This window comes from Telmatherina bonti, assembly GCF_933228915.1.
Source record: "Telmatherina bonti genome assembly, chromosome: 13".
NCBI lineage: Eukaryota > Metazoa > Chordata > Actinopteri > Atheriniformes > Telmatherinidae > Telmatherina > Telmatherina bonti.
The window spans coordinates 25,813,535-25,957,713 of NC_136611.1; the positions used below are offsets into that span (position 1 = coordinate 25,813,535).

At 39.8% G+C, this 144,179-nt stretch overlaps 6 protein-coding genes across 10 annotated transcripts; 3 read left to right on the forward strand and 3 right to left on the reverse strand.

Moving 5' to 3' along the window:
* Positions 1–6,066: 6,066 nt before the first annotated feature.
* Positions 6,067–56,342, reverse strand: dtx1 (deltex 1, E3 ubiquitin ligase; the record flags this gene model as incomplete). The annotated part of the gene is made up of 9 exons (XM_079250806.1): positions 6,067–6,291; positions 6,393–6,482; positions 7,473–7,634; positions 9,687–9,845; positions 10,013–10,074; positions 14,238–14,399; positions 14,695–14,756; positions 30,432–31,179; positions 56,084–56,342. 9 exons carry the CDS (start codon positions 56,340–56,342, stop codon positions 6,067–6,069), a joined length of 1,929 nt encoding a protein of 642 aa, XP_079106932.1.
* A 6,428-nt stretch (positions 56,343–62,770) lies between these two features.
* On the reverse strand, positions 62,771–68,399 carry slc20a1a (solute carrier family 20 member 1a; the record flags this gene model as incomplete). Its single annotated transcript, XM_079252158.1, has 11 exons — positions 68,293–68,399; positions 66,772–67,409; positions 66,535–66,675; positions 66,343–66,428; positions 65,778–65,874; positions 64,606–64,725; positions 64,128–64,328; positions 63,511–63,976; positions 63,242–63,427; positions 63,072–63,156; positions 62,771–62,926 (listed from the first exon to the last, which is right to left on the reverse strand). Exons 2-11 carry the CDS (start codon positions 67,118–67,120, stop codon positions 62,771–62,773), a joined length of 1,887 nt encoding a protein of 628 aa, XP_079108284.1. The 5' UTR covers positions 67,121–67,409; positions 68,293–68,399.
* Positions 68,400–72,416: 4,017 nt separating this feature from the next.
* On the reverse strand, positions 72,417–75,649 carry vgll4l (vestigial like 4 like; the record flags this gene model as incomplete). Its single annotated transcript, XM_079250905.1, has 5 exons — positions 75,571–75,649; positions 73,860–73,983; positions 73,489–73,738; positions 72,860–72,941; positions 72,417–72,718 (listed from the first exon to the last, which is right to left on the reverse strand). Exons 1-5 carry the CDS (start codon positions 75,635–75,637, stop codon positions 72,417–72,419), a joined length of 825 nt encoding a protein of 274 aa, XP_079107031.1. The 5' UTR covers positions 75,638–75,649.
* Positions 75,650–81,514: 5,865 nt separating this feature from the next.
* On the forward strand, positions 81,515–88,172 carry syn1 (synapsin I; the record flags this gene model as incomplete). The annotated part of the gene is made up of 13 exons (XM_079250814.1): positions 81,515–81,837; positions 82,456–82,513; positions 83,478–83,569; positions 83,702–83,858; positions 83,943–84,032; positions 84,541–84,603; positions 84,701–84,843; positions 84,950–85,024; positions 85,111–85,213; positions 85,296–85,445; positions 86,339–86,408; positions 86,516–87,020; positions 88,037–88,172. The coding sequence occupies 13 exons, from the start codon at positions 81,515–81,517 to the stop codon at positions 88,170–88,172; spliced, it is 1,965 nt and encodes a 654-aa protein (XP_079106940.1).
* An 11,306-nt stretch (positions 88,173–99,478) lies between these two features.
* unm_hu7912 (un-named hu7912) lies at positions 99,479–102,679 on the forward strand (the record flags this gene model as incomplete). The annotated part of the gene is made up of 1 exon (XM_079251111.1): positions 99,479–102,679. The coding sequence occupies one exon, from the start codon at positions 99,479–99,481 to the stop codon at positions 102,677–102,679; it is 3,201 nt and encodes a 1,066-aa protein (XP_079107237.1).
* Positions 102,680–105,610: 2,931 nt separating this feature from the next.
* gapvd1 (GTPase activating protein and VPS9 domains 1) lies at positions 105,611–135,885 on the forward strand. 5 transcript variants are annotated; one of them, XM_079250797.1, is made up of 28 exons: positions 105,611–105,717; positions 112,274–112,492; positions 113,568–113,835; positions 113,931–114,503; positions 114,589–114,672; positions 114,789–114,923; positions 115,462–115,654; positions 116,237–116,317; positions 118,507–118,664; positions 118,963–119,092; positions 119,901–120,026; positions 120,173–120,346; positions 123,169–123,306; positions 124,555–124,689; positions 125,383–125,502; positions 125,786–125,863; positions 126,620–126,966; positions 127,097–127,184; positions 129,071–129,142; positions 129,242–129,370; positions 129,477–129,603; positions 129,730–129,842; positions 130,479–130,638; positions 130,775–130,962; positions 131,275–131,488; positions 132,324–132,396; positions 132,492–132,689; positions 132,996–135,885. In XM_079250797.1, exons 2-28 carry the CDS (start codon positions 112,308–112,310, stop codon positions 133,134–133,136), a joined length of 4,428 nt encoding a protein of 1,475 aa, XP_079106923.1. In that variant the 5' UTR covers positions 105,611–105,717; positions 112,274–112,307; the 3' UTR covers positions 133,137–135,885. The 5 variants fall into 5 exon arrangements, with proteins under 5 accessions (XP_079106923.1, XP_079106924.1, XP_079106925.1 ...); XM_079250798.1 differs by having other exon boundaries at positions 118,510–118,664; XM_079250799.1 differs by lacking the exon at positions 116,237–116,317.
* Positions 135,886–144,179: the final 8,294 nt, after the last annotated feature.

The window sequence follows — 144,179 nt, forward strand, 5'->3', positions numbered from 1 at the left end:
AACTCACAAAAAGTTACAAATCTACATTTTTTAAGAGAATATTTCAACCTTGACTTGAAAATTAGTTTAATCTTTCACAGAAACAGAGTAGATTGTATTCCATTTTATTTGCAACTTGCCTTTATCATTTAAGAACAAGAGTGTGTAATTGCTTTGTGAACATCATGTTCCATGAGTCAAAGCTCGTATTGTCAAACACACTGCCTGCGACTGACAGTGCCAGTCAAATTTTTGGACATACTTTCCCATTAAATCCAATGAAAAAATGTGTCCAAACTTTTGACTGGTACTGTATTTTCATACTTACAGAAATGGTTTAATCCAGGTATTTTGTAATTGTCAAGTACAGCTGTATTATTTAATAAAACCCCAACTTAAACAGATCTGGTGTTGAATTTGTGCTGCAGAAAAATGAAGCTTAAACACCACATTCTATATAACTTTGCTTGCGACTTAGTATTTAAGCACACAGTTTAATTCTGCTCAGGCAATAACATCCAATCATTCATATGACAGACCCCTAAGCAGGCTCACAGTGTCATGGTTACCACACTACCCTGCTGTTCATAAGAATAATTTAATCAAACCACTGTAACCACAGCCATCACAATACAACAAATCTAATATCAAATTTAGTCCCACATTTTATTTAAATGGTAATGAGAGCAGATGTTTCTTCATGATGCAGCAGAATCTCCCAGCTTACACTTGCATTAGGCATGAGATGTAACTAATAAGAGGAAGCAGGGCAGAGTGAGGACTGGACTGAATTCTGATCACCTGGGCCAGTGCAGGAGAATGATGGGGCTAAAAGGGGGACCCTCAGGCCTCAACACATCCCAAGCCTAGCTTTATCATGCAGCAACCCCAGCTCCTCACCACAGCAAGGACAGAAAACGGCTATAAAGCAAATTTACTGTCAGTGAGAACAGGTTCTGCTGCACTCCATAGCTCCAGTGAAGCCCATTTATATCCATATAATGAGGAGCAGAGAACAGAGCTGCCCTGGGAAACGGCAATCGTGCAGCTAAAGAAAGAAGGACACACCACCAACTGGGAATTTAGAAATGAGGCAGAATCAAGGTGACAAAATGCCAAACATAATACCCCCCTCAAGGGCACATTTATTTATTTTTTCACAAGAAACACACAAACATGCAACAAGGTCATCACAATTTAATAAAGACCGATTGATTAAGAAGCCCTTTATAGTTTAATCAATGTCTCTCCATATCTTGCTTTTAGATTATGTCACACTGCTTAGGTTAAATTAAAACACAAAAATCATGAAAATATCAGTTAAAATGGGCATTTATAATGCAAAACATTCAGATGTTTTATATGGTGTCTGAAGAGTGAGGAGAGCAGCCAAGCGCCATCTCATCCCCATCTGAGCAAGTCAAAGTCAACAACGGAAAAGAACCGTTTTTCTTACTGAAAAAGTTGCAAAACCACAGTAGAAACTCACCAGAAAAAACAGGGTGGTATTATTTCTAAAGACACCATGCTTTTCTTCACACGCAAGGAGCTATGCATTGTCAGTACACTTGCTCACAGTTTGGTTGACATGCATCTGTAGGAGAAGATTACTGTATCTTTAAAGGACATGAACCTAAGCTTTGTCTACTAGATGCCCACTTAGCACACACTCAAACACATTCCCACAGACAGACACAGACAAACAGTATATCCACACAAAATGTTTAAGGTATCATTTAGAGAGAGGAGTACAGTTTGCAGCGGACACCATGAGAGAATATGACCAGAAATGTAAGATCGTAAGTATTTCATCTCTTATCTCACTTCTAATCAAATGCAACCGTATGGATCTTAATCAGAGTAATACAGGAAATATTATGTAAGAGTTTTTTTTTTTTTTAGAGACAATCATTAAAAAAAGACATCAAAAATATATGTTTTCAAATACATGTTAACATCCTCGGACTGCAACTCTTTAGAAACCTAGAGGTAGGCACCCCATAAAGAAAACATCCCATGCCATTTAAACCAGAGATCGGCGGTCCTGCTACACATAAATCGTGTTTTCGTTTTAAAAAATAGTAAATTGCATAAAAACCATCTCGCTCTTCTTTAATCAAATACCACTTTATATTTTAGTTGCCCTTCCCATGAGTCTTTACACACCTGAAAAGTCTAAAGGGCCTGCATTGGTCATACCATGACACCAACTAATGGAAAGGGAAATATGGGGGGAAGAATATGGGAAAAAAAATCCCTGAAAGATTTTTCTCTTCAGTCCAATTTAATAATGGACGTGAAGGAGAAAATGTGAAAAGACCGAAGAGCAACTTTCTTTTACACCTGGGTCAAAACTGCACTTAGATATTTTTAGTAGTTTGTTTTCGCCTGTGTAAGTTCCGTGGAAGCTGGAATTAAAAACACAGCCAAAAGTAAAAAGAATATTAATTAGATAGCAACCTAAGTAGTGAATGATGTGCTCAAATATGCTCCAGCTAAAGGTTTTGGTCTTGGGAACAGCCACGGTTTTTAGAAATGTTTCATTTGGATCAAACCTACGTAATGATTCATTGTGAACTCCACAATCTTCTCTTACTTTTTGTATTGCAGCTGAACGCTTTCTGTGTAGAAGCAGACAGAGAACTGAAGATGGTGCTTTATAATTTTGACCTCCTGGGATTTCTAAAATCTGCAAACTCTCTGCTTGTTTTGCCTCCTGCCTAAATAGTAAATTTCCAATCTGAACAATGAGCTGAAACTTGCTGTTAAGCCAAGCATAGCTGCAGAGTCAGGGGATGATTTATTGCACTTCATCACATTCTACACACAACCTTCTATTGTTCATAACTTTGGAACATTTCCCTCTCTTTTATTTTATTATTATTATTATCACTTTTGCTTTGCACTTGGAACTTCTAAAGGTTCGTATTCTGCAGTCCAAACATGATTTAAATTAAGTTTCTTTTACGCAACTTTAGCTCTGCAGAATTCAACATGGGTAGGCTCATAAGCTATATGCTGAATTAATGCAAATCTATTATTTCATATACATTTATCTAAAGGAAAATAATTCCTTAGAAACATAATTAGAACATTGTTAGTTGAGCAAATTCTTAAAGTAATGTTACTTTTTCTGTTTTATAAAGATTTTATATATTATTAGGATCACCACATTTCCTGCATCATTGTTACATTTATGTCAGTTGTAACTAATCTAAAAAGCTATTTTGAGTATTTTAACTGGATGAACATCCTTTTCTGTTATATTTACATTAGATTATAATAACACATTATGAAAACTGAGGCATCTTTTTGGTTTTGTACCAAATTTAGCAAGGACAAAGTAAAGCTGATCTCTATTGTATTGTTAGGATATTTAGCTCAACTTAGTAATAATAAGGGTTGCAGTGGCTCAGGTGGTAGAGCCGCTTGTCTGTGACTTGACAGTTCAAGTCCTGCTCCCCTATGCTGCTGCTGCTGCTGCTGCTGCTGCTGCTGCAGCCCCGAGGGGGGCATGATTATCTCTGAGGACCGGTCCCAAGCCCAGATAAATGCAGATGGTTGTGTCATGGGGGTCATCCAGGGTAAAAACATGTGCCAATTCATGTGTGCAATGATTTGAAAGAAAACAACAACAGCTCAGCTTAGCTCTTTACATTTGACATCTATCTAAGCTGAGCTCAATATGTTTACCAAGCTAAAACAAACATTTAAGAATATTTGCTGTTTAACCCAGGCTGTTTTAACCTTTACCCAAATGACCAACTGCATCCCTTTCCTATATTCGGGTCAAGTAGAAAAAGAGAAATGTCCCAACTTGGGGGTGGGTGTGGGGTTGGGCAACCATCTTCATGTTGCTAGAAGTCCCCCACCAATAACAAAGACACGTTAACTTTGTCCCACAGCAGATCAACTACACAGATTCTACTTTAAGGTAACAACAGCAGCATACACTAAGACTACCTGTAATATAAGACATCCATAACAAGTCCGATACATTTCAGTCCCTGAAAAACTGACAAATCCTGCCAGATTTCATGTATTCACATGTGCCTGTGTATAAATATGTGGGACAGTTTTTGAAATATAATTTTTTATATCGAAGCGTACAAAAATAAACTAAAGTAACACCCTTGACTCAAATTGAGCTTGAAGTTAAAGGTATGATATACGTGTGTACATACTGTATGTATATATATCTATCTATATATATCTATATATATCTATATATAGATATATATATCTATATCTATATATATCTATATCTATCTATCTATATATATATATATATATATATATATATATATATATATATATATATATATATATGTGTGTGTGTGTGTGTGTGAGACATTTTTAAAGCATTACTAGCCAGTTTATAAACATTATCTTAAGAAAGGACAGATTTAATTCAAATTCAGGACATTCTCTGAAAAATAACAGACTGATTAAACAAACAAAAAAAGTTGCCTCAAAGTGCTACGGAAGACTATGATTCATCCCACAGCTGGGTGCCCACCAATACACACTGATACCCCTCTTTTTTTAAACTGATCTACTAATAGAGAATTATGCACCATTTGCAATATCTTTAATCTCGGCCCAAATAATAAAGCATCCCAAGGACCTTTGGACAGTTTTCAGCTCGTGGACAAAATCATCAGAAAAAACATGAGTAGGAAAAAATAGTTCTCATCCAATGCCATTGTAGAGCAATATTTGCATGTCTTCTGTAATAAAAGGACTCTGCAGCAAAGGAGGACGGGAGAGAGTGTTCTAAATCACACATCAATATTAGTTCATGTAGGAAATGACATGTTTCACTGCTTGCTATACAGTAAAGGCAGCTGAGCCCTGGATGCTGCCTCAGAGTGAGCAGGCTCACAGGAGACTTGCAGATTGCAGGCGAGCAGGAGTACTGCTCAAGATGAATCTCCACATGAAAATTGTTGGTGTCTGACAGAAGAACATTTGTCTGTGCGTCCCGCCTTCTCCTCAAGGACTTGAAGCCAGCATAGTAATACCTCGCAGCAAGCGATCGCACACTAGCCCCTCACGTAGGCTAAACATGATAGATTGTGCCACTGACTGGGATTCCTCCAACAGGGAGAATAATAATGCAGGCTTTACATTCACAGAGGTCATCAGACAAGAGGCTGACATCAGTGTGTCAGAGAAACAAATGAGTTTAACCTTGGAGCACAAGTTCAGATCCTACTTCATAAACTCCGTGCCTCAGTTGCAACATGCCGCAACGGGCAGTAAGCCGACGTTCGTATCATCTCAAACACAGTCCACAAAGTTAACCGTACAAAACACACCTACAAACAAACATCAATACTTAGTCTTCAGCTCTCTGGAATATAAATAAGAAACTGCAGAACCATTTTGCAGGTTAATCAACCTGTTGTATCAGAGGTTAAAAATGTCACCAAAATCAGAATCTCTCTAAAATCCCACAACTAGGTTGCACCACTTGAGGCAGCTCACTGTTTCCATATAAAAGTAAAAGGGGGAATGCAAATCACCAATTAATTTGGAATAATTCATAAAGCTGAAAGTATCCTTCTTGTATCTTCATAATATCAGGCAACACCTCTTACTTTATTGCAAAAATATTTACTCAACATTCATTTGCAGCGTTAGTCGGGGCCATGCATTCAAAAGTTCAGCATTTGCAAATTTGTATGATTTGGCCCCTTGGCATTTAACTCCAAAAGCAAAGGAGCAGTGTCAGTTTAAACCTAAAAGGGGTTAGACACAATTTGCTTGCAGCTTCTGACATCAATACAAAAATCTTCTCATATCCGTAACCCTATGAGAGACGTTGTCACGGATACAACACACCAAAGGCATGGATCAAGAGACAGCATGGGGGATATTCTAGGTTATACAATACAAAACCCAACTTTTAACTATTTATTTCTGTTTCTATTGCTCTTATTTCACCACTTTTAAGAGGATGTTTTAGCTTGTGGGAAGTCAGGAGTTGCCAGTTGCATGTTGGCCCATCAAGTAGCATCCCTGTTCTCTGAACAATGGTGGGACATGGTTGGTTGGGTTCCTGTGCGCTAGCTCAGCTGGTTATCAGTCCTTCAGATTGTCCTCGCCGACCCCCTGGGCCGACAATTCTGTCAAGACATTGTCCAAGTAGTTGGTGTCAGGGTAGCCGTGACCAGTTAGGTTGGAGCCAAATTCTGTTTTATGATGAATCTCGTTCCACACCACTGTGTCTGACTCTCCTGTGGTGCTGGATGTGCCAATGGTGAAGATGAGGCGGCGGTCCCAGGCCATGATCAAGAGTTTCAGGACCTGGAAGCACAGAAAAAAATACAATGGTTTTAAAAACTCATCATGAGGAGGAAAGGAAAAAAAAGAGTAATTATATTTCTGGGAGTATAGCCAGAGCTCACCTTCCTGCCCTTCTCGTTGTCGGGCAGGTAGCAGTGTCGAGGGAACCCTCTTGCACTGAACTTCTTCCCTGGGTTTGGGTGCTCATCGGTCTGGTGAAAATGTTACAAACAAAACAAATATTTAAACTTGCATAATACCAAATAGTGTTTTAATTGTGTGTAAAATGCCAAAAGCACCCACAGGACAAGTTTTATAGTGAACATTGCTGACAATGGCCCTTTGTTAGAAAGGCCGCTGAGAGACTTGCAAATGCAAATGTGAAATTTTTTACTTTCCTTAAATTATTTCTTCAATAATCATATTTAGAAAAGTTGTTTCAAGGCTACTATATAGAGAAAAAAAAATGTCATATGAGTGTGATTTAGACAGGCGTCTGAGTGGTCTCCACTGGTATCCAGTAACTTTTCTTGCTTCTCTATCATGATGCAACAAAACAGCCTGACTTTTTTGTCCTTTCTGCTAATAAAACTGAAATGATTTTATTGTATTTTCTAAAAGTTTATTAAAATTCAAAGCTAAATGATAAGCAGTGTGGTGTGCAGACTCTGGACTGAGGTGCAGGAGGACTCAAAGAGAGGCGGCAGACCTTCAGGAATGTTACCAGGCAGCGTATTGTGCTGCTGTGCTGACCAGAGCGGTCATGACCTTCAGTACTGTGAAAGTAACCCTGCTCTGCTAACAGATAGAGGTCACTTCATTGACTCCATTAACACTCATGTCAGCACTTATTATAAAGTATGTAGGTCTATCATCTCCAACTACACAGCAGCTCCGACGAACACTGTCAGTACTGAAAGCTAAACCAACTAAATTCACATGAAAATGTCAACAGTAACACAATTATTCCAGATTACAAATTTTCAGGTATTCCCATAGTCTCAGATTAGTCTATGACTCACAGTCTAAGATAGCAATTTCCTCGGTGCCCTCTACAAGTCACCTTCCTGCATGAGTACCTGTCAGTCAACCTTAAGCGGATAAACAGTAACAGTAGAGAGTTCACAGATTTAGAGCGGAGGGGCAGCAGATCAGGGTACAAAGGTTGTGTGGTGGATTTGTGGAAGTGAGATGATACTCACCTGGATCCCTGCAGGAATGTCGTAGACAATACGGATGGTTTTGGAGTCTGGGTAGCCAGGCAGGCAATGGGGGATTACGTGGTACTCCATCTTCCCAGGGGGCTGGGTTCCCGTTTTCTCTCCATAGATGGTTTTGCATGTAGGGCACTGAAGACTGCCATCCTGGTTTGCAGAAAAATGAACAATATTAAGATGTTTTCAGCTGTTAATATTTTATGTGCTTCATGTTGCTTTTAAGCCCTAAAAAATTACAAAGATGTTTCCATACTTTCACTGTTATGATAGTTTTTCTATAATCAATGAGATTCCTGACTGTATTCCACTTGATGTAAATGAAATTTAGCTTCCAGTGCTTGAAAGTCTGACATCATTTAAAGCTGCATTAATCAAAAAGCTCTTCCTCACAGTGAGAATCTCCATGTTTATTGCAAAGGAAGTTGCTCAGACTGATAAAGCCAGCAGGAATGAACAACAGACTGTGCAACTCTCTCTGGTTTTATACAACTTCACAGTGAATTTCAGCTTTTTGTTTACTCTAATTGTTGAGACGAAGCTTTACAGCTTTGGCTCAGTCTCACTAGTAATCTCACGGGGCAGTTTCTGGCTGCAGCAGGCAGCTGTTTTCATCATCAGACAACAATAAGCATTACACTGAACAGCAGACATAATGTTAGCATCTAGCTGGTGAAAGGAGTCAAATACAGTATTAAGCATTGGAAGTGCATGTTGGAGGATTTTCAATTGTTGCCACAAGTGGTGGGAAAAAAAAAAGAAAAGGTGGGGAGAGTGTGAAAATGTTTAATAGCTGTATTTCATAATCCTTTTATGAAATAAATGAACAGGCATATCCAAAGTGAGCCTTTTGGGTTCTTGTCTTTGTTTTATGAGACAGAAGATTCACACTGCGCACCATCCCAACCAAATATAAGAGCATCAAGAGCCAAACAAATTATCACAGCATATCTGACCAAAAAGCTGGAGATAATTTTCATGTTGACCTAATTTTATACCCAAAAAGCACCAACACTTTCTCAGAATTAATCCGTGTAAACCTGTGACTGTCTATTGTTACATGAATGACCCATCAGGCCGCTACCAATGCATGAAGGAAGAGTGTTTCATTACAGGCATGTTTATTTATTAAAAGGTTTGAAGTAGAAATCCACTCTGCACTAGAGCCTATTCATTCATCATAGCTACAGTTTTGATCAAAATGTTTAGTAAATTTTCCCTCAAGTCACTTTTTCAATTTTCCCTCAATTTTCCCTCCACCAGTCACTACTTTTTGGGGATTTCGGACAGACTTACTTTGGAATTTTGATGGATTATTCTATTTCTTTTACACCTCATGTCCAAAAACAAAAAATGCATCTTTTCAGGGTAAAAAAGTGGCTTTTTCTTGCTACTTTCACGACTGTGATTATTAACAGCACTCATTCAGCCAGCAGCACAGATGGTTAAAAAGACGTAAAAAAGAAAAAACAAAAACCAAAAGAGAAAAAAAGAAAGATTTGATGATGTAGAACCAATAGGCACACTTTTAAAATTAATTTAAAATGCATCTGGTAAAGATTTAATTAATCATATCTTTGACAAAACTAGTCATTTTGGCTTTTCTCTAAATCAATCCAAAAGCAATTAAAGGCAGAAATACTGAAAACGATTCTTGTGCAGCTCTCACGTCACCGCTCATTCCCACTAAATGCATTATTAGATTTAATCAGCAACACTGATGGTTGCTGCTTTAAAATACTTTTATACGGCTCATCTGTACCAGTATGTGGTAAATGTGTATTTTATGCAAGCAAAATGAAGTGAGAATAATTTATTGGGATTTTTTTTTTTTACTGTTCTGTACTATGTTAATATTATAAAACAGAGTTATTCAACTTGGTCCCACGAGGGCTGCAATCCTGCAGATTGTCAATGTTTCTCAACACACCTGAGTGAAATGAATGAATAGGTTGTTGGATCCATTTAATTTGAGTCAGTTGTGCTGAAGCAGGGATACATCCAAAACCTGCAGAACTGCGGCTCTCGTGGGACCGAGTTGAACAGCCCTGCTTTATAAGATATTAGTACCCCATCTGTGTGCAACATGCATGCAGAGAGACCTGATTATCTGCCACTGTCTTGCAAACTGTAAGACATCATAAGTCTATAATTTGAGCACAGAGTGACATAACAATGTTTGCCTCACAAGCTTTTCCCCACCTTATTGCCATTGTTGTACATGGCCACCAGGCACAGCAGATGGTACATGTGACCACATTTGCCAAGTTTGCCCACCAGCTCTGGCTTGATGCCTTTGTGCTGCAGGACGCCTTCATAGCCTGACGACATTACCAGCCTCTCCATACAGATGGTACAATCCTGGAATAGTCAAACCAAAATTCTTCAGCTTACTTTCCAAGTTTGTATTGCAGTGTATTTAGAAGATTGTCATATTTCATGAGGACACATTAAAGATTTCAAAAGTTGTTTGTGTATGTGGTGTGTATGCTACTTTTTGTGGGGGTTTTTTCTTTTTTTTTTTTTACCTCATCTGGCACCACTTTAATCTTCTCTGTATATCTTCGCACGACATCCTCTGGATTTTTTCCTTAATACAGAAGAGACAGAAGAGATGAATGTTAAAGGAAAAAATGGAAAATTGATCACTTACAGCTAAAAGGTGGCCTCCTGCATTGCATTTGATTGTCTTTTACTCCACAGGAGAGCAATAAGTACATTGTAGTCTTCATTCATTTAGTATTTTTACCTGTTTTTGCAACGACTCTGGCCTGATTGTCTTTTTTTTTTTTTTGTTTTGCCTTAAAATATCTAGCATGTCCATGTGTATATTGCAAATGTTTACAGTTAAAATGTGATGTTGACGAAAAGGTCACCTTGAAAACAGCACACAGAAAACAGCCACTCCCCACACTCTCTTATAATCCCCGTGTGCAACCAGACTACCATAGCCAAGAGCACACCCACAGCTTACACCCCTAATACGCTTACAGGCAACCTCTGTTCCCCATGAGTCTTTGTTTGCTCATTTGAGGAGCAGCCAGAGTGCAAAGGCAGGAACAGCAGCCGAAAAAACCAGCCGGGCTAAGGTGTAGAAGCTGAGCTGTGGAAGGACAGAGGAAAGCGGAAAGAAAAAAAAAAGACAATCCAGCAAAGAGGAGGAGAAAGGCAAGTTTTGGCAGCTCTATGAGGCAGGATCAGCAGCCTCTCCGCAAAAAGTAAAACAGGATCAGCCCAAATTTCTTGAAAAAAGTAAAAAATAAAAAGAACCATTTTAGTTCTCATACAGTCAAACAGAGTCCATTTTCATAAGTCAGACAACACATACTGACAGCATGTTTGGCTGATCATTTTTTATGATAATCTTTTAGTTTTTATAGTGAAAGGGAGAAGCAGTTTAAGTAGAGGCCTCCGTTTTTGTGGGATGGCAATGTTTGTCCGCTAACCTGACACACCAGATGGTTTCTTATAAAAGAAAAAAAAAAAAAAACACCTGTGAAGTCTTCATTCAAAAATGTTTAGGAAAGGGGCAGGTACAGCAGAAAAATTCTAAGTGTGACTGTGTCTGTCTATCACAGGCTAGAGCCTATATATATATATATATATATATATATGTATATGTATATATATATATATATATATATATATATATATATATGTATATGTATATATATATATATATATATATGTATATATATATATATATATATATATATATATATATATATATATATATATATATATATATATATATACATATACATATATATATATATATATATATATATATATATATATATATATATATATATATGTATATGTATATATATATATATATATATATCATTCCTTTATATTTATATTATTCTTTTCCTCAATTTTTAAGACAATTTTAAGTTGTCCCATAAAAAAACAAAAAACAAACAAACAAAAACTTTTCATTCTTAACACAAGAGGACCTACGTGCAAGTTAAATGCAGCCATCTTTAATGCATATGCACACTATGATACATTGGCTTTTCTACCCTGAAACTAATATTATATACTGTATAATACGCGTACTATGTCTGAGACTACACTACAGCAACATCAACATCCAATACAGACTGTTGTCTGACCTAAAATATATATTTGCCAGTACAGGAAGTGAATTAGGCCAAAACAAATTTGCCTCAGCCACAAACACACAGCATGGAACCTGGCTAGATTAATTTCTGGGAAACAGGTAAGAATACAGTTGTCTTGCAAAGTAATGTGGTGCGCATCTTGGTCTCAGTGAATATGAATATACACTAATTCATTTTTATTGTTTCTTTCTCATGAAACATGTAAACAATTATGAGTTGTTGGGGTTTTTTTTTTTTTCTTTTTTTTTTGTATTAAATCCTACAAGATAAATTTGACCATCTTTGTGAGTGCCTAACCTCTTTTTTAATCAAGTTGCTGGTTTTGGACAAAAAGCTGAACAAGATGGGAGGCCAGCTCTACTTCAGCCAACCTGTCTGTGTGTGTGTGTGTGTGTGTGTGTGTGTGTGTGTGTGCTTTAGTAAATTCTGCATGAAATAAGAATTGTACAGATATTTAAAACAATACATACACAGGATCATGCACATCTTTACTTTAAAAATCTCAATGAATTAGAAATTGAGCTCATATAGCCTAACTGGTGTTTTTGTACATTACTATGCAAATGGTTATCAATCAACAATAATGCTGATGAAAAGAAGAAAAGAAGAGGAGGAATTCCTGTATTGTATAACCTTTACGATCACAGGTAAAGGAAAGTCAGCTCTAACAGAGGATGGTTGAAATCATTTCCTAAAATGGACAGTCCTAAGAGAGAATTTCTTTATAATTAGAACAGGCTCTTCAACCAGTCATCATCTAGAGCCAGTAATTCATTGTGATCTCTGAACACATGCTTTCTCAGCAGCACAAGAACAACCATTGTGTGTGGAGCAGGCACCATCATGTTAAGACATACTTTTATAAGCCACAGTTACTTCCCTACACGTTATCGACTTAATTACACATCATTCACAGGATCATTTACCCATGATGACAGACTTATACATTGTTCATTAACCGGCCATGTAAAGGGTGTTTTCTCTTTAGAGAGATTACATTAAACACAGCAAAGAGTTATTTAGTTCAAAGGAAATCATTGCTGTAGCAAAGTAAAAAGGCATGTCAGCTATGTGAAATCATTCTCACTTGGTTGAAGTTCGAATGTTAAACTTGATCATCCTGAATGATCAGAAAGCACAATGCCACAGTACCCTGAGCGGAAACTTCTTCTTAGACTTGTGCAAAGAGATGCTGTTTTGGAGTTTGCTGTTAGAAACTGACAGAAACCAGACAAGAGTTTGCAGGATGCTTCCCACAATTTTACCACCAGTTTCAGTACATGTCAGAGTCTGTATAAAAACCCTGCTGTCTATTTTATATCCATATTTTAGCAAACTAAACTACACTAAAGCTTTATGGTGATTGGGGTTTAATTTGATTTGAGACAGCTATTTGTGAAGATTATCACAAGTGGCAGATTTTCTGAGGAAATTTGATGTTCAAACTCCTTCATTTACAACCTTCTATATATTCATTATTACACAGAATGTGTTAAATAAAATGGTCAAATTACAGCCATCTATCAACACTGTTTTAGGAAGTTATAGTGAAGTAGGACCAGAAAAATACAGAATTATTTATCATTTCCTGTAAACTGTGTTAACAGTAAAGTAGTATGAAGTTGACCAAAACATTACTAAGATGGACATCTAACAGCCACACTGACCTCTGAGAAGATCAGCCCGATCAACCAACACTTCCTTATTTTCAGAGCCATTAAATGAAACATGAAATCCCCTTTTAAACCAGTTCAGTTTCGCGACCCGTTTAATTACCCTCCTTCCAGCTGCCTCCAACAAATTACATGTAGCATCTATAAAATAATATTTTGCATCTTACTGCATGATAGGGGTGGGAAAATCGAATCGAAAAATTGAAAATTGGGATTTTTTGATTCACAATTTTAAAATAAATAAATAAAAAAAAATTGATTATTTTTTTTAAATAAATAAAAATAATCCATATAATTTAGTGATTTTTATTGTTTTTATTGGTATTTTTCCTTGTCTTCTTGGGTATTATAGCAGCAGAATGATGGTCTAGCTACTGTGTTGTTTTTTTCCTAATTGAAATCAAGAAAAAACATGAGCAAAAACAATGTTTTACACATTTTTTTGTTTTAAATCTACAAAAATGAGCAAAAATGAAGAATTGTGAGAATCGCAATTTAAAAAGAATCAGCACCCAAAAAAATCGGAATCGAATCAAATCGGGACACAACCATATCATCACAGCCCTACTGTATGAACTCCAATCTGATATAGAAATCATCATTATAATCTATAAACCTTGGCTAAAAGGTAAAGACCCGTTTTTCCAAGTGACCATCAGCAAACTTTGTTGAGCTGAAAACATGGAGCTAAAATGAAAGGTGTGTAATAAACAATGATGAATCCTTCAACAGTTTACTTGCAGGTTAATTTGCATACTAAACAACTGATTCACAGACAGCTGATACAGGAACATCTTGCAAAGCTTGGCAGGACATAAAAACAGTCTGCTGACTGTCGGTGGTTGGTCTGTTCATCCCCACTGTATGTTTCAACAAAGCACTACAAATATGTAGAACGCTGGCATTTCTAGTGATTTAGGTTCATGCTCTTCTCTAGCTGTGTTCAAACTCACCTCTCTTCAGGTGCTTCTTCTTGGTTTTGCGGCGCATGCCATTGATCCCTGGCACAGGCTTCATGTCACTTTTGTTGATGGGTGGTGGGTGCAGTATGGGCTTTGGAGCTCGAGTCAAGCAAACTGGCAGACCTGCAGCGCACATCAGGATACCTGTCATACCTGATGCAAGTGTAGAGCACACACACACACACACACACACGCACACACACACACACACACACACACACACACACACACACACACACACACGCGCACACACACACACACACACACACACACACACACACACACGCGCACACACACACACACACACACACACACACACACACACACACAAACACACACGTAAAACAAAAAAAAAAAAGAAAACAGTAAATACAAAATAGTAAATTCCTTTTGAATTAACACATGTAGGTAAATTATTATTTAAAAAAATACACAAATGTGGTCTAACCTGCTAGTGCAGGGTGCACTGGTCCAGAGCCAGTCAGGTTCTTCACTGGGAGAGCGGGAACACTAAGACAGGAGGAGATAAAGAATGAAACTAAATAGAAATTTTGGCATCTGTTGGGTTTACAATTGTAAGAATTATGTACCATTATAATGCCGTAGCTGAAAAACATAAAAGCAGCAGAAAGTTGTGTTCTGTAAGCAGCAGAAAACACTGAAGTTAAAATGTCATCCACTTCAACACAAACACAACTGCAATGGAATGAGACGGCCTGATTCATGTACACAGCACCGTATCAGAGCCTGATTCGGGATGACATTTGGAGAGGTTGGAGTTTGTGGCAAACACAGACGACAGTTGACTTGCACACTCCACAAGATTTATGGAGCAGAGCACAAAAAACCATCAGGGCATCCACATGAATACACAATCCAGCAACTCCAAGGCCAAAGCTTCACTTCGAACAATATCCATCCGTAAAAAGCAGCCTATCCCAGCTATCATTGGGCGAGAGGCAGCCTACACCCTGGACAGGTTGGCAGTCCATGTCAGGTAAATAAATAAATAATAAACAAACAGTGATTAGATTCTGAACTTTTTCTTAAATCACATTAAGCGTCTTCAGCCTGTGGTCAGCAGATGACTTGTTTGTGTTGTTTGTTAGTTGAAATTAGATTAAATAGTTTGGAGGTCTGTTTAATTAAAGTGGAACTATTATGTGCATTTCAGGCTAATCTATTTTTATTTCTGAGACCAGAAGGGCTGGGATTGATCGAGTTATTGTCACAAATGGCTTTATTTACTTCAGACCGACCCTCTCCGTAGGCTGTCAGATCAGCCTGTGGGCAAAACGAGTGGATTGAGACTCTTCCGCATTAAGCCCCGCCTCCCGCCACTGCACTACATTGGGAGCGCGCACCGCACCTGCTTTCGCCGTCATTGTAACATCTCATAAACAGAAGGATTAGGCTAATATGAACTCAATAAAAAAATAAAATACAATGTCAAAACATAGCATACAGCCCTACATGTTGGAACCTGAATCAGAGCCTGAAAACGAAGTGGAAAACAGCAACCCACAGCAACGAATGCAGCAGGATGTCTCTCTTTGGTAAACTCACCAGCCATCGTTGGAAATAACTTTATCCCACGTTTTCCACCCGCCTGATGTATTTGTACATGCCCTTGTTAACCAGTAGAAGGTAACCAATCACCGAACCTTATCCCCCGGGACGTCACAAGGATTTCGAAGTAGAAAAAACTCTCTAAAATGACGCGTTTTTCATCGCCATGGAAACCGAACGGAGAGCGTACTGGAACTCAAACTCAAACTCAAACATGCGTTTAGGTGATAAAAAACAGTGCCGTTCACATGTCTGATGAGGATTCAACACTGTAACACTGTAGAAAGCTCAGAAAACTTGAAATACCATAATAGCACCCCTTTAAAAAAAAAAAACCCTTCAATAAGATGCCACCAGGGTGTTTGGTCATGTGTCTTCTGATGGCAACATATAATTAAAACATAACAACAGCTTCACAACCTGAAAACTGCTTCTGACTTGTTTTGATGACACGCTAACATACACTCTTCACAAAAAGTTAGGGATATTCAGCTTTTGGGTGAAATTTCATAACAAGCCTAAAATGCATTCAAACCTGTACAGGTGAACTTAATGTGATCTTCTCTAAGCTTTTAAATGCACATGTCCTACTGTTAAATGTTTCAACAAATTTTGCACAAGTTGCTGTTTTCTAACAAGGAGCTTAACAGCAAAAATCACGGCAGGTGTGTGATCCTTGAATTGACCAATAAATGTCCTGGTTTAATTAGAGCTGCTGTTTAAACAGTTGTCCTCATCGTGTTGTTCACATTTTGACATCATGAGACCAAGACAACACCTAACAATGGAACAACAGTCCCTTGCCATTGCGATGCTTCAAACAGGACGTTCTCAGACAGAAGTGGCCACTGAGCTTGGAGTGTCACAGAGTGTCATCAGCAGGTTGCAACAGAGATATCGAGAGACTGGAAGAGTCACAGAAAGGCCTAGAAGTGGACGTCCTTTGGCCACATCCCGTGCTGATGACCGCTACATTGTGAACGCTGCCCTGAGAAACCGGATGATGAATGCCACTCAACTCCAGGCACGTTTAAGAGAGGTGAGAGGCACCCAAGTGTCACGTCAGACCATTCGAAACCGTTTACATCAGCGTGGTCTGCGTGCTAGACGACCTGCACGGGTACCTGACCACACCACCAGGCACAGGCATCATCGTCTTGCATGGGCCAGGGAGCATTTACGCTGGACGAGGAACCAGTGGGCCTCAGTGCTGTTCTCTGATGAAAGTCGATTCACACTGAGCAGAAATGATGGCCGGCAACGATGTTGGAGACGTCAGGGAGAGCGCTATGCATCAGCCACTGTTGTCACCAGGCGAGCTTTTGGTGGTGGCGGTGTTACAGTGTGGGCAGGGGTGTCCACTTGGTACAGAACTGCCCTACACTTTGTGAATGGTACAGTGACAAGCCCATACTACCTGAATAACATCATTAATCCAGTGATTGTGCCCCTACATGAACAGCACAGGCCTAATTTCATCTTCATGGACGACAATGCTCCTGCTCATCGAGGCCGCATCATCAGGGAACGGCTGTTGGAGACTAGTGTACCTCAAATGGAATGGCCTGCACTCTCTCCAGACCTGAATCCCATTGAAAACCTGTGGGATCAGCTGAGCCGTCGTGTAGAGGCTCGAAACCCTGCACCCCAGAACCTCAATGACCTGAGGGCTGCCCTTCAAGAAGAGTGGGATGCCATGCCTCAGCAGGCAATAAGTTGCCTTGTGAACAGCATGAGACGTCGTTGTCAAGCTGTAATTGATGCTCAAGGGCACATGACAAGATATTGAGACGTTCAATTTTTTTGTTGAGGTGTAACTACCATTGTTGTTACCTTTTGTGTTGAATGAATTTTTTGAGATGAGGAAATCAGTAGTGCATCCTTCTACTTAAATGTCTTACTTTTATGATATTATATCACTGTAGCATGAACATATTGCATTTTCCATAAATTTCACCTGAAAGCCAAATATCCCTAACTTTTTGTGAGTAGTGTATATGCTGTCACTGTCATGCAGCATCCCGGTGCTGAGACAACACGATTCACAACTTGGCATTCCTGCCCGTTCTGTCATGTCACTAACTGTGTTTTGCTTTATGGCTCCGTATCAGACGCCCGATTCACACTGGCTGTTTTGATCATTCACCAAGATGCCATTATTGGTAAAAGTCAGGAGAAGGAAGAGGAAGTGGCGAAGAGTCACCATCTGCCTGGATGCCAGACAGATGTTGAATAAGCCTTCGTTAGGGGCACCAAAGTGTGAAAAGCTTTGTGTGTGCATCTTTTTTGTTTTGCATCACTAAATATTAACAAAAACAATTATTTCACAATATATGGTGGAGCAAAGACTCCAAATAATTAAATTAAATATTATATTTAAAATATGATTTAATATATGTCGTGGAATTTATCCGATGAGAAATACATCTATAAATCAACTGTTTTCTGTTCAGATTTATTGATCATGCACAGATGTTGCGAGCGAGAGGTCTCGAGAGCTCTGCCTGGCTCAGAGTGTTACAGCGTTCTTTAAACAACCTCTGCCTGGCAGCACTAGTCAAAACAACTCCCAGCTTGAAGATAACAACAGTCAAAGCTGAAACAGGCCTTGAACAGAACACTTGGTTCACAAACACAACAGAGCAAAAAAACCCCAAAACAAACCCATAAAACATTACCAACTACCCAAAGAGATACAGGAAACCAAAACATCAGAATGGTCACACCCGGCAGAGCACACACACATCATAAAAAGTTATCTATACATCTTTATAAAGATAAAAACACAGAAATCAAAACAATCAATCAGCTCCCTGTATGAATCCACATCAACAGACTGCTCTGACATAAGTGAGAGCCTCTGTTCCAGTGCCAGGGGAAGCCCTTCAATAAGCTCAGTGCAAAACAAAAAGGGATGTGAGGCCTGGCTGAGAAGCTGACGCTTTCCATAGCGCCTCCTGTAGATACTCACTTACTGTGTCTCACACTGGTAGATCAAAAACCCAGCGTGTGCAGCACTGGTATGAGTCATAATAAAATGTGACAAATTGAAAAAAATGTTTCGGACTTTAGCGAAAAGAAAAAAGAAGCTATTTCACACCTTAAGCCACGCAAGAAGAATTAATAGGTGAACTCACCTCCCGAAGCCTGTTTTTGTAGCAAACACTAAGCAGTCGATATTTCACAGCATGCGGCTGCCCTTCATTCAATATGAACCTGAATCAGATGTGGGTAGCCAGCTTTGACTGTGGATGGAAATGTTTGTTTTCTGAGGAAAACATCTCAGTAAAGGGAACATCATGTTAACAATTAATTCCAAAAGTATGACTGATGAAGTAAAGCACAAGCTACTCTCACGAACCATCCAGCAGGAGAGGTTCTCCTTCATTTCAACATGCACTTCAGCCAAAAAGTGCACGAATTAAAACACAGAGCACAAGAAGCCTCCTGTTATGAGTTCATGCATAATTCATGTTGTTCACAAAGAGCGCAGTGATCAAAGAACTCATTTTCATTGGGGGACGGAAGGGGACAACACACCATGAGAAGCCCTAACATCGTCTCCCTATGTGTTGTCTGCGCCTCGTATACACACTCTTAGCAGATGATCTATGTAGAACTTGTAGGACTGTCTAATGTTGTTGTTTCCCTTTCGACTTGTCCCTCTAAAGGGGTCGCCACAGTGAGTCATCACGCAGGTGAATTGGCACCAGATGTCCTTCCTTACGCAACCCTCTCCACTCTCCAGGCTTGGGACCGGCCCTCACAGAACAATTGTGTCCCCCTCAGGGCTGCAGCAGCAAAGGGGGGCAAAACCACAAACCACAGACAGCACTGTCTAATATCTAACCAAAAAAAAAAAAAAAAAAAAAAAAAAAGTTTTACTGCTTAATTCAAACTTTCACAAAGAAATGTCAACAAAATGAATCTGCAGCTTAAACAAAGACTGTCAAAATGTACCTGCTAAGTGAAAAAGAAACAGATTTCTCTACACTCCGTTTATGCTTTATTTTAGCAGAACATATTGATGCACATCTTGTAAACAAGTTTTGTAAAGTTTGTGACTGCCTATTTATGCTCTGCAGAAACTGTTGGCATACAAGGCTGAGCCCTTAATCAGCCATTCAGCCTGAAAGCTGCCTGCAGCTGCCACCCCTCATCTCACTCTGTTCTCTTCCCTCCTCACCTGTTTACTTTATATAGAAATACACACATAATGAAAAAGAGACCGTGTCCATCCTGGTTGGGTGTGAAGCACAGGGGGTTGAAGGTGCAAGCCACGTCCCCACACTGTGCTGACAGTGCAAAAAAAAACTAGATGACCTCAAGTTTATTCTTTCAGCCTGAAGCTCTATGAGCACATTAGAGTCCGTTCAGACTAAACTTACATTTTTACAGTTCCCACAAGAAGTGTGGTTGTCTTTTTTTTTTTTTTTTTTTTTTTTAAGATTTAAGACACTTCCCGTCTCTTCTGGCTTCCATGCTAGTTTATATTTTGATGTTGTCAATGTGATAGCATGGAAGTCAGTCGCTGCTAATGCTAGCTTACATAGCCAAAGAGTGGGAATTTTAATTAACACAAAGCTAAAAACATTAGTCAGCCTTTGCTTCAATAAAAATAAGCATTGTTAGGATTCACTAATGTTCAGGAGGAAGCTGGACACGACTCATTTATTATGTAAAGTTTACTAAATAAAAGTCAAGTACTTTTGGCGCTAATATCCTGGCTTGCATCATCTGCTGTGATTCAGACTTCCAGGAAATCCAGAAAATGCAAAACAAACTAAACTGTTCAGGTTGGAAATTCATATTTCCTCCATCTTTCATACATGAATACAAGAGAGGCTTTAGATTTATGAGCACTGTAACTGTGCCATGACTCAAGCTGCTCTGCTGTCCAGGGACTTCTTTGTTTTATTTTGCATTTCATAATGTACCAAATGTTTTTAGTTACATAAAGTCTGGACTGCAGACAGGGAAGTCCATTACCTGGACTCTCCTGTTATGTAGCATGTTGCTGTAATAGATGAACAGGATGTTTAGCATTGGCTTAATTCAATGCTTTCCAGGAAAATTAAAAAAAAAGAAGAAAATCCTAGATGGTGCATTTTTTTTTCTTCTTTCCAGATGTGCATGTTGCTTGTTCCATAGGCACTAATGCACCCCCACCCTGTTACAGAAGTGCAGGCATTTAAACATGATAAAAAAAACAAAAAAAAAACGTTTGGCTGTGTCCCATGTCTACAGACATGTCTCTATTCTCCAACTCTTATGCTGATTGATGATTTCTGTTATGTGTATATAATGTAATTTTCAAAGTCTTCACAGTTTTACATAAGGAAACCCTATTTTAAAAATTGATCCACAATTAGTAGACAGGTTTTCTTTTAAATTTGCACATTGTTAAACCTCTTTTCATCTTTATTTCTGAGGCTCCCTGCCTCTCTAAGACGCTGTCTTTTTTACTAAATAATTGCCTTTTCAGGTTGCCACTTAACCTACTAACTTATAACCTACTCCTTGAGGTAATGCATTAAATTAGTGATGTTTTATATTGGATTTTTAACCAATATCTGAAATACCGATTTTGTCCAACTCTTAATTTCCAATATCAATATCACCCAATACTGATATTTTTGGAGCAAACTGTGCCAAACAAACAAAAAATATCTGGAAAACTTGACATGACACGTCCTATATTTTGTCATTTTTAGTTAAAGGAGGCTCAGCTGAAGAGATTGATATAAAATATGTGCATGTGGTGTAATCAAGTCATTAAAAAAGTCAAAACTTATGCTGATAATTTTTGATATGGCATTTTATTGTTGATATCCCGATAATATTGATGTGCACATCAGATGTGGTTCTAGTTTCTGCTGTGAGTAAAACACTAGTTAATGAGGTTAGTAAATCTCTGCATTATAAATCTTCACTTTAAACAAGGTCCCAACTTCTTTTGAACTGGGGTTGTATTTAAAAACTCTGAACTTCCTGTACACAGTGGACCTCAATAGATTATTAAATTACAACTCCTTTGCACTGAATGACATATAATGAGTGGCTCAGGATCCATCTTTAATCAAATTGTCCGCAGAAGAACCAGAATCTAATCAATCTCCTAATGAACAAAAGGCTCTGTTGGCTCGTGCTCAGATGCAAGCAATTATAGCACATCATCAGTAAACAAGCAGAGGCTCTTTGCATTTCCTCTGCAATATGGCTTCTCTGTGATAACCACACTGAACCCTGTCACCTTTGCATTTCTTTCATGCTGCCGGTTAAACTATTTTATATTCCTGTTTTCATTTTGCCAGGAAAGTGTCTTTAAAAGAATCTGCAAAGCACTTCTCATGCCTACAATGTTATCATTTTTTTTTTTACCTAAATTAAATGTATTTCACTGACAAAAGGCTGTACCTACAATCCTAATCCACATTATTTCTGGTCCATGGCAGGTCAGGGCATGAAGATCACCGTTCCATCTCTGTTCAGTATTATCCTTTTCATCTAGAGGGAATATCCAGCTTTCCTTGAGGACTTAAGCAGAAGTGATTCCCCAAATAGAGACCCACATTAAACCCAGATAAGAAAGTGCTGACTGCGGATTAATATCTACTCATCTGTTTATCATGCACCATAAATTCAGCGTGGGGAGGGTTGGATGAAGAGAATTTTGCAGTGCTTTGTCGTTATATTGATGTAGTTAGCAAGAAACAAAGGCAAGACCTTTCCCTGACACAGTGAGGATGAAAATGGGACGCTACACGTCACAGTGCTACAAGAAATACCCCGAAAATAAGGTATAATGACAGAAACTATTTCAAAATTGCGTCAGCTCGGCCAATATGAGCTCTCATGGTTTATTCATTCGTTACAATATTAATTTTTATCCTAAGGGGAGCACCAAAGCAGAGTGGCAAAGCAGCTCACTGAGGAATAATGATCTGTGCGCTCCACACAATCACAGCCCTCTGGCCAACACTCAAAGCAGCGTTCTGAACACAAGAGGCTCATAAACACAGCTGACAGCAACGTGTTATTCAAACAGTTTTTCTTTCACGGGAATACTGAACTTTTTCTTTTCAGCTTTTCATTTTTTTTTTAGCAACACAGGCTTTAACTGAGTTACACACACAAAGAAGTGGTTTGATTAAAAAAAACCCAGAAAAACAAACAAACAAGAAAAAACCTACACTTCTTGAGAAATTGCTTCTGTGTTGAGTCAATCATAAGTTTGTCTTTTCAAGCATATTATCATGTCTTTTCTTTTCAAGTGATCGCATCATGGTGAGAAAGTCATTGTTGAAAAGTGGTTCAGCGTTTATAGACTCATCCAGATTTTTTCCTCTTTTTGTGGAGGCATCATGTTTGATGCTTGGATCATGTAAAATCTACCAAACCAAATTTCCTGCAAGGATCTCCTGGAAGAATCAGCTTAGTTAAAATACAAATCTGTTTATTTTAAAAGATTTTACTTTAGAGGAACATTAGCCTTTGAATTTTCCTTATGTTTTTATGCATTTCTTTTCTCTTAAAAAAAGTTTATTTTGGGTGCTTGTGGAGATTATAATAATATGCTGTGTGTGAGAGTTAAAAAATATATTCTGTCTTATATGGCAGCTCATAATAAACTGAACCTGGTGTGTAAAAAAAAAAGCATAATGGCAAAAATATGTCTTCTGTGAAGAACTGCTGACAAAAACGTAGTATCAAATATGTATGTGGCAACAGTTACAGCTGACACTGTTATTGAAGGTTCAGCTAGGTATCTGAAGTTGCTTTTCTGGTGAAGTCACCTTTTTAGGAGAAAAAAACCTTTCTCACAATAAAACCGTATGTGTCGCAAGTTAACAGCTAAGCAATGTCTCTCAGAGCAACCGCAAACTGCAAGACTGTTAGCAAAAATACCTACACATTAGTACAACATACTGAAGAGGAATCTAGTTTTCCCAGGTCTGGCATTGAACCCCGACTGTCACCTTTATACGAGCTGAGTAGTTTAGAATTCAGGAGATCTCAGGAACTATTAAGACTGAACAAATATAGGCAGAGTACTCAGAGTCCAACTGTGGTTAGTTTGATCTGTTCATTTTACTGGCCCACCAGGGACCATAGAGGGGAATCAAATTATTGACTGAAGTATGTGGACTGTCAAAAATGTTCAAGATATGCAGCAATCTGTTTTTTGGTGGAGAAGATCATTACATACTGCACAAAAGTATCGTCAGATTCACATCAGAATCTTTACGCTGAGTAAGGATTTTGCTGCTGACACAGTCAGAGATCTGACAGAGGAAACAAATATGTGTGAAAAACAGCTGTATTCATACACACTTAAATTTTACTGCTTTTATATAAAAAAAAAAGCTACTAGAAAAGCACTCAAGAGAATGCAGACCTCTGCCAAGCAGCCCTTTTCCACCCACATCGTAAAGAATGCTTTAAAAATTCCTGTGTCCACAATTCTTCCCAGATCATTCCCAAAATGTAATGATATCCAAGTGAGACCAAGACCCGTCCTCCAAAAATAAAATCACAAAAATCCTCTCAGTAATTTTTGCATGAAGTTGCCAACAAACAGAAAGTCAGACATAAATCATAAGACATAAATCCTTAGCATAGGAAACAAGACTGAACTTTTGGCACACGAGAAGCTCACTTGAGAATTGATTGTAGGAAGGAGTGACCTGATCAGTGTCTGGGTGTGTTAGACTGGTTGTGCCAGCTTTGAGGTCAGATGATTTTGATCAGAGTAATAAGATCATTCAACCACTATGAAGTCGGGACACTGTGTACAACGTAAATAAAAACAGAAAAAAATGATTTGCAAATCTTTTGTTTACAAGTTCAATGAAATAAACTACGCTTTTTTTTTTTTTAGAATATTTTCTTATATTGAATTTGACTGCAACATATTCCAAAAAAAGCTAAGACAGGAGCATGTTTACCATTACGTTACATCACTTTCACTTTTAACAACACTCGATAAGTGTCTGGGAGCTAAGTTCACTAACTGTTGTAGCTTTGTAGGTGAAATTCTTTCCCATTCTTGCTTGATATACAACTTTAGTTCCCCAAAAGTCTGGGGTCTCCATTGTCACGTATTGCCCTTCATAATGCACCCTACAATTTTAGAGGCAGACACGTGTGGACTGCAGGCATGTCTAGTAGCCACATTTTTTTTTTTTTTTTTTTTACAACAAAACCACACTGATTTACCACATTTTCAGAATGTGGCTTGGCATTGTCTAGCTTAAATAAGCAGGGATGTCACTGATAAAGACATTGCTTGAATTGCAATCTATGTTGCTCCAAATCCTGTATTTACCTATCAGCATTCAGCTTCGCTGATGTGCAACTTACCCACACAATGGGCACTGACATACCACCATACAGTCACAGATGCTGGCTTATAAACTTTGCCCCGGTGACAACCTGGATAGTTCTTTTTTCTCTTTGGCCCAGAGGACACCATGTCCATGATTTCCAAAAACAATCCAAAATGTGGACTCGTCAGACTGCAGCACATTTTTCCACTTTGTGTCAGTCCATCTCAGATGGTGGCAGTGTTTCTGGGTGTTGTTGATAAATGGCTTTTGCTATCCATGGCAGAGTTTTAACTTACACTTGTAGATGCTGCATCGAAATGTGTTAACGAACGACGGTTTGCTCATTTGTTGATGATAACTATGGTGTTGGTTTTTAATGCAGTGCCAAGTGGAAGATTGAAGGTCATGGGCACCTACTACAAGTTTATGAATGCTGCTTACATGTAGACATTTCTCTAGGTTCTCTGAATCTCTTGGTGACTGATTAAACACCTAAACACCTTGCAGCTGTAGACTGAGAAATGTGATGAAGCCTGTTGGTTTTATAACATTTCTGCTCAAGCGTTCACAAAGTGGTGCGCCTTACCTCATCCTTGCTTGAGAATAACCGAGCCTTTCAGCAATGCTACTTACTGTATACCCAGTCAGGACACACTGATTTTTTTTCAATTAATCTGTTCACTTCCAAACAGGTGTTTTTTTTAGCATTTCTCAATTCTCTCAGTCTTTTGTTGCCCCTGCCTCATCTTTTCTCGAACATGTTGCAGGCATCAAATTTAAAATGAGGGAATACTTGCAATAACCAAAACAAAAGTTTTTATCTGTTTCAACATAAATATCTGTAGCGTATTCAGTTAAATATAGGTTAAAAAGGATTTTCAAACCATTGTATTCTGTTTTTATTTCCATTTTATATAACGTTCAATCTTTTATACAACTTGGGGTTGTATGAAAATGCTTTCTTAAACAAAGTTTATGTGAACTGGTGGTTTGTGCCCTGGTCCCTGGGGTGCCTGAGATTAGGGTGGATACTGGCCCATACTGGATGGCTGTCCAGGGGGTACCTGGACCTTCAGGTCATTGTGGCGGGATGCATGGTCGTCTCTGTGGCAGGCTGGCTCGGATACAGGCTCTGAAAGGTGAAAGCATGGACCAGATGCTTTTAACTATCCCTAAGTCACAGTGTGAATCCAGAGGAGACCGAGCCTTTTCAGTTCTGCCTCTGCAGGTTAGACAGGCTAACTACCTAGGTGTTTTTAAAATTCGTTTAAAAACACATTTTTATTCTTTGGCATTTGAGCAAGACTGAGTTGTCATGTCCTTATATGTATTTTAACTGTTCTTTTTTATGTATGTCTTTATTTCACCATTTTATTGTTATTAACTTGCTATTACTGTACAGCACTTTGATCAGCTGTTTTTAAAATGTTTTAGAAAAAAAAAGTATAGTATAGTATAGTATAGTATAGTATAGTATGAATTAGCAGCTGGTCCCTGGTCTGCCTCTGATCTTTGTAGTGACCTTGTTGCATTTGCACAATAACCGATCACTATTCATGCCTGATACTTTGCTCCCACATTCACTGACCTGCATGCTGTGACAGTCACTGTGTTGTCCCGCAGGTTTAATCACCAACAGCAGTTACGTGCATGATTTTTATTTCTGCTGGTGATGTATTTGTTGTTGTGATGCATAATTTTTTCCAGCTTTGCTTTTTTTAAGTGCTCCAGATGATTTCCAGCTTTGTTTATCTGAAGATGTTTCCTTTCAGGTGTAGCAGCTGGTTGTCTGGTTTTGCTTGTCTAAACTGAACAGCTCATGTTGTAACGTTTAATCTATTGTATCGCCGTCTCTTTTTCTCTTCTTTTCACCATTTTTTTCTTTTCTGTTTTATTCTCTCCTTTTTTTGCCCCACCCTTCTTACAGCTTTGACTTTAATTTGTAAATTCAGCAAGAGACAAATTTAAAAATAAATAATAATACTTAAAGCTAGTGTAGGTAATCTTGCTCAGACATTTTTTTTCACTGGGTGAAGTGGTTCCTCGTCCTGATAGTAGTCTGTACATTTTGTAATTATGAACAATAAGAAATATAGTTAGATCCCTCAGCTGACTGTAAATCTGTAAAAACTGACGAAAAATGTTCGGACCAAATTGGAGTTATTAATTTCTTTCGTAAGCTTCTTCTCCGGCTGTCCTCTTCCCCAGCCTGCATCGCGCACCCTGCATATAAGTAGCATGAAAATGCAAAGTAGTGAAGAAGAAACTCGGAAGTCACACATGGCTGAGAAAATGCAGGAAGGGTTTCCCGACCCGGCTCGGTTTATTTGTCTCCTCCCCCTGAACAGCTGAGAAAGAGAAAATCGTTGGTGGAAAAAGTTGCAAACCAGAAAAACACGCGGAAAGTGCAAACCTTCGCCAAGGCCTTTAAAATTCCTGGATCCAAACAGTGATCCGGATTACCACCAAAATGAAATCAGTTCGTCCTTTTCACATTTCCAACTCCTGAAAATGTAATAAAAATCCGTCCAAAACTTTTTGAGTTATCTTGAACACAAACAGATAAATGCCGGTAAATACACAACCTCCTTGGCGGAGGTAAGAAAAAAACCTTTGATCACGCAAGGAGCAAAATCTGTAGGGGAGGAGCCAAGACAGGAAGCCACTTTCAAATCTTGCGAGCTCCATTTTCACAAATGCCAGAACACCATTCTGCTGCTGTGTTGCTGGGAAGAACAAGGTAAATAAAAAAGGTTAATTGAAATAATACTTAAATGCACAAAGAGGATAGAACAACGTAGAGGAGAAATACTTTGAAATTCTTTAACTTCACAACACCTGAAAACTTGAATTATTTGATTTACCAACAGGACAATTACTGCAAACACAAGTTTAAATGGGCTGATAATTCGTTAAAGCAGGTAAACATGAAACTTAATACTTCCAAAACTCTGTTGAGCCGAATTATATAACGAATTTGGATTGGATCGAGAAAATAAACACATTTCTTTCAAATATCTGAACACACATTGCTAGAAACATTTTGATAGTTGCAAAAAAGGTTTAACTTCCAAGATACAGTCAACCAAATATTACACTCAGTATTTGGTTCTTTGAGCCTATATACATCATTTCTACACTGCTCTTATTTAAGAAGTCCCACAATAAATTAAAGTTTGAGCACCAAAATGTTTTTTTCGTACAAATTCATTTATCAGTGCTATTAAATAAATGCAATGGAATTATTGTTCATAATAGATTCACATAACCCCCTGTTTGCACTGAATACTGTACATTTAAATCCTTTTGTTTCAGCAAATGACAATTTCAGTTAGTGAACAGTTTAACCAACCAATAAACAAAAACAATCAGATCATGAATGAAAATAAGAAGTTCCTCCTTAAGTGCAAACAGCAGTATGTAAGCAGTCTGCATCTGTCACCATTACACTCTACAGGTGGAGATGTGTGGGCCGCCCAGTTCCCGGATAAACCGATGTGTTGACACAATCCAGCAGATGGTGCCACTACTAATATTTGTGCACGTAACACATGTGCATTAGGCAACACAATACCACCCCCCCCCCCATCCTCTTTGCAAACCATAACCAGTTGTTTTGTGACATAATATAAAAAAATCAATATCTGAAATGCCGTTGTCACAGTGAATATAGACCATAGCAACATTTGTGGCACTGTGCGAGCTTACATGCTGATAAGTCAGCCACATTCAAGAAGTATTTTTTTTGCAATTACATATAACAAGGATGGTTATATATGTAAAGCAGCTAATTTAACTCATGTAAACAAGTCCCGCTGTGACAAATACATTTCTTGCACAACAACAGTTATATTAGGAAGTGGGTGTGTGAAAAACAGATCTGATGATTTTCATTCTGTGTGGGTTCCTCTGTTATCTGTCTGCAGCACGCTTGTGGGAACGTGCGAGGGAGTTCACATTTCAACTTGTGTTTGTGTGATTGCAAGCTCTCATGTCCTGCTGTGTGTGTGTGCTAACCACATTCATCCTGTGTGTCGAGCCACTCGCCTGGGAACCAATGTACTCCGCCTCACCCCCCCCCCTCGTCTCTCTTCCTTTCTCTTGCTCTAGCTCTCACCGTCTTCACAGCACCATATGTGCTGTGAGGTTAAAAAGTCACATTGAATCCACAACTCTTCGCACCTAAGACTTCACTGAATTCTTGAAATACAGAAGAGACGTCTCTGAACAATCTATCTTATTTTATTTCTCTTTATGACAGATACTTTTTGTCACAGAGACACCCATTTTTTTTAGATGTTGAATGGATAAAACAAAGTCATAGCAGCTATGAAAACCCTGTATGATTTAGTGACCCGGATTAGGCGGCAGAAAGTGAAGGTGTGTGAGTGATGGACCGTATTATTCAAACAAGTTAAGTGTGTCTCTCCCCATGAGCAGTGAGAACAGAATGGAATCAAATTAGATCAGGTTTATTTTAGTATAAGAAAGCAGGGTAAGGAAAAGAAGTATCGGTTTCAACACTAACACACTTCTTTTCCTTGGTTTCTTTCTCTGAATCGTTCTGAGGTCAGAGCGCTCTGCTGAAGCTCCCATTTTTCCTTGATCCATTATTCACTCTTCCCCAGTGGAGCTCTGCCGCCATGGCAAATAGGTTTCCACAGTTACACCAATGCCCGCTTCACATGTCTGACAGCGCGTATACATGCCTTACACACACCGCACAGTGAAACAAAGATCCAGTTAAATGCACATTCAGATATTCCACATGCACCGTCAGACTATTTTTGCATCGTATGACAATACGACCGTAACACAGTCTGATAGCCACAATTTTTAAAGCACAAGCAACAGAATGATCCAGAAGAGCTGCAGTATTTCATGCCTACTGGGGGCCAACGTAAGCTCATTATGGAACAGCAACCATGACAGACACACATATGGAAGAAAAGGGATCCTGCTCAGAGCAGTCACACAAACGAGAATAAACCGGACTTTTCTCTGCAGATCCATTGATCAGCACATAAAACAGAAAGGTCATAAATCAGCAGTGGAGGAAGTAAAGAAAGACAGCGAACGAGCACCACACACCAGACACGTTCAGCGTAAAGCTTTGTGAGGCAGACATATTGGCTTTTTATATCCAACCATTGCCTCGGAGGAACTGTAAATTCAACTGAATGCTAGCTCTTTGCGCCCTCTCGCTACAACAAATGTAAGGGTACGATTAGAAAATCTGAATTGTAAAATAGAAGAAATGCATGATTCTGTTTGTAAACATCATTACCCTGGTGGGATGGCTCCTCGGGTGGTCCCCATGGAGATACGCTGGGTGCCGGGCCGGTTCAGGTTGTTCTGTCCATTAATGGTGAGAGTGTGGTGACCATGGGCGGATGAAAGAGATGGCATCACAGGGGAACAGGGGAAGTTGGCAGAGGACAGTGGTGACTGCACCTGTTCAGCTTTAGCTTGCCCACCTCCCACACTTATGTTATTGTTGTTGGTGCTGGCGGAGCCGGATGTTGGAGACCAGAGGGAGGTACCAGCGAAAGTGTTGCTCTGTCGTACTACACCATGGGTTCCAGCAGTGCCTGGGTTGCCCGCTATCCCTCCATAATGCTTACGCCGCTGAGAGGCCAGAATAGCATTAGAGGCAGCTCTTGTACTATTAACCAGGATACACTGCTGGCAGGAACAGGGATGACCGGAGCTGGCGCCCACGGGCCAGGACTGGGACTTAGGAATAGAGCCCATAATGAGGGGGTACGCTAGGTCCATGCGTCTTCGTAGCCGTCGCTTGCGCTGGCTCTGCCTGTTGGTCTGCGACATGCTGTTGAAGTCGATGAGGTAGCAGAAGCCCAGAGAGGTCAGATCCAGCCAGGGGTGCTGCTTCTCATAGGCGTTCTGGATAGTCACACAGATCTCCATGTCATATGGTGTCCATGAGCCGTTGTCGTTCTCCCACTCCCACACCACGCCTTTCCCTGGAGCAGATGACGGCTCATAAAAGTTTCTCTGAACTGGTCTCATGGTTCCTAAAATAAAGAAAAGAGGAAAAGAAACATGAATAGGTCATCGTAAAGGACATGATGGCTTTCAAGTCTTGACATGAAACATGAGTTGCGCAGCTAAATTATGTGAGTAAATTAAATCATGTGAGTTGAATCACATAGTTCAACTGAAAATCATACACCAGTCAACCATAATAAAACAAAACACTGTCAGATAAAGTCAGTAAAGCTCCTCCTCTTGTCACAATGCAATGCTCGGCAACAAAAAGCTGCATCCTGGTTGTTACATGGGTGTTATTTTGATAGCTGCCTCGTGCCTAAGCATTTCTTCTGACAAGCAGCAGCGGCTTTCTGTGACAGGACATTAAAACAACTGTTTAATAAAGACTCAAAAAAAAAAAAAATGGAAAAGAGCTTTAAACCTCCCAAAATACTGATCTAATGGGAATGGATAGAATCTCCAGGAAGCTAGCCAAATCCACAAAGACCCCACCCCACAACCCACAGGCCCCCATTGGATTTATTACTTTATTATTGGATTTATTGTCATTCCAGTAGAAGAATCTCAAGAACACCCTCAGATATTTGTACACACTAAACAGAGCACTTGTGGATATATGAGGAAGATGTCCTCAATATTAGGCCGATGTTTATAATGTTATACTTCCATCCAAGCATCCAAGCAAATTTTTCAAGCGTCTCTTTCTTTTTACTGTTTTGACATAAAGTCTGAAACCAGAACTAAGAAAATACACCATCTTGATAAAGCCAGAAAATACAGATAATTGTTTGTCTCTGAATAATCGATTCTTTAAAAACTACGTTAGTTTATGATAGTCTGCATCATATTAAAAGATTGCTTAAGTAAATAAGTGACTGGAAAAATGGACTTTTCTACAGTTTCAGGCTCATCAAGAAACTAGTGTTGAGACAACAGCGGAGTCTCAACAAGTGTGAAAATTCCTCAATGCAAAACGCTTCCACTGCATAAAAAAGTGCCAACGTGGCACTTAAAAAATGCCGGCAACATACCCAAAATGCCCTGCTGTCTCAGTCTGCACTCCCTACTGTATGATGAAGGAAAAGAAAGGGACACTGAGCCAGGAGCTTTGCAACTCTGTCCCTCTGGTGATGGCCATTCAGCTCCCACCTCCATTATAACACAATTACTGTAGTCACATGGGAAATCAGGACACCTTACCCAATTCATCTCTGTACTGCACGTCAGCAAGGGTATCCAGGCACTCCGTCAGGAAGCGTAACCCCTCCTCCCTGCAGCTAATTTAACGGGTAAATGCACACTCCCATGCAAGGGAGGACCACGGTGATAATGGAGGGATGGGAGTGTGTGCAGGCCATGAATAGGTGTGGGGCTGACTTTGGGAGAGGAGGGGTGGGGAGGGGGGGTGGACAGTGGTAACCCCTCATGTGACAGTTTGGTGCCAACAGCAGGGAACAATCTGCATCAGCAGAATCAGCAAGTCTGACCTTGAGTGTCTGCTGCAGACTGCTTCTTAAAGGACTTGGTTTGATAGCTAATTTCATTTTGAAAAGCTGAGAGCCACACACACACACAAACACACGTATTCACAGATCACTGCTCAGTGAGCCAGCTGTCTGTGTCTCACATCTCCAGTCAGCCAGACATATGCAAGTTTCTTAGGAAGTTGTATCAGCGCTGTTTCATGGCTTATTGTGGTTTCATCTTAACCATTTAAAAAAAAACAGAAGAAGAAAATAACAACAATGGAATTCCTAAAACTCAGTCCACATCTTTACTCTAAAGAAGATGAAAGCTCTGGGATGGGGAGCCACACATCTGAACTCTTCAGCACCATGACTCCTGAAAGTCACATTACGTTCTACACTTTGAGCACCACTGTATGTTTCTGACCACGATCAATAGCAGCTCTGCCCCACACAGTCTAACTCAGGAGTGGGTTCAGCACATGCTTCATAAATACTTCAACATGTGGGGATGTTTTACTACCAAGCATAAATTTATACCTCTCCACTTTGGTGAGGAAAGATGAACAATATGTCTTTTTGAAAGCCTATTAGTACAACGAAGACTGGTCTCACAGAATTATGCCAAGTGAGCAGGAAGTAATAAAACCATGATATGTGGAAGCTCCTAACCTCCTACTACATCAAAGCCCTTCTCTGCTAAAAATGACATGTTTAACCTTGTTAACAAGTCCATATGATATGTTACAGCATGTAAGATGCATCAATAATTTGGGCTTTAGTTAAAGATGCAATATCAAAATCAAAGGCCAATGATGGAGAAATGTAAAATAGCCTTTAAAACTGTGTTTCTGTTTGTCTCTAATCATTTTACTAAATTAACTGTTATGATTGTAATTCACTTAGAATTAGCCTTATACATATACATCTACATCTACTACATGTCCACATGACAGCAGCCATATTTGTGGCACTATTTTTACTGCAGTCTCTTAATAGGCAAATAACTGTGTGAAGTGAAAACCCTGTTTACGTCTGTAGTGCTACAGTCCTGTTAGGGATAAGTAACACCTTAAAAAGCACTTACAGGAAGGCAGTACACATGTAGACAATCTCGAGGCAGTTATCTGTACTACAGTCAGTACTGCATGTAAAGCCAACGGATCCAATCAAAGATGAAAACATGTTGATGTCTGGAAGAATTTTTGTCACATTCACAAATGTGCTTGGTGTTAGAAGTCATTTCTATGCACGTCTGTGCCATGAAATATCAGTAGTTCTTACACCTTTAAAATGTTCAGCTTTAAATCTGTAGAGTGTAACTTACAGTCTCAAAAGAGACAAAGCATAAATGTTTGTCGAAGAAAATTAGAGAAATGAATTCTACATAATGACTGGGTGTCATGACTGGGTGAGAACCTGTAAAACGAGAAGCTAGCAAGCTGCAGGAAAGCTAGCATAAGCAGGGAATGTGTTTTGCTCTTGCAGCAAAGATGGTGAGCATGACACCTTCTGTTTATGGCTGCGATGAAACAGCAGCGGACTCAGTAAGTCTTTCTGTCATATCCAAAGATTTTTATCTGCGACAGTCGTGGATTTACTTTACTAAGAGACACGGTAGTGTCTCATAAAATATCAGCAAAGACGGTTTTCATTTTGTGGCCAACAGTTTCTCAACGACACCCAAAACCAGCAAAGTGTTGCCACTCTAGTGAGAATGATTTTTCCATACTGTCTTCTTGAATCTGCTCTTTGTATTTGTTGCACTGTCAATGAGAGTATTTGTACTGTGACAAAAATGTGGAAAACATGATTCTGTTGTCAGAGCTTTGCTCATTTTCTCTTATTCAACTGAAGCAAAATGACATGATTCTCCTTATCATGTGTAAAAACAATGCTCTGTAGAACAATTTGAAGTCTTTTCTTTGACAGCTGACTCTGCATGATGAAAACAACTTCCTTGCAATGCATAAAACTCATAAAATGCAACTAATATCCAATAGTTCAGATCTTTTTATTATGCAGGATTCTCTCCATACTGAATAATTATAAAGTCCCACTGTCATAGTGAACTGCTGGTATAACAGACACTTGTTACTGCTCAAAATATCAAGGAGGGGTCATCTCTGCCCAGGACAGAAGTTGGCAAGACTGAGAGAACTTTGTTGTTGTTTTGATCACACAAAAATAAGACCAAGTGGGTGCTGCTGAATGTGTAAAGCTTATCATTCTCAAGCACAGCGAATGAGAGTCAGCGGTGTTTTGTTTCTTACAGAATGAGCTTCGTAGAGTGAGTTTTGTAAAGTTGGAGGAGTCCCAGCAGAAGTGCGTGGAGGCTGTGGACATGTCAGACTGACCTGCGCATATATATCCCAGCTTCTAACTTTTTTTTTTTTTATTGTTTGTTTTGAGGAAACACAATTCAGGAACATACAGTATATCATTTTTTGGGATTTTAATAATTACAGGCTTAGGTTTTTAAAACTAAATGCTGTTACCATGGAGAGTAACAAGCTACAATGGTGCAAATGATTTCCATGGAATTTCTTTACTTGTTTAACATTTAATAGCTTCGATCTCATGAAACTGAAATAAAGGAGACACCAGCACAACTGCAGCATCAGACCCTGATGTGGAAATTTGAAATAAAACGCACACCCTGCAACTTATGTTAGTTGCATAATTTACTGCTGTATATACACTACCTGTCCCTGCCAAAAAAAAAAACCTGAACTAGGCTGCTGATGTTTTCTGCTTGACCCTTCCTGCTCTTCCTATCAGGAAGCAAAGCCAGGGTGGTCACTTCCCATCTGACCTTATGTGCCTTTGGCAGCCATCTTTCCTGCCTTCCCTTCTCATCACTTATCACTCTCCCACGATGTCCTCCAGCTGTCCTTTCCCAGCACCACTGTCGCCTCCCCCTGCACCTCAGGGTGAACTGTAGCAATGTGATGTATAGCTACTATCTGGCTCACTGTGGGACTCTAACCCCACTTTCATGAAGGGTTGGGTGGGTTCAGGGTGAGCTCAATTGGCCTTTCACATCTTAGCTTGGGGGGGAAATGAGGCCATGCCAGTCTCTATCCCTAATAGCTTTGTGTTTTGTGTGGAACTGAAGGCAGGATTACTCTTTGAAAAGGACGGACAGGCATCATTAACTTGCAACATCCTCAGCTCCCCTTACAGGCAAACTGCAGGGAAGGTATGATACTTTGTAGTTAATTTCACTGTATGCTTGTTTCAGGAATGCACAATTACTGCCCATCCAGAATACAAGATATGTAGGACGGCTTGAGGGTGTAATTTAACCTCAAAGCAGAACGTTAATGCTTTTTTTTCTCCATATACTCAAACTATCATTATTGCTATATGCTTTCATTAAATTCTGTCTTCCTTTACTTTTACAGATCATATCTTGAAACAAACTGGTGTGAAAGAAGGAGTTATGAAGAAATTCCCACAAAGCTTCTGCAGACAGTGGTGTTGCTTCATTCCGGTTAGCAGCAAAATTCTTCATAAATCTCTGACTGACGTGTCACAATCTTAACATATCTGTACTGTGGTCAACCAAGAAAGTGTGAAGAAAACACCCTTACTGGAAGCAATCAGCGACTTGATGTCACCACAGGAAATACCAGAAGAGTTACATATATATAATGCACCAGATTCAAACTCTGTTTCCGTAGAAACGCTTGGGGAAAGACTATTGTCACTAAAGCCGTTGGTGCAGCTGACAGAAAAAGCAATGGGAGGTACGTTTGCCCACATGTGAACCTTCCTACTATTCCTTTCCCGGAGAACAGCCGAATCAACTCCTCCCATACTCATCATCTACTGCTGACGCCAGCTTTCCTCCTCACTCTACACCATCATTCCTGGATCCTGACCAACACTGTCGCACTGTGAGCTATTCCTCACATTTTCCACTCTGTCACTCTCTAGATGCCATACCGTGCTCTTTCTCACATGACTCTCAGCTCTTGGATAGAGATTAGAGATCTGTGTCATTGAATAACATCACCTTGTAGTTAACTGCTCCCGCTCACCCTGTTGCTGCAGGAGCGAGGGCACACGAAAAGCGCCTAGATCTTGTAATTGACAAACCTCTCCAACCTCCCTGGGGCTCTGTGGAGCTTATTAAAACACAGCGCTGCGTTTTCCATTTAACTACAGAGGGAGAGAGGCCAGTAACAGGTCCAGCATCATATAACTCAATGCTGTTTGAGAGGTACTTAGATCTAGCTAATCTATGGCTGCTGCCAGGTAATGCTCATAAAGGGGTAAATAAACTCCAATATCAATGATATCCTATAAATTTGATCTTACTTGTTGTACTGGGTGAAAAGTATGGATCTAAAAAAAAATCTAAGTGATGGATTATTTACTGGTTAGTTGTTCACAAAAAACAAAACAAAAAAAAAAAAACAAAGTGCATGTGAAAAGCACTGACTACACGGAAAACCAAGTTTTCTATGAAATGTTCAAAACATTAAAAATTTAATTAATTGGCAATGCAACGTAATACCTTTCTTAATAATGATGATTTTTCACAATTTTAATTTGATTACTTCAGGATGTTTTATTTAAGGTAAAGTGTGTAATTTATTTGGATTTTTATCAGCAAATATCAAGTATGGCTTTCATAAAAACGTATTTTACTTAAGTCGAATCACAATCACATCTGAATGGAAGTGTTCTTGTAGCTTAGAACGAGTTATTTATAAAAACACAGGGAGTGGCACACAAAACCAAAGGCTGCCATGTTGCATTGAAATCTTTGAATAAGGTAGCTGAAAGGGGACAAACTTATTAGCCTTTCACATTTTAGCTGTGTGTGTTGTCGGAGGGAGGACAAGCAAAGACGAGTGTGGATCATTCAACTTGTCGTTTAACTTTAAAATGGAGGAGTGTCAATAATCTTTCCCCAACAAGAGGGAGAAAAAAATAGCCAACAAGAAAAACAAAGACATAATCATGAGAAAAGGAGAGTCTACATGGGTGTAGCGTGTACCAGATGGAGACAGTTCAAGATGGAGAGGGACTTCAAAACTGACACACAGGTTACAGCTTTCTGCTGGACAGATAAGTTAATTCAATCTACAATTAAGTTTATTTTGGTGTTAAGCTACAAAGAGGGCAGGTAGTCCAGCATTTATCTTCCCATTTGAGTCAGACTGTTTACTGTTACTTGCTATATAAGCCAGCAGAAACTACTAATTTGCTATTTAGCGTACACTGGAAAAAGCTCTTCTGTAACAGTTTTCAGTTGGTGTTACTCTTCACAGAAATGATACCCGCAGGCAACCGTGTGTTTCTTTTAGCCCTATTTTCCTAGAGTTATTCCTCATGTTTCAGAGTTTATTTCAGCTGAATTGACAAGAGGGGTGGGGGGTTGACGTCCTCCCTCAAGTCACATGATTTCACACGATGACATTAGCTAGATAGACTGGCGACCTGTCCAGGGTGTACCCTGCCTCTTGCCCAGTGACACCAAGGATAGGCTCCAGCTTCCCTGCGACCATTAATCAGACTTAACGGTTCAGAAAATGATTGACTGACTGACATTAGCCGTTAGCAGTAGCTAGCTTGGTACCAAAGACATGGAGGGCATGCTTGTAATTTTATATCAATCTGTACTTTACCACCTCATGCAATACTCCAACTTGTGCATGATGCTGACATTTTTACATTTGTGGTAAAAACGGTTTAAACAGTGAGGTGCCAGAGAGCACTACTTAATGGTTTGCATTCAATTAGCAAACTGCTAGATGAGCGTAATTCTCACACACTGGGGCTTGAAAGTCATGGATGCAATTATTGATTTTGCAGAATTAGAATGAGGTCTTTTCACCTTGTATCGTCTGCTATGATGATATGTGACGTGTCATTGTTAGCTTCGAAAATGGACGAGCTTTGCGCACTAACAAGGACACAGCAAGAATAAAAAGAATTCAGTATTATATGTTCCACTGAGATGTAGCAGCACTAACATATCCCAGACTTTCAGACTGTATGAGCAGACTGAGGTTCTGCAGTACTTTTCAACTTTGACATGTCGTGGTAAAGGAACAGATTGGACGTTAAACTGTAAGCAGAGAATTTCCCACAAAACTGTCAAAAATGAAGATCAAGAAAGCTGGCTCGGTGCTGGGGACCAATCTGGAGCTACTGGAGCTGATTGTCTGCCGAAGAATACTGCACAAGCGGCTGAACATAATGCGTAATTCTTCACACTTTTTACCCAAAGCTGAAAGAAAAGAACAGATTATGTTTGGTCAGTGGCTTTTCAAAGTATGCTGCATTCTTGCCGACAGCTAAAAAACAACTACAACAGCATTATAACTTCCCATCAGGGGAAACATTCAGATATTTTAAAATTCTGTTGGATTTTACCTTCATCTAGGAACTTGGAGCATTGTCTTATGGATTTCCAGTAACAGAGAAAGCTTACACACACACACACACACACACACACACACACACACACACACACACACACACACACACACACACACACACACACACACACACACACACACACAAATCGACAGCTCAATGTTCAATTAAAAGAAAAGTTACACTAAAGATCTTGTATCAGTTAAAAAGCAGCCAATTTCTTTTAAGCCTGTATTTTCTAGTCGGTTCTGTTTAAAGAGCTACGTTGAAATGCAGATGTTGGTCTCTTGTCTTCAAAGCACAGAGAGGTAAAGGATGAGGTTAGGAGGCATACAGTCTTTAAATGCTGACAGATTGCATTAAATAGGATCTTCAGAAAGTAAAGCCAACATATTTTGCTTGGTTGAATACTGCAACACCTTTGAAAAATTAGCATGTGATGCACATATGGAAATGTAGAATTTGTTGTTCAAAGAGGTCAGCAATCATACAGAATTGCAAAATTGTTTCAAAGCCTATTTATTAAAGGACACATACTGTGAATATAAGGAAGTACAAAAAAAACCCCACAAAAACAATCTTTCTCTCAGCACAACCAAAATATATACGCTTAAAAATATTTAAACCACTACAAGTGAAACTGGAGATAACCGGGTGAACGAGGATAAAAATGTCTTCCTAGTCTCACTAATTTGAGACGACTTTTACCAGGAACACTAGAATACATTTATTGAAGCAGATGCGGGAAAGTCAATTTCTACTTGACTTCTATCTGCAGAGATGCAGTCACAGCTCATGAGTCTTAAGAGACACCCGCACCCAACACACACACGCACACCTTTCAGTGTCTGTGTCATTTGAACAAACTAGGGTACACATCACACCATTGCTCTCATTCTTTCTTTACCAGAAAGCCGTCCGTGCCATTGTTACACTGTGAATAATCTTTTATCACGTTACATGAAGCAAAGACACATTTTTTCCTTTTACTCTGGGAAAACAGAATATTGATGACTGGAATTGAAGCTGACAAAAGGAAAAAGTTAAGAATGTGAAGCTGGAGCAGATGACTTAAACATAACACTGAAGAGCTTTTTCAAAAATTAGCCACAAAAGCTACTTGTTGCCTGAGGAGGTAACACAGTAAATTTGCTGTAGAACCTCAGCAGCAAACGTACTTTGGAGATGTCCCAAATATCTGTGAAAGTGATATCAGCACACTTTCAATTACTCTGAAACTGGTATGTACCTTACATCCATACTACATACATACCACTATGTAATAGCAGTGTCATACATTTTTATTTATTGCGGTATTTCCTTCTGGTAATTAAAGTAATTTAGGTGTATCTTTGGGGAAAATTCACTTTTGTCCTGCTGAGAACTAAATAGAAAAGGAAATTATATCAATAATATAACATCAGTTATATTTTCTTTAAAATATCAAAGAATCATTTACACAGAATAAGTGACGTTTCTTCAGACATTCAGGGTGCCTCTACCACCTCCTGTCCATCAATGTTTTCACTTAGGGAAACATCTAAACCGCTTCTGGTTGACAAATACTCATGCTCCCGTGCAGAGCTCTTCAGTCGTTGGGAAGAAATCCTTGCATGTCCAAATATGATGCCAGGACAAAAATACACACATAGTTTTTTTTCTTTTTTTCCCCAATCTGTTAAAGACATCTGTTCAGCAATTTGTTCTGAAATAAAATTCATATTCTCACTATAAAACCTTAAAAAAAGCTTCTTTTTAAAAAAAAAAAAAAAGTTAACCATTCCCGACAAATTCTTCTCTACTATAGAAGAGACATAAAATCAGATTGTGAAGTCCACAAGTGTCTTCATTTGTGAGAGAATTCATAATAATCCAATTCTACGTTTGCACTTCACTAGAATCATGATTTTAATCTTTCTTATCCTGGTCCTTTTGCAGCCCCTCAACTTGTTTTCCTGGGGTCTTTATTGAAGCTCCAAAAGCAAAATTTCAATTAATGTAAATTTACTAAGTGATATAATTTCTTGGCCATGATCCGAATCTCTCAAATTTGTTCATATTAAAGCTTAAATCATAAAATAAAAGTGGAAATCACATTTATTCACTGGAATTCCAGGAGTTTTTCTTTTTTTTTCTTTTTTTTTTTTTAATAAATGCTCGATGTATGAACTAATGGATAGTTAGAAGAATGTTATTCGCTGGTTGCAGCACATCACATCATAAGGAAGGTCGCTGGTTCGAGTCTCAGCTGAAGGGGGAGGAAACAGGGGCCTTTCTGTGTGGAGTTTGCATGTTCTTCTCATGTATGTATGGGTACTCCACAGGTACCCTGGATTCCTCCCACCCACAAAACATGCATTTTATGTTTATTGATCACATTTTATATGTCACAAGTCACTTCGGATGCTTTGGTGCACAGCCATGCAAAAAATCTAGCTGAATTAAAAAAAGAAAAAAATCATGTCGATCTTGTTCTCGGTGTATCGCACCTCTAACCCCCCTTTTTTTTCTCAAAAATTTTTCACACCTCTAACCCAATGTCAGCTGGAACATGTCATGCACACCCACCACCCTGAGCAGGAAAAAGCGAGTGTAGAAAGGAGATGAATCAAACCAGCAAAGCGGAAACAGAGCATCATAGAGCTTTTACTAATATCTTTCACATGAATAGTGAACTCGTGATGAATATGCTAAAAAAAAATCTCCAGTATGCAGGAAATAAAATTACTGAAGCATGTTTGATATTTTTACATAAACCCTCAGAGCACATCTAAAAAAAAAAAAAAAAAAAAAAAAAAAAAAAAGAGAGAGAAAAAAGAAAAGACTTTCATCTCCAAAAAAAAGGCCTTCATAAACAATTCTCCCAAGCTTGTTATTAGTGATGATAGAGAGAATATTGCTTTGGTTAAAAATGCCCCACAGACTGAGAGAAAGCATCATCCCTCCAAAAGATCTGATAACATATCCTGCGAATATGATAAGAGAAAAACTTATCATTGCAATGCATGCACCGCTGAGGTTTTAGATGTAAAACCCCCCTTCTTCTCAGAAGCTGTTGTCATACCTGTACATCAAAGTCGGAAAGATGCGTAAGAGCATTATCTGCTCATTAGTGAATACCCAGAGATCACAGGCTGTAAGAATGAGCGTGACAGACTGGTGTTAAGCTGCTTTAACGGCATTAAACATTACAATATCCCACTTCTTCTGATTCCCTTTCACAAAAATCACACATTAAAGATTACTTTCCATCCTGACAAGACACTTTAGTTTTCCCAGAATGCACTTTGTCATAATGTGCTACGGCCGTAAATGGTGAATTTGATTCCCTTAAGCTTTGCTATCTCTGTGTTGGCAAAATTGATTGACGAACAAAAGCAGAGGTGAAGCCGATGGTTTGCAGTGGAGGTAAGAAAGAAGGAAAGACTAACGGAGAAATGGGGGGAGAAGAAAGGAAGAGAGAATTTAGATACAAGGAGGAGAGAGAGAGGGGTAGAAAAAGGTGGGAGGAGAGAGGACTGAGGAGGAGGATATGAAGATGGAAAAAAGCCAGAGCAATGGGGAGGAGGGGGAAAAGTAAAAAAGAAAAAAAGCTATAGTACATGAGTACAGAAGGAGAGAGTGAGTAGATAGAAGGCATGTGATGAGTGGTTTTCTGCCAAAGACTAAAAAAAAAAAAAGAAAAGGATGACGTCTCACTTCTTCTGCCTGAGTTTAGAAAGTGAACACTGCAGTAAAACCTGCCCAACTAATAGTTTTGCTGCCAGCAAGACAAAGTTGTCAAAAAAAAAAAAAAAAAAAAAGTTCCACTGCAACTATCCTCATCCTCATCCCCTTCAACTCTCCAAACTCTCCCACACCACGGTGCAGGGAGCCGGCCAGTTACTCTGCACTTGTGCAGAGTTTGCACTTACTGAGGTACCACGAAAAGACAGAGGGGATGAAAAAAAAAAATCTGGAGACAATTAAGTTACAGTCCTGTCCACCTGCCAGCTCCTGCACTGCAGCAGACCCTGAAACAACCTTCTGACGTTGTAACGTCGTGACTGTCCCCGGCCGGGGAACGTTGGTTCTGTGACTCACGTTGTATGAGTACAGTTTATGCTTATGTGAGCGTGCATCAGGAAGCCTGTGAAACAGGAGAAGTGCTACGGTTAAGAGGTGAGTGTGAATGAATACATGGGGGCATGTGTTTGTGTGTTTAGATGCACAACCGCTTCCACTTCACACCACCTGAGCAGCATCATGTCCAGCAGGAACCTCGTTATCGTTTCAGCGCCGCGCCGTCACATCAGTGGGGCAGGAGAGCAGGAGGCACAGCTCCAGGCACACATACAAGCATCCTGCAGCATGGCTTTATATGACAGCCACAGAGCAGGGTCAGTGTTACAGTAAATAATGTTTCCTGTTAGAAGCACAGTCACATGGAAAGCAGAATGCTGCGATATAATAGTCAGTTTATATGATTAATGCATCTTACATAGAATTTCATTTTGAGATGAGTTTGATTAATTTCCTGGTAATTGTTACCTGCATTCATCCTGTACAAACAGTCGTTATTAGCTGCCAACTTGCTTCTTATGCTTCTTATCAGGACTTGTTATCTAAGTGTGAACGTGGTTCACTTTGTTAAATTCTCAAGAAATTCATAAGATTACATTCAAAAGAAAACCATGTTGCAAGATGTTTGTGGTTCAGCATTTTTGTGTAATGCCTGAACTTTGATGACAAAACATCTAACATATACATTTAGTAAAACATGCAATGCATCACGAATGTATTTTGATGTTTTATTACGATGCATGTTGTGATTTCCTCCCGTGTTATAATGGAGTAGACTGATTATTCTGGCACATGGACACATGATGGCTTTAAGAGAACACATGGATTATAGATTATTGTGAGCAGCACAGAAGTATTATGAAGCCATTAACTAAGGATTTGTGTTGGGGAAGGGAGTAGGGTGGGGGCTACAGTGCAGACCAACTCCAACCTCAAGCACATATAAGTTGCTTACAAATGCATTTGCATCCATATCCAGCTGCATTTCAGAATTTTTTATGTGAACAATTTACAGACTTCATTTGCTTTTCCCTTTTGCATAGTTTCAGTCTTTATTTAATTTGAGGTTCTTCAGTAAAATCCTTCCATTTCCTCCACCACTTAGTCCAATTAGGGTCGCGGGGAATCATTGGGCGAGAGGCAGGGTAAACTGGACAGTCCAATCACAGGGACAATGCAGAAAACAACCACACACGCTCACTCTTGGACACTTTAGAGTAGCAAATTAACCCAACATGCATGTCTTCAGATAATGAGAGGTAGCTAGAGTACCCAGAGAGAATCAACGCATACAGGGGGAAAACATGCAAATGCCACACAGAAAGGCCGTGGTCAAAACCTCCCCCAAGCAGAGGCATGAACTAGTAACTTTCTTGCTATGAGGCCACAGTGCTAACCACTGCGCCACCGTGCACCAGCATTCATCTGTGAAAAAGTCATAACAGAAAAAGAGAGTGGCACAGTGTCACTTCTTGTTGTGTTGCATGTTTGGTGCTTCATAAAATATCAACAGATCAATATTTTAGTTTAAAAACTTTTCGATTTGCTCAAAACAACAGTCAAGCAAGTCTGAGCACCTCTTTTAAAATATGTCGGCAGTTTGCTGGTCTGGAGGTTATCTGCTAACATGTTGCCAAAGAGAAGAGCAGAGCAGATCTCAGAGAAGCAACTGTTACTTTCCATCACTCAGGGAAGGGCTTTAAGGACATTTCCACACTATTTGGAGTTCATCATTGCACAGTGAGAAAGACTGTTCAATGTGGAAAACATTCAGGATAAACTTTCCAAGTGTGGACATCCAAGCAAGTTCGCCTCAAGGTCAGACAACAATCAGAGAAATGACAAAAAAAAAGAAGAAACAATTACATCTTAAACTGTAGATTAGTATGTTCAAAATGAAATTACCAATAGTAGAGCATGAAAAACACTGAACAAGTGTTGCTTGTTTGGAAGGGTTACACGAGAAAGTCTCTTCTCAATAAAAACAACCTGATAGAAAAGCTACACCAGAACAAACCACAAACGAGACAATGAAAGACGTGTGGCCATAAAAAAACAGCTTGTTTTGCAGCCATGGAATCTGACTGGGCAACAGAGTTGACCATAAACTCATATGAAGCAAGAAGCAAATCTGGGGCCGTCTGGCTGAAACTGGTTCATGCAGCAAGATGATGCACACCAGCAAATTTACAGTCCCAGTGGTTGTAAAAGAAAAAAAGTTTAAGTGCTGCAATGACCACATGAAAGTCAGGCCTAAATGCTTTGGTGTGACCTTGAAAACAAAGTGCTACAACAAATGCTCACAAACCTTAATAACCAGAAGCAATGTTGTCAAGACAACTGAAGCAAAATCCTCCTAAAGAAAAAAAATGCAGAAAATTATTTCAAGTTATCACAAAAAGTGGTGCTAGAAACTACTTGGTAGACTTCCGCACACTGCTTTTGCATTTTCCTTTAGTTTGTTATAAATAACATGGTGAAATATCCCACATGCTGTTGTCTTAAAAAACGTATTTACTCAGTTTCACCAAGGACCAGATTATTTTTTTATTATCTACAGATACATAAAAGCAGATAACTGAAAGAACGTACATTTTCTTTTTCACATTACTGTTTTAGAAAACACGCACCTGCAATTCTCTCAAAACTCTAACATGATGCAGTGTTCGTCTAAGACCGCCCAATATTTCATGTCAGACATTGCCCCACTGCGACCAACCATGCAGCAGTGAAACCCTTTAGCCTGCTCAGCGGATACTTGATTGATGGCTGTACAACATCAGAAAGACTTTGAGGAATAGACCACGTGTTCTCCATCAAATGACCTCTGCCACACTGTGCACGCAACACTAACTGCTGCATAACTGGATCAACAACTACAACCGATGCACTGCACTCGACAAATGTTAACAGTATAAGATCAGCATCTAAAAAGAGGAGGAAGGCTCGTACGTGAATGCCAGCTCATCTTCTATTGTGTGGTCAGTGTTTCGACGTCACACGTTTCTGACTCACTTTTGTGAAGCACGCAACCGCCCACAGTGTTACGTCACCCTACTCAATACTCATTTCACCTAAAATATGTTGAGTGGATCTTAAAACAATTTCCCAACATGGATCCTTTTTGGTTGCAACATTAACTTCTAACAAATTATTGACAGAAACAGCTTGGAATATTACACTTGTGCGTTACTCATCGACAAAAGCAGCATGCAGTCATTGAGTTTGCTGAGGTGGGCTTTTATGGCCCTCCTCGCTGCTGTCAGACACAGTCAGGTCTTATCAGAGGAAATGTCTGCCTACATTAACGCAACGTGTTGCTTTGCCAGACTACTGTGGTCAGCTTTGATCAGCAGTAAAGTGGACATGGTGTGAGAGCGTTGAGAGGGCTTCAAAATATTCTACCCGCTGTATGCCGAGATGGATTTACCGAACACAAGTCTACCTTCAGTATGTTCTACTTTCACAAGGAGATTTTCCTCTTATCAGACCCAGGCTCATTTCCCTGCAGAATTACAAGTGTAATCACATTTCTGCTGTGTTCAGACCTCAAACTTAATAAAGAACCATCTTTTTCATTATAAATAACTCTCTTAAAAAACTATTAATACCAACATGTTTTTATGGCACACACTTTTCCTATATTTGACATAATTATCAGAGAACCAAGTCATGCTAAATGTCACAGCAGAATAAAGGTCATGTTTCTTTAGGGAAAAAAAAAAGGATGCTGTTGGATGTGCTTCGAACTGAAAGAGACTGCAGATTCCGCCTGCGATGACGACACCGTGGTGCACTGACACCGGAGACTCAATGCATGTGCAGCAACTTCCCTCACATATTCGCTTTCCTAAAATCATCAGTTCTGTTCGGGTATCAAAGGAGGAAAAGGAAGCTGCTGAAATATAAATGGTGTGTGTGAGAATTGTGCTGAAAAAAGGGTGTTTCTTTGGTGCACTGATATCTAAATAAAAGGTTGTTTTCAGTGCAAAAATCACTTCAAGAGGACTTCATGCCTTCAGGTGTGTAACAGCTGGTAGAAACATGCATAATTTATATGGAACTTTGATGAATAAATAATTTCTGACTTTCTCAGGTCTTTTTATTACGAAACAGATGAGGGTCAACTTAATTTTAATTTAGGTTCTGCTCATATCTGTGGTGAAGAATTACTTAAACTCTTACAATTACTCTCTTAAAAACTGCAGCTTTCCTGTAGCGCTGGACTCTAAGCTCTACAGCTCCCTGAGGAAGAGCACCTGGCTGTATGGTTTGTTAAACATACAAGTAATTTAAGACAAAATAGTACTAAATATATGGCATGATTACTTTTAAGGTCGATACTTTCCCCTGCATCAAACTTGATTTAAATATTTTGAATAATATTTCTATCTTTAATAATCTGAGACTATATGACTTTAACACATTTGGGGTGGAAGTTTTTAAACTTTTATTAGCTGATCTTTGGTGATTTATCATGTGTGGTGTTATGTATGTTTAAGGAGAGCTTCTAATTTTCCATTTTCAGAGTGCAATGCTGGAGAAAATTTCTAGGCTTTGGATTTCTGGTAAGCTGACAGCAGAGTTTGGACCCTGTCTGACATGACTGTCTACCTACCGGATCCAGGGTCCTGCAACGCATCTAAAATAACAGCTGCAACATTTTGAAACAGACAAAAAATACTAACCAAAAAGCCAAAAACAACAACAAAAACAAAAACATATTTATTTTCAATATACCTTGTGTCTTTTAGTCTGAATACGAAGAATGAGTAAGATGTTGGCATAAAGCACCACATGCATTGCATTTCTATCAGAATGTCATTGTTTTGACGCATTTCTTTTAAATTTAATTAAGCGTTTCAAATGCATATCTGGCCTTTCAGGTGAAGCTGCTTCCCATACAAACCCTCTCTGCAAAAGGACAAGCAGAGGAGACACAAATGGTATTCAACTTTGATGCATTAGTGGTTTAAATCCGAAATAAATTCCCTGCAAAAAAAAAAAAAAAAAAAAAAAAGTGATGGTATGTGATCAGCTCTTCTAAGAAGCACATAAAATGCAGGATGCCAAGAGCATCTGGCAAATTTCCTCACCTCCCAGGCTACTGCAGGATGCTTCTCCTGCTGAACAGTGGCAGGATTTGGCCTCCCACCAAGACCCATGATTTAGAAATACTTACAGGTGACATCAAGAAAGGAGGAGAGGAGGGTAAGAGCGCTTCACATCGACATTCCACCAAGCGCCCGGGCAGCAAACAATCAAAATAAGTGATATTTCTTGTATGGCATGAGCTCGTCCCATGCCTTGTCGGAGTAATTCCTGCTCTCTTTTTCATCACCCCAGACACCCTGTGGCTTCGCTCGAAGAATATGAGTCTGCATAAAGACTCCTGCAGCCGGGTTGTTGATACTTCTGCCACTGGTAATTACAGTTGCATTGACAGGAAGTTTTTACTGAACTGTAATAGATATTAAAACTATTACTTGTTCTGTATTCACAAAATCTGTAAAACACAAGTTTACTACCTAATTATTAAGTTTATTTAAATAAAATACAAAAAAAGTCTTTATTTTATTAAAAACAAAACAATTATATTTTAATGTCAGTTGAAAAATTCACAATGCTTGATAAAAACCTTATTTTCTTTTTGCAGTTTGATAACAAACACTTCTCCACTGATGCTTTGAGTGTAATTTTGCCATAAAAAAGGCAAAAACTTTTACGGTCATGATAAAAAATTAAGACTCATGTTATAGAATAAGGCAGGCGAAGAGAAAAGAAGAAGTCTGCACTTGTTTTTTTGTTTTGTTTCACCACTGGCTGCACGGTGGCATGGTGGTTAGCACTGTGGCCTCACAGCAAGAAGGTTGCCGGTTTGATCATTGTCTGGGGCGAGGTTTGGCCTTTCTGTGTAGAGTTTGCATGTTCTCCCGATGTAAGCGTGGGTTCTCTCCATCTCCGGGTACTCCGACTTCCTCCCACCATCCAAAGACATGCATGTTAGGTTGATTGGTTACTCTAAGTTGCCCATAGGAGTGAGTGTCAGCATGAGTGGTTGTTCGTCTCTGTGTGGCGATGGACTGGCGAGCTGTCCAGGGTGTACCCTGCCTTTCGCCCAAAGACTGCTGGGATAGGCTTCAGCTTCATCGGATTAAGCGGTTAGGATATTGAATGAATGTTTCCACAATATGAGGTATGATGTGATGTTTCATGTAATCTTTAGTTCCTGGTTTCCTGCTTTACTTGGTAGTTTTCCCTGTTTAGTTCACATGTCTTGTTCTTGTTTAGCCTTTGTTCCTGTTCATTAGATTCACCAGGTCTTGTTAGTTTCACCCATGTCAGCTGTTTCTTGTTCTGTGTTTCAGTATTTATAACTCTTGGTTTCTGTTCCCCATTGCTGGTTCATTTTGTTTGTGTGTGTTAGCTTCATGTGTTATGTTAGTCATCTGCTCTCATGGACTCTCAGGGACCCTGATATGAACAGCCACCAGGTCGGCACAGAGGAGATGAAGGGGGGGGATTATTATTCTTTATAACATGATGAAACATACATAGACGGCCATATTTATATATTTATATGTATGAAGTCATGTTTTTATCCATAAACAGATAAAAATCAGTCATCAGCGCCAGCATTTTTCAGCTAAGAACCTTTTCTAAGGTCAAACCATTTCTCTCTTCTTCTGACTCTGAGAAAGTGACTCATGATTTGTCATCGAGATGACTCGTAAGATCACTTTATTACACATTCCAAGTGCTTTTAAGTGTAAGCCTTTGAGTGCATACATCGGTTCACAGCTTCTTATCTTTTCACCCGCTTAACCTTGACCATCCCTTCCAAAGTGTTTAGGTCTGCTGATCAGATGCTCCTGTTTGTCCCACAGTCCAGGTCAAAACACAAAGGGTTTGTATTGCTGGGCCCAAACTGTGGAGATGCTTTCCTTTCCACATCAGGACCAAACAAACTTGATTTAATAAAGAGTTATGCCTTTGCTAATAACTAAGATTGATTTATTGATATCCAGGCTTTTGTGTTCTTTTCTGGTATTTGTCTGGGTTGGATGTTGTTTTTCTTTTTTAGTTTAAATTGTAAAGCACCATGGTCAACGTATTTTGTTTTAAACATGCTGGTCAATAAAATTTAATATTTTGGGGTTTTGTTATAATTGAAAAAAAAAATCCTCCAGGAGGGGGTGGTTGTATTTATATATTCATTCATTTTCCATTTATTGTTTTACATCATCTTGTAGTCTTTTGTTTGAACTTTGGTTTGGCAACGTTTTTGACTATCATGGGGCTCACGTGCATATTCATGTCTTTCACACTGGAAATTATGTGTTACTGTGTTGATCAAAGTCTTTATTAAACAGTAAAAAAAAAAAAATTTAAAATTTAAGCACATTAAAGTCACATTTGCTGTTTTTTCTTTACGGTTGGCTGGTTATTAAATTGTAGTGAAAACCACTACATAAGCTAACTAAAAGTGGGAAAAAAAAATCTGATTTGCTTAAAAAAAAAAAATAAAAAAATAAAATCTCACCTTTTCAATCTTAGAGGTTTGACATGCATCCACAGTGTTGCAGAGGAGTGTGTGTGTGTTTATTATGAAAAGAGTGAATATGTTAGGATGCAGAAAAACTATTTCTGCACTGTTTCGACTTTTGAGGCTGATCAAAGAAGCTGTGAGTTTGGCTCACTGCAACCACTGGCAGCCTGAGGACTATCAGCGCGGCTCTGGCTGCAGTCAAGAGATGCTTTCAGTAAATGTTACACCACAAGCTCCAGCAGATCAAAGACACCACATTTGCAACAGCAGCTATAACAGCAGAGAACTGTCCCGTCTCAAAATGGCAGCGAGCAAAGATTTTGTCGGTACACTAAAGAGTTAAGACATTATCCAACATGACAGATCGACACGCCTTCGTAAAACAGGAGATCAGTCAATAAAAACCAGCAGAGGATGGAGGATAGTTTGCTCATACAATGCTGGGATGATGCTGCATTCCTTTCTGGCAGAAGGAGGCTGAGGGGCTAAGGCAGACAACATGCTCTGATCTGACAGACCTCCCAGACAGGCCCCGATAAGAAATCCGCGCAGAGAACAGCTCTAAGGCTGCTTCCTTGATGAAACAGCAAGATATCCACTTTTGAAGTTAAAAGTGGTGACTTGCTCAAGCAGACGTTAAAAAGAGATGCTTCTGCAACAAAAGCCACAGCAACAGAAACCTGCTCATCACTTTAATGCACTAAAGATGTGAACAGAAAGGGACCAAAGCACCACAAACCCCGATCTTCGACTCGACAACATTTAAGCATTTTTCAATGGATTTACCATTTTTATTCATTTCACTCCACTGAATAATAAACAGACGTCATTATTTTCTTGTGTCTTTTGCATGTTAACAGTCTCGTGCAGTGTGCCAGTGTTAAGCTTCAACTCTGGGACTTTGTGGGGAGGCTACAGCCTCTGTTCATTACATTTTATGAACAAAATGTTTAGTCAGTCAACAGCAAAACATGGGTAGATTATTCTATAATTAAAAGTAGTAAACCTTTAGGCCCTGGTAGCCAAACTTCACAGCAACAACGCTAAAGCCGCTTGCAGAGATTTATTCCCTCAGTTCAAACTGTCACTTTCCATCAGGAAACCACTCCACTACGCCCTCTGTTCCTCTTCCCTCCTCACCTCTGCGAGCTCCTCCCTCTCACTCCACAGTGTTGCTCCGGTCCCTTTCCTGCCAATGTTCAAGTGGAATTCTGGCTGGGTCAACAATGGATCTCTGAGCACTGTCACACCTTCGCTGGTTCCTGCTAAAGTCCCTCTCTAATAACACGAATGAAAAAAAAAAATACTTTGAGGGACAAAAAGTATTCTGTATTTATAACACAATAGGGCTGTATTATACTTGTTTACCTTGAGGTCACATGACTGAAGTCAGAGTGTGACCATAACTTTGTTCAGTGTTAAAAGTTCACTGCAGTTTTCAGAGATCAAACTGCAGTTCCTGGACCAAAATATTGTGCTACCCGACAATTTGAGTCTGCTAACATCACAATGTCGCTACTTTAGTCATAAAGTATGGACATACTCAATAACAGGCTAAAGTACTAACCATTACTGGTTCCGTCTTTGTTCCGTTTCTACTTTGGTCTTCGCATTTTGCGACACTTTCACTCAGTGTAACCTTTACTCTCTTTGGGTTCCACTTTCAGTTCCTTTTGCTTTCTTCTAACGCAGGTGGGATTTCACAGTCAGAGCCGATGCATACAGTGCCTGACCTTTCGCACGTACATAGCAGGAATCCTTTTTACAGCTTCCTCCCACAGACCACCAAAACAGCTCCCACGCACACTTACTCCATACTAGAGAACATTAAAGAAAAAGCAAAGCAAATGCACATTCCTCCTCAACAGTCTGCAGCCCTACATATGCTAAGCTATGGAAACCACAGCCATGGCTTCTGTTGCTTGACAGCTCAACACGTAACACAAGATAAGGTCTTTGTCCTTTGGTGGGTTTTTTTTTATTTTTTTTTTTACTGTAATTAGAGAGGGCATAGCTGAGCGAAATAAACCAGAGTACAGGAGGTTCTCATGCATCTGGAACCAAAACAAACAAAGGCCCTGCTCCGGCAGCACAGCAGCCAACAGCTGCTGATAGGGAGTTATCTCTGCACTCACACATGGACCGTCTCAAAACAATGCGCACGTTTGCAACACATAAACATGCCACGAAAATGCACAAAATAACCGCACATGCAGTCTGTTCACACAGTCTGTTTGATATGAAAGCTGAAGTGAAGTAAAAGTGTGTTGCATTCTGCTAAAACTCTACGACTGGTTTCCACTAGTTAGGGTACTGTGGTTTTTTTTTTGGTTTTTTTTTAGTATTTAAAAAATTAAGAAATAGATTCTCTTTGTAAACATTAGTGAGGCGCAGTTTTCCAGGTTGTAAATGCTGTGTTTTGACTTTCTGACATGTTCCCAGATTTGATTTCTGCTTGATATAAATCAGAAATCCAAACATGGCGCGACAATGCCAACAAAACGAGCCAGTCTCCGATTTGTGCCACTTTTCCAGAGGGAAAATCCTGAAGATGTCGGTGCTTAAAAGCCAGGCAGCAGAATCGATACTGGCATCCATCTGACAGCCCACAAGTGTTGGTATATGAGAGAAGTGGCCTGTGTGTTTTGCTAAAGGAGTGGCTGTAGTGAAAGGGGATCCGTTCTCAGCAGTGTTTAGAGGTTCAAATGTGCCTCTGGGGAGAAGAACAGATCAATCCCTCTTGGCTTGGACCCAAATGTCTCAGTGTCTTCAGTCAGGATTTCACCACAGACGAGCGTTCATCACCAGCAGATGTACTGAGATTAAATCCATGTCTTATGTTTTAGGCAATTGAATACAGATGTGTTGAGGTTGCCACCAAAAGAGAGAGTCCCCGCTGCATCGTCTATCGTGCCAGCGTTGTCGTCATGATGTACTGATTACAAGGAAGCACACCATAAACTACAGCTGCTGCCTTATTAGTTGGTGTAACTCCTCATGGTTGCCACCCACAGGAGATCCTCCCAAAGCCACAGCAGAGCCCGGTGCTCCTTCACAGCCTGCAGGGACAGGACACAAACGCCGCAGCTAGAAGAGGGCACAAGTTTACAGCAAAAGCCAGTCAACTCTCTTACAGCTACGGAAACGAGGGCGTCATATACACTAACATACACAGCAGGTCTCAAGAGGACAAGATCAACTGGCTCTGCAACGAAGTTTCCTCACAGGGACACTCCGTAAGCCCTGCAACAGAGAAAGTGACTGCGGGTGACCTGCATGACTACAAATACAGCAGACACCAGTGTGACACAGATGCCTCACAATCCACATTAAAAACAAATGCAAAGAGCTCCTTTGTGCAAGCAGCAGCACATTAACCTCACAAAAGCCTGTAAAGCTAGCCCACGTGGAAATTTCAATCAGTCAATGACAATGACCTGGCTGAGGCTTGTGTATAGATGTGTGTGTAGTTGGAACGAGAGAGGAGAGTCCAAAGGATATGAGCAAAGAGAAAAGAGAGGAGGCAGCAGGGATCAGATATGCTGTCCGTCAGACCCCAGTGTGACAGGTTTCTCCCAGCTGAGGGGGAAGGCAACACACTAAATGGCACAATGAGGAGCGATAAACGTCAGGCCTAGCTCCTGCGCTGTGGTAATGGCTGACAGACTGCTCAGTGGCTCATCTCACAGCCAGTCAACCCCAGACTCATGTGCTGCTGTGCATTATACTCTGTTAGAGGGGAATGCATCGACAAGAGGAGCACAGTCAGCCAAGCGTCTCCTTTACTGTATTCTACTGCCGACCCGACAGTCATGAAGAAGACGGCTGTGCTCTCGTTCAGCAACTCAAAAAATGAATGGATCATTTCTTCAATCAACGTTACTGTCATTACATATCACAATTATAAAAAAAAAAGGGGGGATTTCAGTGCTTTAGACGCTCGTCCAATAAGACTCCAGGTCGTCTTCAAGTACGCCTCATTGTGGTTTTGTGCTGCTAAGCAGTGTATACAGCATAGATTATTAAGAGAATTTTTGATCTGGTTCATGTTTATTGTCAAAGTACAAGCAAGTGCAGACTCCTGGCAGCGTCACTTTGCACAGAAATTACAGCTTGACTCATTTGCTGGAAAAACGGACACTGATAGAAGACGGTATTACACTGCTGATGTGGTGCAAAAAACATATTTCATGACATGGAGTTTACTGCAGTAGAGATGCGTTCTGTTCTTTACATGGATGTATAAATGAATATGAAATTAACCACAACAGATTACTGAAAAGCAACAACGTGCAAATCCATGCCCTGTGAGGTCACCTTCCGCATTTCATGTGTATCTCCCCATACTACATAATGCTGTTACATAACGCCTGTAAACACAGTAAGAGCCCAGCCTCTGAGTTTTAAATGGCAAGGTTTTACTCTTTTTGTTTTACTTCATAAATTAAATGTTTGATTACAGATTCGACCTCTAGGAATCTTACGCAGAAGACTTTATAAGCAGCTGAAATGTTTATAATCAATTCCAACACAGCGAGGTGGGGATAAAACAAACGACACTGAAAGATGGGATTTATTTGAAGCTACTCTCAACAGATGCCTCAAATTCTTCCAGATGTGGACTCTTAACAGGAGTACAACAGCAAATTGAATCCACACACATGGACATGAGCAGACTGTGTTAAGCACTGAAGTACAGCAAAAACAACTGGATCTACTTAAAAAGTAAGTGATCATCAGAGAGAATTAATGTGAACCAAACAGAAACTGGCCACAGTGGATTTTTCCATCTTTGGTTGTTGTCATGTTTTGGCCAGAAGCAACTGATCCTTCAGTCAAGATGATATTGATCTCGTGCTTTCTCACAGATCCCACATTAAACTGAAACATGCTTCCAACGTGTGAAAGTCTGAAATAATGAAACAGCTCTAACACAGTAACTGTTTCCACTAACAGATCCATGTGTGTGTGATACTGTTGTTTCAGATGAGTAACCACACACTGAGCATGCACATGCTGACCTTTGCCAAGGTCATGGCATGCCAGCAGCTGCGTGATGATGCTCCCCTGTGAAAATATCCTCACTAATCTTTTGCAAACAGAGCGCTGTATTCCCTTTGCTATCACACCTGAAAGCTCAACCTGTGGTCCATTTAAAGGAGTCCCAAAGCACACAAGACGCTTGGGACTGTTATTCACTCCCTTGAAATCCTGCACTACAGGATTTGTGTAGCAACCACATGAAAGCTGACTCTGCTGTAAATGGTCCCAGTGAGATAAAAATGACATAATCTGCAGCCCAGACAGCCAAAGATAATTCACTGATGTATTTCGGACATGAGATCAACTGGGTACACTGTTCTGTTTCCATTTTTTTTTTTTTTTTTTTTGGTGCTTTTCTTTATATGGCTAAAACCTCAGTGCCCGCAAACAGGAAGCCCTCACATTTCTTACCTGTGTCTTGTCGAAACTGGTGCATGGACTGGAGGTCGATGATGTAAGGAGAAAGCTGAGCATCCACCTGCCCAAGAACGACACTTCCCCGGGCGTCACCTTTCAGTACATTCTCTATATGGTGGCAAACCGCCGCACCGTACGGCCTCCAGCGTCCATGCTCGTTCAGCCACTCCCAGACCACCACCCTGGCAAGGTTTTGAGGGGGGTACCCCACTCCGTTCATGGGCACCAGCAACCCTGATCCTGGACGGGCCATCTCCTTTGTGGTGTCTGCGCCTGAGCTGCTGGTTATGTCCCGTGCTGGAACACCACTGCAACTCTGTCAGTCAACTGACACACTGGAACATTTTCATTCGCCCCTCAAAACAAGGAAAAACAATAATAAAATGCTTGAATCAGCGATTAGCGTGGTAGTCCTAAATTATCTCATGCTGCTCGGAACAGCTCTGCTGGAGTCATCATCTGCAGGTACTTTCTGACGGCTGCCACTTTGATCAGCCCAAAGGCAGCTCCTGTCCTTGTGTGTCTTGTCGCGTTTGAAGTGGAAGATGTTGTTGATGACGAGAACTGCAGCTGCAGGAGTCTCAGAGATTCACAGCCAAACACGGCAGATCTGCAGCAGGTAGAAGAAACAAGGAGCACAGGTATACTAGTAAACAAATGATGTGATTTATCCCATGAGCAATTTTTTTTAATACAGTACCCAACAGAAATGGCACAAATCTAAGCTGTTCTGTGCTGCAGCACCTTTTGTTGATGGTCTGTGCTTCTTAGCATCACAGATCATTTCCAGCCTATATAAACTGCATGATGATAAATATCTGTCAACATATCTATCAGATGTGTAGAGCAGGAGGGTACAAAAACAGTTAAATGATGCTACAACTAAAGTAGACAGGTTACCATTCAGATACATCACACATTGCTGTTCACATAGAGGGGAAGAAGAAAAAAAAAAAGCCAGAGAAGCGATGCAGGCGCTGTTGCTTTTTATTATCTTGTCAATAAAAACGTGTGTAAAGATTCATCCTGAACGAAGAAAAACATGCTTGAATTCACATCAGTAATACAGACCTGTAGTTAGTTGAGGGGCAAAACATCAGTCAGGTAGACGCTGCATCTAAACAGGCTCCGGACGAAAATCTGATTACAAAACGAATGGAAATATAACCAAGCCCGAAATCCCCCAAAACCACCTGCCTTCTCACATCTATCATGTGCGCCTCCCGTACGTTTAAAACCCGAAACCGTCCTCCATGCGCCGAGGCTCTGCTATTCGTCACAGAGGACCAAGACGCCGTTTCGTTCCCGTCAATCGGATCCCGACCACAGCAGCTTGTTGGTCCGCTGTGGTGTCTGAACGCATGCCCCAGTTGCAGAGCATGAGCTGCAGAGCGACGCCGCTCCGCCGCACACGCGCATTCCCTTCCTACAAGCTACAACATACATGAAACCAGGCGCTCGTGTTGTAAACACCCAGTACTGAGTATCCGAGAACGCACGTCCAGGGACACCTGTATGCATACACATCAAATTTAGTACAATATGTCAATTGAGGGGGGAAAAAATATTGGGAAAAGTTACAACTTCCGGTATCCGGTTTCAGAGTAAATATTCTGATTACGTGAGGTGAATGAGACTGGAGAAATAGGAGGCTAACACCAGTGGTGTAGTGGTCCCTCGAGAAATTTTCGCCCTTGTATTAGAAAAACAAACAAACAAACAAACAAAAACATGAATAGCCCAGAATAACATTGTTTAATAAAAAAGTGACATTTAAGATTACTCCATTTAGTTCACCCCAAAAATCCATCAATATCATTGTCACACAATTTCTGCTCTTCGGTTTCAGGGAGGAAGGGTTACGAAATTTTTAAACCGATACTGGCACATAGAGCTGGTGAGAGACAGGCCCATAGACTTATGTATATATATCTTCATAATGTCTATGTTCAAGCTAAAGTTAATGCAGCTAGTGGTGAACTGCAGCAGTGTAGCATCGGTAACCTTAGCTGAGCTGCTGGGCGACGTAGCTACATGAGTAACTGGAAAAGCAGCATCACAGGGAGCTTACAAGTTTAGAAGTAGGTATACCCAGGGCCGGATTAAAAGTGCACAGGCCCATGGGCCCAGAGTGTTCAAGGGGGGCCCTTTCCCACTACAACATTTTGAAAATTGTGAATGATACACTGTGAAACGACATTTCTAACATCTCTCAGCCAATGGTACCAATAACAAGACACTAGACACTGTGGTGTAACTATCTGGCTTTTATGTACATTTCGTTTCATGTCCAAACTGCTGGTGTTTGCCCCACATGGGCCCCACGTAGGCGAGGGCCCCTTGGCCTGTGCCCATAATGTCCATTGGATAATCCGGCCTTGGGTATACTCTGTAAAAAAAGTGCGCATACCCTGGACTACACCAGTAACACTGTATTTAGATATTTTGACCCTAACCTTTGCTCATATATAGTTTACAAATTACTTTATTTTCTCTATTTTTCTGTTACAACGTCTATGGTTACAACCTACCTCTAGCACGAACAAGAAACTGCATCATGTTCTGTCAAAAAGATAACTATTTGAAATACAATGGGTCATAGGATTTTATCTTAAATAGTATAAGTACTCAACAAATTCCTAGCACAAATCCACACATTTTCAGGAAAAAACTATATAAAATAAAGAAATAGTATGCGTCTTGGACACCTCTCTGGTGAGGCGTTCCTGCCATGTTCTTCAATGAGGAGGGTCCTGAGAAGACCCCAGACACACAGGAAGGACTAGAAATGCCTCCGGATCGCCAAGACAAGCTGGAAGAAGGGAAAGTTTGAACTTCTCCTGTCTTGAAGGCTGCCACGATCCAACCCAGATAAGTGAAAAAATGGATGGATGGATTTATAAATGGATGAGTGGATGTATGTATGTATGTATGGATGGATTTATAGATGGATAGATGGATGTGTGGATGTATGTATATTTGTATGTATGTATGGATGGATGAATGCATAGATGGATGGGTCGATGGATGTATAGATGAATAGATGGATGGATAGATGGATGATTTATAGATGGATGGATGGATGTATAGATGAATAGATGGATGGATAGAAGGATGATTTATAGATGGATGGATGGATGTATAGATGTATAGATGGATGTATAGATGGATATATAGATGGATGGATGGATGATTTATAGATGGATGATGTATAGATGTATAAATGATGATAGATGGATCTATAGATGGATGTTTGGATGGATGGATGGATAACAGCTATGAACTGACTCCCCTGCAAAAACAAATAGATGTTGTTAAAGATCAAATTTCGATTGTTTACTATAAAATTGTAACTTCATTTTCCATCTTTTTTCATCAAGTGAATGTATACTATCCTTAGCTCGCTGTTGTTAACAGTATTTTTATTATTAAAAGCAGATAGGATGAACAAATGTACAGGCAAATGCAAAAAATGTTGTATTGAACTTGTTGTACAATATCTTACGAACAAGTAACAAGAATACATTGATCATTTAAATTTTACTAAGCTGCTCAGCTTAGTAAAATCTTAGTCATGAGTGAATTCTATGTGACACTATCTTGTGATCAGGTTAATTGATTCCACAAGTCTGTGGATCGTCTATGAAGATATTGTACACACTCTTCGAATCAATATTTTTTCACATTGACTCTTGATGATGATAGTGGAAAGTACTGTCTGACATAGTTGCTCATATGGTTGAGTTGACTTCAACTACTGTCTTGTGTTATTGATACCATTTCCAACTGCATAAATGCACTGACCAACACTTTATGCCTCATGGATGGCGACTATTCCTTATGAAGAGGCAAATAGGACATTTGAAGTACTTCAACGCCGAGCTCAAAAATTTTGATTTCTGATTTGATTTGTCACTCATCTGCATCTACAAGCCATTACACAACTGAGCAGTTAGTGAAGCAACAGAGACATCTGCTGGTAAAACAAAATCACTACAGGAGAACCTTCAAAGCCACTACCACAATATTACAGTTCTTATTAGATAGATAGATAGATAGATAGATAGATAGATAGATAGATAGATAGATAGATAGATAGATAGATAGATAGATAGATAGATAGATAGATAGATAGATAGATAGATAGATAGACAATTATTCCTTGCACAAAAGAATAACTGAATTTTTTCTGCTTGATGAGAATAATTTCCATAAAATGTATTTTGCTCCAACATCTCCAGGTCACATCTGCATGTATGCAGATGTTGTTGTTACAATACTTTGTGTTTCACATTCTTACAATAGAATTTCTCATGTTATGACATGACACATTTCACGTTTTCACGATAAATCATTACGTTTTTATTTTACAAATTTGGATAACAGCCCTGTGCTTCTGTAGATAGGTTTTAGGTCTATATCTTTATTTTGTTCATCGGATTGTTTGTAAATATTTTCATTAGTTTAAACTTAGGGCATAATTTTAAACCAGACCATTTAAACAGAATCACATGTCAGATTCACAATTGCTGGATGACACATGCAAATCAAAAGAAGCCATTGTCTGTGCCAATAGCCTGGAGAAATAATGAAGCCGAAAACACTGCGATGAAGAACATTATGTCAAGCTCCATTAACGGTGTCAGCTACGTGGAGAACAGCACCATCACATGGACTGTTTGTGTTGGTGAAACTTGATGGCACTTTTCCAGTGAACATGACTCTTTTGTTTATCTGCTTTGGATTTCAGCTGCTGTTTAATCCACAGCTTCTTCTTTTAAATCAGTCTGATTTGTGAAAGCAATGTAATGGTTAACTATCGGATAATGCGAATCTGCAACTATGAGTTCAGTAAAATCAAAGACCTTTTTTTTTTAGGCTCCCTTCCAGTAATTTAACAGTTCAAACTTGACACCCAAATAAGCAGCTAGAAGATGTACAGAAAGTGGGTCAGGGAGGGTCTGCAGTATGGGTTGTTATCTTCTATACATGCACAAGGGTGGTAGATCTGTTGATCAGCCAATCGATCCACGGACTGCAGATCAGTTCCCAGCAGAGAACAACAGTTCTTCCCTGGCCTTTTTCACAGCAGACATTTTGACTTAAAATAATCAGTAAACATGTCATTTAACTTGAACACCTGTGCAGGTTGGTTATTTGTACTCCATGCACAAAAACACAACATCTTCCCAGCAGAATGTGGTCATCTGCTTCTGCTGCCCATGTGTTTCAGGGCTTGACATGTTATGCAATGATAGATGCAAATTCTCTTACTTTGGAGAAAGGCATCTGCTATATGCCTGTAAAATAGAATAGAATAGAATAGAATAGAATAGAATAGATGGCTCTTTGCATATCTTAGTTGGAGCTACTGGTTACTTGAGTTACTGTTGCCTTTCTATCATCTCAAACCAGTCTGCCATTCTCCTCTGACCCCTGGCAGCAGCAAACCATTGTCTCCAAGAAAAATTGCTCTCTGGATATTTTCTTCCTTCAGACCATTCTCTGTAAAGTCTACAGACGTGTTTGTGTGAAAATCTCAGCAGATCAGCAGGTTCTGAAATACTAAGACTAAGTCCCTGTTTGGCACCAACAACCATGCCACGGTCAAAATCACTAAAATCCACTTTCTTCCATTCTGATGCTCATTTATAACGCTAACTAATCATCTTGACAATGCTTATGTTCCTAAATGCCTTGAGTCGTTGCCATATGATTGGCTGATTAGCTATTTGTGTTAAAAAGCAACATGCAAGCGTTCCTACTAAAGTAGATAGTGAGTATACAAGTACTTTGGCTGGCTGATACAGCAACAGCATCACCCAGTGTATTTAAAAAAACAGAAACAAAAACAGAAAACAACAAAATTGCAACAGATACTTATAAGTAACTAAGATGTAGACAATAGATTTAAGGTTTATTTGAATGAATATGAAGTCCTTACCACTGCAATGTAATATTTACACATTTATTATTTAAAAAACAAAACAAACAAACAAAAGCAAAAATAAAAATATATATACTTTCACAGAAATTAAAGTTGTAAGATGTGTTTCTTTCATTACACACTATTCTGCTTAATTTAACATATACACACTCATAGTACCCTCCCGTGACAGAATATTTCTGTAGGTGACAAAAATAAATAGAAATTTCTTCACTAAAGTGGCTAATTTTCTAATTTCAAATGCAAAAATATTTAGTTGTTTTTTAGGATTACATTTTTTTTGTACAGTTGTTTGAATGATTCCTGTCTCTGATGTAATTTAGACTGTTGCTGTCATGGCGATTGAGATCTTGTAATCGAAATAAAACTTACTGATAAAATAAAGGTTAAATAAAAAAGAACAAAAAAAAAAAAAAACCCCACACAAACAATGACAGTTTTACATTCCCACTCATTGTGAGATAATGACTGATTTGATTAATGCATTCTTGTTTTTATACAAATATACAAAATAATATACATGATCACAGTCTTTTGGACATTTCAGCAGTGTAAATAGTGTCTACATAATTCATGGACACTTCCACGTGAGATAAAATAGACTTAACTTTGTAATTACACTCAACAATTTAGAAATCATTAACAAAGAACATAAACAACATATTCAACACATTTTTAACAATGATCTAAACAAAAAAAAATGTCAACAGCTGTGTTGCTGGATAGCAGGAGACTCACAGAATGACATATATGAAGAGCGCCATAATGGCTGCGCTGATCAGCCCAGATATAGGGACTGTAACAAACCAGGCGATGAAGATATTTCTGAACAGACGCCAGTCAACGGACTTCCTGGAGCGCAGCCATCCCACCGCCACCACAGATCCCACCTTTTGGCACCCAATATGACAGTTAGTAATCAGGTAATAATAAGTTAATAATCAGGTAATAATCAGTTAATAATCATGCCAAAAAGACACAAGACACTATGGCTTTTCTAACAGTAAAGCGTAATATATTGAAGTTTTTTTTTACCTTGCAGTGGGTTGTGCTGACAGGAAGACCGATGTTGGATGCAACAACAACAGTGACTGCTGAAGCAAGTTCAATACTGAATCCACTGAAATGGGAGAAAATATTAGCATTGTTTCACAGCATGATAAATTATCATTTTAGCTAACACAAGATGTAAATACATGCCATACCTAGAGGGTGTGATCGGGGTGAGGTCTTTGCCCATGGTCTGGATAACCCTCCGACCCCAAACCCAGAGTCCACTGCAGATTCCTACTCCACCATACAGAAGCAACCAGATGGGTGTGGGCGCGTTGGACACTACAGAGCCACTCTCATAGAGAAGCCATAGAGCTACCAAAGGCCCAATCGCATTGCTAGCAATAAAAAATATATAAAGTTAATTCTCTGTATGACTACACATTCATATATTCCTAAAAAGAAAACAATCCTTTCCCACCTGACGTCATTTCCTCCATGAGCAAAAGAGCCAAAACAAGCTGTGAGAATCTGCAAAAACTGGAAAAGCGTGGAAACAGCAGGTTGGTCGACCTCCAGCTCGTCCTCCTCTAGAGCGAGCTCCATGCCAGCTTCTTGAGTTACACTCTGGACTGCACTCCCATTGGTCACAGTTGAGTTGTAGCTGCTGCAACTGTCCACCCTGGATCTTCTCTGTGACCCAGTGTCCACATCTTTGTATTTAGGATCTCCTTGAATTCCATATATAGCCATGGTGTAGGAGGTGTAGCTGTTATTCCTCCGCATGGGTCGCTCTTCTGTGTCACTGTCACCAATGCAGTCGCCAACCTTGGCCATGTGGAGCTTGTGGAGCAGGTCTTTGTAAAGGCCTGAGTCTTTGTGGATTGTGTGGGAACGTCCACTGTGAGGATCAGTGATCATCATGGGGCCAATGGTGCCATTTAGACCTATAAAAGCATGTTTTTTCATAGATCTAATAAGTCTGAGTCTGAATAACATGTGGTTGAACAGTATCTTTATAAACATCACAAAATAATTAAACATCTGAAGCAGAAGACAGAGAACTTTGTCAAATATTTCATGCCAGTAATGTCTCACCACTGGAAAGGTCCAAATCTTTTGGCTCCACATCACTGTTTAAGTCTGCTTCCTCTGAACCTCCCAGTTTGAAAGCCACTTTTTCTACAGGAGTAATCTGGTGCTGAGGGTCAGATGGTATTGAGGGCTGCTCCTCTAGCGCTGGTTTGCTTGAATTCTTCTCCATTAGCGGAGTTTCACAGGGAGCAGCTGCTGTTTCTCCTGCAGTACATCACAGCTGGAGTTTTATTTGTTATTTGAGGATTTCTTCGCCTATTTTGTGCTGGGTAGTTTTCTATTAGCGGTGCTGGATCAATTCAAATTTCATCTCACTCCATGATCAGACATTTTCATCTTTCATCTTCATAGTTAGCAGAATATAATGTAACAACATCTACAATAAGGCGTTAAAACAAACCCATCTACCTTCAGTGTTCTTACTCAAGATTTTCACAATTTCAACCTCAGTTAAAAGTGTGAAACTTTCATATATACTCACGTTTGATTTTCTTCTTGAGACGTGGACAGACAGCAAACCAAACGATCAGAGCGGTGACAAAGGCACAGCCAAGAGAGATGCATAGCGTGCCCCACCATGGCACTCTGTCAAAGCCCAACACTGCACACACAAGACAGGAAAATGAGAGGAGCACCACCTCAAACCAGTACAGACACTTAACTGTCTCTTATTCAACACTCATTATGCATCACTGAAAATAAAAAACATGTATAAAAGTACTTGTATTAAAAAAAGTACTTATATAAACCTTAGTGAACATTTGGAAACATCCTGAGAAGGAGAAGGCTTGTGATGTTTACCGTTTCCTAACTCCCTGAGCGGTAGTCATGTGATTTATGCAAACTTATACAATATGTCTCAACGGCTTGTTACACACGTGTCAGTAAGGTCTTCTGGACAACAGTATCAGTGACGGTACACACTCCTCCAATCAGATAGTGAGCGTGAAGCCAGTCTGGCAGCACTGTGATAAACATTCTGTTAGAAACAGAGTTGTAATTTCTCTTCTCCTTTAATATTCATTCTGAAAGGCTAAACTGCTGATGAAGTTTTTTTCTAGAGCAGGGTTTTATAGCTGATCAATACTAATTGACCTTAACAAAACCAGAAAAAGAAGAGACAGAAATTTTAGGCCATTTGTTATCTTTAGCATGAACATGGAGAATGACGGGCCTTAAATATCAGTAACTACACAGACTGTTTAGGTGTGCAGATGGCTGTATTATTTTTAAACGAAGATAACATTCAAATATAATGCCTTCTTATGTTTGTTTATTGTTGTTTATTATTCATATTGTTTTCATTCAACATTGAACAGCAAATAAATTTCATTTTATGACATGGACAAAAGAAAACAGGATAAAGATGGATCTTGTAACTGCCCCTTTTCTGGACAAAACATCAAAACATATCAAGCCAATCAAGAATAAAATGTCCTCACATCATTTTGGTTTTTTTTAATATTCTGAAAAATTTTTAGAGGTTTTGGGTTTTTAACACCTACATGGCTATCGTCAGCTCTACTCTGCGCACTCTGTGACCATTAATTCCCCATGGTTTTTTCCAGGGATTTCATCATATTGTGCAGTCATTCAGTGCATTAAGCAATGATCACAATAAATACTAATGTGGTGAGCGAGCTTGATACTCACATGGCGCTCCCGTAAACATGATGGAGAAGAGGTTGATGCCCATTGTGATGGCATAGAAGACAGGAAGGGCTCTCAGTCCATTAGGTACAGGGTTCGACTGTAAAGAAACAAGAACTGTTTGGGTTATATGTTTAATTTCAGAGATGAAGTGGTGGAGCAACAATTTTTCCATTTTCCCTTTTCTTACCCTTAAGATAGAGACTGATGCACTTTTTAATTTGTACATTTAACAGGCAGAACAAAACCTTTAGATTTTGCTTTAATGTCACATAAAATGAAAAGCTTTTTTGTGTGTCCGAGCTTTTAAATGTATTTAACAACCAACCCTAGTAATACAATAATTCAAGCCTTAAATGTCTTTACTGGAAACTACAACAGCATAACAATGCTTTCACAGTAACTTTTAATTTGTCGTATTCTAAATTCCTACAATCATAGATGAGAAAAATACTCTGTTTTGGTATCACTTCATTTTCTACTGGTTAAACCATTTCAGTTATTTCTGATTTATAATGAATTATGATCCTAAAGATGGGAATATTTTTTGTTTTAAAAGTGGTCTTACCTTGTTCAGAATGAATTTGCGGACAAAGTAGAAGAGAACTCCTGACATAATTCCTGACAGCACAGGCGACAAGAACCAGGATGCCACTTTAACAAAAAAAAAAAACACATTTGACAAAACATTAATCTTTTTGTTCAGATTAAACAGTTTGTTGTTTTCAATTGAAAAAATAATGAACAACAAATTTTTTACCAATACGTAGCAGTTCCATCCATTTGACCCCTTGGTGGCCTCTGGCTACCATGGAATACCCAATTGTTGCACCAACAATACAGTGAGTTCCAGAGATGGGGAGCTTCAGAAAGGACGCAGCCAGCTGCCACACAGCAGACCCTGTTGCACAAAAGCATGAATGGGGACAGTAAACAATGTAAATGCTCATACTTTCATTCACAGACACTAAGAAGCCATTTCTGCACGCATACTAACCACACATAGCACTTATAGATCCTGCCATGAGGACATGCTCCGAGCCGTTGTACATCCGAACATCGATGATCCCTTGTCTGATGGTCTCACTGACTTTGGCCCCCAGCAGCACTGAACCCACCGTCTCAAAAACAGTGGCCAGAATGCAGGCTTGCCGTAAAGTGACCACACCGGAGCCTACTGCAGTACCAAAGGAGTTGGCCACATCATTGGCCCCCACAGAGAACGCCAGGATAAACGCAATGATGAAGCCCAGCACCAAGAGCCACAAGTAGCCTGACATGTCCGACTGAGAGGCCAAAACTGCAGTAGTGGCAGCTGCCAGGGTTGCTAGTGTAGTGGTATCCATTGCTGTTTGCAATATTATCTAGTTGAAAAAAAGAAACTAAGTCAGTTTGTTGTAGTTTGAAGGAAGGTTCTGAGGTAAAATGTTTTTGTATAATTGGTATGTATAAATAAAGATCTATCTTAAAAATAAGTTAGTAGCACTTCAGATCTAGGTGTTAAAAAACTACTAAAAATTATTGCTAGCTTGATATATAATGTTTCTCTGTGGAGTTTATGTTAAAGTGACAGATTATGAAGAAGAGAGAGACATCCATGGTGACAGTTAGCCTCGGATAGTAGGACGATACACACTGTGAAGAGACAGAAATGCAGAAGTCAGAAGGTAATATATATCCGACACAAACAACAGCTAAGCTGTGTTACATATTAACAACACCAGTGAGCATGCTTAACTTTTCTCAACATACATGATTTACTGAGCTATGAAAGAGAAAAGTGTCTCTTGTCAGTAATATAAAAACCTCCTCAGCTTGGTATGACATTAAGTTTGGTCTAAAGCTCCAAAAAATAACATTGCTGTAGTGTGTGTGTGTATGAGTCTGCAAAACACAACAACTTCTACTTTTGTGTCTGGATGCATAAGTGCAGTTGTGGAAATAAAACACTAATGAAATTGTTTACATAAAAAACAGAAAGAGACTGTTAAGTGTTTTCAAAACAAGAAGTAGTTTGACATTGAGCCATATAATATTATTTATGACATACAATCAGTAGTACGGGTAAGTTATTTTCTGTTCAGTGTTGTTGGAAACCTTATAAATGACTTAAGCTTCATCACTCATCTGCTGGTTTTAATCTCCTGAAAGTTTAGTAAATTGGATTATGCAAAATACCTGTATTAAGTCCATCTATATAAACTTTTTTAGCTGTAATTATTTCTCTAAATGTGTATTTCTTTCAGTGTTTAGTTGTTAGTGTACTGTTCATTTTAAGTAGCCTCTAAATCCCACATGCATATAAAACCACTTAAAACTTCAAAAAGAGACTTGAAAGCTGTGAATAATTGGCCTATTCACCCCTGTTGGTCAGTCATTTTGAACAAAATCAGCATCAGTATGAAAAAAAATGTGGCATGTTAATCTCATTAGTTGCTGTTGCATAATTTAAATTAGGCGACAACATGGAGAAAACTTTAAACAAAAACCAGAAAGGAATGAAATAAGAAAGACTTACAGGAGACCAGACCAGAGTTTTCCTGGAGAAAGCGGGGCCTTTGTGCTCACGCTGTCTTGCTGTGAGGTGTGAAAAAGTTACAACAACAGACACTCGAGAGAGGCAGGGGTCGCGAGTCGAGGGCAGTGCAGCAGCCTGCAGTGTGTGGCCACCCCTGTTGGAGGCTGGTTTATATGTTGTACTGAGTTAGAACACGCCTTCCCACTCTGGTCATGAGACAACAGCAGTACAGAAGCTAATGTTTAGCTTGTTTGTTGACAGGGAAAAAATAATTATAGTTCTTTGCTGATGTTCCTTTACTTTATCCTCAAATTGTGTTTTTTTTTTCAAGCACCTTTAAGAAACAGTAATGACTATTGTTCTGTCTAAATGAAATCTATTTATTTCTAAAGAGGAATATTTCAGGTCACAGTGTTACAATTTATGGTGACATATGTGGTATATATATATATATATATATATATACATATATATATATATATATATATGCCTGTAATAATGTTAAAAAATGTGTCAAAAATGTGAATATGATTGTAATAATGTTAAAAAATGTGTCAAAAATGTGAATATGATTTGATTTTTGTGTCGGCTGCTGGGTAAATATGGCATGTTATTGATACCAAAGCTGTGGAGTAAGTATAATTATATTGCCAGCTTGAGATGACTTACACTTTTCTTTTGATTATCCTTATCCTTATCCTTATCTTTTTCTTCCTGGAGGAAAGATGTGTATTCTTACTGTAAAAAAACTACCTTTTAGCCAGGCAATAGCACATGGAGAAAACTATGTTACTCATCAACCTGTCACTTAACTTAGAAACTCCAGGAAAGCCACAGTAAGCCCTCAACGTCAGCAATCCTGACTCTGGTCTGCAATGCTAGAGCGCCTCTGAATGTGCTGATCAGTTCCTGTTCATTACTTATTTATTTTAGTGCTTGTTAGATTAAATGGCTGGGAAGTGACATGTGCACACAAGTGCCACCACTGTGGAATATTTTGACCTCTCTGAAACACGTGACCTGTCCAAGTGGCCTGAAAAACCTGAAATGCAAAGGTGGCAGAAACAGCAAGAGTAGCTCTTATCATTCTATGTTAATGCAAAAGATCAAACCTTAAACATACATACATACACACACACACACACACACACACACGTATATATATGTATCTATATATATGTGTATATATATATATATGTGTATATATATACATATATATATATATGTATATATATATATATATATATTTTTTTTTTTTTCGCATTAAGATAGAGTAAACTTAATAAACATATAACCCCTATCTCAGATCGATGGTAATTAGCAGAGTTGTGTGCAGAGTTGGATTTTGAAGTCTGCACAATTAATTCAGATGGGTGTCCGGCAGCAGGAAGTCTTCCAACACTCGCAAGATTGTGGCTTCTTCGTTGCTTCAAAAAAAAAAAAGCAACCCCCAAAAAAAGCTTCCTTTGTATTATAGAGAGACTCTTCCACTGTCTGCATGAATAATTTCAGAGGTCATCATTTCTACAGGTCAAGTTCTAATTTTATTAACAAAACAGTGCATTCATCCATAAACAAACAACCATGAACACTCACAGCTACGACCAAGCTAGAATCACTTCACTTATCATGCATGACTTTAAACTGTGGGAAGAAAATAAGGCGCCATGAAAGAACACGCACATGAACAGAACATGCAAACTACGCATAGAAAGCCCAGGGTCAGGTCAAGCCTGAGAGCTTACAGCTCTGATGTAATAATGTCTACTGGTGTGACTCTTACACAGTGGCTGTCAATTTGGAGGCACAAAACTGTCTAAGACCAGTTGATTGTCATGTGAATCTAAATGCTTGAATAAGAACGTTTCAAATGAATCATACTCAACAGCACCAAGGTAGACACATTCCTAGCAATCATGTTCTCATGAGATTAGTGTGATACTTTAAATTGTTTGCTTAAAGGTTGCTGATTTGTTTATGGTAATTTAACAGAAAAAGGCTAAAAAACTTTCCCAGATTGACATGGCCAATCCTTTCTATTGAAAGACAGACTTAATTACTGTTGCCATGAGTTAAATGTTGTTTTCTGTCTTTTTTTTTTGTTTTAAGTTTTCAGTGTGATGATTATTATTGTTGCATCACGCAACAATGCACATTTATTTTTCAGTGGCATGAGAAGATTTAATCACGGGATTCTCATGGCAAGTTGATCTATGTAATTCAAACTCTGAACTACTTTCATCTCAGTTGTTCTGAACAACATAATCTAATAGCTCAGCACAGTGTATTTTACTGGAACGCTTACATATAACTATGAGAAAACACAGAACTTATCAAGAAATAGATGAAGACGGTCGCAGATATGACATTTCTTCTAGAATGTAAACCTGTAATTCTGAATAAAAACACATTTACTCATATTTACAAAGCTTATTAAGAGTGCAACTACTTCTTAATGTTGAGCAGAACACAGTCATTTCCATTCTCCCTCTAGCCAATGGAAGTCTTTGTCCAGCCATTTTCTCCAGAGCTTTGTTTTAGCTGTTTGTGCTGTTCATCGTGCAACATGAGACCATTTGTCACTTGACAATGTTGGCTGTTTAAGGTTTACCTAAGGGCCTCTAGGTGGCATCAAAGGCCATATTCAGGTTACACAGGCTGATTAGTGTATACCTTGTGGAAATACCAGTTTGGGACTTCATGAGGGAAAATAATCCCCAGTTTGGTCACTATCTGTTCCCGTATCTGTGTTTGGTGTCAACGTCTTGTTTCTGTTGGGAAGATGTTTGAACTCAAACCATCAGTGACATTCATCATTACATCTTTGGTAGGCGGTTATAATCAGTCCAACATAAGATTATATTCTTCTCACTTGTTTCTCTCTTTTGACCTTTGACCTCTTTTCCAAGTTACTACATTTTTCAGAAAATCCACAATCATTCCTACCTCTGAATGGTTGCAGTTTTGTCATTTTTAGTACAGAGGCTTTGGGATTTTTTTCCCCCCTAAAATCTCCCTAACATATAAAAATTAGACAAGATAGGACATGCAAATAAGCAACTGAAGAGCGTGGCTGGTTCTCATGCTCAGACCCATGTTAGCCCAGCCCTTCCTTCCCCTCATCCCTCCCTCCTATCCCTTGCCAAACAGGATCTGTAGGATCTTACAGAGTCATTTTCTCAGGAGACAGGAATGTCAAAACACAAGGCTGAGAGCCTGCTGGGACATGCTCCCTACATTCTCTCAAACTTACGGGAAAAAGTCCAGAATGAGTTGTTCCTTCAGCCTTTTAATTTCCAGTCTGTTAGGCAACAGCCTTCACTGTAAGGTGGTGTGTTTGAGCCGGATGCGTTGCGGACAAAGACTGACTCAGAACTTTTACCTTGTCTGGTACTTCACCCTCCCCATTTTTTACAAAGTGCTCATGACTTTATGATGGTTGTGTAATGTTTAGCTTCAGACAGTGTTTCATTGCCACTTTGCTGCCCAGTGTTTTCTTTGTCTTTACTCATATTTCAGATAAAAAACCATAAAAATTTGGCCCACCAAATAATAATAACTACATTATTAACAATGAACACAGAAATGTGGGCAATTCTTTTTTAGATCTTTATTCAAAACTCAAAACAGATACTCAAAACTCTTTTATACAGCATATAAGAATAATATTACACAGCAGATATACCAGTCATGTAGACTAGTGAACCCAGTATCAGAATATAAATATAACATAAGGGCATTGTAACATTCAGACTGTACTGTAAGGAAGACATAAAATCAAAGAAATGTAAAGGATTATTAGGCTGATTTTCTTTCAATCACCTCAGATCACCAACTACAGAATCTCAAGTATTCAGATGCTAAAAAGAAGATAGAAATGTAACAAAACAAGGATGTCCCACTTAATGCTACATTTATCTGCATCAACGCGGATTAGGTTTGGACCCACACAGGTCCACGGTGACTGTACTCTCTCATCGGTCTCAACCCTAACGTCTGCTTTTCCCGTCGCACTCACAAGCACAGCTGCTTTAAATGAAATGTAAAAAAGTCACCAAGTCCAATTTTTCACATGGATCAGTGTTTTGTAGTGTGTGTGGGGTTTTTTTTGGTTTTTTTTTGCTTTAATTGCCAGGCCAGTGACTGGAAATCGGTGACAAGCTGCTGGCGGATTCTTTGCGGCACCGATTTGGGCTGTGGCTGTAGGCTGGGGAGTGGGTAACACTTGGACTGCTGGGAGGTGTGGAGGAACAGGAAGAAGACTTTGATTTAATCTGCAGCCACTTGTCTCCCAAAGCCTTGGCAAAGTGGTCATCGACAGACACACTGATGGAGAGCTGCTGGGAACGAGTTTGCTGGTAGTTCACTCCGAGACTCCTCTGAAAATGCTCCTCAAGAACGTTATCATAGTTGCCTTTGGATACCGCTGGAAGAGGAAAGGTGCATGAAAGACGTCAAATAAACACCAGTGAGTAAGAGTATGTGGTTATTTGCACCATTAGGGGAGCATGACGACGAGGGAGTGACTGTCTGGTGAGTGAGCTCATTTGGGGAGTGTGAGACTGACCTGTTGAGTTGCTTTTGTGGATCTCAGATCTGCTGGAGGGGCTTCTTAAAGAGGACACGCAAGTGATCACAGAGGGACGCATCTGAAAGAAAAAGGAAGTATTGATTAAATCATATTAGATTAATACAGTACAGTGAGTGTGTTTCATCAGAAACCCAGCTCTGGGACTTCTCGGAAATCTTGCACACATGTTGCCTAAACTTGAATGTGCACTCTGATGAAATGTCAGGTGTAACTGGGTTTAAATGAAATGGTTTGAAAAGTGATTCAACTGGTTGGATTTGCCATTAGAATCAGATAAGTCCCAGTGTGTTGGCATAAACAGGTCAAAAAGAAAGCAGTCTGTTGGGTCTTGTTGATGGCATTCCTCCCTCCATTGCTCACATTTTCTTCCCAAATCCTGCTGGATTGCATAGCTCAGGCAAGTTTAGGCTTGCATACACTCTGGGATTCACTAACTAAAGAAGAGAAATGTACCACGGCTGTGGGTAGCCTGGAGCTACCCAGAGACTACAAAGGGACAGAGAGCAGTGCCACGTTTCCTAAATGATGACCATCTGAACATCTTTAAGCTTTCATGAAATCAGCTTTTTGTAGACAAGCAGCACTATTTGACTTAGCTGAATTACCTGGATTTGACTGGAAACGGAGCTTTTAGCCTTTTCCTGAGTGCTTTCTGGGTCTTTTCTTGGTTTCTTGATGAGAGCCAGGGGTTCATCCATGGCTGGTGTGCAGTACAGATGGGTAGGCAGAGGACTGGTGAGACTGGGTGCTGAACTCTGGGTCAACATTGGTGACTGTTGACTGTTGAAAACAGCAGGTGGGGGTGCAGCTCTCTGGGCCATTTTGCCAATGCTTCTGCTTATTGCCCGCTCTCGCCTTAAAGAAGTAGTCATTAAAAGATGTTTGCATCTCTTTGACACAAGTTTTAATTAAATGTTGGTGTTTTTTTTTTTTTTTGTTTTTTTTTTACTAAACTTAAATTAAAGCTTTAAATTACCTTTCTTCCAGAGTTAGACTCCTCTCATGGCTGCGCTTCCGTTTGACGGGATACACAGCTGGGGCTCTTGCCCGATCATTTGCCATGTGTCTGTACCTGTCCTCACTCCTCAGGTGGGGTTGTCCTATAGAAATTTAAGCAAGGAATTAGTAAACCAGAAAGACATTTTAAAATAGGTAGTATACAATAAGAAATCAATCTTGCAGGTCAAATTATCCCTGATTAATTCCATTAACTGGCATTTGTGTCAAACACTCAGTGATGAGTAACAGCTTGTTTTGATCTATGACATCAACTTGCATGACTACTATTCGTGGGAAAAAATTTTTTTCAGTTTTTTTTTTCTTGGTCACCGTTAATTGTAAACTCCGTTAAGCTGTAGAACTTGATCTACCTGATCAGTGAGGGTTACAACACTACACAGCTGATTCAATGCTAACGATAAATGTTGTTTTTCTGCATAAATTTGGCATTCAGCCCTGTCACACGCTCACAAGGACTTTCTGTTAGGATGAAGAAAAAAGATAAACACCAAGTAGCTCCGAGGGTGTCACGACCACGACTTGGGTGCCACCCATTTGTGAAACAGCCATCAAAGTAGCACACAGCTGTGCTCATAAAGTATTATTGCAATTTATTATGCTGAAACACACAGAGATAGACTTGATGATGTAACTTTTGAGTTGGAAAAGTTTGCTGCAGAGCATTTCTAAAGTGCAACTTAAAGAGATTTGAATGCCACTCTGTTTTGATTTTGTTAACTAATGTGCAACTAGATCAACATAGGAAATCAGTTTGCAGCTCACATCTAAAACTTGTGCCCCATGCATACAATTCAAACACAAGCACTGTTTGTAATGCAATGGCAGAATAATTACACTCTCCCCATTGTTTGACTGTATGCTCAGTTAGCACTCGAATATCCCCACTTGATGGGATGGCGGGAGCGTTCAGCTCCATTCAGGAAGCAATAGTGTCTGCAGCCCGACTGAAGTGAAACAATAGGCAATGATCTGTTTTGCATTTTAAGACAAAAAGAGCAGTTCAGTGTCTTCGTACTTGACTGCTCTGCTCACTTTAGTTTCCATTTCCTACTTGACAAACACTAACACCTGTGTGCTACTCCTTTACACAGAATGCTATTGTGGAGGGGGGCAGGTATTACCACACCTATGCTGATTTTCTAATGCCTCAGGCATGGATATTTCTTCCTTATAAGCAGAGGGATATGTGCTGCCTGACCTTCTGATCAGCTGCGTTTAAATAGATTTTGTAATTTTACAAAATGCCATATAGTTCATGGACTCTTAGCTGAAGTGTGAGACCAGTAAAAGCCCATTCACATTGACTGTTTTATTCTTTATGTAAGACGATTGCTCCTATAAGTTACTCATTAAAGATGGTCATCACATTTCACAATGTATATTTATAAAAAATCTTGTTATAACCAATTCTTTCTTTCTAATTGTGTGTTTATTTACATTTATTTAATGACCCAACAAAGGTAAATACCACTGTTACAAACACAGATAAAGCATCAGGTTGTGACACAACACTAGATCAAAATCATATGAAATCACAAAAATGTGAATAAGCGGCATATGATAGAATCATGATGGCAGAGGTTTAATTCCACCATTAAATGTTTTACAACTAGCCACGATCATCAAGCTAAGTGAAGGGATAAAGGAAAATCGTTACTCAAGCTTACCCTCTAATATGTAGACCTTGAAGCCACTGCTCATCCGAGTAATGTACTGGAAATTTGCCACAGCCATGGCTCCTTGTCTTTGTCGGAGTGAAGGTAAATACAGAGAAGCACCTTGTCTGCTGGAGCTTGGAGGAACACAATGAACCACAGTTATGGATTGTATTGGAAAGGTAATGAGATGCTGGGTCTGAGCTCAGGCAGGTAAAGTATCAGGTGTGTGCAGATAGGCACAGTGGCTTTGCTTGTGACTCACCCCCCTGCACGCTGATTGGCTGCTGCCTGGGCCAATAGCAAACTCTGTTTCATTCAGGCCGTGTTGTTATTGTGTTATAGGTGGAATGTGCTCACAGGTAGGCCAGTATAAAATGTGGAAAGTGAAGCTGTTAAATGCCATGTTGTGTGAATGAATATCCAGCACTTGTTTTTTATAGATATTTTAATGAGCCAAAAAAAAAAAAAAAAAGAAAAGAAAAAAAAAAAAAAAAAGACAACATGTCTTTAGCCATAAATTTGTTGTGCACACAACTTTTATTGTGGTTGAAGGGTATCTTTTGTTTCCCTGTATGGAATCAGCACCTGTCCCACCCACCTTTTTCCCTCCCAATCCGCAATCTCGCCAAACTGCATTTTTCTGAGTGCTTAGCCCACCGAGGCTCCAGTCATTCCTCTGACCTGCCCAAACACGCTTGCAGCTGTACTCTGAGCCCGCCTCACCAGTAATCCAAAGGCTTTTGTTGATGGCCAGACAAAGACTCCTAAGTCCTGAAAATTCTGCAGCCATGAGAACAATCTCATCTGAGCTGAAGTACTGAGGAAATGGCCACTCTCGGATACAATGACATAGACCCAACACACGCACATAGATTTAAAATGACTTAAGAGGGAGAATGATATGTTAGAGTCACAAAACATACTGTTACATTCATTGTAATTGTTATTGAGAAGAATTATTATTTGTGTTGGCCTGATGTATAAGCCATTTATTCTTACAACTAAATATTGGCTTTGCAATGTCCTGACAAGTCTAAAATGGCATGGAGCTGCTAGAAAGCCCCTGCTGTTAATACATGCATGAAAACCATGCTGGATTTAATTTTAGCCCAACAGTGCCACCTTAAGACATCTACTGTAATAACATGACATGCGTCAATATCTGCATCTTAATGCAGAAAGTTGTCACGGTGTGTTTTAAATAAATAAGGAGGAATACACAGCTTTTTGTTCATAGATCAAGTAAAACATGTTTGGTCACTGACAGATTCCATGAAGTGCTGACATTTTACAATTTAAGGAATCTCTTTGAGAAATGCAGGGAATCTGTAGGTGGTCAGTCAACTTAAAGTTTTGAAACAGCTCCCCTGTTGACTGCAGTGCACGTGGACAAGAATGCTCTTCAGGGCTTGCCAAACACTAAATCTCAAAGAATCCACGTTGCCAAGGAATCTAAAGTGGGGAACGCTTCTGCCATTATATGTTAATGACAAACATGGCTTCAGTTTATAATTTAGAAACTCACCATAAAGCCTCCTAACACAAGCATGCAATGACAAGTGTGGGAAATCTACATGATGTGCTCATGAAGCTTAATGTAATAGCTGATACACTATTAGGCTACATCATCAGCTGCAAAGGTCAGTTTTGTCACACGGTTTCTAAACAGTAATTACTTGAATGATGGTCAAAACTTTACAAGGGGAAGCACTGAGGGTATCACGTTACTGCTCTCTCAATCAACTTCTAATAGCTCTTTAATAAAATTGAACAATCAATTCAGAGCAGAGAATTAAACCAGTTTATCATCTGATTAGTAATAATATTGTTTTATTTATTTGAGTACAAAAGAAAACAAACCCGAATTTATATAAATCAGCTCTTAGCACAATTCCAGATATGGAGACAAATAGAAAAACTATATTTATACAGCTTCAGTACACAAATCCATTTGAATCATGTCTGTGAAGGAGGTTGTTGTTTATCATGGAAAAGTATTCAAGTAATGATCAATTCTATTACATTAAAGTTCCTAATTATGTTTAATAAAAGCTTGATATGTTACTGTATGACCAATGGAAACAAATAGAAGCAAGTACAATAAAATATAGAGCACATTAACATGTTATAAAAAAATCAACTTTGTGTGTCTGGAGTGTGTTTGTGGGCATGGATTTTATTTCACTTACACAATCCTGAAACATTTAAAGTGTTGTGTTATTTATTTATTTATTTATTTTTTAGAAATAAACTGTTGTCACTTAATAAATTTCCCCATCTAGCTAAATGTTTGCTTACTAACAATTCTTAATCACTTATTTTTCTGCCTTTTTTCATTAGTCTGGATATGAAGTCCCTCAAAATGCCAAAAAAGATCCTGAGATATTCCTATTAATTTATTCTTAACCCAAATAACCCCATCACTGACAGTCAGGGCTGGAAAGCAGTTTATTCTGAAGGTTTTCTGGCTGCCTAAAGATATCTGAATGGTTGGTGACCAATGAGTCAACCAAACATGCAAATGATTAATAAACATTGTAAATGATAGACCTTGGACCAGCAGTAGCCTATCACTGATGGTCTTTTTAAGTAAACCCTTCCCAGTTTTAACATATCAAGACATGCCAAGACATCGTACAAAAATGCTGTTATTATTATTGAGCCTCATTTAACCAGGGAGATATCACACTCAGATTTTCATCTCTTTTGTGTTTGAAGGTCTGGCCAAGAAAAGCAGCAAAGAAGTTGCAAATACAAGTACACATAAAAAATAAAACCAATGAGATGTGGCATAAAATAGAGAAAAGTTTACATTTTAAGGTAAATCAAAGAACTTTCCCCTTCAAAAACAGTGTACAGTGTCAACTAGAAACATACACATGAAGATGACAAAAACTCTAAAATCAGGAGCTGGCAGGTGTGACCGAGTGGGCTTTAGGTCTTTTTGCAGAATATTCCACGAGGCAGCAACTAAAAGCCCTTTTACCAAATTCTGTCTTCATGTGTTGAATATCAAACAGCATGGAGTTTTGTGATTACAGGCTGTAGTGGCTGGGATTTTTCAAGGTTAATAAGGTGCCAAGGTAAGTTGGATGTTTACCTAATACTCTTTAAAAGTATGTAAAAAAAAAAACAAAAAAACAAAACTAAGTTCACTCTTACTGCTTCCCTTTTATTTAAGTGGGTAGGTGGCAGCCAGGTGCTGCTGACAAGACTGCACTCGATGAATATATCAGCAACTGTAAGTTCCTTTACAAAAGTAGACATTTTGCAAGTTGGCTCTGTAACACAGATGTGTGTTGAGACAATGTTACAAAGAAAAGACATGAACAGTGATTTCAGAATCCATCATGATGTGGAAAGAGAAATTATTCCCAAGTAAAAGAAAAAGAAAAAACAAATGTCTATGAAGCTGATGATCCAGCAAGTTTACCCCAAGGTCAGATAGTGCTCAGAGCAAGAGAGAGAGAGAGAAAAAAGAAAAGAAACCAAGCGCAACATTTCAGACTACATGATAATAACTGATTATCCAAAGTTAATCACAGTATGATTAGTAAAAGATTGGACGCGCATGGCTTGTTTAAAAGGGTTGTCAGCTTCCTTTTAATAAAAAGGACTGAAAGGTTACATCTGAACAAACCAAAAAAAGCTTCTGAAACATTGGAAAATGGACAGATGCAGCCGAAGGGGAAATGTTTGGTCATAATGCACATCATGATGTTTGGTAAAAGTCACACAGCATATCAGCAGAATAGCCCATACCAGCTGTCAAGCGTGGCAGTGGCGTTCTGATGACATGAACTTGTTTTGCAGTTACAAGACCTGGACATGTTGCAAGCATTAAATCAAACATGAACATTTCTGAATAAAGTATTATTAAGCCAAATGTGTAACTATCTGTCTGCGAGCTATTGTTAGGACAGAACGGTGTCATGCAACATGACAATGAACCCAAAGAAACCATAAAATTTACAGCAGAGTGACAGACAAAGAAACATGTTGCAATGGCCCAGACCTCAAAGTTGCGACCTCAACCTGACTGAAACTCGTACTAGGACCTAAAGAAAACTGTGTACATATGAATGCCTGTAAACAATTAACTGAAGCAGTGTTGGAAGTCAGAAATCCTCCATAATAAACCAAGGTTACATGTGCTACTCAATGGGCTCATGATTGTGAATCACACTCCTGCATATTGGCACAGTTCATCTTGACCCAAGATATAATATTTTTTCATCTTAAGTTGTATTCACCTACTTATAAGACCTGACCAAAAAAAAACAAAAAAAAACTTTCTTTTTCACTTTGACTTTATTTCCACTCTCAAAATGAAACAACTGCACATTGCCAGCTAAATGCAAAGTGAAACAAAACACCTTTAATAACATGAGCTTGTTTATTGATATCATTATATCAGGTTAAAGAAGAATACACATCTTTTCTCTAAGGCATTAATGATTCGGGAGAGAAATGCTCCAGCAGTTTAGTCTCCATTGTGAACACGTCCTTGTTACCACCACGGTGCAGTTTCCATAGGGTCATATGCTTTACTATGGAAACTGCACCGTGGTAGTAACACACACACACACACACACACACACACACACACACACACACACACACACACACACACACACACACACACACACACACACACACAGTGCAGTTTCCATAGTAAAGACTCCCAGAGGGTCTGTGTTGATTAGTGACGATCATCAACAGATGGCGCAGCTCTCAAACCCTGTAGCCTTTACTACAAATAAGTATATTACTCTGAGTATAGAAATGTGTCACTGATGTTTTATTGGCTCCAACAGGTTATAAATATAGAAGTGCAACATCCCTAAACGTCCTGTTGAGTGAGCAGCAGGATCACGTGTCAGACAGCGACGCCCCTGTCCCCGTGCTCTCTCATCAGCACCACCGTCACAACCAGGCCATCACAGAGCTGCGTCAAGTCACATAACACCACCAGATCACAGGAAGTCTGATTACATCTTTATTTAATCAAGATTAAACAAAAAACAGGCCCCAATTATTTTTCCATTCGTTTTTAAAAAAAAAAAATATTCTAAGATATGAGCAAACTTGTTTTCATTAGATTCAGGATTCTTTATTAGGAGAATTTCAAATATATTTCAGACAAAAATTATAAACTGTCAACTGGGCTTTCGATTTCAGTCATATCGCTTTCTCAATCTTAAGCAGCAAAGCACGCGCGCGCGCATACACACACACAAGCATCTATTTTGTACGTAGCGCCCGGAAGTGTGCGTCCGCACACTGCGTACCTTGACGGCGGTCCAGCTTCGCAGGCAGGCTTCTTCTCTCCCTCAGGATGACTGGGAGTGACGCAGGGCAGACTGGAAACACTAGGTACTGAAGGGGGAACAGGACGGTGGGTGATGGTGGAGAGACTGTAGCTTTAATTATTTCCCAGGTTCAAGTCCGAGGCACGAGCTGCCCGTCCGCACAGAGGACAGGGAAGTCACCTGGATGCACGCGCTTTCCTGAGACATATTTAGTTAAAAGACCACCATCTCATCCTTTTTGGGCGGATCAGTTTGGATTCCTTCCCAGGTAGGCTTCATCATACATATGGATGTCACTCTGGGTTATGATCCCGGAATTATCATGTGATGATAATTCATTTAAAATGAGGACGACTAGTTTGGTTTTAAAATATTTTGTCACCTAAAACATGGAAGCTGTACGGTGCTTTCCTTTACCTGAGCCAGTCACGATTTCTTAATGTGATTCGTAATGAAACATCTCCTCATTATAAAATCCCACTTGTTCTCTTTAGGACCCCTGTTTCTGCACATGGGAGAGTAGCAACCCTTCTCATTCATTTTCTCACTGCATGCCAAGTTGTAAGTAGTACTCAGTTGGAGGATATTTGGACCCCCCCCCCCCCCCTCCTCCTCCTCGCCGTTATTTCAAGATCTCCACCATGAACTACCTGCGTCGACGGCTGTCGGACAGCAATTTCATGTCCAACCTCCCCAATGGTTACATGAGCGACCTCCAACGCCCCGACCCGCCGCAGCAAAGCCCCGCAGTGTCGCCGGGACCGGCGGAGAGGCGCCAGTCCACCAGTCAGCAGCAGCAGCAGCAGCCTGCAGGTGGGGGCTCCGGCTTCTTCTCCTCCATATCCAATGCTGTGAAGCAGACTACAGCTGCTGCAGCTGCAACCTTATCCGAGGCGGCGGATCGAGCAGGCGTTTCCAGCAATGCCAAGATCCTCCTTGTTATCGACGACCAGCAAACCGACTGGTAAGAACCGCGCGCACTGGCGGCGCAGCGGCTCGTCTAGACAGGAATGAATGAGTGCCAGACCGTGGGCTGCTGTGGCCTGGAAGGTCATATGATTTAGTCCATCTGCGAGGAATATGACGTGAAAACGCCCCTCAGTGTGCTGCTTAGATCTCTTTAGGCCAGGATTTGTTTGTTTGTGCACTGCTGGTGTTAATGGCACAAGTGCAGCGACCAAAAGCTTGCAGAGAAGCCATCTTCATTGATCAGCTACCTTCTGCAATGAACTCAGGTTACAATCTGTCTGCAACAGCTCTGAACTGGATGATGCCACCAGGATGATTCAGGGTATTTTGCATCAAGCTGCTGTATTTAGATCTGGAAGTGATAACATTTTTTTTTTAATTAAATAAATTCTGATATTACTGGCAGTTATTAGTGGATGTAAGATTTTATTCTGGTGATGTAAACCAATTAGCAAGTTTACACCGACCTATCTTATTCTCATCATCTAGTTACTTTCCCTGCTGACAAAGAAAATGTGAGCAGTTAGTTTCAGGGAGAAAAAGCCTGTTTAGATTGGCATTATGCACCTGCATATAACTAACAAATGGACTCATCTCACTGTGCAACATTTAGGGTGAAGGTCTTCAGAGGAAGAAAAGTCCATGGTGAATTTGACATCAAGGTAGAACAGGTAAGTTTTTGCAGGTTTAAGAGTTATTCTTCATCTTTACTCCAAAACACAGGACATGTAATTAGCAAAATAAAGACAATAGAGAGTAGAATGGATAAAAGAAACCACCAAAACTGAAGAGATGTTGCATGATTTTTTCATATGAGCTTTGTATTTTGTGCTTCGAGCATCGCTAGTGCTTTTTCACATCTATTTGCGTCCAAACAGCGACAGACCTGATGCACAGTTTAGATTTTTTGCAAGATAAAAGCTTTGGCATTATTAATGAGCTGGTCATTATTGCCCCTAAAAGCAAAAGCAAAGTTCATAGAAGGATGATGTCTCTGGTCCAGCTCGCCATTGACTGCGTTTTAATACCCATTAGGTTGTTTGTAGCTTGTTCCTTTATTGTTCAGCCCTTTGGGCAGCTGCTGTTGCACAAAATGTGCTATATAAATAAACTTGAACTTGAACTGGGTTGACCACTTTTGTTCCCAGAGTAAAGTGTTTCCTCGTGATATATTCACTGAATAATAAGATATTCAGCTTAAAAAATATTTTTTTAGAATTCATATTTGTGTGCAACTCGTGATACAGATGAATGATCACTTTGTGTAGCCCGATAACTGATTTATAGTCATTTAGATCAGTTTCTGAGTACGTACATGTTGCCTCAAAACATATGGATAGAGCTTTACCCAGTGGCTATTCATAGCATGTTAAGAGCAGAGGGACCCTCAACTTTTCAAATGCCGCAGGCACTTATATCTTTTTTCCTATTTTTGTATCTGCTTCTTGTAACATTGACTTGCTCTTGCTGCTCTTGTTGCATATTGACTGTATGAAAACCCTAAAGACAACGTTTAACTCTCTTGTTATTCCAGCATGCTTTGCTGATAGAGAAAGTTTTACATCTTACCCTGACTCTGATCACTGCTGATTTTATGATGTTTAGCAGAGATTGATCATGATGATGTCCTTTCAGGCAGAATTCTCTGAAATCAACTTGGTGGCCAATGCCACAGGCTCCTACAATGTGGACATTGATGCAATCAGAAATGGCCATAGGGTTACTAAGTAAGTACTCAACTGTCAAGACTTACTGCACTGCTGCAAATTTGAGGCTCTGAAAATCCACACATGCTTGAATCATGACATAAGTCTGTCTAACTATGCAGTTTAATATTTTGCTCATGTCGTCTTTACCAGATCCTTTAAGCCAGACTTTGTGCTGATTAGACAGCACGCCTTCAGCATGGACAAGAATGGAGACCATCGCAACATAGTAATTGGACTGCAGTATGCTGGAGTGCCAAGTGTTAACTCTTTGCACTCTGTTTACAATTTCTGTGACAAACCCTGGGTGGTATGTAGTGTTTAATTACTGCAGTTCTCTTAAAACCAGTGTAATTTCACTTGAGTTGCATCTTGAGGCTTGTGTCTTCCTCAGTTTGCTCAGATGTCAAGACTCCATAAGCAGCTGGGCCCTGAGGAATTCCCACTGATTGAGCAGGTTTACTATCCAAACCACAAGGAAATGGTGAGTTCTTTGCAGTGCGCTCTTCTCCTCCCTCTGTGTCCTTTTCACCTCAGCACATGCATAAGAGTTCATGTTAGGCAACCTGTAAAGAAAAAACATGCACGCACAGATTTGTCAGCAGTCACATTTATGGAAGTAATAAACTGGAAAATCATTAATGTAGCCGCGGAGGCCGTTCTAATTTTCCATGGAGTTGATTTTTGTTGGGCTTTTTGTTACTGATGCAGGCTGAGCTTTTGATTATTGCTGTGCCAAATCAGTGTCACTACAGTTCAATGGAGACTGTTGCTGCAGAGCAGTCATCTCCACCCCTGCAGTTACAAGCTGACATAAACAGGGCTTGCTTTCAAGTCATCAACATGAATGATACTATCTGCGGGGAAAAGCGAGTGCTGCTTTGTGTCCTCTGAATGATTGAAACTGATCACATAAATAATGTTTGAATCATTAGAATAGCATGATGGAAGTTCACCAATGAAAATGTGAGAGCGTGAATGTGTTGTTACAGATTAGCTCCCCTCGGTATCCTGTTGTTGTGAAGATGGGCCATGCTCACTCTGGGATGGGAAAGGTAACACTGTTCAAGAAAGAAACAATCTCATCATGATCGTTACATTGAAAGGACTTTTACGTGCCATCATGTTTTGATTGTGATATTGTTTCACAAGGTAAAAGTGGACAATCAGTATGACTTTCAAGACATTGCTAGTGTTGTGGCACTGACCAAGACATATGCGACATCTGAGCCTTTCATCGATGCAAAGTATGACGTCCGCATCCAGAAGATTGGCAGCAATTACAAGGCATATATGTGAGTTATGTTGTTTGGTTTTTTTTTCGGTTCTTAGTATTCACGTTGGATTGTGACACATGAAAGCCGAAAAACACGTAAAGCCATTTTTATTTCTCATTAACAGGAGGACATCAATTTCTGGCAACTGGAAAACTAATACCGGCTCGTCTATGCTTGAGCAGGTGGCCATGTCAGACAAGTAAGAGCATGGAGCTAAACGCTATGAACATGCCAATAATATGAACGTTCCACTGTGTGACATTTCTGTTTAAAATGTTCTTGCAGGTACAGGATGTGGGTGGATTCTTGTGCAGATATCTTTGGAGGGTTAGATATCTGTGCTGTGGAGGCTTTACATGGTAAAGATGGCAAGGACTACATTATAGAGGTACTAGAAGATAATATGAATATTGTAAAGATGAATAGTTGTCATGCTGGAAGTATCCACATGTCATCATGTTGTGTTTAAGGTTGATGACTGTTCAATGCCACTGATTGGGGACCAGCAGGAAGAGGACCGTGTTCATATTGCTGAACTAGTGGTTTTGACAATGAACCAGACTGTTCCGCAAACTCCGAATTCTTCCGCTGTCCGTGCAACAGCGGGGCAGTTGGCACAGGTGCTCAAACTACAGATACACTGTCCTCTTTTTTTTTTTCTTTTTTCTAACATATGACACTTAGGATACTACTGATGGAAAGGCAGCAGTCATGATATCGGGCAACAGTCTGACAAAAGGTGCTTGCCTCTAACTGTAGCAGAGCTCATCCTTAGAGTTCAGACTGTTTTATATTCTGGTTCAGGATTAACTCTTTATCAGGCATAAAGTCTATTTTTGATCACTTTGTTTTCTTTCATTTTCAGCATAAAACAAATAAGAAAATGTAACAACAGAATGAAGGTCTTGGTACATGCCAGAGGGACAATTTTAGGTTAAAACGACAAAGTTCAAGGTATTTCATTGAGTGCCCTATAAAGGGTTAAGTAACTTATAACTGGGACTGGGGCTCTTTTCAGTTCTTTAGGCTTCCAAAGTAAGAAAAAAAAAGCAAGTTATGTCATATTCATCTTCAAAGTGTGCTTCTGTCATTTTTTTTTCCAGCTGAAAAAGTTGGCACTTGAGTTTAGTTGATAAATACAAATTATTGCCATCTGCATAGTTAAGATTAACCTAACATTTATGGTGTTTATAACTTATAAGTTATATTATATTAGTGTTTATAACTAATAAGAACAGCAATGGACCATGCAGGAAGCCGCCGTGGCTCTCGACTTAGCAGTGCAGAGATATCAGGTGAACATATTAGATAACAACTAGAAGGAAATGGAGTTATACATAAAGTGCTATACATACATCCTGCACTGACATCATAAACACATCTATAATGTTCAACATGTTTATGTAAAGTCTTTCTGTTCCTGGAGATGTGCCTGCATGGTTTGTATAGATGTCATTTTCTCTGCTTTGTGCATGGTGGTAAAATAATTATGTAAAAAATCTGTTTTTTGTAGAAAGCAGTGTCTCCTCAGCCTGTCTCACAGTCCAGAGTGCCACAGGCTCAACAGCGTCCCTCACCTCAGGGTAACGAAAGTTATCTTCCAAAATATATTGTTTTCATTTCAAAAGTCTAGACAATAATATTTTGAGTGTATATGAACACCATAGCTGCCTTAATTTATCTACCACAGGTGGTCCTCAGCAAAGCCCTCCATCACAGCGGCCACAGCCTCAAGGTCAACCTCCCGCGCAGACCCAGTCACCTTCCCCTAGCCCTGGTACCGCTGAACCCAGTCCCCAGGCTAAGGCTGGTCAAGGACCTGCCGGCCAACCTCGGCCTCCAGGTCAAGGTGCTCCTCAGCGAAGCCAGGGAGGTTCCCCTCAAACTCAGAGGCAACAGTCTGTATCACAGCAACAGAAACCCTCAGTAGGCGGCCCTGGCCAGAAACCTCCAGGTGGGCAACCACAGCAACAGAAACCTGCTCAACCCCCTAGACAGCAGTCACAGGGGGGATCACAGCAACAGAGGGCCCCTGGCCAGCAAGGCCGGCCTGGAGCACCCACCACTCAGCAGCCGCGACCTGCTGGCCAAGGTCAGGGTGGTCCAGGAGGACGACCCCCTCTGCAACAAAAGCCTCAGCCCCCACAGAAGCCCAGTCAGGACAGTCCAGCTATGGGCGGCTCTCCACAGCTGAAGTAAGTAGCTGCATGTGAAAACTGCACTGGGATCAGTTTCATCTCATTTTCATGTCGTGAAGCTCAGAGCTGATGTGCACAGAAGACTCCTTCCTAATTTTGCTTGCACTCAGATATGCATGCCACATGAGAAGTCTCCTTGGTGACAAATGATCTTTCTGAAAGCACATGGTTTGTTGGTTCTTACATTTGTTAAATGTTCACTTGCAGAAATCATTTCAGATTACATAGAAAGCTTGTGAAAGGAAACAAAAAGAAATTCTATCTTTGTTGAGAGCACGGACAGAAATGCATAAACATTCACAAGTAGTTTATTTAATCAATCTGAACTTTAGAACACTTTAAAAAGAATAAGAAGACTTTTTTGGAAAAAAAAATCTTTTCATCAGAAAGAAAGCAAAGCTAAAACAAAGAAAAATTACTTTATTATTAAATTAGTCATAGACTACTTTGATAGTCGAGGACTAATGAAATAGTTAACTAATCGTGGCAGCCAAAGCTGCAAGACATTTTCTCAAATCCTCAACAAAAACACTCTAGAAGCTCTGGAAGTGAATATGATGAAACCCATCATTCAACGTTTTGCAACATAAATCAAGCCACTCACAGATATGCAAGACTCAGTCACTTTCCTCACATTTGGATTGATTTGTTTAACTGGAATCAAGTTTTGTGCTCAATAAGTTCTCCAACAAATGATTTTCACAAACAAATGACTCACATAACCATGTTTTTTTTTCACTTTTCACCAATCTGTGGTAAAACATGCATCACTTTGCATCCAGCAAAGTCATTCACTATTCATATCATATCAAAGCTGACTTGAAATGATAAGGTAATACTGAATGACCCCAGAGAAGGAATGGGCTTCAGCCATCTTTTACTGAACCTTTTCTTCCTTATATCGCTCTCTCTCTCTTTATCTTGCCATGCTCCAGTCTTCTCATTCTATTGGTTTGCTGCATGACTTTAATAGCCTCTCCTTCTCCTCTATTGCCATTTCCCTTTCTTTATAGCAAGTCCCAGTCTCTTACCAATACCTTCAACATTCCAGAAACTCCGGCACCACGAGCCAGCCTTAGCCAGGATGAGGTGAAGGCTGAAACCATACGTAATCTACGCAAATCTTTTGCCAGTCTCTTCTCAGACTGAGATGGCACGAGACCAGCCCCTAACCCCACCCTTCCTCCCCTCCTCCTACTGAGAGAAACATGGACAGGCAAACTGAAGGACAGATACCTTCTTCCCCCAGCGAGTAAGGACCAACAGGATTGCCAATTTATGTCTACAGAGTGATAGGAAAAATTCTCACGCACTGCCGCTAAAATTGAAATGTATTAAAGGGTGTGGTCAGGCACTGATGTTTGAAACATTTTCTTGCCTTGTTTGTGAGTCATCTGCTGAAATCACACAGAAGCTTGTATATGCATGCGGCACACTACACATACGAAAAGAAACAAACACAATTATGGTCCTTCTTGGTTGTTGGTGCTGTATATTGTTATTGTGGCTTTTATGTTCAAAATAAATGAAGGGACTGTACAAATGGTATATGAATGGGGAGAATTGCCATTTTTTTAACGAAGACCCTCTCTTGCTTTATTGTTAACAGTAATCTAATGAGGAAAATGGTTATTCTCAATTATTAGAAAAAAAGCTGATAAACATTTTTGTGTGAACCCAGTAGTTTGATCCCAAATCCCACAAGTTTATCCACACTATTTCAAAAATACAAGATTCTGCCTTTTGAAAAAAGGTCAAATAAGTCCACCTTCCTTTCTCCTCTGTAAAAACATTGTACAGTCCCTGTTTTACTTCCACTGCACAAGTAGGATGTCCAGTGTTTGCAAATGCTAGATCTGTTTAAGGCGCTATCTGTTTGCAAAGTCTTAGCTGCATGTCATCAGGGGGCAGTCACTGCACTTTCCAACCTCTGACTTTGACGCTTGTAACTGTGTCGTCATACGTGGGTAAGCTAGTTAGTAAAGTAGCCTTGTACAGTAGGTGTTGTAATTAAATGGTCATTCGCACATTTCCTTCACACTTCCTTTTTTCCTTCTTTTTTTTTTGTTGCCACACAAATATAAAACTCCTGTTTGCAAGCATGCCTTACACAGACAAGGTCAAATCAAATGGAGCTGTCTCAGGGATGTCCAGTTGATTGTGACTCTTGTGTGTGGCTGAAGGTCTTCCATTACAGTCTTAACTCGGTTGTTTACAGCTAACATAAGACAAACATGCATTTTTTGTGAATTAAAATGTTCTGTTATTTGCACACAGAGTATACAACAAAATGATACTTGAATACAATGTCACGGACTGATGGATGAAGTCTGCATTTTCAGGTTTTTTTCTGCCGCTCGACAAGGCAGCAACTCAGTGTTTGTGCTCTGAGATGCTGCGTCTGAGACAGATGTGTTCTGGTTGGGAATGGCACAGACAGGGTTGTTAACTGTTCAGGTACAGTTAGTAAAAAATGATATTATTTAAGGTTTCATTTCATTGTCCCAGTTTTTTCAAAGCAATTTTATTAACTTTTGACTGTAGTAGCTATTGAATTGAGCAGATTTATAGTAAGTTTTACATTAAATCAGGCTGATTTTAGGGTGTAGCAGTAGTGCTGGGGCTTTGCACATAATCACAACCCTGGTCTGCTTTGGATCAGCAGGCTCTTTGCTTCCATATAATATATGTCTCTGATTTTTAATCAATTTATACCATATTCCAAAGCATACTCAGCCAAGGAATATTCATTTTTGAAGCTTATCTATACAATAAAGAAAGGGTCAAATATAAGGGTAAAGGAAAGTCAGCTGCAGGACGCACCTCTGCAGTAGTTCTAGCACTTACTGCCACCCAACTTTTGCACTGACAAAGCTTTCTTTAAACACTATGGAAATCCAGTTTCCTCTTTCTAGACACTAAAATGTCTTCCAGAAGGGGTGCATTACATTTGAATGTTGATGTAACATGGCAATATCCTGCATTTTAGAGAAGATCCAATAGCTGAAAGTAGAAAGGAGTCCCGAGTCCCCTGCAGATTCTCTATGCTACCTGTGCTTATCAGTCTGCTTGTGTAGCCACAGTGACCCCTTGTGCTCAATGGTGCATAAATGTGTGAATGTTGTTTTGTGACTGATCAAACCAAATAGATGTGTTGTGCAAAGCTTCGAGTGATGCAGATTGTCACCTCTCTTCTCTGCTGTCTGTGCTTGTTGATATTTGATGTCTTTTAAATTCAGTTTTTATTTTAGAAAATTGTGGACTGTTGTTCTAATTATTTTGCATCACTTTTTTCTCTCAGAACCACGATCAGGTCCTCATAGGTTTATGCAGCAGTAATTCAGGGCCTCATTTTAAAATTTTACTTTAACTCAGTTGAGAGTACATAACTGTGCATTATGTATTGCAGCACAGCCTTCTGTCGAGAGACGCAGCAGTACTTGTTACACTGAGTGTGTAATTTATGAAAATGAGCTCTCTCATTTAGCATGGACAGCTAACTTTGAAAAATGTCATTCTGACACTCAGAGGCCTTTTGGCCATGCTGGGACAACATTTGCCAGTTAGAATGAGCTGGGACAGCAATGCAGTTCTGTAGTTTTGTATTTATGTTTTTGATATTCACAGATTTTTTTAAAGGTCTGCATTATTTGTGGTGGAAGTATTTGACTGTGAATGTAATTTTTTTTTCTAGTTTTATCATTTTCTAATTGCACTGTATAATCATTGTGTAAAGAGTAAAATCATTACAAACTTTGTGAATGAGTGAAAACTGAATGTCGGTTCATGCCTGCCAGACTTAAAAATGTACACTATAAATGTAAGTGAATTAATCTGAGGTTTTTGTTAAGCAAAACTCAGACAATGTATAACTGAAATGATGGTGGATTATTGAATTCAATGTTATAAGATAAAAATAAATTGATGTTATATGCAATGTAGCTATATAATGTGAAAATGAGTATGTTAACAAAACATGCACATGTCTAATAAACTCTATGACCAACAGCTGTTGCACGTGTTATTGTTTACTTCATGTCTTTTAATGAGGAAAATAGTCTGTTTACAAGTATATATCCCGATTTGTTTTCTCCTGTTTTCGTGGAATTTTTAAGCTGAGGATTCAAAGAAGTACAATACAGTGTTTAGGTCTAGATCGCCCTCATTTCTTTCAAATTTGGTTTCTTTTTCAGATAAACTTCTTTGTGATCTTTTAAAATGGATTTGAGTAATCATTAATCAGTCTCTTATAGTTTTTCTTTGGGCATCAATTACTATTTATGTAACTGAACCTTTACCTGACCCCTTCTGTAGAAATACATTATAAGGTCACTGAACACCCAAGTTCAGGTAGACCTTGGAAAAAGAGGAAACTGGACCAGTGGAGGATAAAATGAGACGTGTCAGGACTAAAAGGATCTACAGCTGACGAACAGTATCTATGTGTAGAAAAAAGAAAAAAGCAAAAATCTGACACAGGACCTTGGAGATTCTTCAAACCATTTAGTTGATCCGACCACTGAAAGTTTAGATTCATTTCATTTGCATTTGTTCATGTTTCAATAAATTGTTTAACCACTTTTTTATTTTTTTATTTTCTGACCATTACATGAAATTATGAGGGATGGCTTAAGACTTTTTTTTAGTGCTGCAGTGGCTGCAGTTTACTGTTTGGGCTATTTTAATGTGTTGTTGCCAATGACCGGCTGTTTGAAACAACACGGCTGGCTGTCTGTGTCTTGCAATCTTAGCTGAGCTGAACTAGTTTTTAGAGCAGATTTAACAGCAGCACAACATGACCACAAGGTGGTGTAGGTCTACAGCCATCAACTGAGGCGGTTTTAAGGCTGTTTTGCAAAGACATTTGACTAAATATCAGCATGCGCAATCTTGTTTGATATCAAGGGGGACCAGAATATGCAGTCACTTAAGATTTCATTTTAATTTGTTTTGTTTTAAGTATTCATCAACTATTTCCTTATATCTGTGGCCAGATTTCATCATGTTTGCCTTTTTCTCTGTGATGAAAAGCAATATCGTTTTATCTTCATTGAATATTGAGACACAAAATGAATTTTAACATGTTTAAGCCAAAGTCACACAGGAAGCGTCAATACCAATGATAGTGTAATCCTATTAAAATCCTACGAAACTGGGAGAAAAAGTTTTTTGTTGCCTCTTATTCTGGTCTTTTATTAGGACTTCAATGTTCCTGAACACAGCTGCAGGAGCTGAAAGAGGCTATTAGTACTATGCTTGTCTCCACTCAAGAGAACGATTTGCTCCATTGCCTAGTCTTGTATAAATCAATGACTGCATGTATAGCTTAAACAAACGTATCAAAACTGTGTAGTTTACCCTTCCACATTCATTTGTAAAAAGGATTTCCCGAGTCCAAATATTTTGGCTGATAGATTTTGTGCATGGTGCTTGAGGGTTCAGTTTTAATCACCAAATGGATCAATTTATTCTTCCATTGAAACTTTTTCATTGCAGACAAAAGTGAGTGGTGTGCAAAATCCATTTTGCAGTCAGGGTGTTTTATGACTGTTCACTCACAAAAGGTCAGTGCAATTTTTGAAGCTCTGCCTGCTTGCTTGCATCTTTTTAACCTGCCCAGGAGAGCCATACTATTCTCAACCAAACTCAGGTTTAATTAGACGGTAGGATGTTAATTTGATCGGTAAAGCATTATTTCATACCCTTTACTAATTTCCTGGCATCTAAATTGCTCTACTGGAAGAATGATTGAATATCTTGATAGGAGACCAGAAGCTATTATTGCATAGACTTTGTCCCTGCTTGGCAAATCCATTCGCACGAAAAGATAATTATTTTCTTCCAGTGACTTTTTTTGTGCTTGTACTGATGCAACTTTCATGACTTTGCCGGTTACAAATAAAGGATTCAAGGGTCTTACAAGCAAAAGTCTTGTTCCGTTACAGACAGGAGAGAAGACAAGAGGAGGGGCCATCACGATTTCTTCCCCGAGCCAGGATATTTCTAGAGCTGACCCATTTAAACAGCCTGGAGAATCTGCAAGTGCAGGTGCATCTGGATGGCTGCAACTAGCATGTGTAATTACATATATCTAAATGCCATTAATTCAAAAATGGAGGCATGTGTCAAAACGGATTTGCACACATAATTTGATGGGTTGCCATGAGTGCACTGCGTCTAAATGCTGTGGGGAAAATTCAAAGCGGTGGGTGCAAGTTACGATGTGTTTCATTCACATGAAGAGGATATATAACAAAACTTCTTAATATACTTTTCTGAAGGGATGAAGAAAATCTTTATGATTCAGCTACCAAAGGGTCATACAAATGAGAGACAGTGGTTGTTGCAGCCATTATGCGTGGCATGCAGCTTTGCACAATTAGTGCAAGCCAGTACTACTTTGCATTGTGCTGCCGAGGGATGGAGGGTGAATGATATCCATATTCAGAAGGCCCTCATTGATTCTTCCCAACTGAGGCACAAAAGATTTGTTGTCTGTTCAGTCTTGAATAGCAGGACCTTTATGACAGTCCTGCATTTTGAAACCTCTTGCTGACCTTAATCACTGTTTGAAAATCTCAGGAAACTCTGAACTGAAGCTGTTTGCTAGCGCTAAACGTAGCTGCATTCTGTTCCTGCACTGTTACATAACAATATCATGGAGACAATGCACTACCACAAATAATTTGCATCACCAGGAGCTCTCAGAGAGAAACGAGCCCCCGCTGAGAGGCCCATCTCTTCGTTCCAAATGTGTTTTCCCTTTAATAAACTTACACACATGATTGAGTGATTTGTATGCCAAAATGGCAGATGAAGGATGAGAGAGAAGTGTGTAATGAAGATTTAATTAAGTTTCACCATGGGAAGTCTTACAGTGACTCCAGAGACCAAGACAGAGGAGTTTGTGTTTGCTCAGAGCAGCTGTAAATAAGATCTACACTATTCTTATTTTGACCTAAATGCACCAAGAGAGGATCTGAGAACATGCCCACATCTAGTGCATCTTTCTTTTTTATCTTATTTTCACCATGAGGCTCCCGGGGTGTCTCCTTCTGGTAAACCTCATGTTAAACTTGTCATTTCTGCTGGAGATAATCTGGGCAGTGAAAGACATGGGGTTGTACGTCCATAAATTCGATATGAGGCTGCACTGCCACTGCAGATGCATGGATCTGCAGATTGTTGAAGATTTATGAGCAATTTTCTCTTTCCTGCATCTCATCTTTGTGACGTAGATTTTTATGGTCTCCATGGACGACTCCTATAAGCACTTTACTTCATTCCTTTTGAAATCAATCCTGTCTCTTTTGCTCCTGCTCAGTGTGGGTTACCATGGATACCACTCCCAAATGGCTCAGCTTGCACATGAATTTGTTTATAAGCGGTACTTAGGAGGATTGAAATGTTCTTTTTTTTTTTCTGCGCAACCAAGGTAAACATGATTTTTCTAATTAAGCTGAGATAAAAAATATGTCACAGCTATGAAATTGCTAATTTTATTTTATTTTATTTATAACTTCTTTTGTCTAGTCTACAGTTCAGGCACAGCAACCATGAAATCTCTTGATGTAGCAACTTTTAGACCATTTTCCACTACCTGAAAAATGGAACCAGTGGCGCCTCTAGCAATTTTCTTCACTCCGGATAAACTAAACAATCTTTTGCATCTAATCTAGGCTGATCCAGTAAGAATCAAGACTACGCCAGCATGGATTCTACATGGCCCCACTGAGCTGAAAAAGCATCTAAATACTTCACATGGCTGCTTCTAAATCCCCAATGAAAACATGCGGTCTGAATGTTCTGAACCTTATGTGACCTGTCACATCTTTCTAAGCCAAGAGAGGTGGACAAAGAGGATTCAGTGTTTTAATTTGCTGAGGACTTAATCAGAGTTCATTTGGAATTTGGAGGAAAACTGGGAGCATTTCCCATTGAGGCTTCGGATTCTTTAATGCTGCACTTCACTCCGATCTTTATGAAAGTCCATTGAAAATATTCCGGGAGCGGATCTGAAGGAACCAGCTACATTTTGTCATTTCCATGTGATACATATTAATCTGTGAAATATTCAGCACTGAAGTTGCCGCAGACGACATCTTTAGTATCCTTGGGTATTTTTTATGGCAAAGCACACTGAATTTCTTCGCCTTACCAGCGCCAAATGTATATCTCTTGCTTTGCCTAATCTGTTTTTACAGTTAAAAAAGAAAGACAGTAAGAAAGGAAGGAAGAAAACGCTTAGAGTTGCCTGGCATTAGCTTGCCACATTGGCTATTTTTGGCCGGACTTGTACATATGGGGCCTAACTGTGGGTGCATCCCCAACATCTCCTAAGTAATCCCCTCCGATAGGAACACAGACTTGAGAAAATAAGTTTGCAAAGTCACTTAATCTAACATACACTTAACTGGAGACAGCAAAGAGCTCAAGGCTGTTTACTGACTTACGTGAAAGCTTGTTTGAGCAGTCAAAGCAGTGTGAAGCAGCACTCCACTTCTGTGTTGTTACTTTGTGGCGATACAGCCTGATTGATCCCCATCAGTGGGGTTTCTAATCAACAGAGAGCCATTGATTTTCTCTCCACAAACTCTACAAGGTGCCTAATACACCTGCTGGCAGCCAGCTGACAGACACTCATGCCTCCCAACCAACAGCTGACACAAACTGATGCCAGTGCACTGTGCTGGAGAGGGTGAGTCACACATGCTCAGATAAAGCCCACTCTCAAGGATGCTGCATGCACAATGTGAGAGCCCCTGTATTCTGAATCATGGCTCATTCACGTGGCATGACACAGATGGAGCTTTGGTTTAGCTTCAGTGTTTTGTAACCACTGTGCAGGCAAGAAAAGTTACCGTAACAATAAAAAAGGTTAAAAACACTGGTCATCATCTTACTGTGCTGAGGTGTTGGAGAGCAGTGTGTCAAAATGAGCTCTGTCAAAACTAAGTATCATTGTAATCTTCAGCCTGATCAGCGCTGTTTGTCTGGAGTGATTTCCATCTACAGGAAGAGTGCTTCAGTAAGCAGTTCTTCTGCGGCAGTCACATGCTTCGTGCCGAGGCTCACAGCCAGCTGTCCCCATCATCAATTCTGACAATGCAGAAAGAGGTAGGGAGGTGAGGGTTCGGGTCAGCTGTGTGTGGCACAGGGTAAACTGTGAACAAAAAAGCAACAGACAGCCAAAAATGGAGAAAATGTTTATTCAGAACCACAGAGGTCTAAAAAGGACTCCATCACTCACTGTCACAGGGGCAACAGGACCATACAGTATGTGTTAATAAACACTCCATTACAGCTAGAAGAATAGTCAGCTCGAAACACCATTTGTGAAGCAAAAGCGCTAAATGTTAGTAAGACATATCTTATGCCTTACACGTGACATATGATGAATAACAGAATGATAATGCTTGCAAGTATTTGCAAAGAATTCCAGTTTTAAAGTTAAAAAAAAGAAAAAAAAAAAGAAAAAAATCAGAGGGGTTTGACTAAAATGTTACATCTACTCCTACCATTTAAAATTAGACTGTTGGGCCCCATCTCCAACAATGCAGGAGGGGACACCAGCAGATCGGCCAAGTGCAGGAGCCTGAATCTGCAGGTAGCTTTGGGTGAACTTTGTGAAACTGTAACAGTCAGGTGTCCTGTTTGTCAGCACAGACGAGAAAGCACCTTTCTCTGTAGGATGACCAAAATGACCAAAGGAAAAAAAAAAAAAAACACCCCACGAGAGCTCTGATGAGCAGACCGCATTGCTGCTCTGAGACGGCACAGACTTAGCACCCCAGCGTCCTCCTCCCCCTCCCCTCCTTCCTCCCCAAAACACGCACAGCCACGCCTCCATAGGCACGCGCACAAGCTCAAGCTGAGACACACCTCCTCCCCCCTCCATCACACAAAAAACATACATATACAAAGCCATAGGCGAGTGTGTGATGCAGAGAACAGCATGAAGGACGACTGCTCGGCTCCGGGATCAGGTAGGCAGGTGCAGCGGGGCTGAAGCTTCACATCACGGGGAGACAGTCTGCAGCTTCGCTATGTCCGCCGCATCCCTGCGACTCCCTGGCAAAACGGTAAAGGCCTCCTGTGTTCACTCACAACAATCCGAAAGGTCCAAACTTAGCCGAAGTCGTTTTCTTTAGCTTGTCGCTTCCAGCGGACTTGTGTCCTCATACTGATCTGCTGCTGCATTCTTTACTCCGCAAATGATGTCATTCCGGGCTGAAAGGCAGGTCAGCCGCAAAGGATGGAGGGCCGTCCGCCCGGTGCTGCAGCAGCAAAATAAAACGGGGTGCACGAGTGCGTTTGGTGACGCTTCCATCTGAATGCGCCTTGCGGGCCCTTTGGGAGGTTTCAGGCGAATCTGCATCAAGATGTTCCATTATGAAAAAAAAAAAAAAAAAGCCTAAGGATGCGATGTAGCCGTCGAAGTTGCTTTCAGCGAAACACTTGTTCAGTCAATTTTTTTTTTTTTTTTTTATCATCGTTGTTTAATAGAGAAAGTAGGTTAGGATACTGAAAAATACAACTTTTGTCTGTTATAAGTGTTGCATCCTGTTATTACAGATCATAAGGAAAAGCCCCGCAAAGTCCACGCTGATTATAAGTTAGCTTTTCTGAGACCAGTGTGGGCTACAACTGCAGCAGTGCTTAATGGTTTCCTTGCTGTGTGCTGTAGCCATGGAGACAGTATGTGGCATGTGGTTTTATATTGTAGAAAAAGTGTAGTTCCCCCCCTGAAAAGGAGCCTTGAAACACAAATGAGTGGAGGAATGATTTATTCAGTTCATCTGAAGGAAAGTGTAGGGCAGTCACTGGTAATATTCACAATAACCCTACTAATTAAAATTACTTTCAGTATTTCAGTATAAATTCCAACCTATTTAAAATCTTTTTTTTTGACGTAATTTGATTTAACCTGATTTGGAACTAATAACTACTATTTATGTCTGTAATTGTCATTGATTGTTTCAACTGGCTCACCAACTTCTGTGTTATTATCATAAACATTTTACCACATATTAATAAAGGATATAAAGACTCTAATTAAGAAATACTATGAATAAAAAAGGATAGCTTCTTATCAAAATTACCATTTTTTAAAATCTCCAATCAAATACTTTCTTTCTCACAATATTAGTCCTGAGTCAAATTTTCATTATACTGACAATCAGCCATGAAGCGTGTCCTCAAGGCATCTAATAGTAGTCCACTACAGTCTGTACTGTAAAAAAAAAAAACTATAAAGGATTGTGCACTTAAACAAACAAAAAGTACAGCAGACTGATATATGGATTTGGCAAAACAAAAGTTAAATGCTCAGCTACTTTGTTTTTTTATGTATATCTTAAAATCTTTTTGGAATAAAACATGATGCAGTTAGCCTCTTTTATCCCAATTATAGCAAAATCTTCACATCCCTGTTCTGCAATATGGCTCTAAGAAAACAATCAAATCAGTCACAGACTGTGTAGATTTGTGTGTCGAGCCTGGTTGTGAAAAGATGTGATATTTAGGTGTGTTGTGGAGACATGACAGGGAGATGGTTGGTCAGTCTTCTCTCATCATGATGAACAGATGGTAACTCAGGGTTGGCTTGTGGGTGAGTGCCAAAGAGAAAGCCCATGTGTGTGTGAAACACATAAAAACCCATTGTTGGAACATTTTGTTCACAATGTTGTTGTTTTTTTTCTTCTCACAATAAAAAAGATTTCTGGATATATTAAAAAGAAATTTACAGACGCTTTATTTATTATTAAGATTTAAGAGCTTTGCTTTTGTGGTAACGTATTGAGCTTACCTGTTTTAATTTTAACTCAAGACATGATGCAATGATGTAGTTCATTTACTCAAAATTATATTTTAATCAGGACTTCTAAATTACTGTGGCTGAAGTTTATTATTATTAACAACCATATTTATGAATGATTCCTTTTTAGACTTTATTAGACAGTCTGTTGTATATATTGCCATTAATAATAAGCTTTTCTCTCTTCTGTTTAGCAGTAATGATGACAATGTTGTAGTTTCTAATGCTGCTCAACTTAGCAAAGAGTTTTCTGTCCAACTAGAATGATGTAATTATATGTTCTTGTAGACTAGTAGCATTTAAATCACATTAGCTATATTCACACAAGCCTTTAAAAGCATCATAGTTGCCATGTTGCTCAGCCACATTGTTGTTTTATGTTTCTCAGCATAGAGAGTGTGTGTGTGTGTGTGTTTTCTTTTTTACCTGGTTAGTAAATGAGCAACTGCATCTGTTACATTCACACATAGTAACCTATGTTACCTTGGTAGCAGTTGTTGCTCTGGATGAATGTTTTTTAATGCCTAATATTCTACACATAATAAAAGTGCCTTAATCTGTATTTGCCTTAATTCTCTTCCACAGGTTGTGTTGATCTTGAATCACACTAACTGGAGAGCATTGGAAATCCTGTAAGATGACTCGAACTCATCCTCCTGATATCCTGGCATCAACTCTCTATCGGGATATTGCACTATACCCCATCGCTGACAACTCAGTTTCTCTCCATTCTTCAAAGCAATGTGACTTGAAAATGATAGATAAGCCAGAGATAATCAACAAAAGACACTGCCGCAGTTTTGACTTCATCGAGTCTCTGGATGATCCGCAGTCCTTCTCCTTCTCAATGGAGTACCCGAACAAGAGGTCTGAGAACCAGACTTTGAACAAAGATCTTTGGAATGGACTGGATCAACCTGGACATCTTCGCTTTTCCTCTCCTGATCTTTTCAACACCAAACAGTTCCAGCAGCACGCCACCCACAACAAAACCAATTACTTCACATGGTCAGATTCCAAAAGGAGATCAAGATCTAAAAGTACTCCTCGAATGAAGGCTACCCTGACGCCTGTGCCCATATCTGTATCTCCACCAGGGGCAAGGAAGGGGAGGGAAGGACTTCAAGGTGTGCCAGAAGCATCAAGGACCTCTGAAACCCAACGAGACACTGCAAACAGGGTTTTTGTGAATGAGGTCCACCCGATCAAACTACAGCCTCATTCGCCACTCTATGTTTCAGACTGTTTTGAGGAGGAAAAGCCTGATAAACCAGCTGTAACTCCTCACGTTAGGTGCCGTGTGGACATTAAACCAGATGCTGCTGTACTGCAGCACACGTCCAGACAGGTTCCCAACGTGCAAACTGAGCATCCTTGGCAAAGGTACTCCCAGGCTAGCAGCAGGGGAGGTTTGTATGTACCCCGGCAGATGATCTCTTCACCGACGCCCACTCCAAGTGAATGCTACAGCGGAGATTTCAGACAAGGATATTACTACACCACGAGCATGTCTCCTATCTCCTACCAGCATTTAGACATAAACAGGATGTCATCACCAGCAGTACCATATCTGAGTCAGGAACAAAGAGCTTACTCAAACCCCAACATACCAACCAAGTTTTTCTATACCGAGGATGCTGTTCGGTATCCAGTCCATCCCTATTCAAGGACATACATTCCGGATGATCGGTCCAGTCTTACTAGCCTTGGTAGCACACTGACCAGTCAGTATGATCCAAGAACTCGCTGGGTGCACACACTCCCTGTGAGGTCTTGTTACACAGACCACCTTACCAACAGAGAGCCATCACACTCTGTCTATAGCAGACCTTACTCCACAAGTGAGGCAGGGTCATACTATTCTCAAACTCCACTCTCTAGAGCTTACTATGGAGATGATGGTCAGTTCAGTCCATACCAAGCAAGTAACTCAAGGTTGTTGTATTCCAAACCATTAAGCTCTCCCCAGGAGCAGTATTTCCCAATGAGGCCATATCATACAGAGAGTCGGAGACGTCCTCGAATGTCCCAGGCATTTTCAGATGACTGGTATCGCTCCAGTATATCTGGTTACTCTAACCAGTCTTCTCAGGCCACACCACCAAGAGCCGGACAGAACCCTAGTATACCCCCCTGGTTTACTAACAGCTGTACAGAGACAAGTCGACTAGGAGCAGATGCCAAAAACCACTCCAAGTCTTGGGACAATATTCTTTATCCACAGCATGACAGAGAGCAACTTGTGCCACGTGGAAGAAGCTATGAGAATCTGTTTTACCAAGCAAGACATGGGGCATCTTCAGATGTTACATCAAAGCCTGTTATACTTAACCTCTCAAGCTCACCAAGGCGCTATGCTGCTTTGTCTCTGTCAGAAAACTCCTTGGAGAGGGGTTCAAGTAATCCATGGAGGAATATCAAAAGTAGAAACTGGTTTGTGACACCAGAAATCACCATAACGGACAATGACATCTGTGCAGGCAACAGCAGGCGACGCGATGTCCACTCTGTCAGCTGGAATATATCAGAAAATGAGAAGACAACACCTCCCGAGGGATTGCAGAAGCAGGCTTCTAACACAGTAGACATGACCAAAGAAAGGAAACACAATAACTTCTCCCTGCAGCAGAGTTTAGAGCAACTGGATGAACTCTTAGCTGATTTGGTTGTGGACTACAAGCCACCAACTAGCAGAAAGACAAGTGAAAATTTGTTGGACCAGTTAAAACAACTGATCACCGAAGACACTGACAAAGACAGAGGATCCTCTGGACTTGAAAATTTAGGAAGTCTGAACACACAGCTGCCATCCTCTAAATCCAGCCCAGACACGGTCAAAGACCCAGACAGTGGGTGTGACGCTTTACAAAGAAGCGCAGAAGAGTGTTCTCCAGACCACAGCACAGATGAAGATGACACAATGGTGTGTGCTAACAAGAAGTGCAACCGTGTTGAAAATATGTTCAATGCTTGCTTGTACTTTAAATCATGTCACAGTTGTTACACTTTTTACTGTTCACGAAACTGTCGCAGGGATGACTGGGAAACTCATAAAGAGGCATGTCTGTATGGCCGTGTCAGCAGTGTATGTCGCCACACTCTCAAGTTCTGCAGAGAGAATTCCGAGATCCACAAAGCCTTCTCACGGATTGCTAAAGCTGGCTACCTCTCAAGAGGGAGAGGCGTTCTCTTTCTGGGTTTTGCTAATCCAGAGACAGCTGACAACTTCCTGCAAGTTGGGCTTCAGAGCCTTCTCATGTCTCCCACGTACTTGTCGCTCAGAGAGCTGGATGGCTTTAAGGACAACCTTGGTGAATACTGCAAGGAACTGCAGCAAGCGGGTAATGAGTACGACCCCAGTGAATGTTTCCTCTTGAATGTATCTATAGCTGTTGGAGAACTAGTGCCTAACTTACCTTCACCAAGGGTCCAAGCACCAACAGTTCGAAAATATGCAAAGGTGTCACTGGCTTCTTCAAGTCCTGATAAAAAAGTACTGAGGAAAGAAAATGAGATGGAAACTCTCATCCTTACTCCACCTCCTGGCACACCAGACATTGACAAGGAAGGGGAGGAGGGACGAAAAGCCAGAGAGGTGTGCTTTATCAATATCCAGCGTGAGCTCAGGACCAGAGGAGTCTTCCTTCGTCACGAGTACCCCAAAATCTATAATCAGCTGTGTGAGTTTGTGGAGAGCAACAAAAGGTTCACTCCCACAACCATTTACCCAATTGATAAACGAACAGGGAAACAATTTATGTGCATGATCATGGCTGCATCTGAGCCAAGAACACTAGACTGGTTGGGTACACCTCATCTCTTAGATGATATTATATAACACAGCACTAAAAAGTAATGATAATGATGTCAGCTATGTACTTAGTGTAAATACATGGTGTGATTTAGCAAATTGAACATGAATCTGGAAACCTGTACATATGTGACTAATCTTTCTCTTTGTCTCACTCTTTCCATTAGTTCTCTTTTTTGCCTCACTCTCAAAAACACAACATATTTGATATAGGCCTACATACACTTTTAAAGGCTCATGTATGTTGTTTTTGGCTTGTTTTATTCATGTTGCTCTCAGAAAGTTAATGGCCTGCATGTAGACTAGACTCAATCCCAGATAACCAGGCATTTAAGCTGTAGGAGGACACAATAGCACATGATATTCAGGACGCACACATGTACTTGCCTCCGCGTTATAGCTGGCACAGCCAAATCCCATATTATTACCAGTAACCTGCTTTTCATTTTTTCACCAAATTTTACATCATTAATTTATATTAAACCATGTTGCTGTGACTGCAGTATTACAACTGTTAAGTATTTAAGTATTATTTGATATGCCGTGCTTGTATGAATATGTTTAATTATTATTATATATTAGTGATTGTTTCATAGACATAGAAGTACAATCAAACTATCTGTTTCCCACTTCATTAAGGATTTTAGTTGGAGCTTATTTCATTTCATGAAAATGCTTGCCATTCTTGTAAAATTTGTTTTGCTTGAAAGTGGCCTTTATTTGAAAACAAGCAAAATGCATTTGACACAAAGTAATGTACGGAGAAAGCTATTTCTAAAGGCTTGACAGATCTAGACTTAGGTTTGTATAACTATTATACATAGATAATTATTTTGCTCAAAGCATGTCATTTATATTCAGGTATTTTAATATAGCTAATGCTTCTAAGTACATTTATTATGTTAATGAGAAACCACTTGATGCTTTAGAAACATAAAGGTACAGTATATTATCAATCATGTATTAAGTATTAGAACATGGAACATCCTGACCTTGGGACCTTATTGAAACTAATGCCACAATATGGTCTTGATGAAACCATATGCAATGAAAGAGCAACCTTACCATCTATATTGTAAAATCCTATTTTATTATAAATACAAAATAATTCCTTTCAATTAAGACATTTTGCACTACAACTTAAATTATGAAACAAGAATGTTCTTAACATAGCTGCAGCACTAAAGTCAGACATGCCTGCTTTAATTGCCATTGTTCATTGAACTAAGGTTGCTCTTTTACTTGATTATATATCTTTGTGCAAGACTTTCGAGTTTCTATTTTGTGATGTTTATAAACTATATATAAATATATAATAAATGGGAATTAAAGTGTGATCACATGACTCTGCCCTTCTCTTTAAAATATTTATAAATCGGTTAAAAGTTTATATCCATATGAGTACCATTTCAGAAAAACCAACCATTCAACCAACCAACAATTTATGAAAATAGAAGGCTTGTTAGACCAACACATGTCAGTTCAAGTTAATGGCACTTGAAATAATTAGCTATTTTGTTTAAGTTTGAACTATATAAAAACACAAAGTGCACAGTTGAAACAAAGGACAGTTTAACTTTTAGAAAATAACATTTCAGAAGAAAAATTAACAATTTTGGAGTAGATTATTGAGCCATAAGGAGCTAAATGTTTATGTGTACAACTTCTGCAAGCAGTGTGCATATTTATGAAAGGCTGATGCCATGTTGGCCAGTTCACCAGGATGCTTTCTGCGACCTTCCTCCAAATCAGTGGAAACACTTTTGAAAAGGGTGAGGATGTAATACCAGCGTTTTGTAGATTGCTTAGTTACCATAAGTATTTGTGTTAGCCCAGTTGCTAATGAAATGATCTTTTTTTTTTTTTTTTTTTTGACTGACTGGTTTACATTCCAGTTGAATGAACTGATGGAGAGTTCCCCACTATTATGGAATTGTGAAAGAGCAACAACTGTACTGCTGAATCATAAGGTCTTCAGGTGGCTCCTTTTTCTGCTATTATACCACCACCTAGTGGAAGCAAATATCCATTACTGCTTAGACTGCAACTACTTTTTGGTTGATTTTCAAAGGATAAATTGCTGATAATTCTTACATAACTTGAACAGCAAACTGTACTCTCTCATGCTGGCATTCTGCAAAAGGAAAAAGTAAATCTAAAAATATGTGGCCACATGGTTACTGCAATCAACTTCAGTATCACTGAATATTTGAAACCATATGGCTCAGAACAATGCCATTTTAATGAATAGAAACCAAATCTGGAGAAAAATGCTATTATATTGTTTCTATGTACTGTGCACTGTGCAATCATGGCTAATAATAGTCTCCATAAGGGTCAATATGAATGTGTTGGCAGAACCGAAAAAATAATATTCACCTTACGCAAGGAAGAAGGAAGGAAGGACGTCCTCATGTCCCTGTACTTGTTAATCTATAAGGTATGGATCCCACTCACCATTTCATGGGATGTGTGCCTGCATCTGGTCTCAATATCATGCCTATTCTGTTCTTTTGTTCTGTTATTTTGCTCGATTGAGAGAAGGCATACAGAGGGCCACAGCTTAATATTGTTTCCCAGTATTATTTTGAACTTCTGTCAATAAAACAAAACATTTATCATGACCCTGCCTTTCACGCAAAGACTGCTGGGATAGGCTCCAGCTTTCCTGCGACCTTTAATCGGACTAAGCGATTAAGATAATGAATGAATGAATGGATGAACATTTATCATGTCACTCAAATTGCTAAAACTAAAGAATGAAAAGTTAACAAGTTGATTAGATAGATAGATAGATAGATAGATAGATAGATAGATAGATAGATAGATAAAGCTTGGTGTCTAGTTTAGAGTGAAAGTTCCCTTTAATGCCAACAATTCCCTTTGTGCGCATGCGGGCTGCGCAGGTCTCCTCGTGATGACAGCAAATGACAGAACTGTCCGCTCTAGCAGAAGCCAGTGTGAGACAGCTAACCGCCAACAAACAATTTCTTAGACTCGAAAAATTGTCTAATCGGTCGTGTTTAGAAACGTTGTGAACAATTCCTAGAGATCAGCAAGGTTTGGTAAGTATTTCAACTTACGTTAGCGTTTATTGTTGATCACGTTTAGTTTCTGAGTATCCTACAGTCTAAGCTAACGTAGCTAAGAAGCTAGCTTTTCGTTAGCATATCTTGTTTGACTAGCAAACGCTGGTCAAGTTAACTTGGTTAACGATAGCAAGCTGCTGCTATGTTAGCCAGTTCACCAGGATGCTTTCTGTGCCCCTCCTCCAAATCAGTGCAAACACTCTTTCTTAGGTATGTAATACCAGCGCTTTGTGGTTTTGTAGTTAGATTAACCGCAGTTAGCCATCCAAATGTTACGTTAGTTAAACAAGTCAGAGCTTATATCTAGGTGGTTTAAGACAGGTCAACCTAGCAGGCGGTACAAGACATTATTTTATGGTAACAACCATTTCGTTATGTCGGCTGCCATGCTAAATCTTGGTTGTGTAGTACTACATCGTGTGTAGGACGCTATAAACTTTATGTTCCTCATCGCTTTGCTGCTAATTTTGGGAGTTAAATGGTTCTTTGCAAAATTAGCTTCTATTCATCCACTGAGCCGATGAAATGAAAATGTTAACACCCTAATATACAATTCAGGATAGAGGATGTGATGGGCTAAGTGCTTCAGTGTTTCGCTGTCTCTGAATTTTAAGTGTTAATGGCTGAATTTTAAAATCAGCTGCTTGAGTATACAGTTATAATGAGATGACTATGATTTAATCATTTTGCCCCAGAATACTTAGGTGAAAACGATAACAGCTGCATAGAAGCTTCAGATTATTGTTACATAAAATCTTTTCCTTCATTGTGTTGTCATTGTTGAATTGTCGAAGTACCAATCAGCTTCACGCGAGTCTTGATGAACACATCTTTCTTCCTCTGTACACAGTGCCTGAAAAATGAGTCAGATGGATAACAATAGAACAAAATTTTGACCGATTTATGACACAGTTTCGGTTCTGAATCTGGAATGATGATAATTCATTGTCTTATTCATTGCCTGCCAGAATGTCCATTATGAAAAGTATTCTAGGGAACTTGTATTTGCTATTATTTCAGCTTATTGTGACTCAAACTTTAATATTACTCATTTAATGGAAAGCTGCCATCAAGAGTGTCAGTTGCTTTGTAATCAAGTCAGTGCTTTATCGGTTTCTATCCTGATATTTTGCCCATCACCCTGCCTACTATTCCTGAGAAGTTTCCACTCGTGTAAAGAGAGGACCTATATTATGATTTAATTACATGCTTCTTTCAATAACAGATGTTACACAAATTTATAAAGTTTTTTTGTATGGTTATGCCCCCATATTCACTTCTGCAGACCTAAACTTTTAACCTATTCATTAAATTCCTGTTACCCCTATTACCCCAGCTTGGATTCATTTTTTAATTGAGATATTGTTTGGCCTTCCTTCATTGATGCTGTGTCAGAGGGCCTCGAAGCAGGCTGAATACTTGTTCTGCAGATAAAGAGATATACTTTAGAGTAAAATCAAAATGAATAGTACATTGTAATGCTTGCCATCAACTGACTAGGCATGTAAAACCTTTTATTGTTTGAAGTTGGTTAGAAATCTTAATATTTAACCTTGACATATAATGGATGACATGAATTTTTTTATTTTTTTTATCTCTACCTTTTTATCCTTAAGACTAATCTGATAGCATGCTATGAATAAACACTCCAGATTAATAGCTGTAACAGTCAGTTTAGTTAATTTTGCTTCCCTTTGCAGTTTTCAAGAGCTGGATGTAGTTGCAGTGTATTTCCTTGGGTTAGTGTTGTGCTGATTGTTTCTTTCCTGTCCTCTTTCACTCCAACCGGTTGAGGTAGATGGCTGTCTTCCCTTAGCTGGGTTGTGCTGGAAGTTTTTCACTTCCTCTTTAATGGGAATTTTTTCCTTTCCACTGTCGCCCTGTGCATGTTCAGGATGGGGGATTGGATTGAAGTCAAGATGCAGTCTGCTGGTTTTCCCTTACTAATCGATTTATTATGAACTGAATGAAAGCCGGACGGGGTCATAAAGATGCTGTTTTGATCCCCAAAATTAGCAGATTAAATTGGGATTGGGAAATTGTTATTGGACTTTTTGTTTCTTTTTGTTTCCCCAAAAGTTTTAACACTGACAGGCAGGGTAAGCTTGTTTGTGTAGCAGATATCCTGTACATGATGATTCCAAGTGCTTTACGTAAAAACATTAAAGCATTACAGCAGAGTGCAGGAAGCAGTAAAACAAAATTGAAAAAGAAATAAAAGAACAAATAAAAAAATGAGGTAAAAGTTTCAGCGTTAAAAATGAAGTTGTTTTGATAGAAGGCAGCAAATCAAGTTTTTTTAAAATCTTTATTCAAGCAGCTGAGAATTTCAGCAGACCTGCAGTTTTTGCAGTCTAAGTCAACGTTTTTTTTGTTTTAAAAATAATTCCCAACAAGTATTGAGCTGCTTTATCCAGGCAGATGGAGGGAAATATCACTTCTTAACAGTATATGCAGTAGCTTGCACTGTTTGTTGAGCAGTGCAGGAATTTACCAGAAAGGGAAGTGTGAAGACTCAGTCACAAATGCCTTTTGTGGAAAGTGAAATCCTTAAAATATCTGTTAAAACACAAAACAAACCTTTTTGTTCCTTGGTTGGTCTGATGTGTGTGGGATTTAGCCGTGGGAGGAGTGGGTTCTGTTCCAAACATTTTTACTCTGACATTATGATGTTTACTCTTAAAAGTACAATCGTTTTGTGTTTTATTTTCCCCATGTAATTCTGACCTCTTTTATTATGTAGCGTGTTAAGTGGACCGTCCTGTCTTTTTTCCATTCCCGGCTTCTTGTGTATAATTCTACCGTGATAATTGCAGTGCTTCCGTGTATGTTGTGGTTGAACTAGTGGCTCTCCTGTGACTCATCTTCACAGTATGATGTGACTGTCCTGCCACAACTACCAGCATTATCTCATACAATGCACAGCGTAGCCGGTTATGGCCTCTCTCGCCCTGTCTGTAGGTTGGTTTCTCTTCTGCTTCCGAGTTCCTCTGTGCTCTCCATGACTAACCAGGTAGCTCTCTGCTGTGGATTGTACAGGAGCTTGGTGGTTCACTAGGCAGCTCACCTCACGGCTGGATACAAATAGCAAAGCTGTTTTTCTGCTTTTTGTGTGAGGAGTTTACGTGTTTGAGAATATGCTTTTGCACGTGGAAGTTTATTTGAGTGTCAGCCAACTGATACCAGTTGTTAATGGGGAACATTTTAAACAGATATATGTTTTACTGACTTGATAAGCTGGCTGGTGGAATATATTCAGATTTTTCACTGATATACAAAAGTTCTCAGAAAGCAGCTTTTTCTTTTTTTTTTGTTTTAAACACATTTTTCGTAATATTTAATATTGATTATAAGCATTTAACAAAAGAATGATATATATTCAAAGTTAGTGGCAAGGTCATTGAACAAGCTCACTTTGAGGCAGGAGCAAATATCCATGCAAGTCTTTGAACTGGCCAGATCTCTGGCTTATTTCTGGTAGTCAGATATTGATAACTACCTTGTTTTTAGAGAAATATTCCCAATCACTACCACTTCAGTACTGCTTTTCATCCGTCTGTAAAGGTAAAGGTTATTTTACATGTAAATGAGAAGTGATTAGCTTCTATAGCTGTGTGAGAATTAATTTAACGAGTACAAGACTGCATGATATTAGAGAAAATAAACATCACAACATTTTCTTTTTCTGTAATTGTATATATTTATACCCAAACCCCACAAATAAAACAATCATTATGAGACTACATCAGTTGTACCACACAGACTTCTCTTAGACACTATTCATTAAAAGCCAAAAGTTTTCAAGGTTTACAGTAAATGAAGCAGTCATAATGAATGATTTGTTCGATTGCATAAAGCATCATGCTGGAAAAGTAACTGAGCCGAGTCATCTGAATAAATTGAGCCAAATTCGTTGAGATTAGCAGCTGTGGTGCCTTGGGGAAACCTTCAGAATTGGGTAACTCAGACTTCTGAATACTCAACGTTGTATATTTTTGGAAAGGGTGCTGAAAATTCTAAACAAACATTTTGGTTTTGTGTGAATGTCAACAAGTTTAGAAGGTAGCTTTGTGCTGACCTACTTAGCGCTAAAATAATCATCACAGAGCGAAAGATCAAGAAGCCATTCACTCATTTTCCAACTCTGCATCTTACCAACAAGATAACAGTCTTGTAATTGAACACCCATGAGACAAAATCTGCCATTATCCATACTTTAAACTGTGGAGGCTACAGTTTCCTGATGATGACATTATAGCATTTGACAGTTGAGGTTTTATATTGTTACACCTATTGCAGAGCAGTGATAAAGAGGAAAGAGATGGTGTCAGATTATAGTGCTTGGGTTTGTAGTTTACAATTGTAGAAAACAAAAAGCAATATTACCTTTTACTTTTCAGCAAGAAATGTTATAAATTAAATAAAAGGCATTGAGACGACAGCATAAAGGCCTGCAGCCGTATTCTAGTCACTGCTGATGAACAACTTTAGAAGACTTTACACTGAACATGTTCTTGGTCAGCATTAATAGGGAGATCTCTTAGTCTTGCCTTCTTGCATATTTTATGTTAATATTTTGAAATGATCTGAAAATGAATTTATCATGGTAGTTAGAAATACTAAGGAGAGATGCTTCGAGGAAAGTGTAACTCTTTGATTCAGAAGTAATTTAGTCTTTTTCAAGGTTAAACTTTCCAGTGTGGAGAGATGCAAACAGAGAGCAGCTCTGTCTGTTTAAAAATTTGGAAAAAAAAAATCCTATAAATGTTTATTTTTCACTGCAGCTACAGAAAAACGTGCTGAATCCACGAGTCATATTTGTTAATGACTTGTTATTCTTGGTTTGTGATGGGAATTCAGTCTGGAACCGGTCGTTTTCTGTTTAAATATACATAACCAATTAGGTTTGTCAGGCGTATCAACCCCAGCGTTGTGGATGTCTGTTTGCTTGTTTAGAATGACGCAGCCTTTAGTCATTCCCACTCTCCAGCAGTTCTCTCTGGTCTTCTTCTGTTCTCTGCCCAGAGCCCCAATTCCGCACTTAAATCAGTGTGCTTTCTGTTTTCCCCCGTTAGCAAGCAACCACAAAGAGGCTTTTGTGGAAATGATTCACCAAGAAATCATTCAGATTTCATGCACTCAGCTGGGATTGCACGCTCTGGCTGTGTATATGTTGAAGAGAGAGTGATTAGCATTTTCTGCTGGGTAGCATCTCCAAAGGCTTTTGAAGAAGCTTGTCCCTGCTGTTGTCATTGAACCAGTGTGTGAAGCACTCTGACTGCAAATGATAACTAAATGCAAATACTCAGATGATGTGGCAATACTCTTGGTAACTAATGGAAATTAAGCTTTTTTTTTTTTTTTTTTTTTTTTTTTTTACCTTTTATCATAAGTCAACATGTTAATATTTGAACATTTACTTCTGAATGTTGTTTTTAATCATTCTTAGTTCAAAAGCACGTGCAGAGATTTATGAATTAATGTCAATTAGGAAAATGTCACTGAGCATGTGGGATGAAATGTTTTAACTATTGAAGCTAAAACTTCTAAATTTCACCCAAAATGTTTTTTATCCCACATGTATCAGAGTATATAACAATAATAATAGTTGACTGGCTGATATATGTTTTATTGTTTGTCAAAATGGCAGAGTTCTCATTTAGTTTCCTGATTTTGTGTTCATTTCGATACTTAAATGCTTAGGGAGATGCAGGGTATCTTCCTAAAGCAAGATGCATGCTGTTCATGTGTCAACAAATACGCAAACTGAAACTTCTTGGATTATTACTTCCACATGAAACTGGTTTCAAGCACAAAGAAATGGCACTTTTTCCAACCTCGGTGAGGTAGATAGTCATTTACACGCTCATTTTAGTCAATAGTGAGCCATCCTTGTACTGGTTAATAATATCAGTCTGTTAATTGGCTTATAGATGTGTCAATGGGTGTAAATCCGCTGATAAAAATGAAATTGTTCTTACTTTTCATGCTAATACGTAACCAGTAAAGGCAGTTGCCAACCTGTATGCAACTTTTTGAAGTGTTTAAGAAACTTGATCAACATTTTAAAATCTCTCAAACTGAGTAAAGTATCAAGTCTCCTCACCGGAAAAGACAAAGTCATGGCCCGTTTCTTCTTGAATGATCCCGTAATGCTTAGTTAATCCATTTTTTGTTGCTTGAATCAATTCATTGACAGATCATTTCAACCCAAACCTTTGGCTTCCCTTTTTTTAAAAATTTTTTTAGATTTGTGGAATTGAAACACAAGATGAGATAACCCTGATGATATCTTTGTGGCCTATTTTGTCAGACATACAGGAAAACATTTCCAGAGTCAGACATTATGCTGGACTTCTCACATAACATCTGTTCCTGTCAAGCAAACTGATTCACAGGAATGAAATCACTGAAATATATTTCATACCAACGATTGATTGAAAGATTATTTGAGCTTCTGTTTTGCTTTTGTTCCACATTTTCACCACATTTACTTTTTTTTCTGTTCCATCTCGTCCCACCTTTGCTCCAGCCATCTGCCTCACTGCCCGTGTGAGCCGGTGAAGATGGTGAAGCCAGACATCCACACTCTGGCCCACCACCTGAAACAGGAGCGGCTGTATGTGGCGTCGGAGAAGCTGTTGATTCAGAGGCTCAACAGCGATGTGTTGAAGACGGCCGAGAGGCTGTATCGGGCTGCCTGGATTGCCAAGCAGCAGAGGATCAACCTCGATCGTCTCATTCTCACCAGGTCAGACCTGTAATTACTGGAAGTACATGCTTAATGTCTTTAACTTCTGTTACTCAAAACAACTAAAGCTTCTTTGTTTACACGAGGAAGAGTCGTTTATTTGATCAAAAATAATTTTGCAATTGATTTCTTTTTTTGTTTAATGTCATTAATCCATTTATTTTGGTGTGTAATTTTTTTGAGTGAACTTGCATAAATGCTAAAAGATACTGTCTGGGGTTGTAAATATAAACCAATATCAAACCTGAAGATGTAATTAGATCAATGTAGCGGCTCCTTAATTGATTTAAATGCACCATAAACTAGTTGAAGGCCCACTTCTTCAGTTAGTTCAGCTGAAAAAAGTTTATTATTGATGCTGGATCGTCGTCGTGATATTTTCTCATCATTTCCACATTAAACAGCATTTTAATATGGCAACTGTTATGATAGCAGCACCACAAGCAGGTAGAGTCTGTACACTATTTAAGCAGCAGATTAGCAGAACCATGCTTTGATGCTTTGCTTACATCATCAATACAGCATAGCCAAGGATGGGTGGCAGTACAGGTTACACAGCAGCCCACCATCCTAAATTGCAGTCTGAAAATCATTTGATGAGGAAAAACATCCCTAAACTACAGTGGTAGTCCACTTATGTGGTGAGATGGAACAGTAAATCTATGGATCCTATTGCAAGAATATACACATTAGTTCACAAGAACCAAGTTACAAAATACTGAGCACACATAAGTGTCAGATCATTACTTTTCTTTCATGCTCTGTGAAGTATCAAACACTTGATCCTGTGGTATTATTCAAGTTATTTTTTATGTAGCTAACCAAGGTCATATGGCTTGTTCTCATTCAGAATGGAAAATACATATTTATAGAAAATAAATCCACCACACTACATTAAATCCCACCATTTAATCACCTTGTATTGCTCCGATGGTGCCATGGGGTGCCATGCACTCTTATACAAACTCAAAAACACAAATCCATGTTCAGCCTTTTGAAAATATTGTGCAAATGAAAGCAAGTACAAGAGCTGCTGTATGAGTTACGTTTGTAATCAGACATTTCTGTTCTACAGTGCGGAAGCCTCCCCGGCTGAGTGCTGCCAACATGCCAAAATGCTGGAAGACACACAGTTTATTGATGGCTACAAGACTCTGGGTTTCCAGGAAACAATCTACGGCGAATTCGTGGCCAGGCTGAGGGAAAATCCCAGACTGGTTGCGTCCTGCCTGGTGGCAGGGGAGAGGCTGAACCAGGAGCACACCCAGGGTGTCATCCATACAGTCTTTACCTCACTTTATGGCAACTGCATCATGCAGGAAGATGAAAGCTACCTCCTCCAGGTCAGGGCTCTTCATCATAAGACAGCCTAAGAGGGTCTCAGTTTTTAAATGACTTATGATTTTTTTTTTTTCACTTTTAATTTTCCAACTTGCAGGTTTTGAGGTACTTGGTCGAGTTTGAGCTGAAGGAAAGTGACAACCCTCGACGTCTACTCCGACGAGGAACTTGTGCCTTCAGCATCCTCTTTAAGCTCTTTTCTGAAGGTCTCTATTCAGCCAAGCTCTTTCTCACCGCCACCCTTCATGAACCCATCATGCAACTGCTGGTGGAGGACGAGGACCACCTGGAGACTGACCCAGCGAAGGTGACAGAGCGCCTCACTCCAGCCCAGCAGGAACGCTTTGGAGAGAAAGGCTCGGAAGGCTACAAGCAAAGAGTGCAGGCTGCTGTTGAGGCCAATGAAGCCAAGCTGGTGGCTCTGGTTAACAAGTTTATTGGCTACTTGAAGCAAAACACCTACTGCTTTCCTCACAGCCTGCGCTGGATTGTGTCCCAGATGTACAAGACTTTGTCATGCGTAGAGCGTCTTGAGGTGGGCGAGGTGCGCACCATGTGTACAGACCTACTCCTGACCTGCTTCATATGTCCAGCTATAGTAAACCCAGAGCAGTACGGTATTATCTCAGACGCACCCATCAATGAGGTGGCCCGCTTTAATCTCATGCAGGCAAGTTCTGCAGAATTCTGTCTCCATGTTTTTACACAACTGAACCTTTCAGCTGCAGTCTGACTTGCAAACTTTTCTTACGCAGGTTGGGCAGCTCCTGCAGCAGCTGGCTATGGCCGATGACGACGCAGACCCAAGACGGAAAAGCAGTTTGTCTAAGTTTGACAAGGTAGGTGCTGTCGGAAAACCCTTTTTCTTCAATCCAGTTTGCGTTTTTTGATAATTCTCCTAATGTGAACAAACATTCTCTGGGCTTTATTTAATTTTTCATTTTTTATTTGGCAGAGTTGTGTTGCTGCGTTTCTGGATGTGGTGATTGGAGGACGAGCAGTTGAGACCCCACCCATGTCCTCCATGAACCTTCTAGAGGGCCTCAGTAGGACAGCAGTCTATATTACTCATAATCAACTACTTGCACTGGTAGGTATTGTTTTAAGTTTACTTTGAAAATAAAAGAAGTAATTTTTTATGCAAGTTGAAAGTCTGAGGTGTTTCTTTCATTTTGTTATGAAATGCATCAGACAGCTGCCACATAGTTCTTGCAGAAAAGGTTATTTTACAGTATTTCAGAGTAACTTTAATGCATTTTAAGTCACCTCTAATAGATAAGTGGAAAATATGACTATATGTAACTTGGCAGGAAAAGGCAACCATAGAAGGATATGGACTGGACTGTGATTATGGTTGCAGGCAAATAAGTTGCAAACACAGCAGAAACATGTTCAGAGGAAAGGTTCATGCATCAGCTTGATGGGCTTAGCTTGACCTGACAGGATGTGTGTAAAAAAACGTTTTGTTGTTTATGCAAGCACTTTCAGAAGCTGAAATGCTTTTTTTTTTTTGTAACTCTCAAAGTTTTAAAAAAAAATGTACAAAGTTATCAAAGACCATAGTTTAAATTTGGACCTTAGTCCAAAGATTGGTGTGTTTAAATGATCCCGAAAACTTTGTTGCTTAGGTGGACTTTGTTCGGAATGTGATGGCCGGGGATCACCTTCGAGAGGAGGAGCACATGGCACTGGAGACCCTGCTGGCCAATGTGCCCCAGTCTCGAACCGTGAAGAGCAACAGTCTGGAGCTCACCCCTTCCAACACCCCCCAGCTTTCCCCAGCTACTACTCCTGCTAACAAGAAGAACAGACTACCCTTAGGTACCAATCTCCATTTCTTTTAAGCCTCCGTCTGCTTAGTTATTAGATATCATTTACTGAATCGCTTGATACGACGACGCCTCCTGTCAGTTCTTCATAACTGAAACATATTTTCATTAAAACATTTCTACGGAAATACCATGAGTTGAAAAAAAACCCTAAAATATAAAAGTATATTTTTTATTTATTTTCTAAAAGAACAAGTTTAATATTTAACCTAATGAGGAATGCAACCAACAGGCAGAGCTGGTGAAAGTCGGCATTTTACTGGATGCTAATGAGCTACTTCTCAGCTTGTTACAGAGATAATTAGCATTGCCTGGGTTGAAGCTCAGTTACAGAAATGACAGTCAATTAAAGTTTCAAATATAAATGAACTATATTTAATTGGAATTAATGTAAAAAATTCATAGATTGCCTCCATTAGCCTTTTCAAGACAAATGGTACCATGGCAACACTCCTTTAATTAGAAATCAGCCACTTGTGGTTGTTTTGTTTGATTATATGACATTGTTTATTCTTTCTCCAACTTCCCTACCTTGTCCTTCTCCTTTCCTCTTGTGCTGCCAATGAATGACCAGGACAACATTTAGCCGCTATAACATCCTGGGACCCCACAGCCACCACTCTGTCTGCTCACATTCCATTAGTAACCCCTTTTGGTGGGTAGCCTGTCAGTTATTTTTGAGCAGGAGAGAGCTTAACCCTTGTGTTTGTGGTCTCACCCAGCTACACGTGTTGGATAACACCCATCAAGCATTATTGCGTTCTCTGAGCTGCACAGTAACCATGCTTTCTGTTACGTAGCACTGCTGCTGTCCACGTGTTCTCACCATGCCTGCTTTGCTTTCCACGATGCCTTTGCTGCTCATAAGAGCTAAGACATTGTTTCAGCTCATTTTGTTTTCCACTTTTTCTTTTTGCTTCCTCGTTCAGCAGAATTTGGCTATTCATTATCAGGTAGAGTGGGAATATAGTTTTCTGTTGTGTTCGCTCCCTCTTCTGGTAAACAGGGATGGGTATTATTAAAGTTTGAACTGGTCCAGTTGTAGCCTTTCTTGTGCAGAATGCAAAACTGGGCGTTTGGATGTGAAAATGAATAAGTTTAAACAGCAAACCAGTTCTCATGTATATTATCAAAGAAGGAAAACAAGAATGTGCTTGTAGTTTAAAAAAATATCACTCATACTTGAATTTGGCACAGTTGATATAACAGTACTCTGACAAGGCCTTTACACACCCAATTCCTCCAAATAATTCGTATGGTAATGTTTTTATTTTTTTTTATTTTTTTATAGAATCAATGGAAAATTAGGGACTATGGTAGTTTTTTTTTTTTTTTTTTTTTTTTTTAAACAATTCTTTTACAAGTAAATAATTCTTAATATTAGAATCCAACATGTATGTAATTGACCAATCAGAGAAGGGATGTTGACTGATAAACTACCAGTTGCCAGCTATGCAGGTGTCACTTTGTTGCTGCTATTTTATTCCAACTTTGTAACACCATGGCCAAAAAAATCTTTCTTTTTTTTTTTCTCTGCTTCTTAAAGCAATGAGCTAGCTGCTAAAGCAGAGCCCCGCACTGTCCCACGGACTTCCTAAAGTCTGTCCTGAAGCCGCCAGGGTCCAGCTTACACAGTGAAACTCCCCAAGATCTACTCTCTGTTCTACAATCGGCTGATCCCAGTACAGAACCAGTTCTTTTGTAGCATCAGCACACTGTTGCCACTGCTTGATGTGGAATCCACCTTGCCACCTTGCAAGTTTGTCTTTGAATTTTCATTATTTATTAACATGATTGCTGGGATCGACTCCAACTTCCTTTATTGGACGGAGCAGTTAAGAAACTGAAGAAGGAATTGCATTATTTGCAATTTTGTGACATTTATGTGCATCGGCCCTGGTGTGTAAAGGCCTCTAGTGCAATTTTTGTGTTACCATTAAAAAGGTGTCTAACCCTACTATCCTGTGCACTGGTCTTCATATAGCCATTGATCTACTCATCTGTTAGAAACAAGAGGGAAGTTTAACTATACTGATACTAGAAGGATTTAGAGATGGATTAGCAGAAACTGCAGCCTTAGATCACCTGACCATATCATCACTGATATGTTATTATTGAAGAATATAGATTAAACAGTCCAGACTAGTATTCATGGTTTTGGTGAATACATTCGTCCTATGGAATTGAAGAATCTAAAGACATTTTCATGGGAGCTTTCTGAAAGTAATAATTATCTCTAGCAACAACAACGTGGTGTGGCGCTGCTCTACTCTACTGTTTTAACCAGCCAGGTGTTTCCCAGTTATAAGCAAGTTATATGTGGCGCTTCAAATATGCACATTCCGATCAGATAATATGATGCCTGCTGCTGTAGAAATACATGAGAAAACTCATCTGTGCTGTTGTGTGTCCTGACTGTAAGCAGTGAGCTGTTGTGCGTAGTTGAAGATTAAATTTAAGGTATAGATTTTATTTTCAACTAACAGCTGTTTACCATCTAGAATTGAGAAAAACCCATCCTAAATGTCCTACCAGTGTGTTGCTACCTTAAAGATGAAGGGGTTTGAAGTCTTTCTCTAAACTCACTAAGTCACTGAGCTTCAGCTCAGTTCCAATGAATTATTTATCATTAAACACTAAACAGCCTATAAAGTAACTCTTAATGTAATTCTTATTAATTATGAATAAGAGATAAAAGCAACAAATTGGTATGACGTGTTAAGTGAGTCTTCTTTTTTTCTTCTTTAGCTTGAAGCCTGTACAAAATTAAGCTTTAAGCATAATATTGTATTATTGGTCAGCGTAATAGTCCGAAAATAATTCTTATCCCCTCCAACCCCCCAGCAGCTGCTCGGAGCCGCAGCCGTTCCAACATAGCCCAGGAGGGGGAGGCAGAGGCCAGCTCCCAAGAGTCCTTGCAGGAGCTGATGCCAGAGGAGGTGCTGGTAATTTCTCTCGGAACTGGTCCTCAGACTGTCCCTGGGATGATGTCAGAGAATGAGGTAATGTGACTTGAATTAATGTTCTCATTTGCAGAGAGATGATGATGTGATAAATTCAGTCTAATATTATTTCCTGTCACTGAAGGGGAGTAAAACCTCTAATAGTATACGTCATGCTTTTTTACAGTGTGTGTTGATTTTACATCTTTCTAATGCAAAACTAACTCCTTGATCCTTTTGTCTTAATATGAGGTAGTACCCAAGGCAAGAATGTCTCATGTGAAAAAACAGATTCCTGCCAAACATAAATGATATTTCCTTTAATATGCGGGCTCTTCTTTTCTCTTCTGCACTGTAGGTTTTGAACTTGCAGATGGCTGATGGCGCCCAGGGGGATGGCAGTGCTGATGATACAAAGCTGCATGGTAAACCAGACAAAACGCTGCGCTTCTCGCTCTGCAGTGACAACTTGGAAGGAATCTCAGAGGGTCAGTCTGCAACCTGATGGCACAGAAAGCTAAAACACTGCAGATAACAAGCTTTTACCAAGTTTTTCTCTTTCTTTTATGAAAAGTGATGTTTTTAACTTTGATTTAACACAGTGATCCTCACTGTTAATTCAACAAGAGCTGCACTCAATATACTAAGACAAGAGGAGACCCAAGTTTTCAAACAAAAAAAACCAAAAAAACACGCTACGTATCCTGCTATGTTGCCAAATCAGTAACATTCAGCTTTTTAGCAAGGAGTTGTTATCCTAAATATTGCATGGAGTAACGGCATTCTTATGCAGCAATATATGGTGAAAATACAGTAATACTTCTGCAATGTGGGTGTTTCTTTTTCAATATATAAGGAGCTACCGGTGGAGCAGCTCTTTGGTGGAGTTCAGTGCAGCTGAAATAAGCCAGAACTGGCAACTCTGACAGGGTCAGTTAGGGCCGTTACAACAGCAAAGTTTTGCAAGCAGTCTGCAGCTCTTGTTTGTGGAGAGAACTGCGCCGTTGAGGATCATTATGATTTGTTTAGATAACATTTTCAGAAAGCCAGTGGCTGCTTCAAAAGCCGCAAGTCAGGGGTCAGTGAACCGCATCCGGCTCGCGAGCCGCGCAATGAGGAACACTGATTTAGCGTAATGTGTTTGTCTCCGTATGTATTTGTAATCTAAAAAAAGTCTATATAAGCATAAAAAAAAAAAGTTTTAAAGAATTGATTAATTTCGGTTTAAGGCCTGGTTCTCTTCAGCTCACCAAATGACCTGATTGCTTTTCTCATGATTTATTCTTTTAACATCAGGTCCGTCAAACCGTTCCAACTCGGTGTCATCTCTGGACCTGGAGGGGGAGTCTGTGTCTGAACTGGGAGCTGGACCCTCGGGAAGCAATGGGGTGGAAGCCCTGCAGCTTTTAGAGCATGAGCAGGGTATGTGTCTGTTTACGCACGTTGCTAAAATGTGTTTTCCGAAGCCTCTAAACCGGTTTCAGATAGAAACAAATGAAAGTCATGAAACTTCATTGATGAATAATGAGCGGGTTCAGTCTAACTTTGGAATCGTGTATCTCCTTCAGCCACCACACAGGACAACCTGGATGACAAACTGCGCAAGTTTGAGATCAGAGACATGATGGGTCTGACGGATGACCGTGACATTTCTGAGACAGTCAGTGAAACCTGGAGCACTGACGTGCTTGGCAGTGACTTTGACCCAAATATGGATGAAGATCGGCTGCAGGAAATAGCAGGTGTGGCACAGTTTGGTGATATAAATATGTAGACTTTCATTTAGTGAGAAAATTGATTATGTGCGTTTACTATTAATCTGTAGGACTCAAGATTTAGGGAAATGTCATCACCTTATGGTATTAGGGCGAAATGGCATCAAAGGGCCTTGTTTGAATATGCTTAGAAATGGAGCACATCTGTATAAGACTTGCATAAATCTGCACACTTTTTTTCTGTTGTGCTGAAAGTAATATTTTGGCCTGTATGGAAATGTTGGAAACAGTGAGCGTTTTATGTTTGTAAGTATGAAAAGTTCAAATAGAGTTTAAAGGCTGTTATGCAACTTCCTGCTTCAATATTACACAAGACAGAGTATTATGAGTATTTATATGCTTGCAATTTCAATGACTGAAAATGGATTTATATGCATCTTAACAGACAATAGTCCTTTAACATGCTGCCAAAGTAAACAACCAAAAAAAGTAGTTGGCTAGATTCAGATTTTATTTATGGCTGTTCGATCCCAACCAAAGACTTTAGCTCCCAAGATCAAGAAAGTTCAACTTTGATATTATTTCATAATATTCTGCTTATAATCCCTTCTGTTGATACATTTTGCTCAATTTAGTTCTTAAAACTAACCAGTGTTATTGGGGCCTTGTTTTTCTAGTCAAAAAATTTCCATTACTTTCAGTTAATATCTGTAAATTTTAAGGTTTTAAAACAAATTTAAAAAGTAGATTCCTTTTGGCAAACTATATTCTTTATAATATTGTCGATCGCTTCTTTTTTTAAATGTATATTACTAGGGCTGTGATGATATGCTTTCGAATCTGATTTTTTGGGTGCCGATTTGATTTAAATTGCGTTTCTCACAATTCTCCAATATTGCTGATTGTTGTAGATTAAAAACAAAAAACAAAAGTAGAAAATGTTTCTTTTTGCTCGTCATTTTTTTCTTCATTTCAATCTGTAAAAAAACAACACAGTATCCAGACCATCATTCTGCTGCTATAATGCCCAAGGAGACAAGTAAAAAGTTCAATAAAAACAGTAAAAATGACAAAAATTTGTATAGTGCAGTAATTTTATTTATTTGAAAAGAATAATCGATTTTTTTTTTTTAAACAAAAAAAAAATTTGATTTTAAAATTGTGAAGAAAAAAATCCCAATTTCCTAGTAATTACAGTCTTTATTTGTTTTGTTTACCCTTTTTACCAAATTGCAACACTTCCCTACATACATGGTATAATTTTCACATAAATCAGAAGCTTCATATATTTTGGTCAGATATAATAAAACCATCCCTAGATTAAGTCGAGGTTGAGTCTCTGTGCTTTGTTTGACCCACACTATTATAGTGAAATGCTGGTGGGAAACCTAACAGGTTCATTTACTGTGGAAGCAGTGGTAGACAGAATATCTTGAGTCTGCATGTCATTCAGACCCTGCCTGTCTCCTTGGCTTCAGTCTTTTTGTTGACATTCCTCACCCTGCTTAGCTCGCTCTCTCTCTCTGACATTCACTCAGTCCCTGCAGTCTTATTGACCTTGGTTCCTTCTCATTTGCATGGACCATTTTTCATTCTTCGGATTATGGCGTTGGGGGACTTTTCCATCATTAAGTGAATTTACAGCGATTTCCTTATGTGTTTTCTCCAAGGGATTGGGTTATGAGATGCACATTAAATATCCATTAATACCTCATTATCCCACTGATAAGATTACCATGATAATGAGGCAGAAATTCTAATTGTTTCACTTCTTGTTGTGCCACTCATTTAATCATCCACCTGAAAGACAAGTACTCTGCGCCCCTACCTTGAAGACTGTAAACATGGACAGCGGGATGGAGCTCTCCCACTGCCAATGAGAGCCCTTCTCCCGCCAGCAGCGGCACACACTGTTGTCTGGGTGCTGGCATGCGTGTGTGTTTGTGTGTGTGTGCCATGAAGTGGAAGCATTACGTAGTAGGGAGTGAAGCTACCACAGGTTGACTTTTTGGTCACGGGCCTTGGAAAGTGACTCCCACTCACACCTGCTCGCTCAGCCCCCTCCTTCTCCGCATTCTTCCGCCTTGTTAAGCCGCACTTTCCCAGGTGGAGATGGAAGGACACGGCAGCGAGGACTTTGTGGAAAGGTGGACAAAGCAGTAATTTGGTCGTGAATTATGCTAGGCTTAATCAACAGCTCAAAGTCATGGCCCTGGAGGCCAGTGCAGGATGAGATGTTACCATTAACCTGTGGCCTCTGGCACAGTGGTGTATGTGCCTGTGGTTCGCTGAGCTGTCTCTGAGTCTGAACCCCTTCACAGGTCTCAGTGGGTCATATTTTTGCTTATCTCAGACTATAACGCTGTGCAGTTTGAAAGTCACACTCGAAGGCACAAAGTGATGGAACAGTTAATTTGTTAATTAAGGGGCAGTGAAATGCATTATAAACCATGATGTGAATATAGAAACAACCAGTCTTTCCAGTCATTCATCAAGCTAAAAGAGAACCAGTTTGGGGTTCTCATATGCCATTTGTGTTTTTGCTCTCATAGAAAATTAGCCATTAAAATAGAATAAAAGATGCCAAGATGTGCTCATCCTTTTTTGTGAGACTAAATATATAATTAGTATATTAAGAAACGTACGTGATGGAATAGTTGATCATGAAAACGAATGATTATTTAAAGTGACATTCCAGTGGGATTGAGGATTAAATGTAAATATGCATGCAGGAAGTTTGCAACTGCAACTCCTTACTGGTCTGACTTTCCAATTAGTTTAATTTCCAAAGAGAAAAAGGCTAATGATGCTCGGGAAGGTTAACCCTCTGTCTTCTTTTACATCCACAGGGGCAGCTGCAGAGAACATGCTTGGCAGCCTGCTGTGTCTCCCTGGCTCGGGTTCAGTTCTGCTTGACCCCTATGGCTCCACTATCTCTGAGACCACAAGTGAAGCCTGGAGCGTGGAGGTTCTTCCCAGTGACTCAGGTGGGCCAACAGCTCTATTCTGCTTCTGCACACACCCTCTGCTTTGGCTATTGTCTTGATTATTGCTTTCCATCTACCTGACGGCCTCAGATGCGTGTTTGATTGTACACGTGTGCATATTTATGTGTTTTCGCTATAGTGGGGGGAGGGAACACCAGGTGCACATACGCTGCATTCCATACCGAAACTGTGCACACGCATCTGTCATCATATTTGTGTGCACCCGCATGTCTTTCAGGGCAGATCTGCCCGTGCCAGTAAAAAGCAGCTAAGAGTTTCCTTAGAGAGAGACCACCAGGTGTGTTTGCACCTGTACCAGAACAGCGGGGAGGGAAGCACAAGGACAGCAGCTGTCTTCGGTTTACACTCAGCTCACACAGTGCTGGTTTTTTTTTTCTTTTCTTTTTTTCTTTTCTTTTTTTATCTGGCAAGTCTTAACATGGTGTTGGTTTGAGTTCAATTTTATGTCACTAATCACCCGGGGTATGTTTTATCAGTTGTGTTTCTGTTTTAAATGCAAAATGCACATTCTGTGTTGTCTGCTGTTGCAAAGTGAACATACAGACCAAGCCTTATATCAAGTAGAAACTCTGTGCTTGACTCACCAGTTTGAAAAACCAGTGTTTTGTAAAAAATCAATAGAGAGCTTTATTAACTGTGCTAAGTGTTGCTTTGAAACTTGGGCCTGTGTTAATTGCAGTAATGCACTGTTTCAATATGTGTGGTGCAGAAATGACATGCATGATTGCCTTTTGTTCTGTTTTGGTGCCCCTGTTTGCCTCAATAATGGTGTGATCGCAAGCTTGCTTCAAGTAGAGTGCTTGTTTCATGGCCAGGCAGCAGAAAACTACACTCTGAAGAGCACTTCACCAACACATTATTACTAACGAGCATGCAAATGAGCTCTGCTGTTAGAATGAAGCCTCTGGGTTTGACCCAACTGCTCCGTGGGGTAGCCAAAGAATTGGACGCGGTAGCTTTATTGTTTGGATTGGCAGTTAGAAGAAAATGTACGCGTTGATATATTTCTTGCATATGTGCACACATGGTTTCCCAATAATCATAATGGAAGGTGGTGGTGGAATTGGAGAGGGACCATCATTTGGACAAAGCCGCAGCGATACCAGTGGTTTTTTTAAAGTTTGCTTTTGTCCACGCCTCAGGCGAGAAGAGGACGAATTATTGGCAGACTTTTTGGTTAAAGTGTCATTTTTTAAATTCTTTGTGTTTTGTGTCGTTCATCCGCAGAAGCTCCAGACTTGAAGCAGGAGGAGCGTCTGCAGGAGCTGGAGAGCTGCTCAGGAGTTGGCAGCACCTCTGACGACACAGAGGTCAGAGAGGTCAGCTCGAGACCCAGTACCCCAGGCCTCAGCGTCGTTTCAGGTAGAAATCTAACAGCTTCATCCCTGCATTACCCGACTTTTTTCTCCTCCTGGAACGATCAAGTCTGTTTTTGTGGTTGACTCTTAAGTTCTTTTACGCTTTTGTAAAGTCATTAGGTAAGGTACGATGTTGCATTTAGGCTTTTAAAAAAAAAAAAAAAAAAAAAATCCCCAAAACAAACCGTTTCTCACTCTCCTTGTGTGGAACGGTCATGTTTGTTGCTGGGAGGGTTGTTAATCTGAATAATAGGATCGGAGTGAATTTTTCTGTACGACACAGAGGTTAATGCCGGTTGTCTTGTCCGTGGGCTCAGGCAGACATGCTTCGTTGACGTGCATGAAGTAGTATCCTAGATTAAGAAGCCAGCGGTGACATTCCGAGCTCAGCTCACGGGAGAAATCCCACAGGAACCAGCCGATGGATAGTCTGCTTCTGATGATCATTCTTACCTGTGTCTTTCCCTTAACCCATGGGAGCTTACGCCACCAATTTAAAGTTCCCAGTGGGTTCCCATTTGAGAGAGACCATACAGCATAGTCTAAAGAGAAAAATATCCTCTTTTGTTTTGCAGCCGTTGTAGATGCAGAGGGGATTGGCCACCAAGCTAAAACATTTCACTGCAGAGGTGATATTGAGATACTTTTGTCCTGAGTGTCAGCACAACTGGACTTTTTTTGTGTTTGGGTGCTACAGGTATCAGTGCAACCTCAGAAGACATCCCCAACAAGATCGAAGACCTGCGATCAGAGTGCAGCTCAGATTTCGGAGGGAAGGACTCTGTGACCAGTCCAGATGGGGAGGAGTCAAGCCACGGTAGGAAAGAGTCACATTCCCACAAGGCTGGCTAAGCCATCACCCAGGTGTTTGGTATAATCTGGACAAACCAGAGCAATCTATCACTGTCACTTCTACACCTGCCAAAAAACGAAAACACTTTTTTTTCCACTTTAAATTGTGATTGTTGCATTCTTTAATAATTTCTTCTCTCTCTTTTTGACTCATAAGTCAGGTTTGAACATCAGAATGAAATTTCTTTAACTATTAATCTGTAGTCTGTTTTGTAAACGCTCTTCCTGATTCTTCCGTGTCTTTGCAGGAGCCCACAATCTGACATCTCCACCCTCACAGGCTGATTCCTTGCTGGCTATGTTTGATCCCCTCTCCTCTGGTGAAGGTAATTTGCAGTCTCAAAATGTTTTACAGCCAATAAGAGCAAGAATTGAGTATCATTACACTCCTGCCCTACTGCCATGGAGTCACTGAACAGCTTGAGCTGTGTGAAATTAACCAAAATCATTTTCTGTAAGCCGTTGCTCCAATTACAGGACATTTCATTAGAAGTGCAAGTAAGATGTCGCGCCATTCGGCCTCATTTACTATCTTAAATGATTCTTAATAGTCTCTGATCCTACCTCTGCTTGTTGTTTGTGGTGGAAGTAAATGTCTAACAGAGGAATGGTAGTGGCTGCGTGCCTGTGGCAAGGTGAAGGGATGACAGGTTTAGAGACCTCACCCCAGGCTCTTTGGCACTGTCCCCTTGTCCCACTGTGCTCATGGCACAAGGCTGCCATTGGAAGCTTTTCAGGAGAGAGTCTACCCTTGGAACAGGTGGCCTACCTACACCTAGTGCTCGTCTCCCACCAACATCTCTCTTTAGCTCTATCATCCACATTGGAGGCTTTTTTTTCCACTTATTATTAGGCTCTTTTAAACATAAAGGGGAGATGTCTTGGTCTAAAACAGCCTTCTTCGGAAATTTTCTTAATGTTGATCCTAGGATTTGGAAGCAATTTTGAAAATATCAAAGCGAAAACTCAGTGAGCTGGAAAGTGACTCAACATAAACTAACAGTGCAAAAAGGTGCTGGAGTGTTTTCTAGTTTTATTAAACAGTAATTGTAGACATTTCCTTATTCTAATTTTTGCCTCAGGCTCCTCCACTGGGACAATAGTTAGGCCCAAAGTGCACTATCCCAGGCCCCCACACCCTCCTCCTGATCCTCCTATTCCTGAAGCCAGTTCCCTGGGGCAGGAGAACCGCCACTCTCTTTTCACGCCTCACTGCTTGGCCCAGGCGGAGCTTGAGCTCACCAAGCAGCGCCACTCCTTCCCTGACAGGCTTGTCCGCAGCCGCAGCTCTGACATCGTGTGCCCAGGCCGCCGGCCCACAAGTGACCCCGGCCTGAACAGGCGGGTGGCGATGGAAGAGCGCGACCCTGCCGGGGCTTTCGCCTCAGGACCATCCTCATCACCCAGCAAGGACTCTCTGAAAGGAGAGGTAACAAGTGATAAGTGTACTCTGCTTATATAAAGTTGTGTTCTTGATAACTTTATAGTTTTTTTCTTTTGTTTTAATAAAGCACTTACTCACGTTCATTTTTTCTTCTCTTAATTTTTGTCATTGAAAGGTGGAAGACAGGAAAGACAGCGATGATGAGAAGTCTGATCGCAACAGGCCGTGGTGGAAGAAGCGTTTTGTGCCAGCTATTCCCAAACGTAAGAAAAAAATCACTCGGTCGTCTTTTCTAAAATGAGAAATGAGCTCGTCTTCATTTAAAAAGGGATTCTTCCGATTGGAGCGTCCACCCATTTCTGCTGCGGAGGAACAAAGTTCTTCTTAATCACTACTGAGTGAAAATACTGCTCTTTGAACTGCAGAACAAAAGCGCTTTATAATGTGAGAAGGAGAACGATGATTCATGAGGTCCACTCCGCTGCTGATGGAGTTCCATTTGGAAAATGATGTTTCTTGTTGTTCAAAGTTTCTCCAGTCGTGTCCACTTCTTTTTCTCTCACAAGCTGCGGGTTTATTTGGACTTTTCAAAGCTAATCAGTCATAAGAGAAGCTTCACCGTGTAGATTGCATGGCTGTAGCCCTCCCAGCAGCGCTGTCAGCCTGCGGCTAATGGTCATTAGATAGACCTCTCTGTCATCAGCACTGATAGATGACACATCTCTTGTTGCAGTTCTACTCTACAACAGTCCCTCATACATCTGTCTGGGAAATAATGAGCTGTGCTAGCATGGAAAAACTGCGTTCACTTATTGATACAAAATTTGTTTTGTAAACAAAAAAGTTGTATGAACTGTATGCACACGATGAGCTGAGAGTTGGGAAGCCTCCCTTAAAACCACTGTAGAGTTTGTTGTGTTTGTGCTGTTGCTCTGCATGAGAAGGTACAACCTGTTGTCGAGCAGAGCAGCAGCGTGTGCCAACCATGTCTGTTTGGGGTGGGAAAATTGGATTGAAAAATCAAAAATCGGAAATTTTTGTTTTTATTTTTTTTAAATTTATTTTTATTATTATTATTATTTTTATTTTTATTTTTATATATTTTTTAATTTAAAAAAAAAATCAGGATTTTTTGCTTCACAATTCAAAAATTTTTTTTAACAAAAATTTTCTTTTTTCAAAAAAGATTGATCCATAATAATTTTTTTATTTTTTATTTTTATTATTTTTATTGATCTCTTTACTTGTCTTCATGGGCAGCAGAATGATGGTCTGGCTACTGTGTTGTTTTTTTCCTCACTGAAATCAAGAAAAACAATGCTCATAAGAGTTTTATCCATTTTTTTTTTTTGTTTTTAATCTACAAAAATCAGCAATATCGAAGATCTGTGAGAATCGCAATTTAAATCAAATCGGCACCCAAAAAAATCGGAATCGAATCAGGACAAAAGCATGTCGTCACAGCCCTACTGTCTGTTGTGTTCCTCACAGTGCTGTATTGGACGGCTGAGAGTGATGTCCCAGGTAACGCTGTCGTCGCTGAGCTGGCTTTACTGCTGGAGCCAGCAGTTGCGCGCCATGCTGCTTTGTAGATGCCACCTTAGAGCTGTAGATCTGTGATGTGACATGGTGCCTGAGTTCCCCCCCGATCTCACACTCTCCATCCATGCACCTGCGCTACACCCTTCTGTTTTTATTTTACTGTTATTGTTTTGCTACGATATCATCTCATTGTTTGCGTAACACAGTATATCAGTGTAGCGATGCTTCACCAGATGTTTCCCATGTGTTGCCAAACTGTAACTTGTTTGTCCTGTCGGCACCATTGTGTTAATCAGAGAAGCATCGGTAGGACTGCTTACATCAACGACGAACGTTTTGAGTTACACTGAACATTTCTGACATTCTGCTGTAAAGCAAAGATTTAGTTCGCCATTTTATTATTGTTTTGCTCCTTTGCTAACTTTTTTGACACTGGATGGTTCATTCTGTATGGAAGGCTTTTCATTTTGTACAACTCATAAGAAAATGCAAAGCTTCACCAAAGCGGTTGTCAGCAGATGACTCCCAACCGGGTCCGTCATCAGGTGCTAGCAAAAGTTTTGTCTTTTCATCTCGTCGTCAGTTAACACTAATTTCTCGTCCACAGCTCCGATCTCAGCATTTCGGAAAAGAGACAAACAGGAGAAAGATGAAACTGCCCCGGAGCGAATCTCACAAGGTTTGTTGTAACTCTTGTTAGAACTCGTCCCTCATCATGGATTTATTGTGAGGCAGCGTGTTTCATGTGTGTGTGTGTTTTTTTTTTTTTTTAAATTAGATGACCCAATGCTCAGGCAGAACACCCAAACCCAGGCAGCTGAGGACATCCTGGACAAGTATAGGAACATCAAGAGGACCAGCCCAAGTGATGGAGCCACAGCAGGAGCCTCTTATGATGGAGCAGGAGGTGGGAGGAGGGAATCAAAATGAAAAAACTGGCGAATGTCCACATGGCATATGCATGCAGGAGACATATGACCTGAGTTTCATGTTGTGTTTTTGTACTTTTCCAGATCTTTGTGTTGACGACAATGTGCATGATTCTCCAAGAGAAGATAACCTGCAGAATATTTCCGCCGATGACCTCCCAGACTCGGCCAGCCAGACGGCACAGCAACATGATTCCAAGTTCTCTTTCAGGTCGCACACTGAAAAATCCTCTGCAGTCGCTTCATAATTAGTTACTTATAGTTTTCTTAAAACAGGCTCTCTCTTGTCTTTGCTATTAATTTGATTTCTTTTTTTTTTTTAATCTTCTTTTTCCAGTGATGCAAAGAAGAAGTTAAGATTGGCCTTGTGCTCTGCAGACTCAGTGGCTCTTCCCATTATGGCTCCGACAACCACACGTAATGGACTGCCTGATCACATGGACCCTGAAGGTTGGAGTCCTCAAGCATCTTTTAGTTTTTCTGAGAAGAATCTTTTTTTTTTTTTTTTTTTTTTTTTACTTTAACTTTTTACAGTATTGATGCATTTCAGTGTTATTTATTATGGATCATTTAAACTCGCACCCTTTTCATTTAGGAAGTTTTCCAACTTCTCCAGTATGTCTGTACCATGGTATGACATCACCACAGGGAGCAAGGTGCACGGCCCTGTTGTTGGCGAGCATCCAAACTGCTGAAAGTGTCCTTAAGCAAGGAAACAATTCTGCACAACCTCCAACGTCTGATTCACCTTTAAAAGTTTGGGCCAAGATCTAGAGAAAACACCCCTTTCCTGCAAATATGTTATTAAATAATTACACATATATTGCCTCATAAATGAATGGTGACTTTTGAACACGTCAGAAAAAATGACGTGGAATGCACTTTTCTCGCATTCCACCTGGAATCATCGCCATAACCTGAACGACAGCAGCACAGCAAGCCGTGACGTGACATCATATGATGTGCATTCATTCCTAAAGTTTCCTAATTTGTTGCTACACTGCCACATTGTTATCTGGAGGTGGCAGATTCAACAGCAGCGAGAGGCGTTGTTCACTTCTGTCTCTTCTGTCCTCTTTCTCTCAGACAACGAGATCGTCTGCTTCCTGAAGGTCCAGTTAGCCGAGGCCATCAACCTTCAGGATAAGAACCAGATGGCCCAGATCCAGGAGACCACACGCTGCGTCAGCCGCTTTGACCCACGCACTTGCAGGAAGCTGCTGGCTGCTATTGCGGAGGATTACAGGTAAATCTATACGTCTGCAGCGACCTGACGCGAGGTAACCTCACAATGCTCGCAGTTTCAGACAGTTTGGGTGTTTAGCCGCTCCCTGTACTGTAGAAATAATAAAAAGCATATTTTTGTGTTTTTTTTCCTTCAGAAAGCGGGCTCCATACATAGCTTATCTAACCAGGTGTCGCCAGGGCCTTCAGACCTCTCAGGCCCATTTGGAGAGGCTCCTCCAGAGGGTACTAAGAGACAAGGAGGTCGCCAACCGCTACTTCACCACTGTCTGTGTCCGGTTACTACTTGAACATATGGAGGCCAAGATGCTGGGCTTCATTAAAGGTTTTTTTTTTTAACATTTTCATCATCCAGGTGTCCAAATGCTAACAGACTTTTAAGTTTTATGACCTTTAGTCCTTTAATCTTTAGTGCTTTCTGCAAGTCATAATTTTAAATGTGTTTGTTCTGGTGTTTATATTTGATATGGAATCATCAACTTGTCTTACAGTTGATGTACTTCCCAGTGACATGCTGTAATACTAATCATGACATTAAGCACAGCATGACACTGGAAAGAAATGGTAATATCTCACGGAAGTTGCACTGTTTATCCTATGATTGGGTTAAATCTGCTTTTTCTGCGATCCCCTCCAGCGTTCCAGGGGTGCACAGCAGCTGATGACAAGACGGCAGCAGTGGAGGATTTTCTGCGCTACTTGTATGGTGCCATGGCCCGTGATGCCATTTGGCAGTATGCAAGCGAGGACCAGCTGCAGGATGCCCAGATGGCCATCGAGCGCAGCGTTATGAACCGCATCTTCAAACTGGCCTTTTATCCCAATCAGGATGGTGATATTCTCAGAGACCAGTGAGTAGCTGTGTTACCCACAGGGCCAAACACCGCTTTACAGGCGAGGACTGAATTTATCATTGTAAGGAGGATTTAGTTATTTTCTCCCTGCTGGTTGCTGGGGGCTTCAGGCCTTCCTTTGGTCTGCCCCTGAGCCTTGGAGAGGGCGTAGTTCTGTTTGCATGATCACTTAACACAACTCACTCACTCAACTGAACTCACGCACACACCTGCACACAGACAAACAGATGCATGCAGACACCCACCCACACTGCAAAAACTGAAATCTAAGTAAGATTAAAAAGTTTTTAATTGAGTACACATATGCTTTTTTTTTTTTTTTTTTTTTTTAAAGGTAAGATTCTCTTTTTTTTTTATGCCAGAGAATTCCTTCTGTTTTAAGAGTATTTTTTTTACTTGTTTTGGGAAGTCTTGACAAGCCAAATTTTCTTGTTCTGTTGGCAGAGGATTTCTCTTATTTTAAGCAACATTTACCAAATTTTTGTATATTTTTTTTCTTGTTTTTTAAGGCTGAGTTTTTGCAGTGCACATCACTGCGCACACACATATACATACACTACATTTACAACATCTGCTTTCAAAGGAGACCAAAACAAAAGCATCAACTCTGTTTAGCTCTAGATGCTCATTTTACTTTGGGTTTGCTTCGGAAAGTGCGATTTTCTCCAGAACAGCAACTGAGCTGAAATAACACGACCGCTCGTTAGTATTTGAGTGGGACTTCATACTAAATTAAATTAAAATGTAACTTGATATGGATGGTGGGGAAAAAAACTGCAGTCCATATGTGAAATGTGTGTGATCCTGCGCTGAATTGTTTTGTCACACACAGGCTCTTCCATGAACATATCCAACGGCTCTCAAAAGTTGTGACGGCAAATCATAAAGCCCTTCAAATCCCAGAGGTATCGTCGTGTTTTCTCGTCTCTCCACGCTGAACTTCTGCATTGCTATTCAGGCTTTCATAAGTTAATTAGTTTGTCCTCTTTCCTGCTTGTAGGTTTACCTGAAAGAAGCTCCCTGGCCCTCTGCTCAGGCTGAGATCAGAACCATCAACGCGTACAAGACGCCGCGAGACAAAGTCCAGTGCATACTGCGCATGTGCTCCACCATCATGAACCTTCTCAGTCTAGCAAATGAAGACTCCGTGCCAGGAGCCGATGACTTTGTCCCGGTGCTTGTCTTTGTTCTCATAAGGGTAAGTCTTCTTTCCACTGCTCCTGCTGACATTGACTCAATAGTTAGGTGTCATTTGGTAAACTTTTCCATTTGCAAGGATTTTGCACTTAACACTTGTTGACTTCTTGTCAGTGACGATTAAGAATAATCACTTAAAATTCCTCTTCTAAAATGACTGTAGGTGCAGTGCACCATAAAGACTATCTGATAACCTGTGTGGAGATATTTTACACATTTACATATTTCTGATTATAATCTGTATGCTATTGCACGAGGTTCTTTGAGTGGCTAATGTGGGCCCATCCCTCCATCTCCTCCCCTCCAGGCAAACCCGCCCTGCCTGCTGTCCACCATTCAGTACATCAATAATTTCTACGCCAGCCGACTGAGTGGGGAGGAGTGCTATTGGTGGATGCAGTTCACCGCGGCAGTGGAATTCATTAAGACCATCGACGATCGCAAGTGAAGCAGAACAGCCACCTGTATGGGCAGACTGCAGGGGAAGGAGACGGGAGACTGGGAGACTTCCCAACCAACTGCTCCCTCTGCACAGCTTAGAGAACCTGGCCGTCAGCCTGCTCTTTATTTGTATAGACTGTACATAGCCAGAGATGTTGAAAGATTACAAAGTATATATTACTGTATGTATGTGGACAAATCCAGGTTTTAGCCGTAGTGGAACAAAAGCGGCTTTGGGAAGAAAAAAAAAAAAAAAAGACAAAAAAAAAAGACAACATATTAACGTTGAATCTGATTGAAATTTCCTTTTATCCTTTTGTCTCTTGGGCTGGGTTCTTCGGGGACTGGTTTAGGAATTTTATATATACACAGTTACCGATATGACATTAAATCAATGTAAAAGATAATCCTATATAAAGGGACCAGACTTCCTTGATTTGATCACGGATTTTTTTTTTTTTCTTTTTGTTTTTCACCCAGGTGAATGGGAAGGGGGGCTCCCGGGAAATTCTAGTAACATGCTGTTTAAATGCATTTTGACGCAGGGATTTACAGTCATAGCCGGTGGGATTTAATTAAATAAACCTTAAGACTAACTCACAATTAACAATGCTATTATACGGTTGATGTATCAAACAGTTGTGCAGCTTAATTCCTGGTTGGAATATTTTATTCTCAAACATGCATCAATTAGGACATGAGGGCCCTCATATTTATATAAACTCCTTGTATTTATTTCTCATATTTTATCCAATACAAAAGGAAAGAAAAGAAAGCCCATTTAGATGTCTGTGGAAAGTGATGAAATTCTTGAGTTAGAAAGGCACCTTAGCATTGAGTAGCCCTTTGGTGCGGTTGCTGGGCAATGTACAGGGTCATTCACACAGCAATGGTGGCATTTAGGGATAAATTGAAAATAGTGCCTTTGATGGGTGGCGCTCCATATGTAAAGGTTTTTTTTTTTCTTTTTGTTTTTTCCCCCACTTTATTTTAATAAAATGTAAAATAGGCATTATTCCTTTCTTTCCCCACAGACACTAGTGAGCCAACCACTTCCTTTTGTCCGACTCTCGTTGCTGGAACTTGGGCATCACCGCACCTCTGATTGTCATGACTTAGTCCCTTTAATGCACCTGAGTTGGAACAAAAATTCCCTTTGGTAATCTAGATCCTACCTCAGAGCTGAAGCCAGTGAGCCTGTCAGCTGATAACTGGATTATTTTTTGGACCGCTTCAAAATTGCAAACCAGTGAGAGAATCGGAATAAAAGTTGGACGTTGACCTGCTGTGATGCTGCTTGTGGTCTCACCACCCCCCGGTTAACACAAGCTTTTGCTAGCGGAAAGCAGCACCAGTTTTAATGTTGCACCTGAGATGCCGCATGCATCAACATAGGCAGACTAGCAAACTATTTAGGCTCTCTACCTCCTTACAAATTGAAGAAAGGGACTCGTATTTATGTGCACTTACTTTTCTTCCTCCAAATTTGACGTGCTGTGATATCCCAGTGTCATCGTGTCTTTCCTCTTACAGTTCAAGCATGTCTTTGATTATAAAGAAATGACGAAACTTTTTATTTTCTTGAAATTTTGTGCCACATGTATTATAGTTTTTTTTTTGTTTTTGTTTTTTGTTTTTGATCATCCTTTACTTTTTTTTTTTTTTTTTTTTGCAAATAATGACCTGACAGCACAATACACAGTAGGGTAGAAGAGCAAATAATCAACACTATTGACTTGTTACTGACTTGCAGTTTATGCGAAAGTGGCCGGTGTCGTATGTGAGTGTGATTTCTTTTTGTCTGGTGAGTGTGTGTGAGATCCTTGTGTGATTGGCTGACCCTCTGCCTCCTCTTGCATGAAGTCACTGAATGGTCTGTACATTCTTAATCATGATAGACTGTAGAATAGGATTAGTGTGTTCCACAGGCCAGCAACTGAACTTGCAAGAGGATGCAATGCTTTTTGTTTTTGGTTTTTTTTTTAAGTGTCTGTGATACTTGCATATCAGAACTGGATTTATTTTGCACAAAACAGATGTGTTTTCCCTGGATTTGTGACAGGGAGCAGTGGATTTTATCCTACCCTTCCTTTTAGCCTTCTTCATTCATGTGTAACCTGTGATTATAATAATATTTGACTGGCAAAGTGAAGCACCTCACTTTTAACTCTTTCAAACTGATGAAAAGCCACATTAAACTACAACGTTGCAGATAATTTTAAATCTGTCTACAATGGCATCCAAATAAGTTTGTGTACGTGTGGTGTACTTCCTTGCAGAGTCGCTGTAATCAATTTGATGAGAAAACCATGCACTGGAAAATCAAGTTGCAGGTTACATCTATACTAATTTGGTTTATGTGATGTCACTTTAATTGGGAATACATACTGCACAAATTTGATAAAATTGTTCGGCCTGGCTTGTGCGTCAGTTCATCCTCAAGACAGCCAATCATGGTGGTGACGAATGATTTCCTGATGTAATGATGAATCCTGCAAGTTACTGCACAGAAATACATGCAATTGTGTCAGCAACTCTTAGTTTTTAGCCTTCATTGTATGCAAACGAACAGGTTAAAGAGCTGGTCTGTTCTTCAGAGCTTCACCGCTCTGCTCCCTGTACAATTGAGTTGAAAAGCTGAGCAGACAAAAAGAAAAAGAAAAAAAAGTTTTACATCTTGCATCCAGTTTTAAATTTAACTAAGCTTGCACAACTCTGATATGGGATGGGGGCAGTTTGTCTTTACTGTGATTAATGCATTATGTAATTCTTTAAAAACAATAAAAGACGCTGATATCCCCCCCCCCCCCCCCCCTTTTTTTTTTTCTTCGTTGCTCTTCAGATGCATTGTTTCTGCAGGAATTAAATATCTCACCCGCTGCGCAGTGTAGTTTTATTACTCTGTGACTTCTTGGACAGTTGTAGGTAATCTTGTATATTCGACAGTTTTCATAATAGCAAGAAGGTAAATTCAAAAAGAAATATAATATGCATGGAATATAATTGTTAGTGGGGGCAGTGGAGCAGCAGCATCCAATCTAGCAGCCACAAATAGCAAGCTCTCAGCAAACATTTCATTACTGCTGACAAGTGTTTCAGTGGATTGTAATTGGAGATATCCCCTCATTTAGAAGCCCTCCTTACTTCACCGATTGCCTTTTCTAATACTCCTCTTTTTTTTCCCTCATAAACTTCTTCGTGGGGTGCTTTGTGTCCCCTGATGATATCTCTCGATTGTTAATTTAAATTCAAATTTTGGTGTGTGAAGTTAATTAGTTGCATAAGCCAATGGCTAGATAGGCCAGATATAGAGATTGGATCTTTTGACAGTGTGGCAAGTGGCTGATATAAGACACATGAAAAGCTTGGCTTTGTTTTGAGTTAAAACTCCACATACTGTGTTTTATTGGGTAATACCTCCCTTAGTTGGGTAATACCTCCCTTACACTAGGTGTAATGTTAACTTTCAATTTAAACAAGCATTTCCACAAACCTTTTTCTACAGGTGATGGCAGATGGATCATGTGATGATTTTTTATTTTTTTTATTCATCTGTGTTTTATATTGATGTCACTGCTGCTTGAAGACATAAGCAGGCCCGAGGTCTCGCCCAGATGGCTGTGGGATAACAGATGATCAGTCCAGCGGGGATCATGCATGACTTCACTTGTTGGTGGTGTTCTTTCTGGCTGCAGAACAGTGTCCTCCCCCCCCATTACCATCATACAATGATCTCATCATATCCCATAAATTCCTTTAAGACTCACTCCTTGTTGTGTGGAAACAAACTAAAAGCCATGACAAAGTGGCCTGAAACTGCAGTCTTGCTGATTAAGTTCTAAATCAAGTTCTAAATACAATGAATGCTCCCTAAAAACCCTAAAATTATTATTCATATGTTGTTGAAAATATCTTTGTTGCCTGATAAATTGCGTGGTGTAAATGTTCGTGTTCTGCACAATGAAAACTGCATTCTTAATAGACGACCTTTGTTATTGATTTCAACTTTATTCCACAACATTATTGGATTGCTCTTCCAGCAGGTCTCCAGCTTTATATGCATATTAACAATATAAGACCCTAAGTGAGCAGTTGCATCACCATAAACAATCATATGTTATCTAGTATGTGCAAACCCGAGCGTAAGCTTTTGCTTTACCTTCAGCGTCCTGCAGATGGCAGACGCGCCATTCCTGACGACGGTCTGCAGAGCTGATCCGAAAGCTGCTCAAACAAAGAACACCATGGGGCAAGACGGCTTGACATTTAAACCAGCTGGACCTGATGTCTGGAACTGGCCCTATTTTGTTTATTTCCAGTTTTTTAAAAAATATGTTATTACTATTATTATTATTATTATTATTATTATTATTATTATTATTATTATTATTGTTATTGTAGGAAATACTCAGCAACTAATTAGACAAAGAAACTTAACAGGAATGATTTGCTTACAATTTGAAATATTTATACAGGAATGATTTTTTTGTTATTTCACATGGCCTTCAAGCCAAGTCGCACCTGCTTCAATGCAACAACCAAAAGCGCGCGCCCTAAATCCGCCTCCTCACGTGCCTACAATGCATGGAACACGGTTCCATAGTGCGCATATCTGGCTGGACTAACCTTCTGCTCTCTGCTAAGAATCAAAACAACACGAGGCAGCAGCACGTCAATTAAATTAAATGTTGGAGGAGGAGGAGGGGTGCACAGGCACAGAGGAGGGGGGGGGCTGGGCCTAAATGAACAAAATGTCAAATACACATATTAAAACTTAAATGAAACAGCCGCAAGGATGCAGGCAGGCAGACGAGAAGATTAAAACTCAAAGGGATACCAAGTGCCCAGAGGTGCTGCTGCTGAAAGAGATGCAAATAGTAAAAGTGAATATCACTCTGAGATCATTTCAGCTAAAACTACAGGGACAAAGGACTGCAGCTGAGATTTGTGCCTTGTGACAAATAACATAATAGCTCTTTTTTTTTTTTTTTAACGCTGAGGCAAGGATTCTGTTAAAGAAAAAAAAAAAAAATAAGGCAAACACACAGATATGTAATGATGATATCTGTGCATCACACCAGAGCATGTGATGCTTTTTATCCTTTAAAATCTGGAAGACATTAGGAGGAATGACTTTCCCTTCATTATTATTAACAATTCACCACAAAGAATATCAGAAAGGTTACAGGCTTATGGTGGCGCTTTTTAGGCTTGCGTTTCTTCCTTATGTATTTCTTCATTAGAAAAAGAACAATTTTCTCAGGCTCGACTAATCACTTTTCAGAGAAGGAGTGGGTGGTGACATCACGTTGAACCATGCAAATGGAACAGGAATTAGATGCACTTAGCCATCACATGTTAATGGCAGCAATCAACAGCCAATTACCAAGTGTACTTGAGTACCTTGACAAGTGCAGGTGTACCCTACAACCAACACAGGGCTCTTACGTGCATTTCCATAAATTTAACAGTAAACTCCTTCTCTGATTGAGCATGCATGTTTCACTGAGGTTGCAATTAAGCAATATTGTTAGGGAAGTGTCAAGTGTTCTGAATGAAAAATCTCATGACGGCGATAAATAATGCTTTTTTATCTTGGTGCATGCAAATCTATAAAGCTGTTATTTGTTTACGTAAAGTCTCCTTTGTTGTCATTGCCTGGAGGAATGGCCACACTGCTTATACTAATGCTGATCTAAACATTTTAAAAATCAATGTGGAGAAATTTGTTTGAATTTTTTTCCCCCCTTCTTTTAAAACTGGACAGAGCATCGGTGACTTCTGGCACAACCCTCACTGTGAACATGATCTAGGCTGAAGATGTGCTGCTGATGCCATTGGGGTACATTTCAGGGCTCAGCTCTGGCTGTTGCCCTTACAAATTCTGTGAAACCCGCATGCACACATTCACATCCATGCAGACATGAGCGTTGGATATTTGTGTACACACTGTGAGGCCAGCGTCCCGCAATGACCCACTTTGATTATGCTGTCCTTAAGCAACAGGTGATGGGCTTCCCTGGATGTCATCTGTGGCATTGGCCTCTGTTCAGAGACAGCATTCAGGACCCAGGGAGAGCTGGCTGGCAACATGCCCGATCTACAAGTGAGCTGTCCTATCATTGACATCAAGTAAGCCGAAGATGTCATGTCTTCATCTTGTGAGAGTTCAATCCCCCTTTCAGGATGGATCAAGCTCTCTGTCGCTGGAGAGAGGCTGTGCAGATATGTGTAGCTGGTCATACTTCCTCCTGGATATGTCTTGAAATTCACCCTTAGGATACACACATGCTTAATAAAGACTGATCATGAGCCAAAACAGTGTACCAACTTGCTTGGATCCTTTTTTAAAAAAAAAAAAAAAATATTGCTAGAATAAAAATTTACAAAAATTTGTTTCATTTTTAAAAAAAAATGCAAGATGTATATGGTAGAATGTGCATTTGACTCCTATTTCAGTATGTGCATATGTTCTTTGTATGTGCCCTGCATGGCCCACTACTCGTGTGTGATGTCTGTCTGGTAGATATCTCTGTGATGAGCAGCAGTGCAGATCACAAAAAGGTTTCCAACTATCCAACCAACCCAGAAGCATATGAAAACATAAGATCCTAAAACCCTGAATTGGAAGCAATAACATTCCAATGTAAATTAACAGCATTTAAGAAACAAAAAACATTGAAAAATGTGAAATATCCCAACTCTTTTAGGATGTTTTTATCATTTTAGGTCATTGATTTCATTTAAATAATGAACAGTCAAAGACTAATAGCCCAGTCCAGGCATGAAGCAAACATGTTTTACAATATTTGATAAATTACAATATGACCATTGACAGTCCATTAGCTTTTAAGAATGACCTGCTCTTTTCCTCCTCCTTCTCTCTCTTTTGTTTGCCCTCAAGCTGCTTGACTTGTTCTACTTGACTCCTGAACCATTTTAATATCAGGCTGCCATGGGTTTCCTTCCTGTAAGCCATGTCTCCATATTTCTGTTTCTGCCTTTCTAGACTGAGAGATAAAACCCAAGTGCTCCACATGCTGCCGGTGACTACATCCAGTGTGTTTTAAAAGAGCAAGTGATCCCGATAATAGGCCTTTAGACACCATGGTGTATGTAGGGGCATCTAAATGTTCACGTCTACAGGTTTTGGCTTTGATGATTAAATATAAAACATTATGTGATTAGTACACGTCATTAAATGCAAAGCATCATTTGAGTCATTTCGATGTTTTTGTGAAAAAAAAAAAAAGTAGTTCATTTAGTCAAAGTACGCTGTTGGAAAAGTCAAAGAAATCTATAAAGATTCAATATGCCAGCTCAGTCTTATTTAGTGCTAAATGCAACAGCTAGTTAACAGTTCATATTAATCACTTCTGAAATGACATCAATAAAGCACTCCAATGGAAAAATGGCAATTAAGTATTTATTGGCCCAACGTGATCAGCTGTCAGAGGTCATGTGCTTCACCGGCAGAATGTGTGCGTCTGACTGCACATACAGCGTGTGTGCCTGTGCACGTTAAATACGACCCAACTTTTACTTTGTGACAAATGGCTTCCATAAAAGATGCAGCCTGTCTCAGTGCAGCAAACCTCTTTCATGCCATCTCTCTGTCACCGGCACCTCATTGCTTACTCGCGGTGGAGTCCACAATGCTATATATTAATTAAGGGTTTCAGAAACAATAATGGCGACAATAAAGACAGTCCTCCCTCTTTGTCCTCCTCATTCTGCCGTCAGAAAACATTAGGAGGCATGCGGGAGGAGATAGGAGAGGAGGAAGGGATGGAAAGATAGAGCTCCTTTTCCCTGGAATGTAATCTCCCTGATGTTACATGGTGCAGCCTAAACTGATAAATTGCAGATTAAATGGCGGCCACACTCCACTTCACCCTACAGCCTGCACCACACCCCCTTAGTTCCTCACATTTTTGCTATTCACTGCCTTCTTGGCCTGTCAATTCTGCCTAATCGTGAGAGGCACTAAAACACCAGGTCTTGACAGAGCTAGATCAAGAGTGATGAACATCTCTCAATGGCAAAAGACTTGGGCTCCTAACTCTACTAGAAGGCTCGCATCACTTATGCAGAAATCAGCAGCGTGCCGGCATCCAGGAATTATGCCTGCTGACAGGAGATGCATGAGGTACGCATTGTGCGGCTGGAGCAGCCTTGACAAGTTATAGTTAACTGCAGCAATGGCGACCCCGAACACAAAGGATACAGCGACTTATTAATGGTGGAGCATCTATGTCAATAATCCCTGCTTTTGGGTTGTGTCCAGTGTCATGCATCCTGCTACAACAAGTGGCACATACCTGGTTTTTGCAGAATATAAGCACATATACTGACATGCACGCATACACAGAGCATACTTTTCCTGCCCAGAATCTCAGGAGTTATGGGCCGGAAAGCTTTCTTTTCCTGAACTGAAGGCACAGCAGCAGGAAGCAAAAAATAAAGGGGATATAAATATCAACATACATATATGTCTGTGTTTAATTATTTATCTGTTTCCTCAAAAACCTTGCCTGGGAGGAGGCTCTCCCTGACCTAATCCATAAGCACGAATACAAAGAAATAAGTCATTAAATTCCTAACTGCACGTTGCTGATGTCGTCCACAGAAATATTCGTAATGTATATTCTACTTTTTCTGAATAAATTAGGCAGAGATGCATTTCCATGTAAATTTATTCAAGGCACAAGAAGAGAAGTGTGGGGGGTGCAGTAAGATCTGCCAGATTATGCATAATTGTAGTATTGTAGCCCTCATTTCTACATCTAGCGCCGTATTGCGTGGTCATTAAATTCTAAAATAATGGCAACCTCACAGCTTCTTTGTCCTAATTGCCCCTTCCATACAATTGCCTTCTCAAGACAATATGATGAAGTGTGCTGTAGTATGTGTTAATAAGATGGCATTTCTAACTGAGAATGATAATGCTTTGGAGTTTCATTGTTAGTGCACACCCAATGAATTGACGTCCCTCACTCACCGCTTGTGTCTTTTGTTCACCTTTTTTTTTTACTTTTTTGATGCCTTAAAGGCAGCAAAGAGCTGATCTGAACACAGTCAAACCAGGAACCTGACAAACCAGGAGGAAACTGGGATTACAGCTTGTCTCCACTCATCTCAACATGTGAAGGAATCAAAGTGGGGAACGGCTCATTAATAAAAAAAGACACATTTTTAATCCACTCAGCGGCTGGGGAGAAATTTTTTTAATGAAATGCAACATGTTGCCTAATTGCACGCCTGCTTCTGGAGCACAGTATACATTTCAAAGGAAAATATGTATGAATTTCAAATGCAGTAATCTCTCAAGTGAGATCAGAATGGAGTAAGAGAAAGGGAAGGGGAAGATCAATCTTTGCGATGATGTGTGAAAAGGGCAAGTTCCTGGCCCAGCATGTACTTTTCCTCATTACCTTTCATTTAGCAGCCGAGCATCTTCCACTTCATGAAAAATAAACAACATCAATGCAGCGCTCTGATATCCAGCTGTCTGTGGCTGAAGTGAAGCCGCCATGTCCTCATCTGTGCACAAACACACATTACCAGCTAAAAGCTCTAATTGTGCCTGCATGAAAGGTTTTTTTTAAAAAAAAGTGCTGAAAGTGTCCTTTAGATAAAATTTTTTCCATGTTGGGACTTGGTGGACTCACTGCTGGTTGGTTCAGCGTACGCTTCAACGCGTCCCACACACACATACAAAACACCCTTTTCTTGTAGTCTAAGCCACCTAAACATCACCTCCGCTCACTTTGCCGCTGTTTAGGCGTGCTTCAACTCCACATCCTTAAAAGGAGAAATTAATGACAAGCACAAAGCTGCTCATTTATAATTGCTTCATTATACTGCTGTGTTCTCCTGACAATAATGGTGTTGCTGGTGTTTTTCTAATTATATGGCATTTTTTCTTTCTTTTTTTTTTTTTTTTCTTTTTGCTCGTTATCAAGGACTTCAGGTAATTGTGGAGAAAATAATGACTGCCTGCCTGCTTCCTCTGTCTCTCATGGATTGCACATCACAAACAGTCTCAGTGCAGCCCAGAGCCTTATCAAGGAGGCTGTTGGTTTGCCTTTTAAAAGCTGACTCCATTTACACTGCGAGTCATCAGAGGCCTAGTGGCTCAAGTGTCTCTAATGAGCAACTTGTACTGTGTTTAGCTGAAGGTTTCTGACAGATTACAGTTAGCTTTTAGTTTGTTGCTCCTGTGTCACAGTTTTGTTCTCTATGCCTGCTGATAAATCCTCTTTCAAGATTTCACATGACTGGGACAGCTCAGAAAAAAAAAGGAGTCTTATATGAAGCTAATACAGTATATCGCAAAAACATGCGCCAAATTTCATTCTATGAACACATATGAGTCATATGAAAGACTCAAATATGATTTGCAGCAGCGCTGATAGCATCACTAATAATGCTGTCTGTGTAGTGTGATTCCATTCAACTGTGGGGAGATTAGTGATTTGCATTTAATGCCCGGTGTGCCCTGCTGTTCTCTTTTGGTGCAACATTGCCGGATATGGATGATGACATTATAATAATTAAAGAACATTATGGACAGAGGGTGCTTTGCTCTTTGCTACCATTTATAATGGTGGCCAACGCTATTATTTCTATTTGAAGAAAGCATCCATGTGTGAAATAATAATACTCCCTCCAGGAATACAATTGTGATATTTTATTCGTCGGTACGGAAAGATGAAACGGAAAAACATAATAAAGAATGAACTCTCGCTCTTCATTTCCATCCATCCTCCTATTGTTTTTTAATTCTGCTGTTGCAGCATCCAGCACCATTTCTGTCTGAAAAAAAAAAAACCAAACCTCAGAGGCGGACTTAATTAGTTGCTAAGAGAAAGCTGCCAGTGGTGGGGAGCAAAGAGAGTGGGGCAGATTTTTAGTTTGCTCTGAACTTTGCTAATTATCAGGTAGGATGTAATTTTCTGCATTCCCATGAGGCGCCCAGCAGAGAGCTGCACCAACTAAAGGGAGAGAAATGAGGCTGAGTCCAGAAAAGGTATGAATTATTCACTGG

What these genes read in the sequence shown, in the direction of transcription:
- gapvd1 (XM_079250797.1), top strand. Translation starts at nt 112,308, where the DNA reads ATGGTGAAGCCAGACATCCACACTCTGGCCCACCACCTGAAACAGGAG. An exon ending in ATGAAAGCTACCTCCTCCAG is followed by an intron (nt 113,836 to 113,930) that starts GTCAGGGCTCTT and finishes TCCAACTTGCAG; the next exon opens with GTTTTGAGGTACTTGGTCGA. An exon ending in TGTGCCAGCTATTCCCAAAC is followed by an intron (nt 127,185 to 129,070) that starts GTAAGAAAAAAA and finishes TCTCGTCCACAG; the next exon opens with CTCCGATCTCAGCATTTCGG.